Here is a 144,179-nt window from a genome sequence, read left to right on the forward strand (position 1 = left end):
CCACTCTTCAGAGGAGATTCAAACAGGAGAACAACTTGCAAGTGGCCACTTTAAGTAGCTTTTCTCATGATTGCATACACCTGGCTATGAAGTTCAAAGCTCAATGAGGTTACAAAACCAAAAAAAGTGCTTTAGTAAGTCAGTAAAAAGTAGGTAGGAGTATTTAAAACAAGAAAATGATAAGGGTGCCCATACTTATGCACCTGTCAAATTTTGTTTGAATGCAGATTGCACATTTTCTGTTAGTACAATAAACCTCATTTCAAGGCAGAAACATTACTGTGTCCAACAGTTATTACATATATCAAACTGAAATAGCTGTTGCAAAAACACCAATTTTTATAAAACATTAAGCTTAAGATTAATAGGGGTGCCCAAACTTTTTCATATAACTGTACCAATTGCTGTGTTCACTTGGTTCTCAGCGCCACTCTGATCCTCTTCTCAATCATGTGATGGGGATTCCGACCAGTCAGCGCTCACTGTGCTGTATGTGTCGCTATTAGGGCTCATTCACAGTAATGTATTTTCGGTCCGTGTTCTGTTTCGTGGAAAAAAACAGACAGTACTCGGACCAGTGTTATTCAATGGGGCAATCTAGGTGAGTGATTTTTTTCACTGACCAAATCTATGTGTGAAAAATATTGCAGCATGCACTAGTTTCTTCAGTAAATTGGATGCAACTCACCAATTCAAGTCTATGGGTGCGTAAATAAAGCGATGCCATTTAAAGCCACAGTTTAGCATCCGATTTTTATGGATACATTGCAATTCTGTGACATAGGAAATTTTAAATGATCTTGTGGCTGCTGCTGTAAAAAACAGATTGCATCTGGACTATACATGGATGACAAGTGAGAAAAAAAAAATCTCAGTTTTCTTGATTAAACTCTGGATGAACGATTTTTATACGCTCGTGTGAACCAACCCTTACAGTGTAAAACTATGGAGCCAATAATGAGAAGAGGCCAGAGAGGCGCTGGGAACTGGGTAAAAATAGCAATCGGTGAGTATATCAATACACTTAAACTGCACTATAAACAATTTTATATAAATTTAAAGAATAAAAAAATAACAGGAGTGGTTCTTTAATGGGGAGATGAGGGGTGATTTAAAATTTATTTGACTCTTTTGATGTTTTACTTTATTTCTTTGTCCCCTTGGGACCTTGCTCTGAAAACTTACTGAGCACTGCTAAGGCAATGTAAAGCCTCATTTAGATGTCTGTGATGCAGGGACATCAGAATGAGAATACAATGCTGGGGCTGCAAAGTGCATTTAGGCTAAGTGCCCACGTTGCGGAACTGAAGCATATTTTTTACGCTTCTCCCTGGCGGGAAAATCGCATGCGGATTTTACATACGGTTTTCCCGCCAGTTAGAAGCGTTTGTGAGGCGTCTTTGCAGCGTCTTTGCATGCATTTCCGCATGCGGGTTATCAAGCACTTCTCCAAGTGATTTAAGCATCACTTGGAAAAGTGCTTGACAACTTGTTCACACTATATAAATCCATGCAACCGGCATGGATTTATATAGTGTGACCAAGTAATAGTTAAAAAAAAAGAATCAGAATGGTAAAAAATAAAAAAATAAAGTTTATACTCACTTTCCGATGCATTCTCTGCCCCGTCCGGAGTCTTGAGCGGCTCACGCTATTGTGTGCAGGACCTGCGGTGAAGTCATTGAGTCATGTGATGGGTCACATGACTCAATGACGTGGCAGGTCCTTCAGACAACAGCGCGACGGAGGGAAAACATCAGAAGATAAGTATAAACTTTATTTTTTCTTTTTTTTACAGGATCTTTGGTACCCAGGTCTGGATGAGAGTCTCCTCTCCTCCAGACTTGGGTACCATTCGCACTTTGATTCCGCATGCGGAAACGCAAAATTAATGAACATGCTGCGGATTTTTGACCGCAGCATATACGCTGCGGAAAAATCCGCAGCATGGGCATTGACATTGCGGAATGCCATTGGGGACCATGGGGTGCGGATATGCATGCGTTTTACAAGCGTTTACGCTGCGGAAATTCCGCAGCATATACGCTTGTAATACGCAACGTGGGCACGCAGCCTAAAAGAGACTTTGTCACTGGTTATTGCATCCTGTACATTGAAGTAAAATGTAGGGGGCGCTGTAACCAGTTTCAAAGCCATCTGGTCTGATGCGCTTTGTAGTAAAGCTTCATTCACATCTCACTGTATCACGGATGTCTGAATGAGGCTTTACACTGACTGAGCAGATGCAGTGTTCAGTGTTTAGAGAACAGCAGTTTGATGCATTTGATAGCAGTGTTGGCAGCATTAGAGAGCAGAGATTGGGCAGCCTGACACTGTACTACTAATACCAGACTATTGACCTACTCTCATCGCTCAGAGCAGGTCTGCAGTTGTAACTTATTTCGGCAGTAAAAACAGCTCATAGCCTGGAATTAGGAGTAAAATGTCAAGATGACTTACCTGTGCTTGCCACCGCTGCAGTGCTGTGGTGCCGGGACCTCCGCTCACTGTTGAACACTGTAGGCAGCGGTAAGAGGTAATGGGGAAATTGTACCTCAGTGCATAGCACTGGGCTACAATGAAAACAATGAAATGGTACCTGGCTCTCCTCATATCTATGAACTTTTTAGCCCAGCGGGTGTATAAAGTTCACAGCTGAGGGATATAAGAGATAAAGTCAAGAAGTCAAGAGATACAGTCTCCTACAGCCATTGGCTGCCATATTTGCTATGTGTAAATGTTGTGCTCTGACTCACACCAGAAAATAAAAATGGCATTCCTCAGTGGCTTTAGAACAAAAATAATAATAAAAAAAAATTATTAAAACAGTAATTTTGTTTTAAAAATAAATGCTTATCTAATTACTAATTATTAATACAAAAATACAAATAATGACACATTCCCTTTAAAGCTATGTTTACATCTGTATAAGAGACTCCATGCGGAATTAAGCAGAATTTTGTTAGGAGCCTATGTTGCAAATTCCTTAGTTTCTGTCTGTAGCTCTATTTTTTCCCATCAAACAATTAACACCTTGGTGGTAACTATTATAAGTCAATGGGATTAGCTGGGCACTGACAGTGAAAGTACAGTGGTGGCCAAAAGTATTGGCACCCCTGCAATTCTGTTAGATAATACTCAGTTTCTTCCTGAAAATGATTGCAATCACAAATTCTTTGGTCTTATTATCTTCATTTAATTTGCTTGCAATGAAAAAACACAAAAGAGAATGAAGCAAAAATCAAATCATTGATCATTTCACACAAAACTCCAAAAATGGGCCAGACAAAAGTATTGGCACCCTCAACCTAATACTTGGTTGCACAACCTTTAGCCAAAATAACTGCGAACAACCGCTTCCGGTAACCATCAATGAGTTTCTTACAATGCTCTGCTGGAATTGTAGACCATTCTTCTTTGGCAAACTGCTCCAGGTCCCTGATATTTGAAGGGAGCCTTCTCCAAACTGCCATTTTGAGATCTCTCCACAGGTGTTCTATGGGATTCAGGTGTGGACTCATTGCTGGCCACCTTAGAAGTCTCCAGTGCTTTCTCTCAAACCATTTTATAGTGCTTTTGGAAGTGTGTTTTGGGTCATTGTCCTGCTGGAAGACCCATGACCTCTGAGGGAGACCCAGCTTTCTCACAATGGGCCCTACATTATGCTGCAAAATTTGTTGGTAGTCATCAGACTTCATAATGCCATGCACACGGTCAAGCAGTCCAGTGCCAGAGGCAGCAAAGCAACCCCAAAACATCAGGGAACCTCTGCCATGTTTGACTGTAGGGACCGTGTTCTTTTCTTTGAATGCCTCTTTTTTTTCCTGTACACTCTATGTTGATGCTTTTTCCCAAAAAGCTCTACTTTTGTCTCATCTGACCAGAGAACATTCTTCCAAAACGTTTTAGGCTTTCTCAGGTAAGTTTTGGCAAACTCCAGCCTGGCTTTTTTATGTCTCGGGGTAAGAAGTGGGGTCTTCCTGGGTATCCTACCATACAGTCCCTTTTTTATTCAGACGCCGACGGATAGTACGGGTTGACACTGTTGTACCCTCGGACTGCAGGGCAGCTTGAACTTCTTTGGATGTTAGTCGAGGTTCTTTATCCACCATCCGCACAATCTTGCGTTGAAATCTCTCGTCAATTTTTCTTTTCCGTCCACATCTAGGGAGGTTAGCCACAGTGCCATGGGCTTTAAACTTCTTGATGACACTGCGCACGGAAGACACAGGAACATTCAGGTCTTTGGAGATGGACTTGTAGCCTTGAGATTGCTCATGCTTCCTCACAATTTGGTTTCTCAAGTCCTCAGACAGTTCTTTGGTCTTCTTTCTTTTCTCCATGCTCAATGTGGTACACACAAGGACACAGGACAGAGGTTGAGTCAACTTTAATCCATGTTAACTGGCTGCAAGTGTGATTTAGTTGCCAACACCTGTTAGGTGCCACAGGTAAGTTACAGGTGCTGTTAATTACACGAATTAGAGAAGCATCACATGATTTTTCAAACAGTGCCAATACTTTTGTCCACCCCCTTTTTTAGGTTTGGTGTGGAATTATATCCAATTTGGCTTTAGGACAATTCTTTTTGTGTTTTTTCATTGAAGACAAATTAAATGAAGATAATAATACCAAAGAATTTGCGATTGCAATCATTTTCAGGAAGAAACTGAGTATTATCTGACAGAATTGCAGGGGTGCCAATACTTTTGGCCACCACTGTATGTATAATATAAAAGAAAAACTGCATCATGGTATATATTTGTAATTTAAAAAACAATACTGAGGTTAACATACCCTAAGATAAACACAATGGGACATATTAATCAATATCAATTTTTAGACTGTACAAACTTAGACTAGACGGTCTTAAAAATTGACAGATTTATCATAGTGGTTCATGCTGTTTGATAAATCTGGCATAATTTAAGACTGACTAGTACTGAGTCAAAATTATGGTGCATATTTTAGCTCACAGTGTTGCATGTTATGCCATGTCTATTTATCCAACAAAATAACATTTTTTTTCTGTAAGGCCATGCCTTCTTGTCGAACAAGGACAAGCAAGTGTCCAAAATAGATTCTCATAGAGAAAAAAAAATCCATAAAACATCACCAGGGAGGGGACATATCACCCTCACATAGAACATATGGAATTAATTACAACTAGGGAAGAGAGAAACAAATTAACTAAGGAAGTTTGATACATAAGAAGAGCTGACCCTGACACTTCAACCTCATTTGAAGCAGGGACCTCCTGCAGTGACCAGGTAATTACAGCAGAGAAATGCTTTGAGGAGAGACAGTAAGACTGAGATGTGTCTACACAGAGGTGGGGAAATGCCCTTCCCCAGGAAAGAGCTCCCTCTGATCAAATAAAACTGGATAATTGCAGGTAGACACTCTGTCTCCGGTGTCCAGATATGAATAATAGGGTTTTGCATTGATCCGATATTTATAGGACATATATTTTCATCGTCGTAGCGAAGGGATGGACATAACGCATTCACTCACATCACCGCAGGGCTATTAGAACTCCTCCAACTTAATATTGGTCCCATAGATGATGCTATACATGCCATATTTCATCTCTATCGAAAGGTAAAATTGTGATAGGTAACATGATGACGAAATCTACAGCCTGGGAAATCCAGGGGCGAAGATATCCTGTAAGTTGAGGATCTCATAAAATTCTAAAGGGCAAAGAATATCCCACAAACCGCCTCAACATGAGCTCACCAAGGGGAGGTATGTGGGCGTAACTTTGATTTAATATAAAGCAAAAATTGGGTTTGGTCCTTTGTCAGTCCTTGGAAGGTACAACTTGCGGTGGGTTCTGTTTTTTCCTAAGAAGTACTTCCCTCCACTAAGCTTTGAGCCATTTCCACGACATCAGGTTTAGTAATTTGCTTTTGTTATTCCCTTTTATTTTATGTAATTGTATTAATTGTGTTGTTTTGTCCCCATTTTGTACCATCTTTGTATATTTCTTATAAACATTGCCTATCTTTCTGGTTTAAATATATAAAATTTAGTAGCTTTGTTCCCTTTGCTCTGTAATCCGTACCCTTGAAGCTTTACGCTACCTGTAACAGGTGTCCAATTGGCCTGTGTAAACAATTGGTAATAGCAGCTAGTAGTGGTTAAGTTCTTTTTGTTACATATATATTCCATGCGTTAGAATTAGAGGTGTATATACCATACGCTCACTGTGAGTTTCCCAGTAACCGGCCTAATAGTGGAAGCAGCTGTGGCCTCGTCCATCACTCGCCACTCAATTGCGTAATTGTCCTGAAAATTGGAGTCAGCGGAGTTGCGTTTCCTTGACAACTGGTGTCAGCAGTGGGATCTGCGTGATCTCTTTGGTGTCACCTGTAGCAAAGTGGTAACAGTGGTGGGATCTGCCTAACCACCCCGTCTGTTATCCTTGACACAGAAAATAAATTTGTTACAAGTTATGAAAAACAGCATTTTGGAACAAATAACATAAATATGCCTGAAGTGCCTTGGCGGATGAGAGTACCCAGAGGAAACCCGAACAATCATGAGGATAAGCTATAAATGTTATTCATGAAGTTTCCCTTGTTTGACTTCAAACCAGTGCTACAACTACTGTACTTTGAGCCACTATATTAACAATCAGAACCAGGGCTGGCAACCATCCACACATTTTTGGATAAAAAGGGCACTTTTTTTCCCTGTACATAAAAAATATTTGATGCATCCATGTTTTATTTTTTTAAGTCAGAGAAACCTGTACAGATTATTATGACGGTAATTATCATCATTTTACAGTTCACAGTGAATGTAGCAAATGTCTTTATATCAGAATTATGGACTGCAGACATATATCCCTTAAAATCTTAATGTAGAATGCATACCTCCATTCCGTTCATACTTGCTGAGACCCTGACACCACTGGGACCATCACTGATCCAGCTATCTCCTGCATTCCCACTGAGAATGAATGGACATGCTGAACCTCCAGCCCATTCATAGAGGAGTCTTAAGAGTCCCATTCTCAGAATCGCTGGAGGATCCCAGTGGTCAGATCCCCAACAATCAGGAAGTTATCCTTTATCTATAACTTAACATATTCATACCAACCCTTTAATGACTTATTGTAGTTTTCCAAAATGTCTGCAAAAAAATGTTGGCTGTTTGTGATTTTTTTTATACGTAAGTTGTCCAGGAAAAATAGAAATTCTAGTTGACTGGAGCTGAAATCTCCACGTGTGTGCTAGATCTATCACGTCTTCATCACATACACTCAATCATTGTTTCTTATCTTTCTTATTATGTATTGTAGTAGTCCATGTTGAAAATAGTAGATATTAAAATATATTTCTAAGAGGTAACATTTCTCATTGTAGATTGTGACATGCCTGACATGCCAGTGTAAGGAGACTTAAAGGCCATGCAGTGCTCCTTTGGTAAATTAAATATGCAAATTTTCTCTTCAAAGAGGAAGAGGGCTTGAACTCTGGTGCCACCTATTAAAAGTATCAATCCCAAAAATCAATATCGACAAAAGGTTGATATTGACTTTTAGGATTGCTACTTCAAATAGGTGGCACTACAAGTTCTATCCCTCTCTGAAGAGGCAATTTGAATATATTTGTAGCAATTTATAAAAAAATACTAGGAAAAAAAGAGAAAAAAAAGTATCAAACATGATGATTATTTTTTTAGGACCAAACATTTTAAATAATCAAATTAATAAGTCATAAATTGCTAATAAAAAGAAATAATAGAATTCTTTAGATATTTATTGGCAAAACGGGGGCATTGAAGCTTAAATCTAATATGATCTCTAGCTACCTGAGAGTTTGAAGAATAAACTTTGCTTTGGCAACAAGGTTAGGTTATGCTTTAGTTTAGATCTCACATGTGGTCTTTTTAATTCTGAAGTAGTGCACCTGCGTAGGCATATGCGGGCACAGTGCCCAAACACAAATATGTACAGCAGTGCCCACACTGTATTTGTTCACAGGGTTTTATTGCATATGTGAATTTCTATCCTCTACAGGAAAACAATATGGGCAGGTCGCATTATCTCTTATGCAAAAGTGGACCTTTATTAATGGTTTCTAATCCATTCAAAGAAGATCACAGGTATCACATCACAAAACCTGAACTTTTAAACCTCAGACATCAGACAAGAAAAGGACTGCTTCATATTGTATACGGAGTTCATTTTCACAAACACACCACACTCTTACAGAAACGCCCAAGGCATAGTTTGTACCTTACCTGAATTCATCCTTTTGTTGATCTAGGTAGTGGAACAGTTTTGGTCTCCAGGTGTAAAAACTATTTTGTAGACATACCTTTGTTGAACTCCACCTCAAATGTACGGTATGTACAACTATCCCCTTCCCTTATACACAGTGTTGTATACACAGTGCTATATTTTTCAAAACCAAGAATGTCATCCAGAATGCTTCAGGACTGGAAATGTACATTCATAAGACACTAAAACATGTTCACAAACATTCTCGGAGTGGAAACGACCATTTATCATGTTATATGGTGACAGACACAGTCCTTTTCCATGTGCTTCATTGTTGTAAAAACAAAGCAAGGCCTCATTTATAATGTACAAGTGATAAACTTGGCAAAACAATTTTAGGACAGCACCTTTAGATTTTCCATATATCACCCCTTCTTCCGGGGAACCATTCTAAAAAGAAAAAAAAGATGACTCCAATACTATATACTGTATATTTGGAAACACTGTGATATTCAGAGTTGAACTCCATGTTTTTGACCCCACAGAGACATTGCGCTTTGTTTATTACAACCGGCCAAGAGTAAAACTATCCATGTTGCCCACAACAGCCAAACACAATGCAGCTTTCATTTATACAGAGCAGCTGATGAACTTAAAGCAGATCTGTCACTAGATATAACAATTCAGATTATTACCAAATATCTCTCTTAGACTTTATAATCATGTTATATTTACCTTGAAAATGCACCCCCCAAATAAGGGAATTGTGTAGCCTAGTTTAGTGAGAATAAAGAGATTAATCTGGAAATAGTCATCAAATCAATCAGGAGGATACAGGACATGCTGTTTATTTTAAAAGGAATCTGTCAGTAGGTTGTTCATAATCTGAGAGCGGCATAACATAGGGTAAGAAAGCCTGATTCCAGGGATGTGTCACTTACTGGGCTGCTCGCTGTGGTTTTCAGAGAATACCTGTTTTGTCTGATGTAGATGCTCTGTGTATAACCCTGCCCACACCCCTGACTGCCAGCTTCCTGCAAATCAGTGGGGAGGATGGGGTTGCACAGATTAGCCTGACTGATTATCGTGTGAGCTGTAGTCTGGCAGTGTTAATCTCCTGCTGATAAAACACTGTTTGTATGGTGTCATGCTGGTGGGTGTAGACTCACTGCCACGGCCCGGGGAAAACCTGGAGGGGCGTAACTAAGCGACCACCTGGCTCTTCACTAAAGTCCCTGATGGTGTGGTTAGATTTGAGCCGCAGTTGGTCACCAGGTACCACGCCAAGACAGACCCTGAAACTGCAGTAGCTAATCCCAAGGGGACAGGGATGAAGATACAGACTCAGAGAAGTTGGTATGGCAGGAACAGAATTACGTTCAGAACGGATATTGGAGCTGGTTCAGACGGAGCGGATTCAGGACCGTAGGACAGGCTCAAGGTTCAGGCAGAACCTATGCTTGTTCATGTTCAGACAGGATGTGCTCAGGGTATAAGTTGTAGCATCGGAGTCTCTGCCTCCTGCCCGGCAGAGACGCCGTCCCCCTTACCGCCACGGTCCCGCTCTGGCGTCTTCTGGCCTCCCTGCAGCTGCTGCTGGTGCACGCAGCTTCCCTGGCCCTGTGCTTAGGGCGCACGCTCCCGCCCTCTTAAAAGGGCAGCACGCGGTCCTAAAAAGTCCCTGGCCAATGGCCGGAGGACTTCCCCTATAAAAGGCACCTCCTCCAATATGGAGGTGCCAGTGCAAGGTTGTAGCTTTGTGTGTGATACTCTGCTTCAGCCCTCAGGTCCCACTGCTAGCCTGACTACAAGTCCAGCCTGCCATCCTGACTACAAGTCCAGCCCGCCAGCCAGACTACAAGTCCAGCCCGCCAGCCAGACTACAAGTCCAGTCCGCCAGCCAGACTACAAGTCCAGCCCGCCAGCCAGATTACAAGTCCAGTCCACCATCCGGACTACTAGTCCAGTCCATCTGCTTGTCTACTCTCCAGCCCAACATGTCTGCCTACTGCCAGTCCGCCAGTCTGTCTATGGACTCTGCCCGCCTGCTTACCTGTAAGCACCTGCCCGTTACCTGCCGTGCCTGCCAGCCAGCCTACCTGGAGGCTCCTGCCTGTTACCTGCCATGCCTGCCAGCCAGCCTACCTGGAGGCTCCTGCCTGTTACCTGCCGTGCCTGCCAGCCCACTTACCTAGAAGCACCTGCCTATTACCTGCCAAGCCTACCTGCCAGCCTACCTGGGGGCTCCTGCCTGTTACCTACCGTGCCTGCCAGTCCGTCTGCCCGGATCACCCGTCAGCCTGCCTGCCGTGCTCATCTGCTGTACCGGTCAGTCCCTGCCTTCTGACCCGTGGGAGTCACCTGCTCTCATACAAGGTCGGTCCCCAGAGTAGCACCTGGTCCCTCTGCTCGGTCCCTCCCTGGTCACGGAGTCGATTGAACCGCCGTACGACCTTGGTCGGTCCGAGTTGATACCTAGTTACGCCCCTCTGGTCCCTCCTTGCACCGCAGCACAGAGGTTCCACCACCCGGATCCGTAACAGTTTGCACGGAACCTGGTGGCCCCCAGGCCCCCTTGCTTGCTGACCTTTACCAGGAGGTTTCTCGTCAGAGATCCCAACAGGAAACCATCCTGACCTACCTGCGTTCTGTCAACACTCGCCTGGACACGCTGTCTGTACCACCTGTGTCCGCCCCAAGTCTAGCGACACCCGCTCCGGCAGCGCCGCTACCTACTAATACCACGGCATCCAGCCTAGGACACCGGCTTTCTGCGCCTCCTCGTTTTGGAGGTGACCCCGTCCTATGTCGGGGCTTTCTGAACCAGTGCATGTTGCACTTTGAACTTCTGCCACATCAGTTTCCCTCCGACCGGGTCAAGGTGGCGTTCATCATGTCTCACCTCACCGGGGAAGCATTGGCATGGCTTAACCCTCTATGGGAAAGAGGGGATTCCCTGGTGTCCGATCTTCCGGCTTTCCTCACTGCCTTCTGGAAGGTCTTCGATGAACCCGGACGAAGGACCTCTACTGCCTCCTCATTGCTCCGTCTCCGCCAAGGGAGTCTCACTGTGGCCCAGTATGCCATATGGTTCCGTACCCTCGCTTTTGAGTTTGCCTGGGACAACGAGGCCCTGGTGCCCACCTTCTAGGAGGGCCTTTCCGGCCGGATTAAGGACGAGTTAGCCGGCCGGGACGTTCCTACCACCCTGGATGACCTGGTGTCACTTGCAACCCGGATTGACATCCGTTTCCTAGAACGTGCTAAGGAGACTACCCGGGAGAGAATATTTCCTCGTCTTGCTCCTGCATTCCAGAGACCCGCTTCCCAACCTGCATCTCCCCGGGCATGCTCGCCCGAACCTATGCAGATAGACCAGACCAAGATGGTCAAATCTCTCCAAGAATCATGCCGAGCCGAGGGGAGCTGTTTCTACTGTGGCAGTAAGGAGCACCTGATTCGTTCCTGCCCGGTGAAGCCGGGAAACTCCAGTGTCTAGGACCGCTCGGAGAGGTCGTCCTAGGCAAAAGTAAATCCTCTCCATTCTTGACTTTATCCGTCTCTATTTCCTGTGGAGAGAACCGCTTCTTTGAAACCGCGCATCTGGATTCCGGAGCCGCTGGGAATTTCATATCCCAGTCCCTTGCAGAGAAGTATCAGATACCTACCAAACCTCTGGCCGAACCATTGGCAGTCGCTTCCGTGGATGGAAGACTCCTTCCGGTGACCATCTTGCTCATCACAGAGCCCGTAACCCTGCAGGTGGGAATGCTGCACTCCGAGAGGATTTCCTTCCATGTGCTTTCCGAACTTTCTCACCCCCTTTTGCTAGGTCTACCCTGGCTACAGAAACATGAACCCATTCTGAATTGGCAATCCGGTGAGGTGCTCCGTTGGGGGAAGGATTGCCATGAGACCTGCCTGGTTCCGGTTCACCCGGCTCGACCCCCATCTTCTCCGACAAATTTACCCGGTCTACCGGCACCCTACTGGTCCTATGCTTATGTCTTCGACAAGAAGGAGGCAGAGACTCTGCCACCCCATAGGCCATATGATTGCCCTATCGACCTGATACCCGGTGCCACTCCACCCCGTGGGCATATCTACCCATTGTCATTGGCAGAGACCCCGGCCATGTCGGAGTACATCGAAGAAAATCTGGCTAGGGGATTCATCCGGAAATCTTCCTCCCCGGCTGGAGCCAGATTCTTCTTCGTTAAAAAGAAAGACGGTTCACTACGTCCATGTATCGATTATAGAGGACTCAACCAAATCACTGTCAAAAACAAATACCCCCTGCCGCTCATCTCTGAGCTGTTCGACCTCCTTAAAGGCGCAAAGATCTTCACCAAGCTCGATCTTCGTGGGGCATATAACCTGGTCCGGATGCGCCAAGGAGACGAGTGGAAGACGGCATTTAATACCCTGGACAGTCACTATGAATACCGTGTGATGCCCTTCGGTCTCTGTAATGCTCCCGCCGTCTTCCAAGAATTAGTTAATGACATCTTCTGTGCCTCTTATATTCTTGCGTGGTGGTATACCTGGATGACATCTTGGTCTTCTCTGCGGATCTTCCCTCACATCCGAGGGATGTTCGTCGGGTCCTGCTTAGACTCAGGCAGAATCACCTATATGCAAAATTTAAGAAATGCCTCTTCGAGCAGTCCTCTCTTCCGTTCCTGGGCTATATTATCTCTAAGACAGGTCTACGGATGGAACCCGACAAGGTCTCTGCGGTCTTAAAGTGGCCGCGTCCGGAGGGGTTGAAGGCGATTCAGTGATTCCTGGGCTTCACCAACTATTACCGTCTCTTCATCCCACATTTCTCTTCCCGGACTGCTCCCATCTCTGCGCTCACCCGAAAGGGAGCAAATCCTAAGGAATGGTCGTCCGAAGTGGAGGAGGCCTTCCTCTCTTTAAAACTAGCCTTCTCTTCTGCCCCTGTGTTGCACCGTCTGGATAACAACAAACAATTCTTTCTGGAGGTTGATGCTTCCTCTTCCGGAGCCGGAGCGATGCTCACCCAGAAATCTCCATCCGGGAGAATGGTAACCTGCGGCTGCTTCTCCAAGCTCTTCTCCTCGTCTGAGCGCAACTACTCCATAGGAGACCGAGAACTGCTAGCCATCAAATTGTCACTGGGGGAGTGGCGTTACCTGCTTGAGGGGACTCTGCACCCGGTGGTCATCTATACTGACCACAAAAACTTGACTTATCTTCAGAACACCCAAAGACTCAATCCGCGTAAGGCCCGGTGGTCTTTGTTCTTTGCCCGCTTTAACTTTACCCTACATTACCGCCCGGCGGACAGAACGTTAAAGCTGACGCCTTGTCCCGATCCTTCCTGTCTTCCGATCAAGAGGAGGAGCCTATGCATATCATCGATTCCTCTAAAGTGATGAATGTGGCCCCCTTGGATCTGTCTCGTCTCCCACCCGGTAAGACGTTTGTAGCGGTTCCGGATCGTAAGAAGGTTCTTCACTGGGGTCATTCATCTAAACTAGCCGGCCATGCTGGCCAGAAGAAGACCTTCCTGCTCATTCCCCGGCATTACTGGTGGCCTACCCTGCGCCAGGATGTGGTAGACTTCGTCACGGCCTGTTCGTCCTGTGCCCACAACAAGGTTCCCAGACTTCTTCCTGCCGGCCGTCTCCTGCCTCTTCCCGTACCTTCTGCCCCATGGCTACACATTGTTATGGACTTTATTATGGATCTCCCTGTTTCAGCTGGTTGTACGATCATTTGGGTGGTCGCTGACCGCTTCTCTAAAATGGCCCACTTCATTCCTCTGCCTGGTCTCCCAACTGCATCTGTGCTGGCCAAGGACTTCATCCATCATATCGTTCGTCTCCACGGCCTACCCCTCCACATTATGTCTGATCGAGGAGTCCAGTTCACTTCGCGCTTCTGGAGAGCTACGTGTAAGCTGCTGGATGTCACACTGGATTTCTCCTCCGCTTACCATCTGCAGTCCAATGGCCAAGTGGAGCGTATCAACCAGATCCTTACCAGCTACCTCCGGCACTTCGTCAATGCTCACCATACCGATTGGGTGGAGCTCCTACCTTGGTCCGAGTTCTCCTACAACAACCATGAGAGCGAATCTTCTTCCAAATCCCCGTTCTTTGGGGTCTACGGTCAACATCCCCGGATTCCATTTCCCGTTTCCGCTTCTGTGGACAACCCGGCCGCGGAGTCTCTGGTCAGCGAATTTTCCACTATTTGGGAGGACACTAGATTGGCACTTCTTCAATCCTCTGAGCGGATGAAGAAGCATGCTGATAAGAGACGTCTGGATCCACCTCAATTCCGTCCGGGAGACAAGGTTTGGCTCTCCTCCAAACATGTTTGTCTCAAAATACCCTCCTATAAGTTGGGCCCACGGTTCCTCGGCCCATTTGAAGTCCTCAAGCAAATCAACCAGGTAGCCTACAAGTTAAAACTCCCGGCCACCTTAAGGATTCCCAACTCCTTCCACGTATCTCTCCTCAAACCAGTTGTGCTTAATTCTTTTTCCGACAATACTGGTACCTCCCCAGCTCCAGTCTCCGCTGAGGACGTCTATGAGGTAGAGAACATTCTGGCCACCAAGAGGGTACGAGGAGAAACCTTTTTTCTGGTGGATTGGAGGGGGTTTGGCCCAGAGGAGAGAACGTGGGAACCCAGGGAGAATATCCATGCCCTGCTTCTCCTTAAAAAATTTCTTGCTGGCCTGAAAAAGAGGGGGTGTAAAGGGGGGGGTACTGTAGCATTGGTGTCTCTGCCTCCTGCCCGGCAGAGACGCCATCCCCCTTACCACCGCGGTCCCGCTCCGGCCTCTTCTGGCCTCCCTGTAGCTGCTGCTGGTGCACGCAGCCTCCCTGGCCCTGTGCCTTGGGGTGCGCGCGGCCGCACGCCATCCTAAAAAGTCCCGGCGAATGGCCGGAGAACTTCCCCCATAAAAGGCACCTCCTCCAATATGGAGGTGCCAGTGCAAGGTTGTAGCTTTGTGTGTGATACTCTGCTTCAGCCCTCAGGTCCCGCTGCTAGCCTGACTACAAGTCCAGCCCGCCAGCCAGACTACAAGTCCAGCCCGCCAGCCAGACTACAAGTCCAGCCCGCCAGCCAGACTACAAGTCCAGTCCGCCAGCCAGACTACAAGTCCAGCCCGCCAGCCAGACTACAAGTCCAGTCCGTCTGCTTGTCTACTCTCCAGCCCGACAGTCTGCCTACTGCTAGTCCGCCTATGGGCTCTGCCCGCCTGCTTACCTGTAAGCACCTGCACGTTACCTGCTGTGCCTGCCAGCCAGCCTACCTGGAGACTCCTGCCTGTTACCTGCCGTGCCTGCCAGCCAGCCTACCTGGAGGCTCCTGCCTGTTACCTGCCGTGCCTGCCAGCCCGCTTACCTAGAAGCACCTGTCTGTTACCTGCCGAGCCTACCTGCCAGCCTACCTGGAGGCTTCTGCCTGTTACCTACCGTGCCTGCCAGTCCGTCTGCCTGGATCACCCGTCAGCCTGCCTGCCATGCTCGTCTGCTGTACCGGTCAGTCCCTGCCTTCTGACCCGTGGGAGTCACCTGCTCTCATACAAGGTCGGTCCCCAGAGTAGCACCTGGTCCCTCTGCTTGGTCCCTCCCTGGTCACGGAATCGATTGAGCCGCCATACGACCTTGGTCTGTCCGAGTTGATACCTAGTTACACCCCTCTGGTCCCTCCTTGCACAGCAGCACAGAGGTTCCACCACCCGGATCCGTAACATAAGTACAGGTTCAGACAAGACAAACTTAGGGTACAGGTACAGATTCAGACAGGATGGACACAGGGTGCAGGTATGGGTACAGATAGGACTGTCTCAGGAACAGGGACCTGACAACTAAATAGCAAGTGCAAGAATAGCTAGACACTAATGTTGCTCAGGCCTACTGGGGAGGGTGCCTTAAGTACATGATGCCTCCCAGCTACTACCTGAGGACATATCTAGAGTGCGTGCACTGCCCCTTTAGGAAGCGGGAAGCATGCGCCCTAACACGATGCCGGGAAACCTGCGCAATGTGCCCAGGCTATGGGAGGAAGAAGCTGTGGCAGGGACCAAAACAGAGCGATTGTGGAGGTGATCATGTCAGCGTCCCTGCCAGGAGGAGGAAGGATATTTGTGCAGGGACGCCGACGCTGGCATTACATATGAAAACTGCAACACACAGCCTAATAAGTTACACATCCTTGGAATCAGGGTCTCGTTCCCTATATTATGCTACTTTCAGATTAAACAGAAAAAAACTGCTGACAGATTCCCTTTAAGGCGCTCCCCTCAAATGTCTGTTCAAAAAGCATTTTTCGGTGCCAATCAGTTTGTATATTTTTTGTAAAATTCTCCCAGGAGTCCATCTGAACCCTGTGACTTATTATTTGGAAAGTCGGTAATTACAGACTCAACTTCTTGTTTAGATATGGATTGGTCTAAAATGTAAAAAGTAATCCTTTTAGACAAACTGAGAGAAGGCTTGCTTAGGATTCCCCATGATTTTCCCATTTGAGGTCACCAGAGATGTAACAACTGACATATCAGAGGATCTGTTTTCTATATGACCTAGAAGTTTTATACACATGTCACCCTGATCAAAGAATAACTGTCCCATATGGAAGGACCTAGCCTATTCCCAATCTCAGAGAAAACGCGAGTGTAGGTCTGAGTGGCAGAGTGCCACTAGTATCTGCTGTAGGATTTTGGAGGTACTGGAGCTCTGTTTGCAGTCATGGACTGCACCAAGCTCGTCATCCTTGTATGCATGCATTCTTCCCAACTCTCTTATTGTCTTGAATGCATTACATTCTTGCAATATTGGGGCCTCCGTAGTGTTTTGGCAGAAGAAGGAACTCCATTGACTTGAGAGTTAAGTAGCTGAAGACAGGAGTGAAAACCAGGATAGGTTCATGTGCCAAAGTGATTTTAAGGGAACTCATCCCATGACAGCCTCAGTGAGCTACCTACCTAATAGTCATATAAGAAACAGTGTAGTTCAGGAGACCTGATCCGAGCATGGTCTGTGTATAATGCATAAAATGAAAACTAGAATTGAAACAATACTTTATTGCATTTAGCTGTATTGCTCCAAGTTCCTTAACCATATAATAGATGCTAGCTTTCCATGCAGACATAAATCGTTCTACAAGGTGTGTTTCACTATATATGAAATTCTTTAGAAAATTAGACATTCTTTGCCCATTTGTGGACTCATCTTCTTACACATAATCTTTCAAGCATTGCATAATAATGAATTGTACCATAGGCAGTTGCTGAACAAGTTATTTTAGGTCTGTAGGTTCATAGATTACCTTGTCTGGATAACTTGCCTCGGTAATATGACTACTATTTCAGTCCTTAATCTCAGCACTTTCAATTGATGCTGATGGATAGCTCTGTAGATAGTCCTTTTTAGATACCCAATAACATGCACTGTGACCTATAGGCTGCACTTACCCTTCTCCAGTTACTCATAAGTAAGAATATCTCATACACTGTATATACACTTACCACAAATGTCTCCTTACCATTTGCTTAGCATTGTTATCATATCCTCTTCTGCAAACGTTTAAGTTTAAATATACTGTAAAGACAGAAACTACCATGTGACATGGAATCAGAAGGAAAACTGGAACTGCATCTTTGCTTTATAATTAGTCCATGGGATATTACCTTCCATTGAAAAAGACCTATAAGTATTGTCAAAAATTCTTTCAACCATATTTAATCCTTCATTGTTCCTGTTATTCTCCATGAACTCAATTCTTCATTGTGCATGATATTCAGTGACAGCATCTATGTGTTAGACAATTCAGAAATAAAATGGTTTTACACAATGTAGACTAAATGCCTCCTTGTATGATACATACCAACAGAAGCGTACCTACAATAGGGGCAGGGGTTGCAATCGCACCCGAATCCTGGAGCCTATATGGAGTCCCTTTGGCCTATATGAAATGACCATTACTATTAATGACTTGCAATAATTGGGGGCCCCGTTGGAGTTTCTGCATTGTGCCCATAAGCTTTAAGTTATGCCACTGCATACCAAATGTACAGTATTTATGGCTTAATGAAAGTATTTTTATTTTTGTTTCTGTTCTTTTGCCCCAATAATGGATTTGTTGGTCCTTCAAAATTGTAGGTGTCAAGAAATTAAGACAGTCACATGTTAAATAGCTGGTCTAATCTTTGAATCCCACTTACATTTATCAAATATATTGATGTTACCATTTTTCCAGTATGAATAGGATGTTATATGTCTTCAGCATCAGGATTCCATTCATTCTTCTTTCCCTATGGCCAGCTTCCTCCATATAAGTCCATCTCAGGTTACCATGGTACCTGACATGTGCTTCTTATATCATTGTCTGAAGCCTTCAAAGGCTGGCCCAGGTGGCTGCAGGCCGCCTGAGTATTCTGCTAGTAGTACATGCAGCTACCTTGTGATTTCCAGGAGTCAAGCCATACTGCCCCCTTGGTTATGCTACAGATGTGTGCAGATGCTCCTGAGTGCTATCCAGCATCCATACACTACTAGCCACTCAGCTCTGCTGTTTCTAATGCTGAACACATTTTTTACTTTGCAATCTCAAAGTACCTAACTTACATTAGTATTCTAAACTTTAAGTATAAAGCTTATATACACATTGAAATTAATAAATACCTATGCAAAAAATGTGCTAAGATCAAAAAGAGATAAAAATATGTTTTTATTATTGGCAATAATTAAAAACAATTAATAGACATACGAAATCAGACACATAAAATAACACAACTAGGTGAGCAATGACACCACACTTCTAGACGTTTGAGCTAAACCATAAAGAATATGAGCAACTACAATTATCAATGGGCCCAAGATAATCAATGCTTTAGCATAATATTAGTGACAAAGGAGGAGGGTGTCATATACTGTATACTAATGTGCACCCTCCTCCTTTTTCATGCTTTTTTAAGTTGCTGTACAGACGCTCAACTATATTTTATTAAGGGAGCTGCCAGCCTACTGGTCTTTGTATTGCAAAGCACCATCCTCATCCTCAACTCTACTGTATCAAGGTGTCTGCCAGCTTACTCGTCTCAGATTTTCTAAGTGCTGTCCAGACCATCAATTCTCCTGTAACAAGATGCTTGATTGCTTACTCAACTCTGTTGTTTCTGTGTCCTGACACATATTTGGCTCTGCTGCATCTAGTAATTCTAGTTTTGTTGATCCACCTTCCATCTTGCATACTCTGCTCTATTGATCTCTACTGTTCCATGTAACGTTCTATTGTCCTGCTCCTTTGCACCAACAAATCTGGTCCGTACTGCTCAGCATGACCTATGGCTTAACAAATCCACCTGACCAGATGACCTAATAACACGTGACCAGATTAAAGGGAGGGTAAATGTTCTTTACCATATTCTGGTTAGCAATCATTCAATCAACAGAACTTATCAATCAAAACAGCCTTTGCTTGACTTGGCCATTCATTCAGAGGAGGAGCTAACCATAACAGTTCCACCTTGGCTCTTGTTAAGGCCCAATTATATGAGCTAAAATTTAGCAATACAGGGTCCATGAGAATCATTGGCCTTGGTTCTTAATCATTGGCTCTGGTGCACATGCCTCCAATCAACCGACTTAAGAGCAAAATGGGATTCGTTGGAGAATGGGATTGCTTATGTCGACAAGGAAATCATTGTTGTCCACAGTACATCACCCTGTGTAAATAGAACATATCCTGCAAACAACAAGCATGCTATATGAGCACAGAATGATCTTATTAATTAACGTTCTGTCCCCGTCTAGTTTTCATTGGCCTATGTGAAAAGGTAATTAAATGATTGCCAATTTACTTAAAAATATTTATGGGCATAAATCGGCCAATGTAAAGGCCATTCAGCCTGATTTTCTAAAAGGAATGGAAGGCTGCCACCTCTAAAATAAAGGAGATGAGTCGCCACCAAATGTTTTCTCTAGGGGCTTACTCCACTATTGATCTGGTCTTGTTATTAGTACGTTCAATCTAAAATTTCCAGTGTAGATGTTTTAGACCACGCTAATTTCTAACAAAACTCAGATCTCTCTGATATCATTTCTACATACTAAGATCACTTTTATAAAGTTCAGATTATCTTATAAATGTTATTTTTGGATTGTATTGCAGTTAGGCTTCTAGGGATTCTCTGTCTCAGCAATAAACTTTTTTGTTCTTGATAACTATATACTAGACCTTGAGTTAAAGAATTTTGTTTTACCATGAAGTTACTGTATCTTAATTGAGTTTCTTTTCACTTTTAGCAGTCAGAGTAGAGAACAAGTATACCCAACTCCTGGTCAGCACTGAGAAGTATGAGTCAAAAGATTGCCCTTGTCTTAAGAATTATGTCCCTGATTCATTATTCTCGCTTTTTTAAGTCACTTTTCTTTATTTAACTTGCGGTATTTGTAGTTGACTTTTTGAACTAACTTCTTCACAATGGTGCAAGTCGTTCATGAAATTGTCTTTATTTTTGTCTTGAACCTTTATTTGTGACTTTTAAGCTAAAGTCAATTTTTGGCAAAATGTTGCAAAAATTTCAGGGTTAGATGGGGAATTGAATTCTAGCGTACCTAAAATAGCTCCAAGGACTGCAGTACATTTTTCTACAACAATGTAGAGATATTTCGAAATGTCCCAATTGAGAAATCAGCCAAAAACATCTGTAAAGTTAAAACCTGACCACAATAATAATCTTTTTATTTCTATAGCGCCAACATATTCCGCAGCGCTTTACAATTCAGACAATTTAAAGACATTATTGGCACTGTCCCCATTGGGGCTCACAATCTAGATTCCCTATCAGTATGTCTTTGGAGTGTGGGAGGAAACCAGAGAACCCGGAGGAAACCCACACAAACACAGGCAGAACATACAAACTCCTTGCAGATGTTGTCCTTGGTGGGATTTGAACCCAGGACCCCAGCGCTGCAAGGCTGCAGTGCTAACCACTGAGCCACCGTGCAAAATAAATAAGCTTCAGACAAACCCATAAAGAGGTGACGTTAAAAAAAAGAGCAAGTGAAAAGATAAATATGGCACGAACAAGAAACAGGCACAAAACCACAAAACTAGACAAAAAAGGAGCAAAAGCTATGTAGGTTATATAGTATAACATTAAATACAGATTGTTTTATTTAAATTTTTTTTTGCATTTGTAAAATTCCTAGTCTTAGGTTAAAATCTCTGAAATAAATGGAGAAAATAGCATATCATTAAGATGTTTGCCTTGGGAACCACCAGGATTCATCGAGAGAATTGTAGCAGCCAGGGAATGTCTGTAGATGTGCAGAGCTGAGCGCACGCAGTCTGGCCCAGGGCACGCTCATTAAATACTTTTTATTTGTCCTCTTGCTAACCTGCAGTGAAGTGCAATGTTCAGTTAGATTCTATACTGGTTGCAGTCAGGTAACTTGTACATTAATTCTTATTTATTTTTTAAAATTAAGTCATTTTAAAGAAATGTTTCTTTTTAACATTTCCTAAGTATTTATGGTAATGTAAGATGTTATAAACACAAAATTTAAGCTGTCTATATCCACTAGTATCTGTATCAAATACTCTGCCTTCATTTTTCTCCATTTTTCTATGATTTATTTTAAGCAACCAAAAGGTGTCAGATTTTTATTAAAGGTATATCCAGCTTAAAATATTATTTTCCAATAGGATTTTGTGCCTATAAAATTACAATCATAGCTGTTAGAGTATGTGCACAAGATGTCTTTTCCAAGCGGGTGAACCAGACGAGTTTTCCAAGAGGAGGACAAGTCGGCATTTTTTGTCCTGAAGCGCCTTTGTGGCATCTCTTGGTCGTTTCCGGAGTGCTTGTTAGTAATTTTTGACCATCATCATTATTTTTGAGTACTTTTCCATTATCTGGGTCGTCTTTTGTAGTGTTTTTTCCAGTCATTTTTTTTCCACTGGATGTTTCTGAAGCGAAAATGCTGGGAAAATGCTCAAAATCTTTTGAGTCTTCTTATTGACTTGTATTTTAAAAATGGAGTTTCTTCAGAGGGGAAAATGTCTGAAGAATAGGGCAGCATGGTGACTCAGTGGGTAGCACTGTTGCCTTGCAGCGCTGGGGTCCTCGGCTCAAATCCCACCAACGACAACATCTGCAAGGAGTTTGTATGTTCTCCCTGTGTTTGCGTGGGCATTCTCCGGTTTCCTCCCACACTCCAAAGACATACTGATAGGGAATTTAGATTGTGAGCCCCGATGGGGACAGCAGTGATGATGTATGTAAAGCACTGCAGAATATGTTGGCGCTATATAGAAATAAAAAAGAAACAAAAAGAATTATCAGCTCACCTCTTTTGCCTGCTTGGTGTCTATTGAAACCTGAAGCAGTTAAAAGATGCTCAAAAGTCTGAGCATATGCACACAAGGTTCTTTTTACGTAGAAATGCATATACTCATTGTTTTGAGCATTTTCTGAGAGCTTTTTTTGTTGTGTTTCGAAGCAGACCCACCTTAAAAAGATGCCATGTGCAAATATTTTTACACATCCTCTTAAGTTCCAGTACTGCACCTTCGCTGCTGTTCTGGTCTGCAGGAGTCTGGCAGCGAATCTCTCAAAGAGAACACAGCAACGCTTGGCTAAGCTGTGTGTTCCTATATATATGTAGGGGTAGACATAGCTGTCTGCCAAAGGAACATTTGACAATTAATGTATATGGGAAGCTTCAAGAGAGGTAACCAATATCAATTGGAAATCCGAAACCTGGCAACCCCACCGATCATTGTAGCTCCCACTTTGGCTGTTTGCATACAGCGTACAGAGCAGGTACAGCATGCCTTCATACACTACTTAGTGAAGTTGAGCACAACCACTACAAAGAGTACGGAGCTGAGCTGTTCCTGCTCCATACACTGTTTACATCCAGCCGGAAGTGATAGCGCTGATCGGTCGGGATGCAGGGTGTTGGATCCCCATAGATGTGATATTGATGATGTAGGCCAGGTTAGATCATAAATATAAAAGTACTGGACAACCCCTATAAAGTATTATCTGGAAACTTATAAGTGTATATCAAAAAATTTTACTGCTGAACTTTTTGCAACTTTGCTATCTGCATCATCTTCATAGAAGAAATGTTGCAATATTTACCATTTCACACTGACATGGGAATCAGTTGCCTTATAGAAGTCCTGGAGAATAATTTTAAAGAGGTTGCCAGGTATAAAATGAAAAGTCTGCTGTCACTCTGCACTGTGCGCTGCGAGGATTCACCAGTTTCTGAGTCGGGAACGGCAGTGTTGTATGTGATATGCATACTCCCGGACAGTAGCCGTCTAGTGGGCGTGGCCTCGCTCCATACAAATGTATAGAGGAAGGCCGTGCCTACTAGACAGCTGTGCCCATTGGATGACCACGCCCACTAAACGGCCATTCCCTCGCTCCATATACTTATATGGATCGAGGCATACCCACTAAAAAGGCTTCTGCCCTGGAGTATGTATTACACATACATTGAAGAGGGGGGCACCCAGGGCAGTTACCGACACGCTGTGGGCCGAAACTCTTTTCTCTTCGCCCAGTACCCCCTCTTCTATTAAGGACCGAGACAGGAGTGTGTGCTGCACCGGAGGATTTACTGCACTCTCTGTTACATTGTCCTTGGGACCAGAACCGACTTCAAACAAGAAAGGAGATCATAGATCCGGGTTAACAGACTCACTTTTACTGTGCAATTCTTCTACACACGGCTGCAGCATACAGATTAAGATATGTTCTTTAGTCAGTGAAGTACCTTTGGTTATGTGCCTTTCCAGTGTTCGTTCTCGTCCTGTCCTGAGACCCATCATCATCCACTTCTTCTGTGACCCAGCTGAGAATCTTCCCATGAGGGATATGGAGACCTCACCTTGAGCACCTCTGACAGGCTGTTAGCCTAGGACTGTTTCCCTGTCTGTTTAGTCTTCCTCCAACACTCCGCTCTTTCTCTTCTCTAGTACGGAACAGGACCTGCACCAGTCCTGTGCTAATCCAGTCGTGAACCCAGAACTAGGGTGGCTTTGCCACAGACCTCCCCTATTGGCAGTCTCACTGCTTAAGTCCCTCTGACTTTCCCTCTCTCCAACCAGACTGTCTACAACCTGGAATTGTTTTCTGTTAAAAACTATTCTAAACCCCTCCCAGTTAATGATGTAATCCCTTAATTAACTATCTAATGTCTAAGTACTGTAGTGCAAACACAGTGGGTATGGAAAGTATTCAGACCCCTTGAATTTTTTCACTCTTTGTTTCATGCAAGCCATTTGGTTAATTTTAAAAAGTTCATTTTTTTTTCTCTTAAAGTACACTCTGCACCCCATCTTGACTGAAAAAAAAACAGAAATGTAGTTCTTTTTGCAAATTTATTAAAAAAGAAAAACTGAAATATCACATGGTCATAAGTATTCAGACCCTTTGCTCAGACATTCATATTTAAGTCACATGCTGCCCATTTCCTTGTGATCCTCCTTGAGATGGTTCTACTCCTTCATTGGAGTCCAGCTGTGTTTAATTAAACTAATAGGACTTGATTTGGAAAGGCACACACCTGTCTATATAAGACCTCACAGCTCACAGAGCATGTCAGACCAAATGAGAATCATGAGCTCAAAGGAACTGCCCAAGGAGCTCAGAGACAGAATTGTGGCAAGTCACAGATCTGGCCAAGGTTATAAAAGAATTTCTGCATTACTCAAGGTTCCTAAGAGCACAGGGGCCTCCATAATCCTTAAATGGAGGAAGTTTGGGACCACCAGAAGTCTTCCTAGACCTGGCCGTCCAGCCAAACTGAGCAATTGTGGGAGAAGAGCCTTGGTGAGAGAGGTAAAGAAGAACCCCAAGATCACTGTTGCTGAGCTCCAGAGATGCAGTAGGGAGATGGGAGAAAGTTCCACAAAGTCAACTATCACTGCAGCCCTCCACCAGTTGGGCCTTTATGGCAGAGTGGCCCGACGGAAGCCTCTCCTCAGTGAAAGACATATAAAAGCCTGTATAGAGTTTGCTTAGAAACACATGAAGGAATCCCAGACTATGAGAAATAAGATTATTTGGTCTGATGAGATGAAGATAGAACTTTTTGGTGATAATTCTAAGCGGTATGTGTGGAGAAAACCAGGCACTGCTCATCACCTGTCCAATACAATCCCAACATTGAAACATGGTGGTGGCAGCATCATGCTATGGGGTGTTTTTAAGCTGCAGGGACAGGACGACAGGTTGCAATTGAAGGAAACATGAATGCGGCCAAGTACAGAGATATCCTGGATGAAAACCTCTTCCAGAGTGCTCTGGACCTCAGACTTGGCAGAAGGTTCACCTTCCAACAAGACAATGACCCTAAGCACACAGCTAAAATAACAAAGGAGTGGCTTCAGAGCAACTCTGTGACCATTCTTGACTGGCCCAGCCAGAGCTCTGACCTAAACCCAATTGAGCATCTCTGGAGAAACCTGAAAATGGCTGTCCACCAACGTTCACCATCCAACCTGACGGAACTGGAGAGGATCTGCAAGGAAGAATGGTAGAGGATCCCCAAACCCAGGTGTGAAAAACTTGTTGCATCATTCCCAAGAAGAAGGGTGCATCTACTCAATACTGAGCAAAGGGTCTGAATACTTATGACCATGTGATATTTTAGTTTTTCTTTTTTAATAAATTTGCAAAAAATTTCTATATTTCTTTTTTCAGTCAAAATGGAGTGCAGAGTGTACTTTAATGAGAAAAAAAATGAACTTTTTAGACTTTACCAAATGGCTGCAATGAAACAAAGAGTGAAAAATATAAAGGGGTCTGAATAATTTCCGTACCCACTGTAAATCCCTACCTATTATAAAGTTCCCCCTCTGGGTAGACCTCCCGCATCTCAGGGACAGCCTTAGGCAGAGCCTATAGGAGAAACGGCATACAATAACGGGCATAGGGATAACACACAGCAAACATTTTTATCAAATAAAAAACACAAATCTATAACACATCTAAAACCATGACTTAGTAACCCCTTGTTGACTCGGCGTCTTCTCAGCCTGCCACCCTCCTACATACATCACCGCCATTCTCTGCTCAGAAACCGGCGAATCTTGTTTTTTCCAAGGTGAACTGCCATTTTTATTAATAAAATTTGGGGGCTCATACAATGTTTTGATCGCTTTTTGTTGCATCTTTTGGGGGAAGAGTGGCGATAAAAAAATGGCAATTCTGGGGTTTCGATTTTTATCTCCTTGCAATGTTTAAGTTGGGTTAAATATCTTTATATTTTTGTAGATGGATTATTGCAGGCATGGTGATACAAAATGGATTTGTTTTTTATTTTATTATTTATTTTTAACTTGGAAAAAAGCAAGTATTTCAAATTTGTATGTTTCTGGGCTTCATAGCAACACAAAGATCTTTGAAAATGATCAACACAAAGCTTGAGCAACACAAAGTCTTTGAAGCCTTCAGTAGGCCCCTGGCTGTGATGATCACCTGACTAACTGCCCCACCATGATCATGCCACTTAAAGGGAACCTGTCACCAGGTTTGTCCATATGAGGTAAGGCCGGTACCTTTCAGCCCTGATATACTGCATTCTAATATCCTGTATATATGCCCCCAATCCGGCCTGCAAGACAAGAAATAGACGTTTTATAATACTCACCTATGGAGCAGTAGGGTCCGATGGACATCACTTGTCTTGGTCCGGTGCCTCCTCTTTTCTTGGTTAAGGGGTCTGGTCAGGATTTCATATTATATAGTGTGTCGCTACTGAATTCTGTGTTACCTCAATGGGTCAGGTTGGGGGCTATAAATTTAAGATGGTTGGTCTGAGGTCTGTATAAGTTTAGGGTTTCTAGTCTAGGTCTAAATCTATTTAAGGGCTTTATAGTTCATGATCTGTTGCGTTCTGTTTTCTACCTGGCATTGGGATTTAAATTTATTATGTAGTCTGAATATATTTTTGGGTCTAGTCTGGGGTTTGTACTTTTAGGGTACTAGTGAGCCTATATTTATTAAGAGTTTGGAGTCTAAACTTATTTTGTGGCCTAATTCTGTAATCCAATCTGCTAATTTAGGGGTATGATGGAGTCATATGCACTACTTGTGATTGAAATGCATTAGGTTATTAGTGTTTTACATACTACCTATACAAATGGGCAAATTTATACAAAAACAGAACTTCTCAGAATCTCCCTGATGTCACCAGTCCAAAGTATGTAAGATTGGTGTGTGCTTGAGTTTACGTGTATATGTGCATAAGATTGTCTCTGATTGGCATGACTGTCCATGTGAGTGTAAGACTAGGTGCACACTGTGACTGTACTATACATATCGGGTGATATTCTCAGTGTACATTTTAACGTTGTCATAGGCTCCATTTCACCAGAGAGAGGCTAAAAGTGTGTTCTTTCGGCCTTGGTCTGGCAGGTATTCATCTGCTTACCGTTTTTTTAAGTGTATAGGACAGCACAGCTAACTATGCTTTCTTATACCTAGGGAAATGCAAAGAAAAGTATAGCCTTATGTATAACTTTCTTTATACAATGGGTTCCTCAGTATACATCCTGACTGTAGCCACAGTCCAACACATAACTTCAGAGAAAATGAAGCCAACAGTGGGAATCTCACCTAAAGATGGGTTCACATGGCATATTCTCCTACATTCAGTGGCCTTGTCGCGTCTTCCATCCAAACCCTCTGCAAAACAGGATCCAGGCGAATGTGCTGATGGGGCCATTGAATGCAGTGATGCAGATAGAGTTACAGTGTGTTCTGTTGTGCATTATTTTATTTGTCTAATTTAGGCAGCACCAAGACGTAGTAGACTACGTCTTGGTGCCCACCTCCAATAGACGTATATGACTGAAAATAATGCACGACAGGACACACTGTGACTGACTCCGTCTGCATCATTATAGTCAATGCCCCCATCGGTGCATATGTCCAAATCCCGTTTTACGGGGGGTTTGAACGGAGGACCTGACAGGGCCACTGAATGTAGGAGAAAACACTATGTTAACCCAGCCTTGGTGACTGCACACCTGCCCTGGCAGTCTTTATGGCAGGTTCCCTCTCAGCTGCTTCCAACCAAGTTGTGGACCACTGATTTGGGCAGAGGGTGGGGATGAGATGAATAAACCATGGGACACTAAGTACTTGACCCAGAAATGTTTTTATTAACCCCTTCAATACCAATGACCCAATCACTATCATTATCACTTAATTATTTGGTGGGGCAGTGAGTGCTGCAAAATACCTTATCTGACTAAGGCACCAACATGTTCCCATTGGTTGAGCTTTGAAGGATCATAACGTAATGGCACATACCATCAATCTATTTCTGCCATTAAAAAAATAATAATTATATTATATTAGGGTAACATCTATGCAACTGACAGGCCAGGTGGTCTCATTTCTTTTCTTATTCAGATCTTAGACAAGTGCACAAGTTTGCTTTTTAGAAACAGTGCTTCCTGGGAAGAGAAGACGGTTGCTTGCCAGCAGAACGATTATATACCTTGGAAAGAATCCACAATTATGAAGCGGTGCCGCCCTTTATACCAGTCTCCCAAGGCATTACTAATGGGTGACGCTTATGTGTGGCAAAACATCGGATTGATAGAAGTAATCTACATTTCTGTGTGACTCAACGTACGGCAAATAATACATGATTAATTCAGGTTTGTTAGACTTTTCCAACTTAACTAAGCACTTACTTGACTTGCCTGTTTTCTGCTGCATCTTCATTCTACATAATGGCTGAGCTTAAACTTCCTGGAACTGCATTAACCCTGGGTATAGAAATCAGTTTACAAATCAGTATGTAAAATCATTGCTTTATCATCACAGAGAAAGCTACTGCTGTAACCAAGACTGGAAAACTTTGCTGATAAAATTCTGCTGCTGAGGAATCACTGCCATGACACAATGGACTGACTCTCTTACTGAAGATGTTGGTGCCTCTGAAGAAGTATTCAGTAAGTAGCTACATTTCACCCCTTTTCTTAGAGGCAGAAAATCAAAAAATGGACATGTTTATTCTGATTTCTAGCAAAAATGTATCTGTTCATTATGCACGGTGCTAACCATTGCATAACACAAGGCACAAACACATAAAATAAGATGCAACCTTCCATTTATGTGCACTTTGTGTACTTTTATGACGACTCAGAACTGTATTAGTTATACACTATTCATGTACTTGTGTAATCCTGTTCGGCATATGCAAATACACTAAATCCATTTCTGGCACCAAAAGGTGTTCTACCAAAGGATTTTTATTTAACTCACAGAGTACTTGAGTATCTGAGTCATTGATACATTTTTCCATCTGTGACTTCAGTTCACCTAATATCTCTCTACATCCCCAAATCAGTCATCAACGGGATACAGAACGCTCTAAAGTGGTGAGTTGTTTTTGGAGTCCTCATACCGTAGAGGTGCTTTCGATAGTTATTTGCCAGCATGTGGTGTGGGAAGAAAAAAGTAGTTAAGTTCTTTTCTTAATTAAAAATTACTTAATGGGTTAAAAAAGTTAATGTTTGGATTATTCACAATACAGTGCCACATTTTTTTTTTTACTTAAAGGGGTATTCACATCATGTACATTTATGGCCTAGCCATGGGATGAATGTAGATGAGGATCTCACTACAGGAACCTATATCTATAGTGAAAACGGACTTCTGTCACTCCATCCAAGAACAAATTTAATGAGGTTGTCAAATTTTGGGGATAAATTCATTTTTCCAACTAATATATTTGGAGCTGAAAATCATTTTTACAATTGGGTTTCATTGTACATTTTGCACCATTTAGCTTTCACAGGCCTTTTGGTTCTCTGCACATTTAATGTTGATCTGATCTGTGCTGAGAAAAGCTCAGAAAAAGAAAGAAAAAAGAGTTATAAACTCCCTGTCAGACCAATCATAGCAAGCTGACAGATTCTCAGTTCACTCATTCTGCCGCCAAAAATTAGATGGTGCCATTTTTTAATGAAACCGAATTGCAAAAAATATTTTTTTTTGCCTCAATTACATTCATTTAATTAAAAAGAAAAGTTGTTCCTAACGATGGACAGCCCTCTTTAAGCTTCTGAGTTCAAGGAAGGTAAAGCAAAGTAATTACAAGGTTACTGAACTCTCAATGTTTACACCTTTTACTTTATGTCTACTGTAAAATGGTGTTCAAATGTGGTCATAGTCCTAGTAAGCTGTGTTTACCTGCTTTACCCCTTTGCCAGCAAAGTACACAATACTTTTAATGGTGCGCATTGTTCTTTTCTGCCAATTAGTGTAGAAAAGCACAGAATAATACTATAGATACACTATCTATAATTCTACACATACAATAGAATACATATGTGTCCAGTGCCATCATCTGTGGTTACAGGATTATATAAGAATGATTGCATCTATGCATATCTTCTCCTGTGATGATAAATTTATAATTAACTTTTATTTATTTTAGTCATATTTGTTGATTGCTGGCAGCACATTTATTGCATCTAGGGAAGATTTCCAGGAACAGGTGTGTCATGATCCATTCCACTCTCATATGCAAAAACGTCCCAACCTGGGCAGCTGCTATTAATAATGTAAATCATGGACATGGAAGGCCTGCAAAATTTACATTGTGGAGTGCAATATTATTTTGTTTTTATAAAATATAATGTAGACATTCATTATTTGGACTGTGCAATAAAATGACCCCACGGGTAAGAGGGTGCCCACGGGTAGAATGTTAATGAAAAAAATGCAGTAAGATTGCACACTATTAAAAAAGGACAACTGTGCACCTGAAGTAGTAAACTACAAATCTTGCTTTATGTAGTCTGTGATAGAAGTTAAGCAGCTGAATGTGGGTCAATCATATTACTGATGCAGAGTGACTGTCATTTTTTACTGTTTAGTCCTGTAGAAGGAACATATTGAACACAGTGCTTTTAGCATATTTACCAATATTTATATCCAATTAACAAGACATTTTAAGCCCTGCCCCTTGTATGGGGAACATCCTTATTTAAATAAATAAAAGGGGTGGTCAGGCACTTAAAATGTATTTTTTAAATATCTATCTTTACACCCTAACCACTTTTGTAATTTGTTTTATTACGCACTATCCTACACTTTTCCCTATCTAGTTAATGTCTAAATTTGTTTTTTTTTACTGTACTTCCTGTGACTCTTTGTTTGAGAAGATTCTAAAATGTGACGTCATAGGAGACTGGGGCTGCACTCACATCACGCAGCATCCATTGCCTCTCCTGGAAAAGGACCTCAAAGGGGAAGCATTGCAGTTACTTACTAGTTTCTTACATCACTGCCCCCTTCTGTAGACGTCCAGGATACTGGGTGATGGACACTGTGGGAGATGTGAGTGCAGCGCCGGCTCTCAGTTTTTATCTCCGCCGCCAAAGTAGCTTCTGTGAAAGAAGATATCATCAGGGAATGGAGATAGAAGCAGCGAGTAGCCAATGCCGTTCCACAGCTTCTAGCACCACCCTCAAATGAGTCACTAGCAGGGGTTGGTGATAGAAGCAGTGAGTAGCACCAATGCCGCCCCTTGATGATGATTCGTTTGAGTGCAGTGCTAAAAGCTGTGGGGTAATGCTGGTGTCACACACTGATTCTATCTCCACATCCTGACAACATCTTCTTTCAGTTACACGCTATGGCGGCAGTGGACATAGATGCATGGTGTGGGGGCAGCACTCACATCTCCCACAGCATCTATAACGCAGGATCCAAGACATCTTCAGAGGGGAAGGTGATTCAAGAAACTAGTCAGTAACTGCAGCGCTGCCCCCTGACGACATCCTGTTCCAGGAGGGGTAATGAATGCTGTGGGGATTGAGTGCAGCTCCAGCATCCTGTAGTGTCATATTTGAGACTCCTTTCAAACGAAACATTACAGTAAAAAAAAAACACATTTAGGGATGAACTAGATAGGGAGAAGTGTAGGGTATTTGGATATTTGTAATAAAGCAAATTCCAATAGTGGTTAGGGTGTAAGGATAGATAATTAGAAAATACATTTCAGTTGCTGGACCACCTCTTTAATATAAACGTCGCCACTTTTCCATTCTGGGTCGCAGAGCAACCACACCAGACTCAGGACTGTTAACAGCCATGTAACAACCAGATTCACCAATAAGCTCATTTTTATTGGGGCTGTTGCAGACCACAAATCATTGAATTTATAGATATTTGCATTACATGAGCTGTTTTTGCTGTTCCTAGGAATATGTTCAAACAAAAATATAGGTAACAATGATAGCACTGAAATTGTATGTAATGATCTTCCAACTTATAAAGGAGACCAGTAGGGCGAAGCCTTTCTCTCTGCACAGCTCTGTGTCTTCACTGACCTGCCTCCTATTTTACATAATGCATCTAGTAGTGCGGGGCTAGGTAAAATAGGAGGCAGGTCAGTGAAGGCACAGTGAGCTGTCATAAGAGCATACAGATGAATATGTAAGCAGAGCACCAGATAGAACGCCCCCACAAGCTGCCCTGGAGCACGAGCATATCATTATCTCCAAACTGAAAGTAAAGATTACACAAGAACCACAGCACGGATTACATCAATCAAGGTATCATTTTAATCAGTGTAATGTTGCCCACATGACAGTGTATGTGGTGTACTGAGCACAATCCTGCTGACAGGTGCGCTTTAAGTCAGTGAAGTCCATCAATTGCAGCTGGTTTCTGGCATATTACTGAGTCTGCACTCTGCCACCAGTACATATATAACAGAAACCAGAGTGAGCAGAGCTAAAAGAAATCCTAACATTGTGACATATAGCAACTAATCAGGACTCAGAATCTATTTGAATTAAATAAAATAATTTGAATTAAATAAATAAAAATCTGCTCGGTTATTGGTTGTCGGTAGCACCAAGGCCATCTGTTGGATCACTTTGATAAATGTAGTATAATTGAGCAGTTGATTGCAGGTCTATAAAAAATGATGAAAAATGTAATCAACGCCTTTTCCCTCATTAAAAGTAAAGAAATGGAAAAAAATATAATAAAAAAACTAAACAAAAGTCCAGTCTATCAAAATAAAAAATTAACTAACCCTGTAAAGAGAAAAAATATATATCAAAATGCCAGAACTGATGTTATTTTTTTGGTCACAATATCCCAAATTGATGTCAATAAAACTATCAGCTTACCACACAAAAAACAGCTCCAAAACAATAAAAATATTTATTTCAAACTTCAGATTTTTTTTTCACCACTTAAATAAAAAAAAATTGTCATGTTTGGAATTACCGTAATCTTAATAATCTGGAGAATCATATTTCAAGGTCACTTTTACCATACTAAGAAATCTGTAAAAACAAAGCCCAAAAAGCTATGGCGGTATTGTATTTTTTTTCACCTTTTAACCTATTTGGATTTTTTTTTCCTGCTTTCAGTACGTTATATTGTAAAATTAATGTTGTCTTTCAAAATTACAACTCGTTCTACAAAAAATCAAGCCCTCATATGGCCATGCTGACAAAAAAATAAAAAAAATGTAGGGCTCTTGAAGAAAGTGCTGGAAAAAATAACAAAAATCGGCTGCAGAGGCATGGACCTCACAAGGTAAAGTCCACAAAGCATCACAGAACACCTCCTATATTTATGCAAATTTGCATAAGCCCTGCCCACTTTGCATCATGTTACAATCAAGTGAAAACTGGATGGAACGGGGTAGGTATTACTGCATTGGTCATCTAGAGGGTTGATGATTGGATTTTATCTTAAAGTGACTGCTGATTTATGCAGCCCAATCCATGGGCAGCATGTATCAGGCACTGGCTGTATAAACCCAACCTGGTATGTTTGACCCTAAAACACTGCGGCATTTAGAGAAGCAAAAAAGAAGCTGCCTGGGACCGAGCCAGCGCTCTAGACTAGTTGGACGGATGACTTCTCCCTGCCCGCTGCACTGGATTGTACGTGTATATATAGCCCATAACCTGTCAATCTAGGGCAGCGGGCGGGAAGAAGCCCCCTGGGGCCCACCTGTCCGACTAGTCTACACTGTCGGGCTCTGTCCCCTTCTTTTTGAAACTATGTTTTCCCCTGAAATGCCGCAGTGTTTCACAGTCAACACACTTGGCTGAGATCATACAGTCAGTGCCTTATACATGCTGCCCGCGGATTGGGCAGCTTGTATCAGCTGTCAAGTTCACTTTAAATATAGTTCCAAGATGACACAGTTATGGGAATGAGAAAAGCTCCACAAACAAGTACGTGTATTCACAACAAGCAAAGAATTATATGACTCACTCAAGATCATTACATCTAAAGCCAAATATCAGGTCTTCATTATACTCCTGTATCTTTCTTATGATACACATGCAGTGCGCTTTTTACTTCACTTTTTTGGGGCACTTTTAAAAAAGCAAAACACAGCAGCCAGATATTTGCTTCTTATGTACAGGTATTGGTAAATATCTGTACCTACATTGGGCCTAATAGCTAGTACTGGCCTTCTTGCTCATAGGAACAAATGCAGCTTTCATTTTTTCACAGCATTACAAGATAAGTAAGCTGGACTCGGGGCAATGGGCAAGAAGCACAGCAGAGTGGTTTGTGGGTCCAGGCGTGGTGCTTTTTGTGGTATTTTTCTCCATAGATTTTAAAAATGTATTCATACGGTATATCATAAATAACCACTCAACCCATTGTCGACATGGCCAATTTTCATTTTTGCATTTTTGTTTTTTCCTCTTCTTTTTCCATTATTAATATTTATTTATAAAGATCCATTGATTCCATGGTGCTGTATATGAGAAGGGGGTTACATAAAAAATACAGATATCACTTACAGTTACAAACTAACAATGATAGACTGGTACAGGGGGAAGAGGGCCCTGCCCTTGCGGGCTTACATTGTACAGAATGATGGGGAAGGAGACAGTAGGTTGGGTGGTTGCAGTAACTCCGGTGTTGTTGAGGAGGCAGCTGGGTCATGGCAGGCTGTAAACTTTCTTAAATAGATGGGTTTTCAAGTTCTGTCTGAAGGATCTGAACGTGGAGGCTAATCAGACCTGTTGAGGCACAGAATTCCAGAGGATGGGGGATATTCGGAAGAAGACTAAGAGGCGATTGGGTGAGGAATGAATAAGTGTGGAGGAGAGAAGGAGGTCTTGGGAGGACCGGAGATTATGTTAGGGAAGATATCGGGAGATTAGTTCAGAGATATAAGAAGGAGACAGAATATGGATGGCTTTGTAGACCAGTGTTAGTAGTTTGAATTGGATACGCTGGGGAAATGGAAGCCAGTGAAGAGATTTGCAGAGGGGAGAAGAGGAGAAGTAGTGAGGAGAGAGATGAATTAGTCGGGCAGCAGAGTTAAGAATGGACTGGAGAGGTGCGAGAGTGTTAGTAGGTAGGCCATAGAGAAGGATGTTGCAGTAGTCCAGGTGGGAGATGATGAGGGCATGCACAAGCATTTTAGTAGATTGAGGGTTACGGAAAGGATAGATTCTGGAAAGTGCTTGGATGTGTGGTTTGAAGGACAAGGCTGAGTCAAGGGTTACTCTGAGGCAGCGGATGTCCGGTACAAGGGAAAGCGTGATGTTGTTTATTGTGATAGAAAGATCAGATGGGGAAGATACATGAGATGGAGGAAAGATGATGAGTTCAGTTTTGTTCACATTGAGCTTGTGGAAGCGAGAGGAGAAGAAGGAGGATATGGCTGATAGACACCCTGGGACTCTGGACAGCAGAGAGGTGACGTCTGGGCCAGAGAGGTAGATCTGAGTGTCATCAGCGATAGGTTATACTGGAATCCAGGGGAATTTATGAGTTGTCACAGGCCAAGGGTATAGAGGGAGAACAGTAGGGGTCCTAGGACATAGCCTTGAGGAACTCCAACAGAGAGAGAGTGTGAGAAGATGTATGACGATTTACACATTTGAATTACCCCATTTATTTAACCACGTAGTGTACTGAAAAACAAGAAAAAAAATTGCAAGTGCGATCAGATTGCAAAATAACAACATTTTTGGGGAAGTTGTCATCATAATTCTCCTCCTCAGCATAAGGCCTCATTCACACGTCCATGTTTCAATATGTACGAGAAATAATGGTACCTGTGTCATCAGTGATTTGGATCAGTGTGTCATCAGTGTTTTGGATCAGTGTGCCATCAGTGCTTTGGATCAGTGTGTCATCAGTGTTTTGGATAAGCATGTCATTAGTGTTTTGTATCAGTGTGTCATTAGTCTTTTGGATCAGTGTGCCATCAGTGTTTTGGATCAGTGTGCCATCAGTGTTTTGGATCAGTGTGCCACCAGTGTTTTGGATCAGTGTGTCATTAGTCTTTTGGATCAGTGTGCCATCAGTGTTTTGGATCAGTGTGCCATCAGTGTTTTGGATCAGTGTGTCATTAGTGTTTTGGATCAGTGTGTCATCGGTGTATTGGATCAGTGTGTCATTAGTGTTTTGGATCAGCGTGTCATCAGTGTTTTGGATCAGTGTGTCATTTATGTTTTGGATCAGTGTGACATCACTATACAGTTCATGTGTCTATTTTTACTAAGGCCACGTTCACACATTCAGTATTTGGTCTGTATTTTACATCAGTATTTGTAAGCCAAAACTAGGAGTGGGTGAAAAATACAGAAGTGGTAACATGTTTCTATTATACTTTTCCTCTGATTGCTCAACTGATGTAAAATACTGACCAAATACTGAACATGTGAATTTGGCCTAACAGTGTGTTCCAAATAAATAAATTAATTAATTCATAATAAAAAGTGCACTATCGGTGCATATGGAGTGTATATATACAGGGTGGTCCAAAAGTAGGTGGCCAGAAAATAATAACATTTATTTTGATTTATATATAAAAGTATATTTACTAACACAAGCATAACATTGACAATTACATTTTATTCTGAACAATAATATAAAAGCTCTTAAATTTTATCAACGCAGGTGCTCAAACTGTTTTCCATTACAATTTGCACAGCTTTGAAGTCTGCCTCTTACACTTCGGCAAACTTTTTGCACAAGTCTCTTTGGGTATTAATTTCTTGAAATGCATCTCTTATGTAATTTTTCAAATTACTGACACTTTTTGGTTTTCGACTATAAACTTTGTGAGGAATGAAAAGTGGAATCTGATTGGTTGCTAAGGGCTACTGAGCCAGTTTCACTGTACACCATGTTTGATAAGTCTCCCCCTTCATTACCTTATTAGACTTTCTGTCCACCTACTTTTGGACCACCCTGTATATATATATATATATATATATATATATATATATATATATATATATATATAACATATGTGTATTGTGACAGAGTCACTGGTATGATTTAGGAGGGGAGGTATGTGTCACACAGGTTGCTAGCCTGTGTGAACTGAAACCAATAAACTTTCTGCCAGCATGTTATATGCTGGGGGGTTAACTCACTTAAAGGGTGTGGTTTTATGAGAATGACATAGAGATGGGAGTGAAGTCATTCTCCATACCTCCACCTCAGGGTGTAGCTGAGCAAGCTTTAAATGCTCAGTCACCTTTTTTTTTTCGGTTGTTGTGTTTGGAGAGGCAAGGTCTCCAGACTGGACAGCCATAGCTCAGGAAGGAGCTGAAGCCTGGACTATAACCGATGTGGGCGAACCTATGGACTGTGCTTTTATCTTTTGTTTTGTCGTTTTGCCAGCAAGGCCGTGCTTATTTTGCTGGAGCTACAGGGCTTAACATACAATAAAACCTGCAGAGAAAACCCGGGTTCCTGAGACTACTTCCGGAAGTGGCCGAGTGAGTCGTCTTATCATACTATATATATACTGCATATATATATACAGTACAGACCAAAAGTTTGGACACACCTTGTCATTTAATGATTTTTCTGTATTTTCATGACTTTGAAAATTGTACATTCACACTGAAGGCATCAAAACTATGAATTAACACATGTGGAATTATATACTTAACAAAAAGGTGTGAAACAACTGAAAATATGTCTTATATTCTAGGTTCTTCAAAGCAGCCACCTTTTGCTTTGATGACTGCTTTGCACACTCTTGGCATTCTCTTGATGAGCTTCAAGAGGTAGTCACCAGAAATGGTCTTCCAACAATCTTGATGGAGTTCCCAGAGATGCTTAGCACTTGTTGGCCCTTTTGCCTTCACTCTGCGGTCCAGCTCACCCCAAACCATCTCGATTGGGTTCAGGTCTGGTGACTGTGGAGGCCGGGTAATCTGGCGTAGCATCCCATCACTCTCCTTCTTGGTCAAATAGCCCTTACACAGCCTGAAGGTGTGTTTGGGGTCATTGTCCTGTTGAAAAATAAATGATGGTCCAACTAAACGCAAACTGGATGGAATAGTAAGCCGCTGCAAGATGCTGTGGTAGACATGCTGGTACAGTATGCCTTCAATTTTGAATAAATCCCCAACAGTGTCACCAGCAAATCACCCCCACACCATCACACCTCCTCCTCCATGCTTCACGGTGGGAACCAGGCATGTAGAGTCCATCCGTTCACCTTTTCTGCGTCGCACAAAGACATGGTGGTTGGAACCAAAGATCTCAAATTTGGACTCATCAGACCAAAGCACAGATTTCCACTGGACTAATGTCCATTCCTTGTGTTCTTTAACTCAATCAAGTCTCTTCTGCTTGTTGCCTGTCCTTAGCAGTGGTTTCCTAGTAGCTATTTTACCATGAAGGCCTGCTGCACAGTCTCCTCTTAACAGTTGTTATAGAGATGTGTCTGCTGCTAGAACTCTGTATGGCATTGACCTGGTCTCTAATCTGAGCTGCTGTTAACCTGTGATTTCTGAGGCTGGTGACTCGGATAAACTTATCCTCAGAAGCAGAGGTGACTCTTGGTCTTCCTTTCCTGGGGCGGTCCTCATGTGAGCCAGTTTCTTTGTAGCGCTTGATGGTTTTTGCAACTGCACTTGGGGACACTTTTAAAGTTTTCCCAATTTTTCGTACTGACTGACCTTCATTTCTTAAAGTAATGATGGTCACTCGTTTTTCTTTACTTAGCTGCTTTTTTCTTGCCATAATACAAATTCTAACAGTCTATTGAGTAGGACTATCAGCTGTGTATCTGTGTATCCACCTGACTTCTGCACAACACAACTGATGGTCCCAACCCCATTTATAAGGCAAGAAATCCCACTTATTAAACCTGACAGGGCACACCTGTGAAGTGAAAACCATTTCCGGTGACTACCTCTTGAAGCTCATCAAGAGAATTTCAAGAGTGTGCAAAGCAGTCATCACAGCAAAAGGTGGCTACTTTGAAGAACCTAGAATATAAGACATATTTTCAGTTGTTTCACACTTTTTTGCTAAGTATATAATTCCACATGTGTTAATTCATAGTTTTGATGCCTTCAGTGTGAATGTACAATTTTCATAGTCATGAAAATACAGAAAAATCTTTAAATGAGAAGGTGTGTCCAAACTTTTGGTCTGTACTGTATATACACACATAGTCAAAATGGTTGGTACCCCTCGTTTAATGAATGAAAAATCCACAATGGTCACAGAAATAACTTGAATCTGACAAAAGTAATAATAAATTAAAATTCTATGAAAATGAACAAATGAATGTCAGTCATTGGTTTTCAACCCTGCTTCCACAGAATTTAAAAAAAAAAATAAACTCATGAAATAGTCCCGGACAGAAATGATGGTACCCCTGAAAATAATGTGACAAAGGGGACAGGTTAAATCAAGTTATGTCCACTAATTAGCATCACAGGTGTCTACAATCTTGTAATCAGTCAGTGGGCCTGTACATAGGACTACAGATGCTCACTGTGCTTTTTGGTGACATGGTGTGTACCACACTGAACATGGACCAGAGGAAGCAAAGGAAAGAGTTGTCTCAGGAGATTAGAAAGAAAATTATTGACAAGAATGTTAAAGGTAAAGGTTATAAGACCATCTCCAAGCAGCTTGATGTTCCTGTGACTACAGTTGCACATATTATTCAGAAATTTAAGATCCATGGGGCTGTAGCCAACCTCCCTGGACGTGGCCGCAGGAGGAAAATTGATGACAAATCAAAGAGACGGGTAATACGAATGGTAACAAAAGAGCCCAGGGTAACTTCTAAAGAGATTAAAGGTGATCTTCAAGCTCAAGGGACATCAGTGTCAGATCGCACCATCCGTCGTTGTTTACTCCAAAGTGGACTTCATGGGAGACGACCAGGGAGAACACCATTGTTGAAAAAAAATTATTAAAAAGCCAGACTGGAATTTGCCAAATGACATATTGACAAGCCAAAAAGCTTCTGGGAGAATGTCCTATGGACAAAAGAGACAAAAATGGAAGTTTTTGGCAAGGACATCAGCTCTATGTTCACAGACAGAAAAATGAAGTATATCAAGAAAAGAACACTGTCTCTCGTGTGAAACATGGAGGAGGCTCTGTTATGTCCTGGGGCTGCTTTGCTGCATCTGGTTCAGGGTGTCTTGAATCTGTGCAGGGTACAATGAAATCTCAAGACTATTAAGGGATTCTAGAGAGAAAAGTGTTGCCCAGTGTTAGAAAGCTTGGTCTCAGTTGCAGGTCATGGGTCTTGCAACAGGATAATGACCCAAAACACACAGCTAAAAACACTATTCTGAAGCGGCCTTCTATGAGCCCTGACGTAAATCCTATTGAGCATCTTTGGAAAGAGCTGAAACATGCCATCTGGAAAAGGCAACCTTCAAACACGAGACAGCTGGAGCAGTTTGCTTATGAGGAGTGGGCCAAAATACCTGTCGAGAGGTGCAGAAGTCTCATTGACAGTTACAGGAATCGTTTGATTGCAGTGATTGCCTCAAAAGGTTGTTCATCAAAATATTATGTTAAGAGTACCATCATTTCTGTCCAGGCCTATTTCATGAGTTTAATTTTTTTTAAATTTCTGTGGAAGCAGAGTTGAAAAGCAATGACTGACTTTCATTTGCTCATTTTCATAGATTTATAATTTATTATTACTTTTGTCAGATTAAAGTTATTTCTGTAACCATTGTGGGTTTTTCTTTCATTAAACGAGGGGTACCAACAATATTGACCACTTGTGTAAATATATATATATGTATCAGTCACAGTCCTTGTTTAGAATCAACCTTAACTGGGTTTTCTTATGGATATGAGTTATATGGTGCACTATGTCCTGATCTATACAGAAATAGTCCATAAATAAATCTAAGTCCAGGTAAAATCTACTACCATTCGGCGTGTTGATAGGATGGTGGGAAGCTTCCCAGACAAAGGCACACATTAAACAAGTGCTGGTTGACTCAAACTTCACTCCTGAGTCCCATATCGAGTGACGTCATAGTGATTGAAAAGTGTACAGTCCATGAAAGACAGGGACATGTGAATAGCACCATAGATTATGATGTTTACATGTACTAGTAGTGAAAAAGGATAGAACACTTACGTGTGACACATACATCTGAATAAGGCCTAATATACCAAAACCTGTCCATTTTTTTTATTATTTTACTAGTGAAAAAAATCTGAAATTTGTGGGAAAAAAATTCATTTCAAATTGTGTCGCCATTTCCAAGACCCGTAATGTTTTCATTTTTCATTCATTAGAGCTGTGTGAGGGTTAATTTTTTGGGGGGCTTACCAACATTTTTATTGATACCATTTTGGAATAAATATGACATTTTGGTTGCTCCCTACATCGTTTTTCACAGCATTGAACGGAACAAAACAAAATAAAATCGCAATTTTGGTGTTTTTAATTTTTATTCTGTTTATTATGCTTTCATATTGGTGTGATTCATTTTATATTTTGATAGATCAGACTTTTATGGATTTGGCGATACCAAATATGTGTACATTTTTAAAAATTCTTTTAATATCCTTAATTTTAGTGCGGGGACTGGGGAGAAAGTGGGGTAATTCAAATTGTTAGTTCATTTTTGCTTTTTTCACAATTTTTTTTAACTTTTATCGTATTTGTTAATTCTTTAAGGAGACTTGAACCCGTGATCATCCAATCGCTTCTGCTCTACTGCTGGATATAGTAAAAATCATGGTGTCCTTTGAAGCTCATTGGGTACACCGTGACGTGGTGGCATAGCTTTTATGCCTTTTTGATCAAAATAGCGTTAACTAAGTATCCTATGTTATTTACATGCACCATTAGTATTTCCTCATTTACTTGTTGTAATGTCTATGCTCATTTTGTTTTTTTTCTTGGCCTTTGTCTGTGAAATGGCCACAGTGTGAATGTGCTCTTAGACCTTGTACATACACCAGCTTATAGTCTGGCTCAGATTTTTGGTTTTGCTATAGTTTTTTGCACTTTGTACAAACATTGACATGGCTCACCTTTCTGAGCTAACTATTTCATCTGCATAGCTTCCCATGGATGAGTGTCTAATTTGGGGCTTTATCCTGCTCTGCCCTTATTCACATTGACGTTGTATGACACACGGTAAGGTTTTAATACTACTCGGGTTAGGACCGTCCCGTTGGGTACATGTGATGTGGTGAGATGGCTTTTATGCTTTTTTTATCAAAAGAGCGCTAAGTACACTATGTTATTTACATGTACAATTACTATTTACTCATTTACTTGTTGTAGGGTCTACGGTCATTTTTGCTTTTTTTTCTTGGGTTTTGGGTTTCAGTAGAACTCATTGATGGATAGTACATAGATCTTCAACAGACCCCCCAGCAGTCAACGCAACCCATTGTCGCCCTGTGATCACATCGCGGAATGGCCGATGGGTGCATAAAATTATTCGCCATCCATGCCAGCGTGCTGTTAATGCCATTGCCAAAGATTAAAATATGCATTGTATGAATCTTTAAACTATAAAGTTTCATTAATAATAAATTCAAAATAGAATAAAATAGCAAGGAGGAGTAATTGAAAAATGGTAAAACATACAAGTTATTGAATTATTCATTAGATATTAGCAATTAGTAGAAACATGCAAATCAAAATTACAACAAGGATACATTGCGTTATATGGTAGATTTGTCTAGAAGTGTAGAAGTACCCTGGCTTAGTAACCTATAATTACTAACAACAAGATTGTAACGAATATGCATGCTTACAAAATGTATTTTGTTTTAAAAACGACCCCCTCAGTTGAGTGGAGAAGAAGAGTAATCATTTTATTGGGGATTATGAGCGGTTCTGAAAATTTATTTTAGGATTAAAAATTCTGTAATTTTTTTACTTTTACACCAACCTTACTCAGCAAGTGATATTTATGTTAGAAGTAACTTCAAAGTCTATTTTGTGTCCTCCAGTCTTTCTAAGGGCTTTTTAGTGACCCTGTCACATGACATCACTTCACATTAAGTATCTACTGTTTTTTTTAACCATATATTATCTTTTCATCTACTATGCTGAATCACTGGGGGGCTGGTAGGATATTGTACTGTATGTTACAATCAAGAAGCCAATAAAACATTGCTATGATAATAATTAGTGATGGGCGAGCACTAAAATGCTCGGGTGCTCGATGCTCGGATCAACGAGCAACGAGCCCAATGTAAGTCTATGGGAAACTCGAGCATTTTTCAGGCGGCTCCCCCTGGTGGTCTGCAGAGGGCCTAAAAATTACCCAAATCGATGGGAACAGTGCTCAAATGACATGGGAACAGCATGGGGAAGACCCCTGGCAGCATTTCTGTCTCCCAGGCCACTGCTGTCAACAATGTTGTCAGAGCTATTATGCCACTTTTACGGACAATAAAACATATAAAAATGAAGCCAAAATTGATTTTCCTGGGAAATATGTTAATGAACATCCTTTCCAGGGTAATGACTTGTATATAAGGCAAAATAAATAACCAAAAACAAAAATACTCCTCCACACCTTGGGCTATGTTCACACGTAGCGTTTTTGATGCGTTTTTGCACTTTTGCATTGCTTTCAACCGTGACAAATCCATTCACCCGAAAATGTCATTTTAACATTTTACAACCTTATCTGGCCATGTGGTATGACAAATCATTAGACACATCCTGTTTAATTTATGATGGAGGGACTCTGAAAGTCACAAAGCCTATTTTTATAGGACCATCAGTCGGCCTTTACAATTCTTAAAGGGCCAGCAGTCGGCCCTCGCTATTCTTAGAGAGCCATCAACCGGCTATGCTTTGTTGTTCCCATTACTAAAGAGTGGGTCTCCTATACTGTTATTGCCTATGCATTGAGTGGCAGGTCTGCCCAAAATTTGGACGCACCCCAATACCTCTTTGAAAATTTGGACGCACCCCAATACCCCTTTGAAGAGACTTAAAGGAGGGCCTCCTGAAAACAATGTTCCCATTACTAGGAAGTGGGTTTCCCATACTGTTTGCCTATGCAGCGAATGCAAGGGCTGCCAAAAATTTGGACCTACTCGAATGCCCCTTGGAAGAGACGTGGAGGAGGGCCTCCTGAAAAAAAATGTTCCCATTATTAGGAAGTGGGTCTCCCATTGTGTTTGCCTATGCTGTGAATGCAAGCATTGCCAAAAATTTGGAGGCACTCCAATGCCCCTTGGAAGAGACGTGGAGGTCAGAGGGCCTCCTGAAAACAATGTTCCCATTATTAGGAAGTGGGTCTCGCATAGTGTTCGCCTATGCAGTGAATGCAAGGGCTGCCAAAAATTCGGAGGCACTCCAATGCCCCTTGGAAGAGACGTAGAGGGCCTCATGAAAAAATGTTCCCATTATTAGGAAGGGGGTCTCCCATAGTGCTGGCCTATGCAGTGAATGCAAGGGCTGCCAAAAATTGGGAGGCACTCCAATGCCCCTTGGAAGAGACGTAGAGGGCCTCATGAAATTTTTTTCCCATTATTAGGAAGTAGGTCTCCCATAGTGTTGGCCTATGCAGTGAACACTTTTTACGGCATCATAAACACCCTTTAAGAAAATTATGTGGGTGTTGCATCACGGACCACGGTCACCCTGGTGATATGGTGGTGGAGGATGAGGATGAAGAGAAGGAGGAGTACAAGAGCAAATAGCCAAATACACCTCCCAAAAAAAGACACTAGATTTGAGTTTATGTTATGCTGCTATCATTCAGTGATGTTGAGAAGCCTGGCCCAATCCAGCCCTTGTTCATTTTTATAAGAGTCAGCCAATCAGCATTTTCAGTTGACAGGCGGATGCGCTTATCAGTTATAATTCCACCAGTGACACTAAAATCCCGATCTGATAAAACGCTAGTGGCAGGGCAGGCCAGGACCTCCAAGGCATAGAGAGCCAGTTCATTCCACGTGCCCAGCTTGGATACCCAATAATTATAAGGCACAGAGGAATCACGGAGGACGTTGGTAAGGTCGGCAAGGTACTCCCTCAGAATCTTCCCAAACCTTGCACTCCTTGTGAGAGTAACCCGCGCCTCAGGGTCTGTGTGATGGGAGGGGCTGAGAAAACTCTCCCAGAACTTTGACAGTGTTCCCCTGCCTCTGCTGGATTGGAATTGTGTCTCTATCGGCTGTACTCCTTGGTTGTCCAATGAAGTGTGCCCTCTGCTGCCAGCATTTTCAGATGGGCTTCTGGTACTGTCCCATTTTTGTAGACCTGTCCGCCTCAGGAATAAGAGATATAAATTTCACCCAAAATTTTGAGAATGCGAGGGTCACGGGAAAGGCAGTGTGACATAAACTCAGCCATGCGTGCAAGACTGCAAACAGGCGAGACTTCCATGTCCTCACCAAGAGGATGACTGACCATGCTCTCCTCCTCCATTTCCTCCTCCTCAATGTCCTCAGGCCATTCACGCTGAACAGACTGTATGACTGTTGTTCAGGTAATACCGTATATAGCGCATGAAACTAGCTCCTGTTCTTCCTCCTCTTCCTCTTCCTCATTGTCACCCAATCCACGTTGGGATGAGATGAAAATGGGCTGTGTGTAATCACCCTGTATGGTTCCTTGCTCCATCTCATCGTGCTCCACCTGCAATGCATCCTCTTTGTGAGCAGAGAGAGTTTCAGGAGACAGAGAAGCGGAATGGTGGCGCTAATTATGGCGTCATCGCCGCTCACCATCTTGGTGGAGTCCTCAAAGTTTTGGAGGGTGGTACAGATGTCTGACATCCATGTCCACTCCTGAGGTATTATGTGTGGAGTCTGAACTGAATACCGACGGCCTTGTTGATGCTGGTAGTCAACAATTGCCCTCTTCTGCTCACAAATCCTTCCCAACCTCTGCAATGTAGAGTTCCAATGCGTGGTGACATCACACACCAGTCGGTGAGCTGGAAGCTGCAAACGATGCTAAAGTACGCAAGGGGGGCGGAAGCTGTAGCTGACTTTCTAAAATGGGCACACAGGCGGCGTACTTTGACAAGCAGATCTGGCAGCTCGGGGTAGCTTTTGAGAAACTGCTGAACCACGAGGTTAAGCACATGGGCCAGGCATGGTACATGTGGGAGCTCTCCTCACCAGCAGGTTCCGGCCATTGTCACACACGACCATGCGTGGCTGTAGGTTCAGCGGTGTCAGCAACAGATCTACCTGCTCTTTCCGAGCTGTCCACAACTCCTCAGCATTGTGCGGTTTGTCACCTAAGCATATTAGCTTCAGCACAGCCTGTTGCCGCTTGGCCGAGGCAGTGCTGCAGTGCTTCCAGCTTGTGACTGATGTGATCATTTCGGAGATGGAGGCTGAAGAGGGGGTGGAGGCTGAGGAGGATGCGGTGCAGAATCTGTAGACTGTGGGGGCAATCCTGATTGACCTAGGGCCCGCAATCCTCGGCGTTGGGAGGATGTGTTCCGTCCCAAGGTCCGACTGGGTCCCAGCTTCCACTATTTTAACCCAATGTGCCGTCAGCGAGATGTACCGTCCCTGCCCCCAAGCACTTGTCCACGTGTCCGTGGTAAGGTGGACTTTCCCTGTAACTACATTGTTGAGGGCACGGCTAATGTTGTGGGACACGAGCTTGTGTAATGCGGGGACGGCACACCGGGAGAAATAGTGGCGGCTGGGGACCGAGTACCGAGGGACGGCCGCCGCCATAAGGTTGCGGAAAGCTTCCGTCTCCACGAGCCTAAAAGGCAACATTTCGAGCGCAAGCAGTCACGAAATGTGGGAATTTAGTAGTGTGGCCTGTAGGGCATTGGCTGCATATTTGCACTTGCGCTCCAAGGACTGGGGCATGGACAACTGAACGCGGTGCTGGGACAAGGACGTGCTTGTTGATGGTGCTAGTTGAAAGTGTGCAATGACAGGTGCAGGGCAGGAGGCATCTTTGCATGCACTATGGACAAGGGATTGGATTGCATCCACAATAGCGGAAGAAGCAGTGGTGTCACCCGCAGACACTGTTCCTGAACCCTGGGGTTCGGCCCACAAAGTCGGGTGCTTTGCTGCCACGTGCCTGATCATGCTGGTGGTGGTTAGGCTGGTAGTTTTGCTACCACTGCTGATCCTGGCCTTGCAGGGGGTGCAAATGGCCTTTTTGGGGTTATCAGCAGAGTCTTTAAAAAACAACCGGACTCAGGAAGACCTAATAGTTGTACTGGCAACGTCCGTTGTGTTGGTGTTACGGGGAACGGTTGCCCGCCTTCTGTCTGCGGCCACCACACTGCTTCTTCCTGCCTGTTGAGGTGCTCTGCCTCCCTCTCCCTGTGTGCTGCTGTCCTCGCTCTGCATGTCCTCCTGCCAAGTTGGGTCAGTTACTAGATCATCCACCACCTCGTCTTCCACTTCCTCACTCTGATCCTCCTCCTGACTTTCTGGCAATTGTGTCTCATCTCATCATCGTCCACCTCTTGTGACATTTTCCCACCGTCGCCTTTGTATGACCGTGGCTACTCAAATATTTGGGCATCGCTACATGCGATCTCCTCTTGCCCCGCTTCAAGTGGACCAGACGAGAGGCCCAAATCTATAAATGGAAAAGTGAACAGCTCTTCGGAGTGTCCAAGTGTGGGATCAGTTGTCTCTGGGCACTCGGCATGGTGGGAGGAAGGAGGACCAGGGTGAGGAATATGCGGTCCAGACTCATGGCAACTGAGACTTGACCGTGTGGAAGACAGAGTGTTGGTGTTGATGGCTAAGTGACTGTAAGCATTATCTGCTATCCAACCAATAACCTTTTCACACTGCTCTGTGTTCAATAGTGGTGTTCTGCGGTCCCCTATTAATTGGGACAGGAAGGTCAAGCGAGAAGATGTGGGTGTTTGTTGTGGCACAATTTCAGCTTACACATGGCCTCTGCCTCTGCATGCACCATCACCATCATGTCCAGTTCCCCGTCCCTTGCCACATACCTTGCCCATTTTAAATGGCGGACAATATCTTCCATGCTCACTACAAATGGCTGAATTTGGATCGAAATTATATGTGATCCGTGTGACGGACAAACCACAGTTTTAAATAGCTGGCCTGTAGGTAACTATTTTTAACAGCAAACTGGTGTCAATTGCTTCACTGACACACTTCAACAAAATTTCAATGGAGGCCAGAAATGGCAGTATTTTCAGCGCAATTATATGGGATCTGTTTGACGGACAAGCCACAGTTTTAAATAGCTGGATTTTTAGAGCTGTAATATGGAAATGACCTGGCTGTATTCTACGGTGCCAACAAGCAAATGGCGCAGATAAACGGTGTTCTCTGGATTGCTTTTTAAGCAAATAATCTGGATTAAGGTAAAAAAAAAATATTCCTGGCCCCTGATACCTGGGCCTATTTCTACAAATATCTGTAAAAGCACCAGCAGACAGAACTGGAATGGACCCTCTTGCTATGTGCACTGCAGTCTGCTATATACCCTGCCTGCCTGCCTTGCACTGATATCTCTGCAGCAGGATTAGTCCTCAGAAGGACTGTTAGTTGAGATGGATATGTATCTCTAATATAGTCTGGTATACCTACACTAACTAGAAACAAGCAAATCTCTCCCTAGCTCAGCAGCATCTCTCCCTACACAGCCTGTTTCCGGGGTAGACTGTGACGAGCATGGCGGCACCAGGTGTGATATAGACCTGATGACGCTGTGCGGCCAGCCAATCACTGTAATGCCACTACCAACATGGCTGTGTCATTACAGTGAGTGGCAGACAATCCCTGCATGTTGATTGGTGCTCTAAAGAGAGCCAAACATGCAGAGAGGGGACCCGAGCTCCCGCTGAGCAACCCCGGAAATACTCGGCGAGCGCAAAGCATCTCGAGTAGTGAAATGATCGAGCGAGCATCGAGCAGTAGCGAGCATGCTCACTCATAACTAGTAATAATGAGTAGAATGACAACAAAATCTAATTCATACTCATAGAAATACGTATAGTGTATATACCTTAGAGTAGATAGAAACATTTTAATGGCTTCCAGCATTGCGATCCATGCCATCTATGTTTTAGACACAATGGGATAATCTCTGTACATGTATGCCAGTTTTCAGTAGATGTAGAAAATAAGGGGTAGCTAAGGCCTCTGATCATTATCTGAGCGTCCTGATGACACGCTATCAGAGTATTAAAGGGGTTGTCCATTACCTTAAAAATTAAACTTAATGGGTCCTCTGCCAGCCTTGTGGCATCCGGCACAATTACATCCATTACATTTTGTCTGAACAGTAATAAGCATCTCTGTTCTTGGACAAAATATGGGGACTGCAGCGGTCAGGTGATGTTCCCCACCGGATATTAATGACAGTAGTTTTTATTTTATTTATTTTTTCATTTTTTACACCACTGAGTTTAACATTTAAAGTAGTGAACAAGAAAGTCCCTTATAAGTCAGCCTCATTTCAAGGTGACTTTGCCAATCATTTGCCGCCAAGATCTATCAAGATTATTTACAAAATATTTGCTGTACCTTATTGAAGACATGTCCTGCTTGTGCAGCAAAAAGTGGACGGGCACATGCTCTAAATAGATGGGTAAGTCCTCAGACCCATTTACTTTATCACAACATGCATGTCTCTATTTCTAGGCTTTGTTCTATTATCATGACATGACAATAAAATTTGTATAATGTTCTTAGGCTGTATTGAGATGATGTCAAAATAATATTTTGCTTTATTCCCAGCCTATGTTCTACAGTACCTAGGATAAAAACACAATTGGCAAATACCCTGCAGTAACTTAATAAATAGCAGTAGTACATGTAAATAACATAGGGTACATCTTGTCATGGTGGGATGCCTTTTATGTTTTTTTGATCAAAATAGTATCATCTACGTACCCTACATTATTTACATGTACTATTACTATTTACTTACTGCAGGGTATTTTGCTTATAATGCTTTTATCCTAAGCTCTGTCTGGAAGTGGCCACAGTGTGAATGTGCACCGAAACAGGGCGCTTATATCATGTGTTTCGCTTATTTCTTTGGTGTTGCTTATGTTCTATAGTAGTGATGTCATAAAAATGTTTATTTTCCATCATTCATAACGTTACTATTGTGATGATGTTACAATGGTGTCCTCACGCCTACGCTGTATTATGATGCAATTAATACCCAATAAAAACAAAACACCCCAGTAGGCAATGGGGAAATAATTCATACCCACCTGTTGGCTAATGCAAAATAATAAAACAATTTGCTGCATTACTGGTCTGTGTATATAGAATTGTGCAAAGATATAAACCATAACTTTTAGTTATTTTTAAAATGGAGTAACCCAATAGGATTCTGTACATGAAGGATCCCACAGTATACATTATAACTCAGAATATAAGGGGAACTATGACAGGAGTGTTTTAAACATGACAAGTGGTTCTGTGAACCGAGTAGTTAGCACTGCAGATCTCTCTGTATAGTTCTTTGATATAGCTGTAGTACTAGTTACAGTTCCCATTTATACTATGTTTGCACAATTATTAGGTGAGTGAGTATTCTGACCACATCATTTTTATGCAGATTTTCCAACTTTAATCTGTATAACCGTGAATGCTTATTGGATAAAGCATTTCAACTGATGTGTATTTGTGTAATGGGGGAGGGCAAGGCCCAAGGATATCAGCACCCTTTATCATGGTGTGCAGAATTATTAGGCAGTTTGTTTTCCTCAGACAAAAGTAGATTTATCTGACTCTGAAAAGTAAAAAATAGTTACAAGTTTTACAGAGGGATGCTGCACTCTTGAAATTGGTAAGATATTGGGGTGTGATCACAGAACCATCAAAAGTTTTGCTACAAAAAGTCAACAGGGTCTTAAGGATTATGGCTGGTATTAAACTGAAGGATGGCTATATTGGTCACGGATATATTTTTTTAGATGTCAGAAATATATTTTTGCAGATTTGGAGTTGTTTGGTTATTATTCTATGGTTATAACTGAGATGGGAAAATTGCATTTTTCATTTAGTCACATAGTAATTTTGCACACAAAGATATTCTCCTAAAAAAGACAAAACCTCACTTTTACTTCTTTAAATATTCAGGTTTCACGTTTATTAACCTTTTAGATTGACCGACACCACTGTAGTGGTGCAATAATCAAATTAATCATCAAAAAAACAAATTGCCTAAGGTTGTGTGCCCACTATGTGTTTTTTAAGCATTTCCGCAGCGGCAATTTCGCTGCAGAAACGCTTAAAAAACGCTTGGTAGAAGGTCTGCCATGTTCCCCAATGATAATCCGCATGTGCTGTGCACATGCTGCGGAAATTTCCGCTGCGGATTATCATTGCGGAAAAATACGCAGCACTACCAATTATTTTGCGGAAGCGCTGCGTTTTCGCCGCTATTGACTTGCATTGGAACGCATGGAATCCGCATCACTGCATCTGTACATGCGGATTGCATGTGTTTCAATGTGCGGATGGTACCCGGGTGTGGAGGAGAGGAGACTCTCCTCCAGACCCAGGTACCATAGTACCTGTAAAAAAAAAGAATAATAAAATAAAAAATATACATTATACTTACCTTCTGATGGCCCCCGGTGTCTTTATCCGATGCGTCCTGGCTTGCCGGCAGCTTGCGGTGGACTCAAAGACCTGCCATGACGTAATTTAGTCATGTGACGGGTCACGCAACCGCTGACGTCGACAGGTCCTTTAGTGTACCGCGAGCTGCTGGCAGCCAGGACGCATTGGATAAAGACACCGGGGGCCATCAGAAGGTAAGTATAATGCATATTTTTTATTTTTTACTATTTTTTCGGTCACACTATATAAATCCATGCTGGTTGCATGGATTTATATAGTGTGACCAAGTTGTCAAGCACTTTCCAAGTGATGCTAAAATCGCTTGGAAAGCGCTTGTCAACCCGCATGCGGAAATGCATGTGAAGAACGCTTCACTTCCACTTGTCCCTGGCAGGAAAAACGCATGTAAAATCCGGAGCATTTCTGCATCGTGGGCACATAGCCTAACAATTGTGCACACAACGTATAAGGAATCTTTTGACAGTGCTCCAGATAGAGCGTTTTAAATCTGTGCATCGTTATAAACACAGTGATCATGAATTTGTCTATTATTTTGCTTTGTTGCAAACTATTGTGATGGTGTTTGCTATTGATTGTAAGCTGTTTTACTTTGGTAATGTCACAATTGTGTCTGTCTTCCATTTAAAATACTGTATTTTCTATTGTGACAATTTCTTAGTTTTCATTGTCTTTAATCCTAGACCTTGTTTTACTGTGAAGATGTCACAAAAGTATTTGTCTTTGAAGCTTTGCTGTGTTCTTCAGTATAATGTAAGAATATAGTTTATCTTTATTTTGTTGGCTCTAATGATGGCACTAGAGTGGATAATTTTACGTTTTATTGAAATGATGCTACTATGCTGTGTATCTCTTACATGCTGTGTTCTACTTAATTGATATTGCAGTACAATGAGTTATTTATTCACTGTATTCAATTGTGATGTCATCATAGTTTTTTGTCTCTATTTTTAGGCTATTAACTGATAACTTTTCTTGTCTTATGAGATCAACCATGAAAATACTCAGGGTGACAAAGTCATTGTGATTCTGATTCTGATGTTTGAAGAAAGTCACACATCTGACTCACACATCAAAATCAAACATCATTTGAATTTGGCTTGCTTGCAGTCTGTGCATAAGTCCCAATGAGTTTTAGACAAGTTTGCACTGAAAATCATATAACCAAATAGAACTAGATTTTTACAACTGAGTTTATAGCTCAGTGGTTAGTGCACTGGCTTTGGGAGACAGAATTTTGGGTTCAAGTCCCATCAGTGAACCGTTACTTTTTTTTATTATTATTACAGTTGAAAAAGTGATTTGTCAAAGTCACTTATCAGAGTCACTTATCAGAATCACTTGTCAGAATCACTCGTCAGAATCACTTGTCAAAATCACTCGTCAGAATCACTTGTCAGAATCACTCATCAAAATCACTTGTCAGAGTCACTTGTCAGAATCACTCGTCAAAATCACTTGTCAAAATCACTTGTCAGAATCACTCGTCAGAATCACTTGTCAAAATCACTCGTCAGAATCACTCGTCAAAATCATTAGTCAGAATCACTTGTCAAAATCACTTGTCAGAATCCCTCATCAAAATCACTCGTCAAAATCATTTGTCAATATCACTTGTCAGAATCACTCGTCAAAATCACTCGTCAAAATCAGTCGTCAGAATCACTCGTCAAAATCACTCATCAAAATCACTCGTCAGAATCACTTGTCAAAATCACTTATCAGAATCACTTGTCAGAATCACTTGTCAGAATCCCTCATCAAAATCACTCGTCAAAATCATTTGTCAATATCACTTGTCAGAATCACTCGTCAGAATCACTCGTCAAAATCACTCGTCAGAATCACTCGTCAAAATCATTAGTCAGAATCACTTGTCAAAATCACTTGTCAGAATCACTTGTCAGAATCCCTCATCAAAATCACTCGTCAAAATCATTTGTCAATATCACTTGTCAGAATCACTCGTCAAAATCACACGTCAAAATCATTCGTCAGAATCACTCGTCAAAATCACTCATCAAAATCACTCGTCAGAATCACTTGTCAAAATCACTTATCAGAATCACTTGTCAGAATCACGTGTCAGAATTCCTCATCAAAATCACTCGTCAAAATCATTTGTCAATATCACTTGTCAGAATCACTCGTCAGTATCACTCGTCAAAATCACTCGTCAGAATCACTCGTCAAAATCATTAGTCAGAATCACTTGTCAGAATCCCTCATCAAAATCACTCGTTAAAATCATTTGTCAATATCACTTGTCAGAATCACTCGTCAGAATCACTCGTCAAAATCATTCGTCAGAATCACTCGTCAAAATCACTCGTCAAAATCACTTGTCAGAATCACTCGTCAAAATCACTTATCAGAATCACTTGTCAGAATCGCTCATCAAAATCACTCGACAAAATCATTTGTCAGAATCACTTGTCAGAATCACTCATTAGAATCACTTATCAAAATCAGTTCTCAGACAGGGTATTTAGCCTCAAACTGACATCATTCTGATGTTTGATTTTGATATCTGATCATGTCCTAAAATGGACACTGTACTCTGGTAAAAGAACAAACATCATAATGAAAACCATTAGGTCCCTATTTTTGTCAATGTGGTCCTGTTAGTGCTGATTACATCAGTCATGCAATGGATCTGTCCTAGAATAGAACAGAGAAATTAAATGAAAAAACATAGGTGTGAACTGAGCCAAACTATGATTTAATGTCACAGTAGTTATTGTATTTGTCAGGCTGTGTTCTATTGTGATGATGTCACAATACATTTTGTTTCGCCCATAGACTGTTTGATTTTAATGATGTCATGATCTCACTATCATTTTTATCTTTTTTCCTACATTGCATCTTATTGTCATGATGTCACAATACTTATTTTATTGCAACAACCGCCAGTGACCTTTGTCCTTATTTGTGATGTCATAATACAATGTGTCTACTTATAACCGATATTTGCTGTAATGATGGCACAGTAGCGTTAATCATCTTTTACAAGCTATGCTTTATTTTGATGATGATACAATAATCGTTGTCTTCATTTATGAGCTGTATTCTAATGTATCACAATTAGTGATGAGCGAGTATGTTCGGTTAACGTTTTTGGCGAGTATGCTCGGGCGAGTACCGAGTATCTTCAGCGTACTCGGTGATATGTTTGAATCACTCAGTGCTCATGATTTGCGACTGTTTGACAGCTTTAATACATGAGGAATGCTTAAGAAACAAGCATTCCTCACATGTATTAAAGCTGTCAAACAGTCGCAAATCATGCACACGCGAGAGATTCAAACATATCGTACGCTGAAGATACTCGGTACTCGCCCGAGCATACTCACCGAAAGGGTTAACCGAACATACTCGCTCATCACTAATCACAATTCTGGCTTTTCTTTTTCTTGGGCTTTGCTCTACTGTGTGGATAAAATTAAGAGTTATCCAGGCTACAAGATTAATGACTTATCCTTAGGACACATCCATATATTATTTAATATGTAAATGCATTTGTGCAGAAATGCATTTAATGAGCATGTGCAATGCATGTAATGAGTAGGTTTATAGATGTATGAATATGTGTGCCTATCCATACAGTGAGTATGCTATGTAAAACATGCATTTATGCTTACACACTTTATTGTTGTAAGTCTTCATATATGGGTCTCCATGTATGTTGAGCGTTAATGTACTGTATATAGTTATTATTTTTGTGTGTTTATATACAGTACAGACCAAAAGTTTGGACACACCTTCTCATTTAAAGATTTTTCTGTATTTTCATGACTTTGAAAATTGTACATTCACACTGAAGGCATCAAAACTATGAATTAACACATGTGGAATTATATACTTAACAAAAAAGTGTGAAACAACTGAAAATATGTCTTATATTCTAGGTTCTTCAAAGTAGCCACCTTTTGCTTTGATGACTGCTTTGCACACTCTTGCCATTCTCTTGATGAGCTTCAAGAAGTAGTCACCGGAAATGGTTTTCAATTCACAGGTGTGCCCTGTCAGGTTTAATAAGTGGGATTTCTTGCCTTATAAACGGGGTTGGGACCATCAGTTGTGTTGTGCAGAAGTCAGGTGGATACACAGCTGATAGTCCTACTGAATAGACTGTTAGAATTTGTATTATGGCAAGAAAAAAGCATCTAAGTAAAGAAAAATGAGTGGCCATCATTACTTTAAGAAATGAAGGTCAGTCAGTCCAAAAAAATTGGACAAACTTTGAATGTGTCCCCAAGTGCAGTTGCAAAAACCATCAAGCACTACAAAGAAACTGGCTCACATGAGTACCGCCCCAGGAAAGGAAGACCAAGAGTCACCTCCGAGTCACCAGCCTCAGAAATCGCAGGTTAACAGCAGCTCAGATTAGAGACCAGGTCAATGCCACATAGAGTTCTAGCAGCAGACACATCTCTACAACAACTGTTAAGAAGAAACTTTGTGCAGCAGGCCTTCATGGTAAAATAGCTGCTAGAAAACCACTGCTGAGGACAGGCAACAAGCAGAAGAGACTTGTTTGGGCTAAGGAACACAAGGAATGGACATTAGACCAGTGGAAATCTGTGCTTTGGTCTGATGAGTCCAAATTTGAGATCTTTGGTTCCAACCACCGTGTCTTTGTGCGACACAGAAAAGGTGAACGGATGGACTCTACATGCCTGGTTCCCACCGTGAAGCATTGAGGAGAAGGTGTGATATTGTGGGGGTGCTTTGCTGGTGACACTGTTGGATTTATTCAAAATTGAAGGCATACTGAACCAGCATGGCTACCACAGCATCTTGCAGCGGCATGCTATTCCATCCGGTTTGCGTTTAGTTGGACCATCATTTATTTTTCCACAGGACACTGACCCCAAACACACCTCCAGGCTGTGTAAGGGCTATTTGACCAAGAAGGAGAGTGATGGGGTGCTACGCCAGATGACCTGGCCTCCACAGTCACCAGACCTGAACCCAATCGAGATGGTTTGGGGTGAGCTGGACCGCAGAGTGAAGGCAAAAGAGCCAACAAGTGCTAAGCATCTCTGGGAACTCCTTCAAGATTGTTGGAAGACCATTTCCGGTGACTACCTCTTGAAGCTCATCAAGAGAATGCCAAGAGTGTGCAAAGCAGTCATCAAAGCAAAAGGTGGCTACTTTGAAGAACCTAGAATATAAGACATATTTTCAGTTGTTTCACACTTTTTTGTTAAGTATATAATTCCACATGTGTTAATTCATAGTTTTGATGCCTTTAGTGTGAATGTACAATTTTCAAAGTCAAGAAAATAAAGAAAAATCTTTAAATGAGAAGGTGTGTCCAAACTTTTGGTCTGTACTGTAGGTAGTGTGCATATGTGTGTACCTACATGCAGTGACTTAGGGTGTGTTTGTCTTTGTGTCTTAACATAGCATTATTTTTTGGGCTACTGTTACTGGTTAGTGGAAATTATCAGATCAATCCATCGATAATCGAATTCAAATCGAATTTCCTGAAATTCACAGGTCCCTATGAATTGGAACAGTTTGCGATTCAATTAACGAAAATCAGCTGAAAAAAATGTCAGGCATCATTTCATACACTGCTGACGAATCTCAGTCTGGGAAAATGATGACAGGAGCGACCAAGCGGCCTTCGCTATAATGCTCAGCAGCTATCACATCACATGGTCCAGGGCAGCCAATCAAAGCCACTATCACAGCCAGTATAAAAGTTGAGGGTCGGACTAGCAGCAGCATGTAATGCTTTTACAGCATAGGTATAGAGGTCAGAGGGCACAACTGGTTCTACATAGAGACAAAAAAGGCACTATTTTTGATTTTTATTTACATCATGAGGGAGAGAAAGATATGGCAGGAAGCAACAGCAGTGCCAGTGTAATTAATAATGTGTCCCACAGTTCTCATTCTTCTTGCAATACAAAAGTTTGGTCTCTTTCTCCTAAAACTATACACACAGTTCGAAGGAAATTAGAGCACCGAGATTTGTCTCAAATCAAATTTCTGGTGAACTGGGCAAATTTGTAAGGCTATCTTCGATCATCCTTTTAGGATTATTTTTGGGATATTATTTAAGTGAGCTATGTTGGTATTTTTTAGGTGTACCATATGGTGGCATGTTTTAGTCATGGAGTATGGCGGTATTTAGCTTATGTCTGTAATATCCTGGCATTGCTTTTGTGCAATTTGGTGGTAATGTTTCGCTATGCAGGATGGCAGCATTTTTTAGTTTTCAGTGTGGCAGCATTGATTAGGTGTGAAACATAAGGGAATTGTTTAGTTGTAATACGATATGGCTTTATTAATATATTTTTCTTAATGAAGCCACTGACTAACGAGTTCCTGCATGTGAGAATGTTTGCGTATCTTATAAATGACCAAACCCCCTTTGCGAGAGCCTAAGTTGTATTATTTCTTATGTTTTCTCAGAGAAGGGTCATGGCCACACCATTAGTAGAGGCCCTAGTAGAGGACAGGTGGGAATCTCCAACCAGCTCTGTGCTTAGATGAAATATTGGAGGCAGGTAGAGCTCCATAAGTCTGGGCAAAAGATGAATGATTATTTTCTTTATTCAAAACAGATGCTCAATTCCAAAACTGTGGATATTAGTATTGTTTTATATCAATGCTTACACCACATATTTTCTTCACATATTTGGTTTAGACACTTGCATCATACATTACAGAAAATGTCATGTTTAGAAAAAAGTTAAGTAAGTGCACATCTGTAAGTAGAGAAATGATGGATACATAGGCAATAAAGAATAACACTGTTAGTTACAAATCAGGAAATTATATTTCAAAGATTTTTTTTTTACACATATAAAAGGATTTTGAAGGGTAGTTAAAGGCAATCTGTCAACAGGATTTTGCTACCTCATCTGATAGCAGCATAATGTAGGCAAAGAGACCTTGAATCCATCGATGTATCACTTAAATTACTGGGTGCACAAGTTGTGACACAATCAGAGCTTTTAGATTTAGCAATGCAGCAGAGCTGAGAAAGCTAACCCCGCCCCCACCATTATCTACAGACAGTGAGCTGCCTATCATAGGAGGGGGCGTGTGGGACCAGGGCTCACCAAAAGCTACTCACTGCAATGTTAAGCTAATAGTGCTAAAACAATCATTGTAAGCAAACAAAATCTCAGAGCTTGATAAGAGAAGCATCCCTGAAATCTGTGTTTTAACCACCAGCTCATGCTGTCTTCAGATAACATAGCAAAAACCTGCTGACAGATTCTCTTTAAGTAAAGTTGAGCATTTAAAAGATCTGAGTATCAGTGGAAATAGCCATTAACTTTGGAAATAATTTCTTGCCAATTCTCCTACAATATTATGCAATGTGGCTGCTTCATATTAATTTATTTCAGAAGTAGAAAAGAATTGTTACATCAAAAAAATGCTACATGCAGAAATGTTATTGACTATGACAAAAATTCATGTTATCATATTCTTTATAGGTTTACTATGTTATTTTTTTAACAATTGTCTTTGGACAAAGTGCAAAGTGTCCTAAACTGTCCAATGTAATTAACCACATTTTCACTATACTATTACCTTTCCAGTGCATATACACTGATACACATTAGCTTCCTTCTGTTAGGAGGTGATTGGCAGTCTTTGTTCTTTGTAGCACATACATTATGCTATAGTTGGCTGATCACTCTTCCCCCAAGTCTAAAGATGTTTTTCCTTATTCCTGGTTCCTTTTGGCCCTTTAAATTTGTATATATCTATCTCTCTGCTGTACTGGAAGCAATAATTAAGGGGTTGTCTGGTCCAAATCGATAAGTCTGCAGTCACTCTGTGTGACTACCGACCTATGAATCCCCCCAGCGCACAGTGCTGGGAGGATTTGCTGGTTTCTGACCCAGCACAGGAGGGTATGTATGCATTATACATACTCCTGGCCAGACCCCGTTCAGTGGACACAGCCTCGCTTCCATACACTTGGAGTGAGGCCGCACCATCTAGTTGGCCACACCCACAGGATGGCTGCATCCCTAGTCAGGGAACGGCTTCATTAAATACTAGTCGGGCTCTGGCCAGGAGTATGTATAATGCATACATACCCTACATTCCTGGCTCAGAAACCACTGAATTCCCGCAGCGTACGGTGCATGACCTGGGGGGATTCTTAAGTCTGTAGTCACTCAGAGTGACTGTAGACTTATCGATTTGGACCGGACGACCCCTTTAAACAAAGAGAGATGCTTTAAGATTGAAAAATTGTTTCTGAAAAGTTTAGATGTATAATTTTTCAGAAACTATTTTTAACTTTTATGGGGTCTCCCTCTGCACAATTATTGCTGCTAGTGTTCTGTAATGCTTTGTACAGATAGCAAAAAACCAAACATACAGTATTAGTCCAGTATGAGTATTAAGCTTTTAGCAATCCAAGTGATTGTATAGCACAAGGAATTTCGGGGCATCTGCCTGGAGAATCCTCCTGTAGATCTTCTGTGTGTCCATGTCCTGAAAAAGAAAACCCTGGAGGCTTGCCGAGGGATGCAGTGGCCATGACCTGTCAGGTGTTGTTGTCATGGAGGCATAACTTTAAAATGATTCGAGTATAATAAATCTTTTTTTGCTGTATGCAATAGCCACCTTCATTTATTTACATTGCTGTGTTCATGAATGTGTGCTGAATTTCTTCATCTAGATAAGATGTCTGCTTGGGTAAACACATGGCAGATGAGGTTTAATGTTGATAAATGTAGAATAATGCACCTAGGCCAAAATAATTGTATTGCTGTATAAACATTAAATGGGAATATACTAGAAATTACAGAGCAGGAGAAGGACTTGGGTATTCTGATTACAAGAAAGTGGAGAACCAGCACTCAATGTCAGGGAGCAGCAGCAAAGGCAAACATGATTTTTCAGTGTGTAAAAAGAGAGATAAAATCCTGTGATCCCAATGTATTGTGAAAACTCACTTGAAAGGTCACATCTAGAATATGGAAGCCAGGTTTTGGCTCCAAATTCTAAAAGAGATATTAGAAAGCTAGATTTTTACATAGGGTCTCTTATATAGTCAAAAGTTGCACTTGTTTTGCCTAATAAAACAGTGCCTCAAAGGCGATCTCATTAATATGTATAAATACATGTGTGGTTATTACAAAAGACTGGCACAAGACTTAGTCCTTCTAAAGATCATACAAAGGACCAAGGGACATTTATTATGTGTGGAAGAAAGGTGATTTTGGCACCAAATAAAGCATTCTTTACAGTTGGAGCAGTCAGACTGTGGAATGCTGACCGCAACAGGTATGGCAGACACTATAACAGCATTTATAAAAGGGCTGGATGCTTTTCTTACAACAAATGGCATTGTGGATTATAAATAATCTATGGATAGATCATGTATAATTGAATAAGAAAGGTTGAACTTTATGGACCTGTGTCTTTTGGTTGAACTTTATGGACCTGTGTCTTTCGGTTGAACTTGATGGACCTACAGTATGTCTTTTGGCTGAACTTGATGGCTCTGTGTCTTTTGGCTGAACTTGATGGATCTGTGTCTTTTGGTTGAACTTGATGGACCTGTGGCTTTTGGTTGAGCTTAATGGACCTGTGTCTTTTGGTTGAACTTGATGGACCCATATAACTATCTAAATGCCTGTTCATGGGTGTTTATTAAGGGTTTTGTCCCATGAACGTAGATTGTGAGCTCTTGTGGGCAGGGTCCTCTCTCCTCCTGTACCAGTCTCTGACTTGTATTGTTCATGATTACTGTAATTGTTTTTGCTATGTATACCCCTTTCAAATGTAAAGCGCCATGGAATAAATGGCGCTATAATAATAATAATAAATGTAGGTGACAGGTTGCTGACACATTTCAACACCAGGCAGCACCTGACGAGCAAAAATCCTTGACTGGCCATGAAGTGATGGCAAATTGCTAGGATATATAATCACTTTATGATTAGTGGGGGTATGACCTCTATGACCACCACTGATCCTTGAGAGTAAAGAGGCTGCAAAACTGATTATGTCCTGTGTATAGTACCAAATCTTTACCGGCACAGGAGCATTGCCCTCTAGCTATTCAGAAGTTAGTGCCATTTACTCTAATGGGTGGAGCCCCTTAATATTCAGGATTGATGAGTATTAGTATCCCAGAGGTTGGACCCCTACAGATCATAAAGTGATAGCATTTTCCAATGATATGTTATTACTTAATAGTATGGGAATACCTCATTTAAGGCCATGGCTTCATAACAAAGGCATGCCATGCTGTTTGATTCAGTTGGGCTGTGTCACTTTACAAACACTGTGGTACAGTAGAATTGTATTGATGGATGCAATAAAATATTAAAATGATAATCCCATCCCAAAATATTTGTGGCCTATGCACAGGATTTGTCACATAGAATCAGGTTCTACCTGCAATTACATCCTGAATTGGGCCCAGTCTTGCGGCCACTGTGAATGAAGAGGTGGCCTCTAAGGCAAGGCTCTCTCGTCACTCCTATAGACGTTCTTAGAATAGCTTTGTTTGGGGATTCCTTATCTACCTGATCTTAAATGTAAGACATGGAACATGCAAAAACATTACAGTTTCCAAAAAATATCGCCCCTTAATTCATCGTATCTTTCCACTTCTACAGATTTGCAGACGTAGAAGGAGGAACTTTTTTTACATTTATTCATAACACAATGATTGTATTCATAATAATATGGTCCAACCAAAGCAGAGGATTCTCTTGTGTCTCTGTAACAATTGTACGGATTCACCAACGTTGTGTTCAGTTTAGTACAAGTTCAATCTATATTTTATCAGAGAATTTGACTTTTTCTAACATATTAAAATCACAAATAGTATATTCTCTGTCATTTGAATAAGCGATTAAGGGAAATATTTATACCCTGCACAAGTGAACATGTATTTTTAAGTAGAGAAACTACCACAAGCGTTTTTGAATTCCAGGCTTGATTCCAGTAAAAGCAAATTAAACTGTTCCAACTTGACAGCTCAAAGAGTGCAGAGAATGACTAATGAGGTAGTTGGGTTGTCCAATGGTAAGGAACAACAAAAACAAAACAGTGTGGGATTAATTTGGTGGTAAACACACTTAAAGAATATTAAAGGTAATGTGTGGATAAAATATGTCTGATAAGTATGAATGATCATTTATATGCTATATAGACGCAGCTAATCTTTGCTTCATGGCATATTAAACATAGAGATAAACTGTGTAAAATTCATTCTTATGCTGCACATTTAGCAGTTAAATTCAAATATGTATACGCACATACAGTACAGACCAAAAGTTTGGACACACCTTCTCATTTAAAGATTTTTCTGTGTTTTCATGGCTATGAAAATTGGACATTCACACTGAAGGCATCAAAACTATGAATTAACACATGTGGAATTATATACTTAACAAAAAAGTGTGAAACAACTGAAAATATGTCTTATATTCTAGGTTCTTCAAAGTAGCCACCTTTTGCTTTGATGACTGCTTTGCACACTCTTGGCATTCTCTTGATGAGCTTCAAGAGGTAGTCACCGGAAATGGTTTTCACTTCACAGGTGTGCCCTGTCAGGTTTAATAAGTGGGATTTCTTGCCTTATAAATGGGGTTGGGACCATCAGTTGTGTTGTGCAGATGTCTGGTGGATATACAGCTGATAGTCCTACTGAATAGACTGTTAGAATTTGTATTATGGCAAGAAAAAGGCAGCTAAGTAAAGAAAAACGAGTGGCCATCATTACTTTAAGAAACGAAGGTCAGTCAGTCCGAAAAATTGGGAAAACTTTGAAAGTGTCCCCAAGTGCAGTTGCAAAAACCATCAAGCACTACAAAGAAACTGGCTCACATGAGGACCGCCCCAGGAAACGAAGACCAAGAGTCACCTCTGCTTCTGAGGATAAGTTTATCCGAGTCACCAGCCTCAGAAATCGCAGGTTAACAGCAGATCAGATTAGAGACCAGGTCAATGCCACACAGATTTCTAGCAGCAGACACATCTCTTCAACAACTGTTAAGAGGAGACTTTGTGCAGCAGGCCTTCATGGTAAAATAGCTGCTAGGAAACCACTGCTAAGGACAGGCAACAAGCAGAAGAGACTTGTTTGGGCTAAATAACACAAGGAATGGACATTAGACTAGTGGAAATCTGTGCTTTGGTCTGATGAGTCCAAATTTGAGATCTTTGGTTCCAACCACCGTGTCTTTGTGCGACGCAGAAAAGGTGAACGGATGGACTCTACATGCCTGGTTCCCACCGTGAAGCATGGAGGAGGAGGTGTGATGGTGTGGGGGTGCTTTGCTGGTGACACTGTTGGGGATTTATTCAAAGTTGAAGGCATACTGAACCAGCATGGCTACCACAGCATCTTGCAGCGGCATGCTATTCCATCCGGCTTGCGTTTAGTTGGACCATCATTTATTTTTCAACAGGACAATGACCCCAAACACACCTCCAGGCTGTGTAAGGGCTATTTGACCAAGAAGGAGAGTGATGGGGTGCTACGCCAGATGACCTGGCCTCCACAGTCACAAGACCTGAACCCAATCGAGATGGCTTGGGGTGAGCTGGACCGCAGAGTGAAGGCAAAAGGGCCAACAAGTGCTAAGCATCTCTGCGAACTCCTTCAAGATTGTTGGAAGACCATTTCCGGTGACTACCTCTTGAAGCTCATCAAGAGAATGCCAAGAGTGTGCCAAACAGTCATCAAAGCAAAAGGTGTCTACTTTGAAGAACCGAGAATATAAGACATATTTTCAGTTGTTTCACACTTTTTTGTTAAGTATATAATTCCACATGTGTTAATTCATAGTTTTGATGCCTTCAGTGTGAATGTACAATTTTCATAGTAATGAAAATACAGAAAAATCTTTAAATGAGAAGGTGTGTCCAAACTTTTGGTCTGTACTGTATATTGCCAGGTATGACTTTAATTACTATATATGTATATACAAATATACTTTTATATATATATATATATATATATATATATATATATATATGTATGCGTGTGTGTATATATATATACAGTATATATTCTTATATATATTTGGTACGTGTATGTATATTTGCATATGTAGATATAAAAAGATATATAATCAATATATATATATATATATATATATATATATATATACAGTGCATACAAGTAGTATTCAACCCCCTGCAGATTTAGCTGGTTTGATAAGATGCAAATAAGTTAGAGCCTTCAAACTGCAAACGAGAGTAGGTTTTATGAACAGAAGCATAAATCTTACAAACCAAAAAGTTATGTTGCTCAGTTGAATTTTATTAAATTTTAAACATAAAAGTGTGGGTCAATTATTATACAACCCCTATGTTTAATATTTTGTGGAATAACCCTTGTTTGCAATTACAGCTAATAATCGTCTTTTATAAGACCTGATCAGGCTGTGGAGTTATCTTGGCCCACTCCTTCATGCAGATCTTCTCCAAGTTATCTAGGTTCTTTGGGTGTCTCATGTGGACTTTATTCTTGAGCTCCTTCCACAAGTTTTCAATTGGGTTAAGGTCAGGAGACTGACTAGGCCACTCCAACACCTTGACTTTTTCCCTCTTGAACCAGGCCTTGGCTTTCTTGGCTGTGTGCTTTGGGTCGTTGTCTTGTTGGAAGATGAAATTACGACCCATCTTAAGATCCTTGATGGAGGAGCGGAGGTTCTTGGCCAAAATCTCCAGGTAGGCCGTGCTATCCATCTTCCCATGGATGCGGACCAGATGGCCAGGCCCCTTGGCAGAGAAACAGCCCCACAGTATGATGCTGCCACCACCATGCTTGACTGTAGGGATGGTATTCTTGGGGTCGTATGCAGTGCCATCCAGTCTCCAAACGTCACGTGTGTGGTTGGCACCAAAGATCTCGATCTTGGTCTCATCAGACCATAGAACCTTGAACCAGTCTGTCTCAGAGTCCTCCAAGTGATCATGAGCAAACTGTAGACGAGCCTTGACATGACGCTTTGAAAGTAAAGGTACCTTACGGGCTCGTCTGGAACGGAGACCATTGCGGTGGAGTACGTTACTTATGGTATTGACTGAACCCAATGTCCCCACTGCCATGAGATCTTCCCGGAGCTCCTTCCTTGTTGTCCTTGGGTTAGCCTTGACTCTTCGGACAAGCCTGGCCTCGGCACGGGAGGACACTTTCAAAGGCTGTCCTGGCCGCGGAAGGCTAACAGTAGTTCCATAAGCCTTCCACTTACGGATGATGCTCCCAACAGTGGAGACAGGTAGGCCCAACTCCTTGGAAAGGGTTTTGTACCCCTTGCCAGCCTTGTGACCCTCCACGATCTTGTCTCTGATGGCCTTGGAATGCTCCTTTGTCTTTCCCATGTTGACCATGTCTGAGTGCTGTTCACAAGTTTGGGGAGGTCTTAAATAGTCAGAAAAGGCTGGCAAAAGAGATCTTTAATCCACACATGTGAAGCTCATTATTCTTGGTGCCTGAACTACTTCTTAATACTTTTGAGGGACCAAACAGAATTCTTGTGGTTTGAGGGGTTGAATAATAAATGACACTCTGAATTAACTTTTAACGTTTTTTAAAAAAAAAAAAAAAAAAAAATTTGCTGCAGTGCATTTCCCACTTCCAGGCTGATCTACAGTACAAATGTCACAATGCCAAGTTAATTCCGCATGTGTCAACCAGCTAAATCTGCAGGGGGTTGAATACTAATTGTAGGCACTGTATATATATATATATATATATATATATATATATATAACTCTATTGCAATACCACCCATGACTCACCTTTGATACATGCAAATGAAAATATGGGCGCTGTTCCAATGCTGAATGTCAATTATGGTCTGGTTGATACTTCCCAAGGTAGGCGACTGAAGTATAGTATAACACTTTGGGTCTGGGTACTTACCTGCATGCTTAGAGGAGCAACTGAATATGTTATTGCCACTACTTATTATTTGATATAGGCAAACTAAAATGTCATTGTTTCATTTGTTTGGTGGTAGATAGAAGAAATGCTGCCTTATACGTCACATCCTTCTGGCCGTGGCACATGGTCTACTCTTAATAGTAACATTACAGAATAAATGGGTTCTGTTTTGTTTTACTCTATATAATACTTTAATGGTTGCTATTTAGCATTAATAAAAAAAAGCAAAAAACACAACAATAAGCAATCACCCTGCCCCCCCCATGTTGAAGAAGACTCTTCAAATGTTTTAGAAATCTCTACAGTAGCTCATTGGGTATGGATCTTCAGAGTATAACAGAGCTCTCCTTTTATTTCTCTTGCTGTTTTACAACCCTGATCATGCAGAGGTTATTTGCACTTTTGATTAAATAATATTCCCTTTGGCATTCCTGTGGGCTTTGGCTTAAAAGTAAACTCATTAACCCTTTACTGCTTATCACCGTATTGGGCATCACACCATGTAGTGTCCAATTATCCTTTACAGAGCAGAAACAGCTGGCAAATATTTAATTTAATGTCTAATTTTTGTGTTTTTATCTGTTCAAATGTATTTATATATACATTATATGTATATATATATGTATACATATATGCATGTGTGTACGTATATATATATACACATATATATACACACGTGTATGTGTGTGTATATATATATACATGTGTATGTGTGTGTATGTATGTATATATATATGTGTGTATATATATGTGTGTGTACACATATATATGTGTTTGAATATATATATATATATATATATAAATATACATACTGTATGTGTGCTTATTTGTATTTGCTATAACAGATGATACATGTTTTATCTTTGTTGCAATATTGCAGCTGTAAATACCATAATACCATTTAACAACTAAGAAATGAATGAATGGAAGAATAAGGGGAATAGTATTCAATATGGTTTTATTCTGAGCCAATAAGTTAATTGATATTTTCATAAATTGCTGTCACATACTCATATAACAGAAAGTATAATAACTAACCAACATGTGGCACTGGCATAGACCTCCGTATCAAAACATTTCACAGACATAAAAATATTCTTGAAATATTTTATTTAAGGAAAAGAATCAAGACATATAAAATAATTAGATTTTATTCAAATAATTATCAAATACTGGTGCAGAGGTTTCCAAACAGTTGATGTGTAGTGAAGAGCTTTCGATTTTACAGTTTTAGCACGGCATTAACGTTGTTGAATGGTTTTCCGTTCAGCTACCAAAAAGAAAGCATCAAATTCGTGTTGCAGACAACTTTAGCTTAGTTTTTTTTCTTAACTACTTTTTGCCCAGGTAATAATTTTGAAGGTCTTACATTTATTATATATAACAACTATATTATATAATACCACTACATCAAACAATGTATTATATAATACCAATACTGCAAACAAGGCTAAAACAGATACATTCATGTTACTATATGCAGGAATTATCAAACTCTTTCTACTGAAGCCTCATCAGATGGGCCTGGACCTCACCATCTCTAATGGAAGTTTATGGTACAATTAAAAATGTTTCCAATTTACCGAGAAGCAGCTCACCAACAATTAAGGGTAGGGAATGGTTGGCGTTAGTGTTGAGGGTCATCTCAAAGTTTGAGAATAATTGCTATAAAGGACATTTGGTGGTATACTATAAGATGTTAAGACAGAAATCCATTCTGCAGCATGGACACCAATATAGCTATCTAAATGTAATCAGCTGGAAATCACCGGCTTCTCTGTGGCACTGTGTTTTTTAGAGGAAGTGTTACATCACAGCGTCACAAATAACACAGAGCCACAAAAAACACAGCGCCATAGAGACCGCATTGATCATATGGCCATGTTTCAGGAATCTAGTTGACCAACATACAGCACATCATTAATGATTCTCGTTTGGGTGTCCGGATTCTCTCCTTGACACTATCATGCATGGTTTCCTGCACTAGGGGGTAGAGCATAGCTGCATAACTGCAGGACTGCACTGATACTACTGAATTCTGGGATCTGTAGTGCTCAGCATGACCTTGAAGCAACAGATATTCTCCACACATAGAAGTAGTGAAGGAAAATAAACATTATTCAAATGTGTCCAATAATGTTGGATTTTTTTTTTAACCCTCGGATTCATAAGATACCAATTGATACTAAAAATACCCCACTTGGTAGTCCGAGGGTTAAAAGGTTGCCAAATGAGTAAAAAAAATTTCTTGCATGGGAAAACCCCTTTACAGTTATATATTCTTGTTGCTTTTATGGCGTCAATGTATTTAGCAGTATTATATGCATAACATGTTCAACATCGTTCCCTGCGCCAAATGGGCTTATAATCTATTTTTCCTATTATACATATGCACATTAGACTCAATTTCAACTTACAGATGTAGAAAAAGTTGCCATGACTGCAAAAATACCATTTTGATAAGTTGTCAAATAAGAGGATTAAGATAATATTGCACAAACCATCTAATGATGTCAAGTTCAGCATTGAATTGCACTTTTTTTTGTGCTATGATATCTCAGTGCTGTGTTCTCTGAATCAAGATAACCTTTGCTAGATCTGTACCTACTGGAATATTTTTGCAATGTCTAGAAAAAAAAAACTGAACTCGGAGAAACTCACATAAGCACGTGGAGAACTTCAAAAACAAGAGCAACATGGCAGACCCACCCCTCAATAAATCATACTTAGTTAACCCATGTTATAACTAATGACATACATGTTGTGTTGTCAGTAATAAAAGACTATTTTTCTAAAAGTAACTAGTGATGTGCTGTTAAATATAAGATATTGACTAAAATACGGTAACAGAAAAACATCCAAAGTATTCTTTAAAAATGAGGACAGTTTTTGAAGCTTATTCCAAATTACTCTGCCAATAAATGAAAATGCATCAGATTAGTTATGTAAAAATATATCTGGTTATTATGTGGTGATGATGCTATAATACTTGCTGAGTTACACCAAGGTCGGTCCTTACATAACTAATATGGCCACTTTCTATTACAATTTGTACTATTTAGTTTGATTCATTAATTGTTAACCACAACTAAAGGATTGAAGGAAGCCAAAAGCAAATAATCTCTATTACAAATAAAAGTATAAAGATTGTGTTCATTGTGAAAATTATTTTTTATTTTGGCTACATAAACATTTATAATAAAGTAGAAAAAAAATATAAGAAGAGAAATTTTTCAGTAATATAAGTTGTTGAAAATAATAATAATAATAATAAAAATAAAAAAGATAATTCAACATTCAGCTTTCAGAAACACATAAAATGTGTTTTTCACTTATTTTTTGCAATAACCATATTCTGAATTATATGAAAACCTTAACAAATTAACAATCCGTGTTTTGGAGAATGGATAATTTTCCATTCAGGAGTTCAAAATTCATTAAATCTGGATCATACTGATAGTTTATATATTAACTCATTTTAGTAGTTGTAAAAAAATCAATAGTTAAAAAAAGCCAGTTAATCCTGACCATTACCTGAATATTATAGGCTGACATTGTATGGGATTTGTGTTTAAAGTAGAAAGCCTCAGTCAATGGAATTTATTAGTAACTTGGGATGTTAACTCCTGTACCGTTTTCCCAAAAAACTAAAATCAACCTAAAAGAAAATCTTGCTAGTCACATTTAAAAATAAAAATATGTATATATTTATATATATGTATATATATATAAATATATATATATTTATATATGTATATCTAATTGACCCCCCCCCAAAAAAAAAATCCTGCTTGTCACATTTAATAATAAAATATATTTATATATATATAATTATATATCACATGACACAAAAGGCATAAAAAAATTCAAGTCTAATTTCAAAGTAAAAATCAATAAATTATCTTTCCTTGATGTTCTCAAACACAGGGAATAAGGATACTTGTCCATAGATTGAATAAAAAAAATCATACAGAGAGGGACAATATATGCATCTGGGACCTGGAGTGGTAGGGGGCTCCGGTTCTTTAGAATTTATGTACTAGCGTTAGGTTGGTGAGGGTCCACTCCACTCCAACTAGCGTTGTGTTCTCATCATTCACATGCCTTTTAGTAGCTGCTGTGCCTGGTATTATAGCTTCATCCCATTCAGGTGAATAGGATTATCTGCAGTAACTGGCACAGCTGCTATTAAAGTACAGAGATGTGCTTGATAAACATTGTAGGGGACACGGCCAGATTAAACATTTGATAGACGGGGGTGCTGAGACACAGCCCTCCACTGATCAAAGATTGTTTGCCGATCCTGGAGACAAGTAATCAATTTTAAAGAACTGGGAAACCCCTTAAAGGGGAACCTGACACCTTCAAAATACTATTTGCTTGGAGATATAGTGGCAATCTGCAGGCAAACATCATTTGAACCATGTTTTACTGTATTACTGGTAGCGCAGCTACAGGAAGAAATTGAGTTTATATTCACCCTGCAGCCACTCGCCTCTAGTCATCCGAAAGTCACTACTCACAAATTACTCCTGCTGCACCTTGACTGACAGCCTGCTCTGCAGTATTTGTGCAGCATGTGTGTGCAGAGCAGGCTGTCAGTCAAGGTGACATGAGAATGATATCAGAATGTTCACTGTGTAGATGACCGTTACTGCTCCCTGCACTGTGCCGATGACTGGAAGTGAGTGGCTGCAGGGAGAATATACCTTCTTTTTCCCCCTGTAGGCGCACTTCCAGTAATACAGCAACAGATTATTTTGGAGGTGACAGGTTCCCTTTAAGATATGAAAGATCAGTAATGTGGTATTAAATACTTTCTTTCTATGGGTTCAAGTCCAATGTTGCCATTTTTTTTTACCATGCAATAGAATTAAATACAATAGGGTGCAAACAACAAATAGGAATTTAAACAAAAAAATAAAAACATTATTGCTTACAAACAGTTCCAGGAAATATTTCTAGTATAAACACATTATTTGTAATACTAATTAAAAATTAACAACAAATGAACAAACACATATATACTGTGTGCGGGAACCCTGGGCAACTGATCGTCAAGGGAGATCTCAATAGGGCATTTCTGATTTTGGACTGCCGATCGCTTTGTTCTTCTGAAGATAAGCTGTTGCCAGACATATCTGGTAATAGCTCTCTCATAGAGAACCCAGGAGCACTGGCTGAACGTGAGCTCCTGTGTATGGCAGAGCGAGCCAAGATAATTGTCGGCCGAGCCATCGGCCAAAGCATAGTTCGTTACCAGCTATCTAGTGTGTATGGCTGGCTTAACACCACCAAAAAATAGTGCAAAATGTGAATTTAACATTACACATTAAATCCTATTTACTAACACTGACTGCATGATTGATCTGGGGGTTATTACCTTAATAAAGTACTTGAGATGCTGCTATGAGTGTGCCAATGGTTGTGTCACTGCTGCAACTATAGATAGGCCAAGAGGATTGTACGTTAAAGAAATGCATTAATTCTACATGAGCTTTTATGACCATCAGATGAGAATTTCTAAAGTAAGCAACTATTTTCCAGCAATAGGGACACAATAATAACCAATGTCAAAATCTGTTATGCATACTTGAACACTGAGCATGTAAGTGGAATGGTTCCAGGAGACCGATGCTGCTTTCAAAGTTCTTGATGTTTTCAATATTCTACAAGAAGCTGTATGAACGCAGATGTAGTTTAACTTTATAGTAGAATATAATTTTAGTTTTACAATCCAGGAGACTAGACAACTAAACTAAAATAAGCAATGCAAAGAATGGTCTCAGATTGACAAATGCACAAATGTAGCAATCCCGGTTTCACTGTGTTAACCTTTTGCTTACTAGGATTGCTAGTTTTAGCTGTTTATTTTTTCCTTTTTTTGAGAGTGCATTCTTTGTAGGAAAAAATATAAAAAAATTAATACTAGTATTAAAAATCTATAATAAACTTTCCTCATCTCTAAACTTGTTAGTCACAGAAATCTGGAATTACAAATGACAAAGACCATTTCTAGCATAGTTTTATTTGCTATAAATTATAGTTATCACAACAAATTCTGAGCTACCCAGTACACATTGACTTCATCATAATTCAGCATATATATATATATATATATATATATCTATATTTATATATGTATATATATATGTTTATATATATATATAGATATATATGTGTATACACAGTCTGCATACACATATATCTCACACCTATGTAGAAAATGAGTTATTTCCCATTTTCCTCATTATTTTATGAACATCTCTATCATATTAACACTATCTTCTTGTTCCTGAAATATTCTGAGAGGCGTCTTAAAACTTTTATAGACGTATTTGTAAATTTCATCCGGAGGTTTGGTAAGCCAACATGTATTTTGTGACCAGTGGTCATCTAACCCATTTAACCCTATTCACACTTTATTCCACGTACTGACCAATAAATGAATCTCAAATTGTGTAGCCAAGAAGCACAACTACGTTGATAAGGGGGATTTGCACGGTTCATTATTATACAAAAATAAGATCAAATGACTGTAGAATAGCAATGAAAGAATGACATTAACTAAACTATGGACATATGAAAGCTATTCTTAAAGTGTTAAGATGTGGCTGATGGATGTCCCTGGGCCACACTGGAAGGGGTTGCGCACTTTTTTGGAAACATACTGAATAAGTTAGCTGGGTGGGGCTGTGTCAGGGAAATTGGCTATATCCTGCTCTCACAAATTTATCATCTTAGCCCTCTCGGTATTGCTGAATCGAGGTGGTATTATGCTCTATCCAAATTGTGGTTCATAGGGATGTTTTTGGATTGTGCACACACCTTCTTCTGCCATAACCCTTAAAGAACATCTCTCAGATGTTCATAAATAGAAGATATTTTGTCACAGACAGATACGACTTCAACAATAAAGAGTCGATGGCTTTCATAGACTCACAGTATGGAAGTGTCACACTGCTCTTCTTCTTCACAGTTATTACCCCAATGGCTGAAAGCTAGGTAAGTGTAAAACTACTGGGCACGAATAAGAGCTTTATTAATACAAAATAGAAAGGAACCAAAAGTTTGGTACCAGTAGAACACTGTTTGCAACTGTTTTTTGACTGTAATTTCATATATGGAGAGGTTTTATCTGTTGGAAATATTGCAAACGTCTTAGAAAGTTACTATTCATATACTTCAAGTAATATTCATAACTAGAGCTCAAAAATAATAAACGAAGACATACAGCAGTTTTCAGACATGACTCTTACTTAATTTGCCATGGTGTTAATGGGAATCTGTCACCTGAGAAAATGCTATTAACCTGCAGATATGGGTTTAATCTGCAGGTTAATAGTGCTATCAACCTGCCCGGGGTCTGCACTTAGCCGACAGCTGTTGGGAGAAAATTAACTTTATTTGCCCCTTCAGAGTTTGGGTTGCAATCACGGGGGCGGCGCAGGTGCGGGTTCAATCACCATTCTTAGTATACAGAGCTGAGGCTTTAACCGCACCCCCGACTCTGACTGACAGCTGAGCCCCAATGCAGAGCGAGTGTCAGCCAATGACGGGGGCGCGGTTACAGACCCCGCTCTGTATTCTCAGAACGGCAACTGAACCAGTGCTGGCGCTGCCTCGTGAATGAAACCAAAATGCTGTCAGGGGAAATAAAGTTAATTTTCTCCCTCAGCGTTTGGTTACGTGCAGGCACCGGGCAGCATAATAGCGCTATTAACCAGCAGATTACCCCCATATCTACAGGTTAATAGCATTTTTTCTGGTGACAGGTTTCCTTTAACTACTAAAATTAATGGACCATTTTGGCAACCTATTTTTTTCATTGTTCCAATGCATCAAAAGTGAAAAATGAAAGCAATATTCACACTCCCTGATATCTGTTCCTTATGGCTTAATTACCAACTATTACAAATAGAGGGGGGCACAAGCTGTAAGGGAGTATTACTGCAAGATCTGACTACACGGGATTTGCTTGTCGTCTGTTACCATAGAGACATATTTCATTACATGGGGATAGTAAAAGATCCGAAAAGGAGGTTTTTAAAAAAAATTAGGGACAAATGTGGTTATGATAGTCGACACTTAAAGTGATATTACACACTAATGATTAACAATCTTATCAAATAGAAAATTGTTTATTTGGACAGTGAGTAGTGGGTAGTGAGAATAATAATGTTGGCTATCACTTGAGTTTTGATAAATGTAATATTTACCATAGAGATTTCTTGCTATGTCTTTATTAATAGAATCATGTAAGAAACTAATAATTTTCATCCTGTCATAGCTGTAAGACATTGGCTACTTTATCTTTATATTAATAAATAAGTTGGGTACATGACTTTGTGGCACTCACTAATATAGAAGTATTTGGGGTTTTCCCGCACTCATTAATGCAGCTTTCCTCACAGACTGCGCAGCTTTTGTTCTCAAAATGGCTGCTGATGAAAGAGCATGTGACCAGACCTGGTCACATGCCTCCTCCAATTGAAAAACAGCTTGCCCCTTGTTTTTCAGTTGAATGGTGCTAATAGACAGGTCTGGTCACATGCTCCTCAATCAGCAGCCATTTTCAGACAAAAGCTGCGCAGTCTGTGAGGAAAGCTGCACTAATAAGTGCAGGAGGACTCAGAATACTCTTATATTAGTGACACAAAATCATGTACCCAAATTATTTGCTAAGATGTAAACAAAATGGCCATCCCCTATACCTGAACTAATTACCTGAAATGTTATACAGCGGTGTGAAAAAGTGTTTGCCCCCTTCCTGATCTTATTCTTTTGCATATTTGTCACATTTAAATGTTTCAGATCACAAAACAAATGTAAATATTAGACAAAGAGGGAAAGAGAAATCCAAACCTACAGGACCATGTGTGAAAAAATGATTGCCCATAAACCTAATAACTGGTGGGGCCACCCTTAGCCGAAACAACTGCAATCAAGCATTTGTGATAATTGGTAATACGTCTTTTACAACGCTCTGGAGGAATTTTGGCCCACTTATCTTTGCAAAATTGTTGTAATTCTGCTGCATTGGAGGGTTTCTGAGCATGAACCGCCTTTTTAAGGTCATGCTACAGCATCTCAATTGGATTAAGGTCAGAACTTTGACTGCGCCACTCCAAAGTCTTTATTTTGTTTTTCTTCACACATGGACCTGTAGGTTTAGATTTATTTTTCCCTTAATAATAAAATAAAGACCTTCATTTAAAAACTGCATTTTGTGTTTCCCTGTGTTATCTTTGTTTAATATTTAAATTTGTTTTGTGATCTGAAACATTTATGTGTGACAAACAAGCAAAATAATAAGAAAGAGGGCAAAAACTTTTTCACACCACTGAAGTTATACAGGTAATAAAACCCGCACAACAAAAACTGAGCATCTGTACATTGCTTGCTTGACAAATTCCAAATCTGCAGATGACAGTTCTCATTAAATATGAGTTATTACTATTAGAAGGACAAAGGTGAAATACTTCTGATTATATTAACTCCTTCCTGATGTAGGACATAATTGTCCGATGCTGGGTGCTGGTTTATGGAGCAGGTTCTGGCAGTGTTATACAGTTGGCACCAGCCTCTAACTGTGGTCACTGGAGCTGGATCTGATCAAGATAGTTGTGATCCATGTGCGACAAGATTATGGGGTTTCATTGTATTAACACATCAAAATTTTGGGGGGGAATTTGAATTCATCTTTCTGTGGCCTTGCTTTTAATATTAGTGCTGATGTATTTCTACAGCACCCGGAGTCTTACTACAGGCCCTGTTGTCGCAACATTTGTACTGAAATAGGAGATTGTCTTTCTTTAGTCTACTGCAATACTGTGTATTGGAATATATAGTATAAGAAATCAAATGACTACAGGTTTAAGTCCCCTAAGAGGACTAAAAAAATGCATAAAAATGGACAAAATAGAAACAGTTTAAAAATATTTTAAACATGTAAAAGATATATAAATGTCTGAACAATAATAAAGTGATGGGACTCAAAATCTATCTTTTTTTTTTTTTTTTACAAACTCTGAACTTTTTTAACCACTAAAATATGAAGAAAAAAATACAAGTGTGGTATCGCTGTATTTGTAATAATAAAATATTAACTTTGCCAGGTAATTTACTGTACAGTAAACCCTGTAAAAATTTAGAATTGTATTTTTTTCAACATTTCACCCCACTTGGAATTTTTTTCTTAATTTTTCAGTATAATAAATGGTAGAATGAATAGTGTTGTTCAAAACTAGAACTTTTTCCACAAAAATATGGTTATGTCAATGAAAAAAATAGCACTTGGCCACATAGGAATTACTAGTTTTTAAAGTGACAAAGATTTCAATATGACACATGGACATTTACAAATATGGTGTAAGGCTGCATGTCCACGATGAAATTTAATGCGTTTCCGCTGCGCCATTTCCGCCGCGAAAACGCATTTAAAACACTTGTTAAGTTGTTTGTCATGTTCCCCAATGACAATCCGCATGTGCTGTGCACATGCTGCGAAGATTTCCGCTGCGGATTATCATTACGGAAAAATTCGCAGCACAACCATTAATTTTGCGGAATCCCGCCGCCATTGTCTTGCATTGGACCGATTAACATCCGCATGACTACACGTACACATGCGGATATTATGCAATTTAATGCGCGGATGGTACCCGGGTCTGGAGAAGAGGAAACTCTCATCCAGACCCGGGTACCATAGTACCTGTAGTTAAAAAAGAATTAAAATAAAAAAAAACATATACTTACCTTCTGATGGCCCCCTGTCTGCTCCCGTTGGCGCTGCTGGCTCTTCGGCTGATCACGGTGGTAAAAGGACCTTCCATGACATCATTTAGTCATGGGACAGGTCACGTGACAGCTGACGTCGGCGGTCGCGTGACCTGTCACATGACTAAATGACGTCATGGAAGGTCCTTTTTAGAGCACCACGAGCCGCCGAAGACACCGGACGCACCATACAGGAGACCGGGGGCCATCGGAAGGTGACTATCATTTTTTTTTTATTTTTCAACATTTTTATTATTTTTTTTACTATTGATGCAGCATTTGCAGCATCGTAACTTGGTCATACAACATAAATCCAAGCCGGTTGCATGGATTTATATAGTGTGACCAAATTGTCAAGCACTTTTCCAAGTGATGCTAAAATCTCTTGGAAAAGCGCTTGACAACCCGCATGCAAAATCGCATGTTCAAAACGCTTCACAAACACATCTACCTGGCAGAAAAAATGCATGTAAAATTCGCATGTTTTTTTTCTGCCAGGGAGATGCAGAAACGCTCCGCAGCATTTCTGCATTGTGGGCACTTAGCCTTACACTTCCATCCAATAAACACATCCCTGATTTAGCGCTTAGGGGACTCATCAATTGCCCATATTGGATTGGAGTTCATACTTACTTAATCATTATTCATACAGAACATATAAGAACACCTCTTTTTACTTTAGCACGTGAAACCCAACATAAGGAAATCATTGCATAAGCAGTGCGACACATAGAGCTAAGTAATGCAGATAATACATCCAAACACCATGTTCTCCTAATAATACTACTACCTTCATGGCCCAGAGGTGAATGGATTGCTACACTTAGTTATCTTATCTGCACCATCTTCTCAGGTTCTGATTATTTTGAAAAAACCCCAAAACTTTAATTAACGTATCACATATTAGCTGATTTACAGAGGGAATTACAACCCTATGTTAGTGAGGCCAGAAGGATTAGCCAATCTGATATGGATCAGCAGCGCAGATCAGATGGGATTAGTACAGAATTGAAATATGCAACATGGTAACCTTGGCATGTGTTTCTATAGTCTGTTCACTGGATGGCTGAATTTGTCCTTGTCCCTTTGATTGTGGTGATGTTTCTCATTAGCATCATACACTCAATGTTATTGTTCTACACCCTGGCCCATCCTGAAATGGGTTTTGCAGATTGTCAGATTTACTCTGTTAATGTTTCTTGCTTTGATTGTATGTATGGAAATGCATGCTTTTTTAATAAATGCCATTATTTTTTTACATTACCTTTCCCTGTCCCTTATAAAGGTTGTCAACAACTTTTACATTGATGGCCTAGCCTTAGAATAGGTCATCAATGTCTGATCGGCCGGGGTCTGACACCCAGCCCCCACGGCGATCTGCTGTTCTCACTTGCCGAGCTGCTCCATCTATAGTAGTGGCCGGGGTTTGGTACTGCACATCCGCTTTCCTATTCAAATCAATAGTAGGCAGATGTGTAGTACCCTGCGGCAGCCACTACAAGTAGATGGAGCATCTCGGAAAGTGAGTACTTCCGGCTGGTGGCTGCTGCCGACACCGATAACAGCTGTTCGGCGGAGACGCCGGATGTCGGACCCCAACTGATCAGACTAAAAGTAGTGGACAACTTCTTGAATTGCAACAACAAAAAAATTTAATTTATCCTACAAGTGAAAAAGTAGCGTTCTAAAAGGAGCCTGTTGTATTGGAACTTTAATATCTACTTCTGACAATTATTGCTTATATATAGCTCCAACACTTTGTTTTATTTAGTTATTGTTTTCTTTTAATTAAAACCAGATAGCGATACATATTTTTTCTAATCCGCTTTTACGTCTTGATCTCAGATTTTTTTTTATTCTATTTTCTGTACATGATTATGAGGAGGGTGATGGGGTGAGAACACCTTGCCTGAGCTGGTAATACCATTTAGAGAAATGCATAACAGCAGCCACATGAACCATAAGCAGCAAAGGATGATCTAACTACTATAGGATAGCTATTTAGGCATGCTTTGTGATCTGTGCAGAGGTAATTGTATAGGAAAGGGGAAGAGGTGAGTTGTAACTATCAATTATTGTGAATGGTGGATCCTGTTTTACTATATATTGTACTGTGCAAAAGTTTTAGACAGGTGTAGAAAAAATGCTACAAAGTAAGAATGCTTTCAAAAATAGAAGTGTTAATAGTTTATTTTGCAATAGTAGAAAGGGATATACGGATAATTCTCTTGCGCTGCTGGTCAAGATGCCCAATGGAGATGATGATGTTGAGTAAAGAGCAGTTTATTAATCTACGCGTTTCAGGGTTGATCAAACTTCTTTATCAGGAAAAAACACAATTGATATATCCCTTTCTACTATTACATTTACTGCTGGTTTTATTCCAGAATATGGAGCAGCAGCAGCTGGTAACTATACCTGCATAGGAGTTGTGCCTGACACAACCCAGCCAGGTGAGGAATCAGGGCTGCCACTAGGAATTTCAGGACCCCATACTGGCAACATTTCAGGCCCCCTTGAGACTCCGCCCAGGGGCCACCCCAGCTCCGCCTCCACCCCTCGAACCTTTCACAGTCCCGCCGCCCAGTCTTGGAAAAACTCCACTTCTGCAACAAGTCCTCACCAATCACACATTAACAGTTCCCATCGAACCCCAGATCACATACATAGCCAGCAGCTTTTGTTTTGGCCAAAAGATTTCTTAAGCCGGGCCCTACTCCGCTCTAACCTATTATACATTTCTTATACTATCCAATACTCTTTTTAGGCATATTTTATTTATTTTTCTTTAAGAGAATGTGTCACATACATTTTTTTAAACTAATTGTAACCAGATTTTGACAATTTTTTTATAATCTGTATTTCTGATTGCAGATTCCATCAATCATTCCCTCTCCTCCCCAACCAGAATGTATAAGCTCCTGTATGATCCTGAGCGCTGCCACCTGATGTTGCAATGCGGCATTTGGTTTTGCAGCATCGCTCAGGATCATCCAGTAGCTTACAAATTTTGGTTGGAGGTTGGAAGGGGGGAGGGGAGGGAATGATTGTATCATACAATCAGGTACTGAAATGGTGGACAAATTACTAAATGGACTTAAATTAGCTACTCACAGAGCCAGTGGCACCGCCACGCCCGCCGCCCAGTCAAGAAGAATCTGATGGCCGCCTCAGCTTGCCCACCGCCACCACCTGCCCGCCGCCGCAGCCTGCGATCACCGAATTAATAAATGTAAACAGGGTATATTATTGCATATATATTCATCAATTATACACTACTAAAAAATATCTTTATTGGTATTCATTAAAAACCTATAAATTCTAGAATATAAATACAAATACACCTCAAAACATTATAACTCAAAGTGATAATATAAAAATATTATCAAGCAGTCAAGAGTAAAGGGGGAAGGGGGGCACCCTATTTAGCAACTACTCGTCCCTACCTGTGTGCAGAGGTTGGCACCCTCTTGAAACAAAATTGGTGCCCCCCCCCTCCACAGCCACTCAACAGAATCCCCTCAGCAGCCTCCCCCTCAGTAGAATCCCCTCAGCAGCCTCCTCCTCAGCAGCCTCCCCCTCAGCAGAATCCCCTCAGCAGCCTCCCCCTCAGCAGCCTCCCCCTCAGCAGCATCCCCTCAGCAGCCTCCCCCTCAGCAGAATCCCCTCAGCAGAATCCCCTCAGCAGCCTCCCCCTCAGCAGAATCCCCTCAGCAGCCTCCCCCTCAGCAGAATCCCCTCAGCAGCCTCCCCCTCAGCAGAATCCCCTCAGCAGCCTCCCCCTCAGCAGCATCCCCTCAGCAGCCTCCCCCTGAGCAGGATCCCCTCAGCAGCTTCCCCCTCAGCAGAATCCCCTCAGCAGCCTCCCCGTCAGCAGAATCTCCTCAGCAGAATCCCTTCAGTAGAATCCCCCTCACCAGCCTCCCCTCAGCAGAATTCCCTCATGAGCCTCCTCCTCAGCAGAATCCCTTCAGTAGAATCCCCCTCACCAGCCTCCCCCTCACCAGCCTCCCTCTCAGCAGCCTTCCTTCTCAGCAGCCTCCCCCTCAGCAGCCTCCCTCTCATCAGCCTCCCCTCACCAGCATCCCCTCAATAGCCTCCCTGTCATCAGCATCCCCTCAGCAGCATCCCTTCAGTAGCCTCCCTCTCAGCAGCATCCCCTCAGTAGCCTCCCTCTCATCAGCCTCCCCTCACTAGCCTCCCTTTCAGCAGCCTCCTCTCAGCAGCATCCCCTCATTAGCCTCCCCTCATCAGCATCCCCTCAGTAGCCTCCCCTCAGCAGCATCCCCTCAGTAGCCTCCCTCTCATCAGCATCCCCTTAGTAGCCTTCCTCTCATCAGCCTCCCCTCAGCAACATCCCCTCAGTAGCCTCCCTCTCATCAGCCTCCCCTCAGTAGCCTCGCTCTCATTAGCCTCCCTTTCAGCAGCCTCCCCTCAGCAGCATCCCCTCATTAGCTTCCCCTCAGTAGCCTCCCCTCAGTAGCCTCCTTCTCATCAGCCTCCTCAGCAGCATACCCTCAGTATCCTCCCTCTCATCAGCCTCCCCTCAGTAGCATCCCCTCAGTAGCCTCCCTCTCATCAGCATCCCCTTAGTAGCCTTCCTCTCATCAGCCTCCCCTCAGCAGCATCCCCTCAGTAGCCTCCCTCTCAGCAGCCTACCCCTCAGCATCCCCCTGTATCACACACAGACACACTGCACGCCGCCTCCTCACTAACAAACATATACACACAATGCCTTAGTCTAACACACACACACAATGCCTTGCCTGAAGCACGCACGCACACACACACCTGCCTGACCGGCCGCCACTGTCCCCGGCCGCAACAGCCTGTCACAGCCTGAAGTTGAGCGCACACAGCCGCGAAGCCTGTCACAGGACCATGACGCACCTTAACGGATTAAAAGTACAGCACCCATTTCCATCTGCTGGGTGCATCATGCGCCGAGCTGCTGTCCCTAAGGGCCTGGTAAGCAGAAGCAAAGAGAGGGGGGCCCCGGGCCGTGGGCTTGGGGCCTGGGCTGGCGGGGCCCCCCTTTTTGCTTCTGATCTCCGGGCCCCATACAGTAGTAAGGGCAGTAATGCCCTGATGGCAGCCCTGTGAGCAATACCATACTATCTACAACGTTTATTGCCTAGGTGATGCCCTTTTTAGCTATATTAATAGTTTATTTTTATCAATTAAAAAAATGCAAAGTGAATTAAGAAAAGAGAAATCTAAATCAAACCTAATATAACAATTTGCTGCAACTACTGCTGCAGGTCTTTTGGGATATATCTCTGAAAGCTTTGCTCATCTAGAGGCTGAAAATTTTGCCCTTTCTTCTTTGCGAAGTAGCTCTAGCTCAGTGAGTTTGGATGGTGAACGTCTGTGAACATCAATTTTCATGTCTTGCATCAGATTTTCAATATGATTTAGGTCTGGACTGTGACTGGGCTATTCATACACATGAATATGCTTTGATCTAAACCGTTCCATTGTAGCTTTGGCAGTATGTTTAAAGTTGTTGTCCTGCTGGAAGATGAACCTACGCCCCAGTCTCAAGTCTTTTGCAGCCTCTAACAGGTTTTCCTCCAGGATTGCGTTGTATTTAATTCCATCCATCTTCCCATCAACTTTAACCAGCTTTCCAGTCCCTGTTAAGAAATATAATCTCTACAGCATGATGCTGCCACCACCATGTCTGTCGGGGGGATGGTGTTTTCAGGGTGATGTGCAGTGTTAATTTTTTTTGCCACACATAGCGATTTCCATTTAGCCCAAAAAGTTCTACACTGTTTTCATCTGACCAGAGCACCTTCTTCCACATGCTAGCTGTGCCCCCTACATGGCTATTTGCATACTACAAATGAGACTTCTTATGTTTTGCTTTCAAAAATGGCTTTCTTCTTGCCACTCTTCCATAAAGGCCAGATTTGTAGAGCATATGACTAATAGTTGTCCTATGGACAGAATTTCCCACCTGAGCTGTGGAACTCTGCAGCTCCTCCAGAGTGACCATGGGCCTCTTGGCTGCTTCTCTGATTAGTGCTCGCCTTGCTTGCAATTTCTATTTAGATGGACAGCCATGTCTTGGTAGATTTGCAGTTGTGCCATATTCCTTCCATTTTTGGATGATGGATGGAACAGTGCTCTGTGAGATGTTAAGAGCTTGGGCTACTTTTTTTATAACTTAACCCTGCTTTATTCTTCTCCACATTTTATCCCTGACCGGTCTGGTGTGTTCCTTGGGTTTCATGATGCTGTGTGATCCCTAATGTTCTCAAACAAATCTCTGAGGCCTTCGCAGAACAGCTGTAGTTATACTGAGAATAATTTACACACAGGTGAACTCAATTTACTAATTATGTGACGTCTAGAGGCAATTGGTCACTCAGGATTTTATAAAGGTGTATCTGACTACAGAGGGCTAAACACAAATGTGTGTCACAATTTTCAGATTTATATTTTTAGAATAATTAGAAAACCATGTATCATTTCCTTTACACTTCACAAATACTTGCTATTTTGTGTTGGTATATCACATAAAATCCCAACAAAATACATCTAAGTTTTGGGGTATAATGTGAAAAAATATAGAAAAGTTCATGGGGTATGAAAACTTTTTTAAGGCACTGTAGGTACACTTTCACACAATTGGAAACCTTGCAAGTTTGGTGCAGCATTTCAGCAAATGGAGTTGGGGATTTAGTCAGAATTAATGGTGTCCTCAATTTTAAGATACTTAACTATAAAGCAATACCTTTGGGAGTTATCTGATTGGTTACAAATTTATTCTGCAGCAAGACAGTGATTCCGGTGACTGTTTTTTCTATTGCAGTGCTGGAGTGGTGCTTCTCATCTAAGGTCTATGCACGTAGTCTTATACTTACCCGCCACCGTATTCACCTTCTATCAGTGCCGCTCCGGTCAGTCTTCAGCAAGTTGTGACCTGCTGGATCGCTCCAGTGTTTGCTGGAGTGAGCTGCAGGTCACTTTTCATTAGAAATCTATGAGATCCTCATTCTGGCTCTCTAGACTTACATTGAATATTTGTGACCGTTACCTCTGACTTCCAGTCAGTCTGAAATTGCGGCCACAAGATGGCGCCGCGGGACCGGAGCGCTGCTGGTAAAAGGTGAAGACAGTGGTGGGTAAATGTAAGATTCTGGCCAGGGACTTTGGGTTAGTAGTACCACTCCATTGCTGAAAAAAATAAATAAAAATGCTGCAGTGGTGATTTAAGAACTATCTTTACCGTAAAGAAGAAAAATCAGCCCCGGAAATTATTATATGGCCACTACAGAGCCCTGATCTCAAAATCATCAAGTCTGTCTGAGATTACATGAGGTGACAGAAGGATTTGCACAAGCGACTTCCATAGAAGATCTGTGGTTAATTCTTCAAGATGTTTGGAACAACCTTGCTGCCGAGTTCCTTCAAAAACTACAAGTCTACCTAGAAGAATTGATTCTGTTCTGTTTATTCATTTTGAATTTTACTAATTGATAAAAATAAACTATTAAACATTTCTACTTGAAAAAATGACACATTGATGGCCTGGGTAGCGAATGATGGGTGTGCGTAGCGGGGAGCACATGCGCTACCTACTTCAATCTCATTGGTTGGCGTACCAATCTCGTGATCGGCACTGATAATATTTAAGGTCCTGTCAGATGGCTCAGTATACTGGACCACCTGAGGAAGCAATGTATTGAACAATCGAAATGCACACTATTCTCTTCCATGGTAACCTTGCAGCCTGCACAGTTCACATTTCTATTTATGGGTATGAGCCTGTATAATATACAGTACAGATCAAAAGTTTGGACACAGCTTCTCATTTAAAGATTTTTCTGTGTTTTCATGTCTATGAAAATTGTACATTCACACTGAAGGCATCAAAACTATGAATTAACACATGTGGAATTATATACTTAACAAAAAAGTGTGAAATAACTGAAAATATGTCTTATATTCTAGGTTCTTCAAAGTAGCCACCTTTTGCTTTGATGACTGCTTTGCACACTCTTGGCATTCTCTTGATGAGCTTAAAGTGGTAGTCACCGGAAATGGTCTTCCAACAATCTTGAAGGAGTTCCCAGAGATGCTTAGCACTTGTTGGCCCTTTTGCCTTCACTCTGCGGTCCAGCTCACCCCAAACCATCTCGATTGGGTTCAGGTCTGGTGACTGTGGAGGCCAGGTCATCTGGAGTAGCACCCAATCACTCTCCTTCTTGGTCAAATAGCCCTTACACAGCCTGGAGGTGTGTTTGGGGTCATTGTCCTGTTGAAAAATAAATGATGGTCCAACTAAACGCAAACTTGATGGAGTAGCATGCCGCTGCAAGATGCTGTTGTATCCATGCTGGTTCAGTATGCCTTCAATTTTGAATAAATCCCCAACAGCGTCAGCAGCAAAGCACCCCCACACCATCACACCTCCTCCATGCTTCACGGTGGGAACCAGGCATGTAGAGTACATCCGTTCACCTTTTCTGCGTCTCACAAAGACACGATGGTTGGAACCAATGATCTCAAACTTGGACTCATCAGACCAAATCACAGATTTCCACTGGTCTAATGTCCATTCCTTGTGTTCTTTAGCCCAAACAAATGTCTTCTGCTTGTTGCCTGTCCTTAGCAGTGGTTTCCTAGCAGCTATTTTACCATGATGGCCTGCTGCACAATGTCTCCTCTTAACAGTTGTTGAGCAGATGTGTCTGCTGCTAGAACTCTGTGTGGCATTGACCTGGTCTCTAATCTGAGCTGCTTTTAACCTGCGATTTTTGAGGCTCTTGACTCAGATCAACTTATCCTCAGAAGCAGAGGTGACTCTTGGTCTTCCTTTCCTGGGGCGGTCCTCATGTGAGCCAGTTTCTTTGTAGCGCTTGATGGTTTTTGCAACTGCACTTGGGGATACTTTCAAAGTTTTCCCAATTTTTCGGACTGACTGACCTTCATTTCTAAAAGTAATGATGGCCACTCGTTTTTCTTTACTTAGCTGCTTTTTTCTTGCCATAATGCAAATTCTAACAGTCTGTTTAGTAGGACTATCAGCTGTGTATCCACCAGACTTCTGTACAACACAACTGATGGTCCCAACCCCATTTATAAGGCAAGAAATCCCACTTATTAAACCTGACAGGGCACACCTGTGAAGTGAAAACCATTTCTGGTGACTACCACTTGAAGCTCATCAAGAGAATGCCAAGAGTGTGCAAAGCAGTCATCAAAGCAAAAGGTGGCTACTTTGAAGAACCTAGAATATAAGACATATTTTCAGTTATTTCACACTTTTTTCTTAAGTATATAATTCCACATGTGTTAACTCATAGTTTTGATGCCTTCAGTGTGAATGTACAATTTTCATAGTCATGAAAATACAGAAAAATCTTTAAATGAGAAGGTGTGTCCAAACTTTTGGTCTGTACTGTATGTTTATCCTGACACTTATATGTTTGCATACTTACTCCTGACCATTGTGTCTATTATATGTGGACTATTTTGTATGCAGCTGTAGGTGTCCTATTCACTCTGGACATTGTGCTTGTGCTGCGAGGTTACTTATGTGCTGTCTTTCCATCTTCATGAATTTTATATATTATTTTGTATTTTATGTTATATGTAAGACTAAGTTGATACATTTAAGCTCATAGCTCCTTTGTTCTCCTTTTTGAATACTACATGTTTTGGAGTTGCTTTGTGCCATTATAAGCGGAATTGTCTGTGTCCAATGGCTATTTTTCTTGTATTATGATGGATCTCATTTGTCTAATGTTTTGGGAAGAGTAGAACTCATCCAATAAACTCATGGTTGCTTCAAGTCAGCAATACGGACAAAAAAACACTGTTTAATATGGGAATATATCACATAAGCTTGGAATATCTACAGTATTCACTGTGCTAGTGCAGGATATTACGTCAGGATGGCGATATTTTTATATATCGTCATTCCATTTTTGGTATATTATATTTGTTTCAGTTTCATTCTGTTTATAGCCAACAACAAGTAGGCTAGCTGTTGCTTGATCTCTTTATCGCATGTGTTTTTATCACGTTTTTTCTGCGGCGGTTTTGTCTCTTTCTGGTATGTTATGTTTTAACTAAAACTGTTTTCTTTTAGATACGTCCTGTTACTTAGCTTTGATAAAGCATTATTGACAGTCATGTGAAAATTACATAGGTTTTTAGTGCTTTTCCGCTGTGGAAATGCACTATAAATGCATATATGATTTTTACATGGGGATTTTCCTCATCTCATTCAAGTCTAAGGGGAAAATCCACAAATTAAACGCATATTTACTGCAAGAGGAATTGATATATTGGGGATTTAAGAAATGCACTGCAGGTCGGTTTATTTTGCACTAAAAAAAGCACAGTGGGCATGAGATTTTAATAAATCCCATTCGCTGGGACTGTAATTTGCTACGCTTTTTTGTGCAATGAAAATATGAAGCGTCAAAAATATACCAAATACTCATTGTGGGTACTTAGCCTAAGAGCTCGGTCAGCAGCGGCTTACTGAAAGTTTCCATATTCAACAATGAAATGAAAAACAGCCAAAAAACAGAAAAACAATATCTCACAAAGATGCTATCAATTTAACAATTGATGACTACATTGTCCTGGGCTGGACAAATCCTTGGAGTCTCGCAGGTAATGTGACTAGAAATTTTATTATACAGAAATGTATTGGGAATACAACAAGGGTCCAAACACAGTGGCTAAAAATGACATGGCAGGAAAGACTTGAGAAACGTAAGGTGGTCTTCCAGGCTTATGATATTATTGAGCTATCCTCAATGTGGGTCATCAATATGAGAATGGTTGGGGTCTGACACCCAGGCAGTCAGCTGTTTGTTGTTCCTGAGATGGCTGGAAGTAAAGAATATATGGCCGCTGTTCAGATCCTGTTCATGTGAATAGGAGCTTAGCAGCAGTGGCAGAGGATGGCTACTACACAGCGTACGGAGCTGTGCTGTCCTGTCTGATACAACACGGTGTACATCGGGCCATCTTCGTAGCTGCATATAGCTGAGCTCCCACTGATGCCGGGTGTTGGACCCTCACCGATCTGATATTGATAACTTATCCTAAGGAACAACATTTAATATGTGACCCTGAGAAAGAAGGAACAGAGTATGGATACAGTAAAATATTACAAAAATTAGGTTTGGAGTATTTTCTAATAAACTGTGCGCTCCAGGATGTATAACCTGAACCAAGTGCCAGGGAGAAGCAGGAGTGAGCGGACAGCAGGAATAACATTGGAAGGTATTCTTTTACTGAAAGTGTACTACATGCCAGGAATGGTTGCCAGCTGATATGGTGGATAAATTAGGAGCAAGTGGATTTAAGTTTACATGAAATAAGAGAGGATCTATTACCAAAGATCTTCATTTCCAATCCTAAAAACAAAACAAAAAAATGTAACAAACATAAAAATAGAAGAAAAATAGCATATGCAATAAACCACTTGGTCCCAGTCTTTTGTGACTATGTGGTATTTACGTCTTAAAATATAATTAAAAATTAATGTTGAAATCTTAGTTTTTGATGTTCAGTGTAATAATAATAATCATTTTATTTATATAGTGCCAACATATTTCACAGCGCTTTACAATTCAGACAATTTACAGACATAATTGGGGGCATATGTTTAGTAGAAAGGGTATATTTTCTCCCTATCTCATTAAACATAAATGGTCAAAGAATTGATATAACAATCTTACCCGTTACTTATTTACTACTTGTACTAATGATCAATTAAATAACATTTAACATAGTTCAAGTTTTCGTCAATCTTGACAAGACATAAGTTCAATGAGTCTAGATGTACAGGTGACTTATATGGCCGCAACATATACTGTTGCTCTGATCAGGGAAGGTATTTATTCACAGTGTGCACAGAGCCAGATACGTGCACACATTCGGTAATTTCCTAGGAAGCCTGATTATCACCAGTAAGTTTCATACACAAACACAGGCAGAGGAAGCCCTAAAATGCAGTATAGCAGGAGTCTTAACCACTGATCCACCAGGACACTACTATTTTTATATAGTATACTTAAATTGATTCGGCTTTTTTCTACAACATGAAACTGTACCAGATACTGGCACTAACATTGTTCATAGAAAGTGGCCAAAAAGGATTATCACTACAGCTTGGAGGCTGATTGTGGCTTCCGTTGATATTGTCCTTATTACTATTTAATTGAAAGTAAATCATATATGTATGAAGCCTATTTTTTATTTTAGCCTAAAGGTCTCTGTAAAGCCACAGAATGCACAAATATGAAGAGCGTTGTTAGGGGTTAATGGTACTTGTCCTCTAACCCTTTAGTTGCTGCAGCTCTCTAATGTGAGAAATAAGTCATTCTACTTTTTTTCCTCTAAGCAACATTCGCCAGCAATCTTCAGCTTGCAAACATTATTTTAATACACTCCAGACTTCACTCGTGAAACATAACAAAACATGTTAAACCGTATTTACAAATACAATGACATTGTATTTGTGTTCATTTATAACACATCAGTCTATTTTCAATAATAATAATAATAAGGCTACGGCTGAATGTAAATTTCAGTTGTAAACCGGGGGATTCAGTTAGGTGTGCAATGTTATAAGTCTATATATTATATTATATTTATATTGATTGGATCCTCATTACAATTACAAATTAGCTTTAGCCTATTTCTCCCAATAGCGGATTTAATAGCAAAATGTACAATAATAAAATAAGCCTTTGAAATTATTTGTTACAAATCCATGTCTTTAATGCAATTTGTCATTACTCATTGTGACATCACTACTATAGTTATCCCAAGACTACAGGTAGAGCTAACAGCTATCATAAAGGACAAATAATCGCAGCCCCAACTAGTAAATGAAAAAACTCAGTTATGCTATATCTGTATTCATATTTATGCTGCAATTCACAATGTTATCTATTCGGCTGCTATCCTTTAAGGAAACATCGACAGCAACTATTATATTGAGAAGTGAGGAGAGTGTATGACAAACAAGAATCTAATTAGTTATTACTATTGTAGGGAAAGTGCATCAAGCTTCACATAGCAGAGACGAATGGCTTTCATATGACATCACCTTTAGGACAGAAGTGATGTAATACGATGATGCTGGCAGTTTTCTGACTCTTATTAGATTTTCCTGAACAGGTTGACTATAGCTTTAAAAATAAAATAAATAAATAATAATAAAAATAATATATTAGTTGAAAAAACAAAGACAAATCGTGAAGTGTGATATAGGGGTAATAATCTAAGCTTGGATTCTACATTGTATCCTCTACTTATATGGTCTGTCTATGCAGCTGGTTTTACTCTCATAGTAAACAGACCACATAATGTGAAGCTGAAAGTGATATTCTAAAAGTGCACATTGTGATACCCACTTTCCCTTTTCTGGTAACAATACAACGCTTTGCAAAGAAACTGCATTTCCTATTAGACAAAACTTTGTGAATGAATAGGGCCTTCGCTGTGGTTTGACAGCTAAATAAATGGTCGACCATCCAGACTTTGCCCCTTGTAAGTTGACTTGTGTGTAAGGGACCTCAGTTATTGATTAACCAGGACTAACAATCTGGTATTTCGTAATGGAGTGGATTGAAAGCAGTAAAGGCACATTTTGGCCGGAGACTTTATTATGGCTCAGGACCCATGGGAATGCACCCATGACTGGAATGTAATGCAAAAGCGTCTTCATGCACGGACCACGGAGCAGTTATTCTCAATGGAAAAGTACCAGTACTTGTCTATTATATTGTACTTGGGGAAAGGATCAGAATCAGCTTACATCTGCTGCAATAGGACCGAGCCATACACTGAGGCTTGTGGCTTCTGAAAGAGCAGTCATATAGTTACACTGCAACCGTCCCAAAAACCCCTCCGGTGCAGCCCCTTTAATTTTAGAAAAAGTAAATATTTAGGACCTTAAATTGAGTCATCCCAAACCAGAGGGTTACACGCAGCATTGCATAATAATCACTGTGCACATCCCAAACCCATACCAAGACACATGCAGAATTGCATAACTCTGCAATAATTGACAGGTTAGTGTTAATAAGCTCAATAGTTAGAACAGGGTGGATCTTCCTTCTTACTTCATAGTTTACATTTCTTCCTCAAGGTTTAGCTAAATTAGGTCACCTGGCGTAGACAAGGTTAAATATTCTGACACTTAGCTAGCTTTTTTTTTCAGCTGCAGAAGAAATATCCCGATGTGCAGGATGCTTAAACACCCACTGGATTTCAGTCCATTAACAACTTGGGCCCATAGTGCCCAGTTGTTAAAAAGTAGGTCACTGGAAAAAAAGAGAAGGAGATAGGCCAAAAACATCACAACATCAACACAACAGCTCCAAGTACCTGAGTGTGCACAGAGGCTTAGCTACATGCAATCTGCTGCCAGACTGCACCACCTGTAGCTCTAGCTGCGGTATGCACAGGTACAGCAGAGATGGGTTTGCAGTCTCTTTGTGGTGCATTATTTGTGTTCACAGTAGATTTCGCATCAGGTTTTATGGAAACTAACTACAGATAGCAGCATGCCATGGTGCCAAATGGAGAAGTCATCTGCTACCTAGGAGATCGCCCTATAGCCACCTCCGTACTGACCCAGGGAAAGACTAGGACACTGGCTGCTATGCCTTCTATTTCCTGACTACTGTCAGATGGAGTTAGGAGAACAGGGGAAGGGACATTTTACATCAGACATACCACAAGGATTGCAATCCAGAAACAAAGCGACCAAGCAGCAGAATACATGACAGTATCAGACATGCTGCCACTTCCTGGGCGGATCTGTGCACATGTAGCAGAGCAGAGTTTGTCACATGTGGCCAGAGTCTTTGGGGCACAATGTATGGCACACAGGATTGCAGGTAAACCTATTATCATCATGCCCCAACAATGGAGAAGACAACTTCAGCTCTGCTACACCAGCATTTCTAGAAGGGTAACAAGCACTGGATGAGTTAAAGCCATCGTGTCACCGATTAAAGCTGTCATGTTATAGACACAGGCTGCAACATAAAACCATGCCCAATCTGATTAGTGGGGCTCTAATCCTGTTTCCGGCTACTGATGTAGAGTTGTGGGCTCATTGTGACTTGTCAGTGTGCCACTCTCACTGTGTGCAGCTGATTAACCCTCTCCTCACACACGGGGCATAGTGTCTGCTCTCTGCAGCCAGACAGGCCCCACCCAGGCACCCAAACACACCGTGGAAGAGCTGTCCCTATGTAAAGCTTCCCTGCCATCCATACCATGCCCTCACCCTGCCAGGGGGGCACTAATAGGTGAAATGGACATCACACAGCAGTGTGGACACAGGATACAAAGCAGAGGCACAAGAATGACATGAAGGTAGAAGAATGGGCAGCAGATGCCAGCTCATACCATACCCCTTCCAGTCCAGAGACAAGCCCCTACTGAAGCATGGCAACAAGAGGTTAATGTCCTGCCAGAGTGACTGCTCACGTCCATGCTGCAGGGTGAGGGCTCCAGCTGCACAGCTCCTAGTCCAGGCAGTGGGGACCCCAATGCTGAGCCCTGGCACCGCCACCCTCCCTCCCTGCCTCCCGGGGATGTAGTGAGGAGGACGCTTTATTAGTGTGCAGTGTGGCTGCCCTGCGCAGTGTACAGTGGAGTGTGTGCAGCACGGTACACAGCAGCCGGACCCCTCTCTTATGTCACAGAATAGCAAATGAGTTCTCAGAATTTCAGGGCTGGCCTTCCAAGTTGAAAGCCTACGTCACGGCCAAAGACATACCACGTGACGTCTCCAGCCGGGCGAAACCAAGTCACCCGGGGGGGTACGGTAACCCTATCTGCCAAATACCCGATTAAGACCCTCAACAAAGATGAACCTGTGTAAAAGGCATTTTTTTCCGGTCGGGCAAAGTGCCTGGAAAGACGCTGAGTGCCCGCAGACAGCGACGATAGGCAGGAGGACGACGAAAGGGGCTGGCTGGGAGACTCGCAGTCCTCCCCTGCCTTCATATAATGGTAAGATCAGAAGCTCAAATTCCGAGAATTGAGCCCTGTTGATTCTTAGAACTGGGGGTTCTTAGAAGTGGTGATGCAAGGATTTTCTAGGAAAGCCCTACCAGGTGATTGCTTCTCTTTCATTCTTTTTTATTACTTGCCAGTTGCTGGGGCTGCTGCTCCTCTTCTCTTCTCTCCTCTGCTGCTCTCTTCTGCCCTCCTGTATTTCTGGTGACTTTTCTCAGGAGCTGCCAGTGCTGCGCTGAGGCTGATCAGCAGACACCAGGCTGCTGTGCGCTCCGTGCTGTGCCATCAGTGTGCCTGTCTGCGGGTGCCAGCCTCCTGTCTGCCCCAAGGACAGCACTCATGTCTGCGGCAGACAGCGGGCGCCCAGGCTGCTGCCCTGCACCTGTGCCCGCACCTTACAGGGGCCGTGTATTCACATGTACTGGCATCCTGAGTGCTCGATCTGGGTGTACAGAGGGGCTCTGCATATAGATGGGGACTTCCTATATAGAGGGGCACTTGGCGTATACAGGGGCTCTGTGTATAGGGAGAGCTCGCTATATGTTGAGGTGCAGGGGATATTTTTAGGAGCTGTATATATAGACACTTTATATAGATAGGGATGCATGGTATATTTAGGTGCATGGTATACCGAGATTGTATATAGTGATGTACTCTGTACATAGGGGGCTCTGTATATAGTGATGTACTCTGTACATAGGGGGCTCTGTATATAGTGATGTACTCTGTACATAGGGGGCTCTGTATATAGTGATGTACTCTGTACATAGGGGGCTCTGTATATAGTGATGTACTCTGTACATAGGGGGCTCTGTATATAGTGTACTCTGTACATAGGGGGCTCTGTATATAGTGATGTACTCTGTACATAGGGGGCTCTGTATATAGTGATGTACTCTGTACATAGGGGGCTCTGTATATAGTGATGTACTCTGTACATAGGGGTCTGCATATAGTGATGTACTCTGTATATAGGGGCACTGTATATAGTGATGTACTCTGTATATAGGGGCACTGTATATAGTGATGTACTCTGTATATAGGGGGCAGTGTATATAGTGATGTACTCTGTATATAGGGGGCACTGTATATAGTGATGTACTCTGTATATAGGGGCACTGTATATAGTGATGTACTCTGTATATAGGGGCACTGTATATAGTGATGTACTCTGTATATAGGGGCACTGTATATAGTGATGTACTCTGTATATAGGGGGCAGTGTATATAGTGATGTACTCTGTATATATGGGCACTGTATATACTGATGTACTCTATATAGGGGCACTGTATATAGTGGTGTACTCTGTATATATAGGGGGCACTGTATATAGTGGTGTGCTCTGCATATATAGGGGGCAGTGTATATAGTGATTCACGCTGTATATAGGGGCAGTTTATATAGTGATGTACTCTGGACATAGGGGGCTCTGTATATAGTGATGTACTCTGGACATAGGGGGCTCTGTATATAGTGATGTACTCTGTATATAGGGGGCACTGTATATACTGATGTACTCTATATAGGGGCAGTGTATATAGTGATTCACGCTGTATATAGGGGGCAGTGTATATAGTGGTGTACTCTGTATATAGGGGGCAGTGTATATAGTGGTGTACTCTGTATATAGGGGGCTCTGTATATAGTGATGTACTCTGTATATAGGGGGCACTGTATATACTGATGTACTCTATATAGGGGCAGTGTATATAGTGATTCACGCTGTATATAGGGGGCAGTGTATATAGTGGTGTACTCTGTATATAGGGGGCAGTGTATATAGTGGTGTGCTCTGTATATAGGGGGCAGTGTATATAGTGATGTACTCTGTATATAGGGGGCACTGTATATACTGATGTACTCTATATAGGGGCAGTGTATATAGTGATTCACGCTGTATATAGGGGGCAGTGTATATAGTGGTGTACTCTGTATATAGGGGGCAGTGTATATAGTGGTGTACTCTGTATATAGGGGGCAGTGTATATAGTGGTGTACTCTGTATATAGGGGGCAGTGTATATAGTGGTGTACTCTGTATATAGGGGGCAGTGTATATAGTGGTGTGCTCTGTATATAGGGGGCAGTGTATATAGTGGTGTACTCTGTATATAGGGGGCAGTGTATATAGTGGTGTACTCTGTATATAGGGGGCACGATGCAGTTTTCCCTGGATTTGCTCCTCCTCCCCGCTGTCTGTGCAGTGTTTACTATGAAGGCTCTTGGCACAGGAGGGCGCCTCGTAAATCAGCTTCGCCCAGTGAAGTGGTGCTGGCGCGGCTCCACACGCTATTCCTGGAGGCAGCAGCCAGGGACCCCCGCACGTATAAGTATGGGGGTCCCCTTTCCTATAAGTAGCGGACAGAGACAGTCACTCTATTTACTATATACAAATATGGGGGTCTGCTCTACTCTCTGGCAGGTGACGACTAGGGACCACCACAGGAAAAATATCGGGTCTCCTCTGCTCACCTGCCAGTAGCAGATAGAGACCACCACACATTTAAGTATAGGGGTCCCCTTTCTCCTGCTGGTAGCGGACAGACCACCACACGTCCAGTTATCACTTCATGGCTGTGTCTGGCAGGAGGCGCGGGTTGTGCCCATGGCTGTCCCTCAGGTTCCTGCAGACGCCCGTCTCTGTAATGTACGGAGTTCCTATTTGTTGTGCATTATTCGTTGGGAGAGGAGCACCCTGTGGTGCCGGGCATGGTACAGGTGCAGCACATAGTCTGCGGGCGGGCAGACGCTGTATATTAGTATGTGCCGGTTATAGGACCTTGTGTACTACACGGCGATAGATAACATCATGACAGTCTACGTTGGAGCCTCCAGCGCCGTCCACACAAGTGGTAAATAACATATGTCTGCGCCGTGTCTGGGGCTGCAGCGCCCCCTGCCGCTCACAATCAGAATGACCCTTTGATAAAATTCCCCAGCGACGCGCTAAATTTAGAGACCCGCTGCTGCCGCTGGCGGCTCCGCGCTCACACCGAGGGGAAGCCACGAAGCTGCTGTCACCTCCCCGCCTAAATGGCCTTTTCTACCGATACTTGGAAGCCTAGACAAGGGGTTAAATTAATGCATGCCCCCCCCCCCCCCCCCCTGTGGCCTGACAGAGGTTAACTGGAGGTTTCACATTCCTGTGCACTGGCTGACAGGCAGCAATGGATTTTTAGGCTGTGTAAGAAATCCCCCAGCCCTCCATCCATCACTGCTGAGGCCCCTCTTATGGCAGCCTTTCAGCTGACTGTGGGAAGCTGTGTTACTGATTGTCGCTGTGTCGCTGATTGTCGCTGTGTTGCTGGTTGTCGCTGCTTGTCGCTGTGTTGCTGGTTGTCGCTGATTGTCGCTGTGTTGCTGGTTGTCGCTGATTGTCGCTGTGTTGCTGGTTGTCGCTGATTGTCGCTGTGTTGCTGGTTGTCGCTGATTGTCGCTGTGTTGCTGATTGTCGCTGATTGACACTGTGTCGCTGATTGACACTGTGTCGCTGTGTTGCTGATTGTCGCTGTGTCGCTGATTGTCGCTGTGTCGCTGATTGACACTGTGTTGCTGATTGTCGCTGATTGTCGCTGTGTCGCTGATTGACACTGTGTTGCTGATTGTCGCTGATTGTCGCTGTGTCGCTGATTGATACTGTGTTGCTGATTGTCGCTGATTGTCGCTGTGTCGCTGATTGACACTGTGTTGCTGATTGTCGCTGATTGTCGCTGTGTCGCTGATTGACACTGTGTCGCTGATTGTCGCTGTGTCGCTGATTGACACTGTGTCGCTGATTGTCGCTGTGTCGCTGATTGACACTGTGTTGCTGATTGTCGCTGATTGTCGCTGTGTCGCTGATTGACACTGTGTCGCTGATTGTCGCTGTGTCGCTGATTGACACTGTGTCGCTGATTGTCGCTGTGTCGCTGATTGACACTGTGTTGCTGATTGTCGCTGATTGTCGCTGTGTCGCTGATTGTTGCTCATTGTCAGCGACAGTCTGTGCCCACACGTCTCCTTCCCATGTGGCAGAGCTGACTTTGTCACTTGGCATGTTGGCGTGGCTTATTTCTGATTTTTCCATGGGAAATGAACTAAACAGAACTTATTATTCGCTCGAAACGGAAAATGATAAATTTAGCACAATTTCTATAAAAAAACTGTAGTAATTTTATTGTTTTGAGACTCTAAACTTTGACATTGGAGTTTTCTGGTTCTTATTTCTGGTATTTAGTGACATATCCGGCCATCCTTAGTTGTTCGACATTGTGGATGAGGCTTTGGAGTAGATGGGTGACGTTGGCACTGTGGTATGAGCTGGCACTGTAATAATAGAGTGCTGTCTATATGTAGCCCTGCTACAACGCACCTGCTATTTAGTAACATTAGACTACCATGGACCTTATTCAGCCCTGATCCATAGATTTGGCACACATCAGCAGGTTGGGTGGCATGAGCCACAAAAAAGTGACAAAGTATAGGTTCCATAATAGAAACTTGTTCCCTGGCTATGAGCTGGTGTCAGGTTTGGGAGGGCAGGAATGTAGTTGGCCCTGTCACTAATACTGCTCCGGTTATTTTACAAAGGAGGTGTCTCTGTGCACCGCTACTAACGCATTCCAAGCCAGGTCCCTGCCAGCTCTCCCAAGCCATAGACTTCGACACTGTTATTTCATGTCCAGGCTTCTGGAGCCTGGGTGCCTTGGTGGGAAAAAAAATCACATGTTGAGTCAGGATTCAAAACTCCAATAAATGTTTCTTTTTTTTAAGCGAGAAAAGGGCAAAACATCAGAACAAACGTGTGTGTGTGTTTATCCAAAAACAACTTTTCTTAGGGACATAATGGAAACTGCCTGCCAAAATCTGAAAAGAGGGCGAGTGGTGCCATCTAGTGGTGCACAGATCACATTGCTGACATCTGTATCTGTTAGGGAGAGCACTTATCGTCTAAAGGGCATGATTAATATTCAATGTGCTTGCCTAAATATGATCGCAGATAATCTATTTACTATATAAAATTATCTATAAGAATTTATGTATAATCCCATACTTCCTAAAAAAGTTTTTTTTTATTAGGTGCTTGAACTTTTTTTTTTTATACACTAAAGTAAGTTTCTGTGGCCGGTACGAAGAGCAACCAAAAAGCTAGGTCTGAGATGCCACCCTATACTATGTAGTGATGGCATTGGGGGCATCTCATTTTAATGTTGGTTGTATCACCTTCACTTCTAAGGAAACCCGTCACAGTTGAGCATTACTTTGCCTGCTATAAAGAATTGGGCAACAACTTTGCCATATCTTACCCTTGCCCTTAGTGTTTGGTACATACCTTTTTGGCAAAGATGATTTTGGGTTCCTTGATTTTTCCATTTGATAATGCACACGTCGACTGCTCAGCTCGTAGTGTTAACCCGTTGTGTACCGTCCCTGCGCAGTGTTCCCTCATGTTGCCGGTTAGAAGTTGCTCTTCTCCGATACTGTTACAAGTTGTTGGTTAAATAAGGAATGAGTAACATTGCAGGGAGAGCTCGCTGCCAGTCACAAATCCCAGGCGGCTTGTGTATTTTTAAATAATTAATCCAATGAACTTGAAAGTGATTCTCTGCTGGAAAGCAAAACTGGGAGCATTGCCGCACATATCCTTTTCCCTATGAGGAACTGAATAAAAGTGCATCACTTTTTAATAGGGCAGATTTAGATTAAGCAAACCGTTGCCTTCCCTTGAAACGTGTGCTGAGTGGTATGAGTAGCATTAGAGCATTACATCAGAATTTCTCCTTTCTCGCATAGTGTAGAGCAGGGCCACACAACTTCTATTAGTCATACGGCTACTTTGGCTGTAATGAAATGGTCACATAATGTATATTACAGCCGATTTAGTTAATGGCATGTGGCATAATTTTCTATGCCACGTCTGTCGTCAAACAGGTGAATGCAGGGCAGCTGTACCATGACCGGGCACAATACCGCTGCTCCCATGACCCTTGCTTTCCCACATGAGACACTGGGACTTCTTCACCTTTGCTGGGTCTGTGTTTGTCATGGAGGGGACTATGCATTGTGACTTTTAACAGCTCCTTCCTCCACCTGGTCATACAGAATGACATTTTCGGCTTTTGTATAGTCATCATAGTGTGAGTGGAAAGATATTAAAGACTAAGGACAATTAACAAAAGCCAAGATAGAGCGTGTCTGTCCCTTTGACTAAAGAGGACCCATAATATAAGCATTTCCACTTGTTGCAGTCACATTACTGATGTATTTGTATAGTTTTGTCCCGCTACTCATGGTGCCAAGCATCCAGAGTACTCCGTATTGCACTGCGTGAATTAATAAAAAGGACTGTAGCCAATGACAATTTGTCACATCTTGGTCACTTATTAAACTAAACTGCTCCCTACCTGCAGCCAAAACCCGACAAAAGGACAAAATGCTGTTATTTATCGCCACCTGGTGGTAGACGATGGCAATCTAATGCGTAGATGACAGCAGGCAGGCCGCAGTTAGCATTAGATTAGGGAGATCGCTGTTTTTCTATGTTTAGTTCCAAATCATCATGAATTTTACAATTCCAGTACCTCAGAGCAAAATGGCTCTATTCAGTGCGAAACTACATTTCACATGTTGTTACAGTGAGATTATTTTCATGCCAGGCTGACAGTAATTGTGCTTTTTTTTTGTTTCTTGGATACTGATGCATGATTTTTTAATTTTGACTACCAAAATGTGTCTTGTGTTAGGGAAGCCTACAAGGGAGAGCACACTGTAAGGCTGTGTCCTGGGCTGGCTTTCCAGGAAAGCGAATTGTAGTAGAGTTCATTTGGTGAAGTAATCCCAGCCTGAGTCAAATATTTTCCAGAAAGATATGGCTGGAATATCCACCCCTATTCCTCTGTGTAAAGGGAAACAATATACAGTAGGTGATGATGACACAGGATGGAGATCTGTTAATATTCCACCTCCAAAGCCATGTCTGCATGCAGCTCCTCTGTGCTCTGTGTGTAAGGTAATGGCTTATATTACTTATATGGATCTTGGACATTTTAATGTGATGCTGCATTTTATGGATTTTATTACTCTTGAGCTACGTGTGAGTTACTGAGACTGTTTTCTTTGATGTAATCCAACAATCAGTGGTTTTCTTTAGTCTGTTCTGGAAGCTACTTTTTCTGTTTGGATGGGAACATACAAAAAGGGTAGAGAAACTACAGAGTGCGAGAAATGCCTAGTTTCAAGGTTCCTTGAAAAAGGAAGAGGAATCAACCACTGTATTTTTAGCCCTAACCATTCAGTACCTGTTGGGTTATCTGTTGGGCCAACTGTCTAATCCTAAAACTTCTGCTTTTACTTGTGGGGATATGAAAGGTACTTAGACTAAAATATGAGCCAGTCACATGTTAGTGTATGGAAAACAATACTTAGAGCATTTCATAGCTTTGCTTCAATTCTCTAACATCCACATTGCGGCTGAGTGTATACATTTACATTGGTCTCCATAGTGGCTCACAGTGTAATTTTCCTACATTATCGCGAGTCATTTTCAGGAGAAGTGTTGTATTGAATTAGAATGAAAAACCTAGAAGAGATGAAATGAGCATAAAAGCAGTATTAAGTCATGGCCCATCCTGGATTCTAGTATAGGACCAAGAGTTGTCCTTACTTTTTATCTTGGCTTTATATATCCCATATCTTTTCTTTACTTATCCCATATACATATCCTTTTTATTTGTTATTGATTTTGCAATACTCTGTTAGAAGATGTCTATGGTATAGTTGTCCTTGTGGCCACCCTGTGATTGTGATGAGTATTGCAGGCCCTTAAAGGTTGTTGCAATATTGTATTACATTTGTATTTTGGGTTGTTAATCAAATTTAAGTATTGGTAAGGGTGGGCACATCTGTATGTAAAGCAGAGGAAAGCGATCTCATCTCTGATTGATATGTGGCAGGAAGTGTTGCATGTCCAGGCACCTTCTACATGATGTGACTTAGTCATAGTTCCTTGGTAGCTACTGTCGATATACTGTATATCCCATCTAATATCTGACTGTACTTTCCTATAGTTCGTGAAATAGACTGTTCTCATCCAACATGCATACTCACTTCTGATATTGTGTTGTGTTTTGCAGTATTTGAAGAGGAGTTTGGATTTTAAATTGAAACTTTGGGTAAGTACTTGTGATTTTCACTTTTATTGTGTTCTCCTTTTATCTGTGCATGCTATTTATTATTTGGCACTTATGTGTTTTTCATTTTAATTGTGAGAACATTTACTCTTTGGTTACGCACCTGCTTGTTACTCCACTTTCATAACTGGTGAAGATCAGTGATCCATAAATAACACAAACCACCAAAAGTAGAAGTTGAAACTTTTTTGTAATGTAATTCAGGGTAGCTATTGTCTGAGTGGAATCGAACAGCTAAGGTTAGGTTCTATACATGTAGTAAAGTTCTGTCTTCTTTCCTTTAGGATAGGGGCCACAATGACATCTGCAACTGACAGCTGCATCCAGTTCACGCGGCATGCTAGCGATGTCCTCCTGAATCTCAATCGTCTTCGAAGTCGAGACATTCTGACAGATGTGATCATCGTTGTGAACAGGGAACACTTTCGTGCTCACAAGACAGTCCTTATGGCTTGCAGGTGAGTGCAGTTGGGCATAATGCAGTCAGTAGTTATTTCATATTCTTACATTTTTTCATCATACATGATTTGATATGCATATTTTTTTCAGTGGATTATTCTATACCATCTTCACTGACCAAATGAAATGCAACATGAACATCATCAACCTTGATCCAGAAATCAGCGCAGAGGGCTTTCGGGTCCTTTTGGATTTCATGTACACATCTCGGCTAAGCTTAAGAGAGAGCAGCATTATGGCGGTCATGAGCACTGCACTTTACTTACAGATGGAGCATGTTGTGGACACCTGCCAGAGGTTCCTCAAGTCCAGGTAACATTTCATTATGTACCCTGCTTATTCCCCATGCTTTTACAGTGATTTAGATAATTAATAGCTTATTTTATGCTTTAAGTATATATATTTTTTTGTTTTCTCAGTGAAGATATTGTGAGTTCTGTGAAAACATCTAGAGGAGAGGATTTTCTACAAGGCAGGTCCATGTTGCCTCCTGATGTTATGGCCTACAGAAACTGTGAGATGACAGAAAATACTGTACCTCTGCGTAATACAGCCATCTGCGATGGAAGGTCTTACATACCCAACTTGTACAATGGCTCTCCATCTTCATACCCTTTGTATAGTCACATTCCAGTCCACGGGTTTCTGTTTCCGGAAGATGAAGTAAGAGATGTGCAGATGGCTGACATCCAAAGATCCAATAGATATCCTAAGGAAAGTGTGTTACCTGGAGAAAATTCAAGGACTGTGCTAGGAGATTACAGGAAAGCGGTAACCGACTTGTCTGTCAACGTATGCCACAGCAACATCTACTCTCCTAAGGAAGCTGCATTTGAAGACCCCCGTTGTGACTCTCAATACAATGTGCTTGCTGGCTCCCGGTCTGCTGGTCCATCTGTGAGAAGCAGTCCTTTCTATAATTGTGACAAGGGGAAAGAGGAGGAAAGAACCTCTTCGGAAGATGAAATAATACACTTTAAACCTTCAAACTCTCCTGTCAACCGCAAAGGTCTTGTTAGCCCTCAAAGTCCACAGAAGTCAGACTGCCAACCAAACTCTCCAACAGAGTCCAGCAGCAGTAAAAATGCTCGAATTTCACAAGGTTCTAGTTCTCCAATGTCGAAATCTTCTACAGACCCAAAGGCTTGTAACTGGAAAAAGTATAAATTGCTGAATTCCCTGAACCAGAGTGACAAAGAAGTGTGCGCCAACCAAAGTGAAATGGTCAACCTGTCCCCACCATTTTACACTTCTCAGGCATCATGTCAACAGCCAGTTAAGTCAGAAAATATGGACATTCAGACTTCAGCTAAACTTAATGGGAGCCCTGAAGACTCTGCCGTGCCCCAGGCAAGCAAACTGAACAGCATTGTAAATAGGTAAGCCCCCGAAACTATGTAGCAAAATGTTTTTGCCACTAGTCATGTACAGTTGAATGGAATCCCAAAAGTTTTATTTGGTTGGCTCATAGTTGTATAAACCTTTTTTTATCCATCCCTATGATAAGGTAACACGAGTGATTTTTTTTTCTTGCTTTCACAGGGGTATGGAGGGGTCACCTATGAGCAGTGAAGGACATTCACCTCTTTACATCCATACATCCAAATTCAGCATGTTTTCGTCACAATCCCCTCCTGAAATGTGTCCTCACACCCCTGGTTCTAACTTTGGAGAAGAGATAGCTGAGACACAATCAGAGTTTTCAGACTCAAGCTGTGGTAAGTTTCCATTTAGGATGCTTATTATGCAAACTTTACTAAATATTGTTATATCACATTTTTTAGTATCCTCACTTCATGGTTATTTTTTTTCCCATAGCCCTCTATATGGGAAGTTTGACAATACAATTAATACAATTCTATGTCTTATTTAATCGATAACTTCTGAAATATTTCCATCTCAGGTCTTTTCCATAAAGGACCATTCAAAGCAGTTATTTTTGTAGGTTTTACACATTATACAGATCCATATAGAATTTTTTGTATTCTCCACAGTGGGATTTAAGGCGCCATTACACCTTAGGTGCGTGCAAATAGTCCTTTGGCAAATAGCTTTTCTCTCAATGCCCCAATGCACAGTTTGTCCAAGTATACATGTGTTTTCAATGGGGAGAAGGGTGTAAGCTGCTGTTGGACACCCCTGGAGGTGACTTCTGACCCTGAAAACAAAAGGAACAGATGTTGGAATACAGCAAACTTTTTTCCTATGTGTTTGGGAACTTTATAATTGCTTTATCACGGTCATAGAGTGAGACTATTTGATTGGAAGCCCAAATGGCCTAATCAAGATTTTTGAGTGTTGGTGGAAAATTAAGTGTCCGAATGAAAAAATCCATATTTACTCCCTGCAGATCTTATCCTGTTAGGACATTAATCCGTGGCTCCGTTGTAAAGGGTGACAATAGTAAAAATAGAATGTAGTGTCTATAATCTTACAGGTTTTTGTGTTCTCCACAGAAAATGGCACTTTCTTTTGCAATGAATGCGACTCTCGTTTCTCTGAAGAGGGTTCTTTAAAAAGACACACTCTGCAGATGCACAGTGATAAGCCCTATAAGTGCGATCGCTGCCAAGCTTCATTCCGCTACAAAGGAAACCTTGCCAGCCACAAGACCGTTCACACCGGTGAGTTGTTAAAATACTCAAGAGTTGCAAAGTTTATTGACATTCTCAGAGTAATGGATTGTGTCCAGTTTTAATACTAGTGAAGTTGGTGACATATGTAAAAAAAAGTCAGTAAAGCTTTAAATGAGCTCTACAGCTTTAGTCCATCTAAACTTAGAATTTAGCACTCACTTTGTATCTGTAAAATTGTAACCTCTTGTGTCACAGCTGGTCTAATAGTTCTATTCTTAATATCCTGCCTTCTTCTTTTTTCCTACTTGGTTACTATTCAGAAAAGTTGATGCAATTATTGAATTTGATCTCTTTATTTTATCATTAGGGGAGAAACCATATCGCTGTAGTATTTGTGGGGCACAGTTCAATCGACCGGCAAACTTAAAGACCCACACCAGAATTCACTCCGGAGAAAAGCCGTATAAGTGTGAGACATGTGGTGCCCGCTTCGTACAGGTAATTGTCAAAATAAACTCCATGAAGAATTTAATTTTGCATTTCTAAACTTACTACTTTTTATTCAGTCACATGTTTTGTTCCACAAAAGTCTTTTATTGGCTTTACTAGTCCTCTCATGACAATGCTGCCTTACATATTTCACTAGGCAAATGATAATGATTTTATGGTTCAAAAAGGCATTTCTTGACAGCACAAATATACATAAAATCACATGGAAACATTATGCACAGTTGCTCCAATGCATTTGCATTATTTGCAGTATTACAACCTTGGAAGTAGGTTTCTAAAAAATATTCACTCATCTGGAGTTTACAGCTTTATTTCAGAATTCGTGATGAGCAAGCATGCTATTTAACCCTTTCACTGAGCACGCTCGGATCCTTTCCGTGTATCTTCGGCGTGCCCGTATATTAAGTTTGAGTCCCTGCGTCTGCATGATTTATGGCTGTTATACAGCCTCAACACATGTGAGGATTCCCTAACAAACAGGCAATCTCTGCATCTGTTGAGGCTGTCTAACAGCCATAAATCATGCAGACGCAGGGACTCAAACTTAATATACGGGCACGCCGAAGATACACGGAAAGGATCCGAGCGTGCTCAGTGAAAGGGTTAAATGAGCACGCTCGCTCATCACGATTCAGAATCCATGCTCTTAGTTAATCAATTTCTATTTTTTTATCTTTAGGTTGCTCATCTCCGTGCCCATGTACTAATACACACCGGAGAAAAACCATACCCATGTGAGATCTGTGGGACCAGGTTTAGACACTTGCAGACATTGAAGAGCCATCTACGTATACACACCGGAGAGAAACCTTATCATGTAGGTCCATCATCTAAAAATATGTCATATGAACAGTTATACTAGTTGGTTTCTTGTGAAAGACATCATCATTTTCTTTCTGCAATCATTTCTATTTAAGCATTAATTCAAAAGCATAACTGAATTTTTCACAAGCTCTGCACATACATAACAGGTGATATACACCTGATTGACTGACTGATACACATGGTATATTTGTTGCAGAAATGTCTGTAACTATGTTGGAGGCTTATAGTAATGGCACAGAATCCAATGTATAAAGATTTTTCTTAGGTTGCACAAATTTCGGCAATGATCTGCTTCATGTCAACCTTCCCTATTACATAATGATTTCTACAAAATCTTATCCAGCAAAATCTTGTTATTTAGTGGCACAGATTCAGAATCCATGTAAGAGTGCCTCAGCACTGTATATGGACACATATGTAATGCATGTAAATATACATTTATGTGTCACTTCAGTCACAGTATATATATATTGATTTCTGGGAACTTTTATATTGTCCGGAATCAATGTTTCATGTTAAAAAATGTAATATTAATTTCTTTTATCTCATTTTCTTTCTAGTGCGAAAAATGCAATCTCCATTTCCGTCACAAGAGCCAACTAAGACTTCATCTGCGTCAAAAACATGGTGCAATCACCAACACAAAAGTCCAGTACCGTGTCTCTCAAGCAGAGCTCCCTGCTGATCTCCCCAAATCTTGCTGAGTCCTGCCCAGTGATACTGGAGTGCCTCTTTTTGACCTTTAAGCGCATATGGGCAAAACAAAACGGGTCTATTTTTTTTTTTTATTTGTCCTGGTCATGTGAAATGTGCGCCCTTAATTGTAAATATATATATATATATACATAAATTTTTTTTCTAAATCTGTGTGGCATAGTGACCATGCACTCTTTATTATTTCAGCGTTGTAATTCTCAGCCTGAGAGAATCAGAATGTTGAGGAAAAGACTGAATGAAGAGTTTAATTGGGCATGCAAAGCCTGTTGCACCTTGCTGTGTGGACCCAGCCAACAATGCACTGGCACTCCCATGAGGAGTGAAGTATAGCTTTTGAAGCACCAGCTATATAAAAATCGGTGATTATGCTAGTATGTTTTTTTTTGGGGAGTGATTCCACAATGCCTCTTAGTAATAATAGCTAGAGTTAGCTTCTTTTATGAATCCAGTTTTTGCACCACCATACTTTAGTAGGTAGTTCATCACCCGTGGGATCCACAGGTCCCTTAAGATTTCCTGGTTCTTATGCCTGCGGTTAGGCATTATTGTGATTATCCAATTATTCTTTTATTAATACTTGCCCAGATGACCCACAGAAAGCACCTTATAAGATTTTTTTTTTCTTCGGTGGCTAACAGTGTGTAGCTTAATAGAATAATATCAACAGCCATGTTTTAGTGACTGTAAAGAAGCCAAGTACAAAGTGGGGAAACCGCAATCTGTTGCGAAGTTGAATTATGTCCAGACTTAGGTGCCATCTGGCATTCTATGGATGCAACAGACCACAAGCACTTAAAAGAAGCACCTTCCACCTCTAATTACGGTTAAAGGGATGTTTCACTACTATAATATTTATGACCTAACCTTAGGATCGGTCATTAATGTTAGATATGAGGGTGTCGGACACTTGGAACCCCCACCGATCAGCTGTTCTCAGATTCAGCGATGATCTACACAGCTCTCAAAATTCTTTTGTGGCTGCTGCTGGGTATTGCAGATCAGCTCCTATTATTTGAATAGGAACTAATCCATAGTATCTTCAAACTGCTACTACACAATGCAGTGTGACGGAGCGGTGGCGTTCTGCTCCATGCACTGTTTTCTCCCCTCTGCTGGTTCTGCAAACAGCTGATCGGCAAAGGTGTCATTCTCCCATCAATCTGATACGGATAACCTAGCCTAACCATCATCGGTATCAAAGTTGCAAAACCCTTTTAAATAAGTCACATTAATGTATAGTTGCGCATATGCATATATATATATATATATATATATATATATATATATATATATATATATATATATATATATATATATATATATATATATATATATATACATATATATACATATATACATACATACATACATTATATCCACAGGCACATACTTGGAGGGTGATGGGTTCAAAGGCTGCAGTGTTTAGCCATGTACATGAGTTGGACTTGATGAATTGTGTCAGTGCCAGGTGCTAGATGTTTGACATACTAACGTGAGGAACACTTAAGTCTATGTAAATCTGTTGGCTGCTACAGGACCTAGTAATGCACCATGTGGTGGTCCAACACAAGACTGTCATGGCAAAGTTAACTAACTATCCTTGTTTGAATGAGAAATGATATACTGTTCCATTCTGCCTTGGCAGAGTTCAGAACTTCTCCCGCCTTAGTTCCCCTTCTTTATAAAGCAATAAGGCATTCTTGAGTCATTTGGCCAGTGATAACCTTGCCTTTTAGATTAGGCTAATATGACCCCAGAAGGTACCTTTTTGCTAAAGCTGCAATATTATACCAGCATTAGGAGGCACCTAAATCAGCTATTTTTCTAGTCGCTAACTTTCTTGCACCCTTGAAACATTTACAAAGTATTTAATTTTATGGTATGCAAATTGTGCACTCATAAGGCGAAAAATAGAACAAAGAATTATTGTGTATTCTTTTTAAAAGAGGGCTTTAACTTTTGTTATAGTTTTAACCAAAGGAAAAGGAATTTATGGAAGAGTTGTAAATATATATATATATCTAAATATATATATATATATATATATATAAATATACCTATATTAAGAGTGAAAGAAATAAAGGTTTTAAAAAAAAAAAGCTCTATAAAGAAATTATGAAAAAAAACAAAAATTTAGATTGTATCTGCGGGCAGAATCCAATCTGAGATATGTTTTATTGTGATAGAGCACTTACAAAATATTTTAATGTATTGCACCAGTGTACGTGAAAAGTTATTTTGTCTAAACGCAACAGTCTGTTTATATTTTTGTTTCTTAGTTTTTTTTTTTTTCTTTATTTGGAAGTGAAGGTTTACAGTAAGTTTAAAAACTTAGACACCCTGTCGAAGGATTATGTAACTTTTGTTCTTATTGTATGTTTGTAAATATGTATATTTTGTCTTTGGTGCCTTTTAACCTCATTGGCGCCAGGGGGAACAGCAAGAAGTTGCCAGTCCCACTGGCATTAAAGGGGTTAATGAATGTTTCAAACCTAATCCCTTTTTAAAGGTACATCCTAAAGCTAGTCACTAATCTTTAGGAAAGGTCAGTCATTATTTTATTATATATATATATATATATATATATATATATATATATATATACACATATATATATATTTTTTGTTCTCTTATGTTGATTTCATGACGCTTTGTCCTGCTTGTGTTAATAAACTGCCGGGAGACAGGGTTTGGGCTGTTTCTAAAACTGCATTACTGCAATGTAACAATAGCTGTACAAGTAGAAACAAATAAAATCCTCAACAGCAAGAAAAATTGCCTTCTTTTCTGGAGTCATGTATTTTTTATTTTTTAAACACACCTGTAAATTTATTGGTGAAAAATTGCTTTTCAGAATTCTTGAGTTAAAGGGGTTGCACGGTTTCATTAAAAATCAGGTCAAGACTGCCTATTATGTCTGATTTTAGGAAGCTAAGCCGAATTCACTTAATGAGCCAAGTGATTGGCTGCAGCAGTCATTTAGTGTAGACTTGAGGTCACAAATGCATCCCTGTCGACAGCGTGGAGCAGCAGAGAAATAGAGGTGGTAATGGAGCTGCAGAGACTCTAGTAGCCAAGTACTGCTTGGTCTGTTATATTACAGCATAAGTACCATTGTCCCTAGTATTACCATTTTTTATATCCAATTGGAAACGTAATAAATTATTTCCTGAATTTTATACTTTTGCCACAATTACAGTTTGTGAAAGGTATTTTTTTATGGTTTGACTAGTTGGTACACAAATTGAATGAGTGTTTACATTACAATTAATGTACATCTGCTACTGATGGAACATACTATAATATACTAACTTGGATTATTATGAATAGTTGTAACAACTTGTTTGAGGTTAAGAATTAAACTTCAGGGTAACAACAGTATCCTACAAAAGGATGGCACAATAACTCACATGAACTTAGTCCTGGCGCATCCAAACTCCAATCAAATTTTTCACCAATAAGGGTCACAAACCTTTGTGGTTAGTCAGTGGTAAAGCATTTTAAGGCTAACAAAATGGTTTAAAGTTCACAAAATAGAACTTAGAGAAATTGTGAAGGCTCAGGTTTAATCTTTAATATCCTGCATCACAGGGACTGAGGACCCCCTGGTGAGGTCAATATTGTCTCTTTACACAACCATGATACAAAGAATCTCTAGTGGTATAGCTGCAGAAAAAAATACATGGACCACACATCTATGATCAGAATATATTTTATTTATTTTACTCATTTATATAGCACCATTAATTCCACAGCGCTTCATAGACCATATCGGCACTGTCCTCATTGGGGCTCACAATCTAAACTTTGGCGTGTGGGAGAAAACTGGAGAACCCGGAGGAAACCCACGCAAACACGGGGAGAACATACAAACTCCTTGCAGATGTTGTCCTTGGTGGGCTTTGAACCCAGGACCCCAGCGCTGCAGTGCTAACCACTGAGCCACCGTGCTGCCCATATTGAGCCTATTGCCATGTCACAGAAAACCTCCTAGTGGGTCCCCAACTTGTCAGGTGTAGCACAGCCTGGTGACCACTGCACTAATGCCACGCCTAGGTGCTCCACAGCACCCATGCGGCAAAGTAAAGACCCCATTCACAAGCAGCTTATGCCCTATTCGGCTTACTGAACAGCTTCCACATGGCAGATAATTTAACAGCTCTCCAACTACTCATTCTAAGAATCCTCAGCCACTATTATAGGACCTGACCACTACCTCCTGAGCGGAAGTGCACTTTTCCGAACCCCATTCAGTACAGGGCACCTCAGTCTGCCATGTGGTCCGCCATACTCATGTCCCAAGTCCTTAGTTAATATTAACAGCGACTGTTAACAGTGGACACTAGAATCTTAAAGGGAGTCTGACAGTAGATTCATGCTGCATAAACCATGACAACATAAGTCATACAATGGTTACTTTATTGCAGCCGTGTTATGTCAGCGGTATTTGCTGAAATGCTACAGTCCTTCAGAGAACGCGTACTGTGAGAAGCTTTCCAGGACTATGCTTTTTGGATGACTAGCTTAAGAGGCTGCTTGGTCTCTGGCAGATTCTTCCTGTCCCACTCCCCTAAATTGACATGTACCCCAGAATACAAAGAGACCTGTCAGTGTAGGGAATTGGATGCGGTAAAAGCCGTTGAGGACGAACTTCTTAGTCTAGTCATCTGAGATGCATAGTCCCTTGAATGGCTTTTCAAAGTATGTTTTCTCTGAAATGCTGTAGTGTTTAAGAGTAAAATATACAGTGGGGAAAATAAGTATTTGATAGACTTCAAATTTTGAAAGTTTTCCCACCTACAAAGAATGGAGAAGTCTGTAATTTTTATGTACGTACACTTCAACTGTGAGAGGCAGAATCTAAAAAAAATCCTGAAAATCGCATTGTTGATTTTTACATAATTAATTAGCATTTTATTGCATGAAATAAGTATTTGATACAATAAAAAAACAACTTAATATATGGTACAGAAATTTTTTTTTTGCAATAACAGAGGTCAGACGTTTCCTGTAGTTCTTAACCAAGTTTGCACACATTGCAGCAGGGATTATGGCCCACTCCTCCATACAGATCTTCTCCAGGTCTTTCAGGTTTCGGGGCTGCCGCTGGCCAACACTGAGTTTCAGCTGCCTCCAAAATTTTTCTGTTGGATTTGTAATGACCTAAAAGAGTCCATTACAAACATTTCTGCATTCATAGGAATTTGTGGAATAATTTATGCCTTGATGTATTGCCTGGTTTCATTCTGTTAAATTAAATGTAAATTGTTGCTCTGTAATACCACTGGAGACCAGCAGATTGTGGTATAAGGGTCAGCAACAGATTGTATTGGAGGATGTCTGATCAACATCCTCTATAGTTTTGTGCCTTTGGTGACCAGGGGAAGTTTGCAGTTGGCGGTTGGAGAGAGTCAAGCCTGTCTAGAGGTGAGGCTTAGGGCACAAGGGCCGCTAGGATTAAGTACCTTGCCAGACAGTCTTTTCAGAGCCCATCACATCAAGGCCAAACCTTTTCCCATATCAGAGTATCAGTCCCATTGTCATCCAGCCGGCACCTGTATGGAAAACCAGTGTTGCAGCTAAATGCTGGAGAAGCTGTGATTCCTTGATCTGTGATCCAGTAAACTATTTGAACTGTTCATGCCAAGGTCTGGTCTGCCTTCTTCCTAGCTACCTCTCAATAATGTACCCTGTGAACAGGTCTGGTGCGCGCCAAACTGCACAACACCGCAGAAGAGTCATACCACCGCTCACTCGACACCTACGTCTGGGCCTAATACTGTCTCCAGACCTTACTACTCGGGTGTGGCATATATTACATCTGAAATTTCTGGTGTCACGAACAGGATATTTACTTCTGTGCCTTATGTTCACTCCTGTTTAAAATAACTTTATTTGCCTGAAGATAGGGGAAGAATCTGCTGCTGCGGGTGCTTCAGCACGCACCAGGGTCATCTGCCATTTTGCAGTTTCCTACGCGCCACTGTGGTTCCTAAATTCTTGGAGCTCAGAATATCATGCTACAGAGGCCTGAGTGAGTACTGCTGGGGAAACCAAAAGGGGAAGAGACTGTCTGAACCTTTATCTGTCTTCTGGTATAGCCCACTTTACAAAAGCAGGTTGCTGCAACTCTTAAAGGGGCCATGCTCCCATTTTCCGTCTGTTGCCCATAGCAACGCTTCCCAAAATTTCGAGTTAGCTCAAATTGATCCATCTGGTCTGATACAGGATATCAAAAGCATTTTCTCGCAGCGAAGATAGCTACACCATGGAGCAGGAGGACTCATCAGCAACCCAAGTGATGCGTCCACGGAGAAATTTACCTAGTAGTCCAGTGAATGCTAGTCCTCAGCAGCCACAACAGCCAGCTGTATCATGCCTCTGACCATGCCGTATTACTTTGGGGCCCCCTGGCTTCCCCGCTATGAAGGAGCGTCTCACACCTACAGAGAATTTAGAGAGAGAATGCAGGCTGCCTTCAAACTATACCCTGTCTCTGAAGAGCAGAAAGTGGAGATCTTAATTCGTCAGTTACAGGAAGCAGCACTCTGGGAGGTTAAGTCTTGGCCTCGGTCTGAACACCAAACCATAGATCAGATCTTTTAAAGACTGAAGGTCACTTTTGAATCAAGGACCGCTTCAGATCTGAAGAAGCATTTTTACGGAAAGAGGAAAAAACCCCAAGAGTCCCTCAGAGGCTTTGCCCTGTCACTGCAGGAAGCCTTGAGGGCCATCATCCATGTGGACCCTTGAGAGGCTGAGGGTCAAGATCAGACTCTTCATGAACAATTCATAGAATGTGTGTTTGACAAGACTTTGAAGTGTCAACTAAAAATGCTGTCCATCCAGATATCTGGGTACCTCTTTCTTAGAATTCAAGAAACTGGCCATAGAGTTCCTAGAGGAGAAACTGCAATCTGAGACCCAAGAAGATGGAAAAGTTAAGCCTGCCTCTGAGTTTCCCCTTTCAAGTCATATTGCTGAGCAAGGAACCCGGGTCCCAACTTCAGAAAATTAAGCCACCCTGGCCGGTCAAGTCTCTCTGCAAACCTGGAAAAGGTGATGGAGCGGTTGGAGCGACTAAAGTACCCCTCTAGGCAGGAAAGAGAAGTTTCTACAAGATTAGAATGGGAACGGCCACCTCCAGGACCAAAAGAGAACAGACGCTGACCCCCAGAGAGGTCTTCAGATACCTAGTACAAGAGTACCTGAAGACTAAAATGTGGATACTGCCATCGACGTGAGCACCAAGAAGAGGATTGCTGGCAGTTAAATGATTATCCCCTTAGGCAGCGGGACACCCCTCAGGAGGAGAGACCTTAATTCCCCAAGATCCTGCCTGGATGCCGATGTACGTAAGCTCTCACCCCATGGTTGAAGTCAGCATTAATGGAGTGAGTTTCTCTGCCTTGATTGACACCTGGTCTCAAGTGACCACTATCCAGCATACGGCATTTGAAGAGTGATGAAAAGGAGCCCAGCTGACACAACCTCCAAAGACCTGGCTCCACATCACAGCCACCAATGGAAAGTCAGTAACCATAAGTGGTTACAGGGAACTCATGCTTCAGATTGGAGAGACCAAACTCCCACGGAAAGGTATAGTAGTGATCCAAGATCCAGAAAATGACAACTTTCCTGTGATTCTAGGCACTAATGTTCTCCAATACTGCTATATCGAAGTGTTGGAAGCCCTACGACAGGCCCTGCCAAAGTTACCCAAAGACTGTCAGAAGGCTATCCATGAGACCATGCAGGTGTTGGCGACTCAACAAAAGGTTACCAACAAAAAAGGGGAGATATGCTGAGCCCACATCAAGGATGCTTTACCTGTCCAGTTACAACCTGGAACAGAGACTCTGGTGTGCTGTAGAGCCTGCATTGGAATGTGGGGACAAGACTACGAGGCCCTTGTAGAGTCTTTCTTGATGAGAGATAAAATACCTGTCCTAGCCGCAAGACACCTAGTCACAGTGTCCAGAGGGCAAGTACCCATTCGTCTGATCAATCCTGGGGACCAACCCGTGGACCTGAAGAAATATTATGCCGTAGCCAGCCTGTATATTGTCCACCCAGATGATCTCCTGGAAACCTCTCTTATGACTTCACAATAAGCAACCTCAGCAGAGAATGCAACAGAAGATCCCGCCTTGCTGCCCTGGTGGGCCACATCGAACATTGGCGATGATACCACTCCAGATGAACAGATCGAAGGAGTACCAGAGGTAGCCAAACAGCACCAACAAGCCTTCAGCCAAACACCCCATGTACTATAGGCAGACCAATATAATCCAGCATACCATCCCGACAGGCGACCATCTCCCCATCAAGGAAAGGTGCAGGTCAGAACCCCCTGACATGTACCAGCAGGTGAAAAAATGGTCCAGGACATGAAGACAGTAAATGTAATCAGGGATAGCCACAGTTCGTGGGCCGCCCCCTTATTCTAGTGAAGAAGTCTGCGTGGACTGTTGCAAAATCAACAATAGCACACATAAAGGTGTATATCTCTTGCCTCAGATAGAGGAGTCTCACAGCTTTAGTGGCAGCGGCCTATTTCTCCACTTTACAATTGACTAGAGGCTACTGGCAAGTCCCTATGGCCCCTGATGACAAAGAGAAAACTGTCTTCACAACACGAATGGGCCTCTTTGAATTCAACTATATGCCATTCGGGCTGTGTAATGCCCAAAGGATGTTTCAGAGACTGATGGAGAGGAGTCTTGGACACCGGAATTTTGAAACAGTTCTTCAGACCCTGGCCCAATATGGGTTAAAGGTAGCACCTTCCAAGTGCTTCCTCCTGAAGCTTCAAGTGAAGTACTTGGGCTACATTGTGAGTGTTGCCAGAGTCCAGCCAGACCCAGACAAAATAGCTGCAGTGAGAGACTGACCTGCTCCTACCACAGTCAAGGAAGTGAAGAATTTCTTGGGATTTGCCAGTTACTATTGGAGATTTATCCCAAATTTTGCCCAGATAGCGGGTCCTCTCCAAGAGTGCCTAAAGGGGCAGCCTAAAGGCTGCCAGAAGGCCACACTCCTGGTGGATTGGACTGCTGACAGAGAAGCCATATTCTAGTTACTGAAAGAAAAGCTAACTGAGCCACCGGTGCTGGGGTATCCAGATTACAGTTTACCCTTTAACCTATACATGGATGCCAGCAAAAAAGGCTTAGGAGCAGTGCTTTCCCAGATGCAGGCCGGAACTGAAAGGGTTATTGCCTATGCCAATCGCTCACAAAAAGAACCCGAGCAAAATGATCAGAACTATAGCTCCTTCAAGCTGGAATTCCTGGACCTGGTCTGGACTGTAACTGAGAAATTTAATGACTATCTGGCTGCGTCACCCTTCACCATATACACAGATAACAACCCATTGACGCATCTAAATTCAGCCCGTCTGGAAGCTCTGGAGCAGAGATGGGTCTCTCTATTGGCAAACTTCAGCTTTAGTATAAGATACCAGGCCGGCAAGGCCGATGATAATGCCGATGCCTTGTCCCGGCTGCCTGCTCAGACGGAGCTCAAATCCCTGGACGATCGGTGGGAAGATGCCCGCTTTTTTTACTCAGTTCACGTGGCAGGGAGCCGTACAGATCAGACAGCAGATTCATAGGACTATTAGTGCTTCCCAGTCAGACGATCTTCTGCCTCCCATTGAAAAGTAGCTCTGGAAGAATCTACAGGCCGAGAGCAGAGTCATTGGAGAACTACTGGATTACTTTTCCATTGGGTAGGTGCCAGAAAGAATTTGAAGGAAGAGAGCTGATGCAGAGCTGGGACGTCTCTGGCAACAGAGAAAATTGCTCTTCCTCCAGCAGGGCCTATTGCATACTGTAGAAGAACCTTGGATCTAGTCACTTATGAGATAATCTTCCAAGTGGTGGTTCCAAGAAGAGACACTAAAATGGTCCTGGACATGTATCATAACCAATCTGGTCACTTTGGGATCCAAAAGACAGAGGCCTCTATCAGGCGACAGTTCTATTGGATCAACATGAGAGCGGACATTGAGACTTGGTGTCGAGAGTGCCCCACCTGTGCTGTGGCCAGGGGTGAAAGGCATAATCAATGTTCTCCTATTCATTTCATCGTAAGCAAGAGCCACTTGGAGCTGGTAGCTATTGACCATTTCAAACTGAAGCCTAGTCGGTCTGGGTATACGTATGCTATGACGGTCATTGACCACTACATGAAGTTCGCGGTGGCCTTCCATGTGAGAGATTTTACTGCCAGGACCTCTGTGGCTGCCTTGTGGAAAAGTTTCATCTTACTCTATGGGAGCCCTAGAAAGATTCTCACCGATCAAGGGTCAGCCTTCGAGTCTTAGTTGTTTCAGGAGCTGTGTGCACTATTTAATTGCAAGAAGCTTCAAACTACAGCCTATCATCCGCAGGGAACTGGTCTGTGCGAGAAGATGAACCAAACGCTAATTAGCATGCTCAAGGCGGATCCCCCACTCCAGCGAAAGGACTGGCCAAGACTTCTGCGAGAACTGGTGCATCTCTACAATAATACTATGCACTGCTTCACTGGATACACCCCTTACTATCTGATGTTCGGGAGGCATGGACACTTGCCTGCTGACATTGCTTTGGATATCTGGACCAGACTCAGAGCTTCTCTTTCCTCAGTTTGATTGGGTCAAAGAGCACCAGAGATGCTTGGAAGATGCCAGAGGATTTGTAGACTCTAGAATTGAAAAGACCCAACAAAGGCAGAGGCAAAACTTTGACCTCCATGCCAGTACCAAGACCTTGTAGTCAGGGGATCAAGTGTGGCTAAAGAACAATCACCCTATCAGTAAGCTAGATGGCAGATGATAGCGTGGCTGGGGAAGCTTCTTCTTCAAGGCGGTATGTAATGACCCAAAAGGGACTATTACAAACATTTCTGCATTTATAGGAGTCTATGGAATAATTTATGCTTTGATGTATTGCCTGGTGTCATTCTGTTTAAATGTAAATTGTTGCTCTGTAATTCCACTGGAGACCAGCAGGTGGTGGTATAAGAGTTGGTAACGGACTGTATTGGAGGATGTCTGATCAACATCTTCTATAGTCTGGTCACTATGGTGACCAGGGGGAGTTGGCAGCTAGCAGTTGGCGGTTGGAGAGAGTCAAACCCGTCTAGAGATGAGGTGTAGGGTACAAGGACTGCTAGGAATAAGTACCTTGCCAGGCAGTCTTTTCAGAGCCTATCGCAGCAAGGCCAAACCTTTTCCCACATCAGAGTATCAGTCCCATTGCCATCCAGCCGAGACCTGTATGGAAAACCACTGTTGCAGCTAAATGCTGGAGAAGCTTTGATTCCTTGATCTGTGATCCAGTAAACCATTTGAACTGTTTATGCAAAGGTCTGGTCTGCATTTTTCCTACCTACCTCTAAATAATCTAGATGTACCCGGTGAACGGGTCTGGAGAGCCAGGAACCAGGTAGGAGCACCGTGACACCTCAAACTGCACAACGCCGCAGAAGAGCCATACCACCACTCGGCACCTATGTCTGAGCCTAATAGTGCCTCCTGGCCTTACTACTCAGGTGTGGCATACATTACAGATTCAGGTCTGGAGACTCTCTAGGCCACTCCAGGACCTTGAAATGTTTCTTACAAAGCCACTCCTCAATTGCCCTGGCGGAGGTGTTTTGGGTCATTGTCATGCTGGAAGACCCAGCCACGACCCATCCTCAATGCTCTTACTGAGGGAAGGGGGTTGTTGGCCAAAATCTTGCGATACATGACCCCATCCATCCTCCCTTCAATACAATGCGGTCATCCTGTCCCCTTTGCAGAAAAGCACCCACAAAGTATGATGTTTCCCCCACTATTCTTCATGGGACAGTATTTTTGGGGTTGTACTCATCCTTTTTCTTCCTCCAAACACGGCGAGTAGAGTTGATACCAAAAAGTTCTATTTTGGTATCATCTGATCACATGACCTTCTCCCATGACTCCTCTGGATCATCCAGTTGCTAATTGGCAAACTTCAAACAGGCCTGGGCATGTGCTGGTTTGAGCAGGGGGACCTTGCGTGCCCTGCAGGATTTTAATCCATGACGGCGTAGTGTGTTACTAACAGTAATGTTTGAAACTGTGGTCCCTGCTCTCTTCAGGTCATTGACCAAATCCTCCCATGTAGTTCTGGGCTGATCCCTGACCTTTCTCAGAATAATTCTTACCCCACGATGCGAGATCTTGCAAGGAGCCCCAGAACGAGAAAGATTGACAGTCATCTTGTGTTTCTTCCATTTTCTAATAATTGCGCCCACAGTTGTTGCCTTCTCAACAAGCTGCTTGCCTATTGTCCTGTAGCCCATCCCAGCCTTGTGCAGGTCTATAATTTTATCCCTGGTGTCCCTCTTTGGTCTTGGCCATGGTGGAGAGGTTAGAGTGTGATTAATTGAGTGTGTGAACAGGTGTCTATTATACAGATAACAAGTTCAAACTGGTGCAATTAATACAGGTAATGAGTGCAGAGTAGGAGGGCTTCTTAAAGAAAAACGAACAGGTCTGTGAGAGCCAGAATTCTTGCTGGTTGGCATGTGATGAAATACTAATTTAATTCAATAAAATGCAATTTAATTATTTAAAAATCATACATTGTGATTTTCTGGATTTTTTTTTAGATTCTGTCTCTCACATTTGAACTGTACCTATGATAAAAATTACAGACCTCTACATTCTTTGTAGGTGGGAAAACTTGCAAAATCGGCAGTGTATCAAATACTTATTTTCCCCACTATACATGGCTGCAATAATGCCTTTTTTCCCTCTACCTTTCTCGCCTTTCGCTATTCTCCTGAACTAATCATTCACTCTGCTTAACATGCTGCTTAACACTGATGTATAATGTCCTCCTTGCTGCTTCTGAGCATCTGCTACATTGTCACAAAAGAGTAGGAATTCCTCATGTTTGTGTACTGTGTATAGGAGACATCATACAATCTTGTCTCCACTAGATCAGAGACATTTTTTTAATGGCCTTCAGCTCGATCTTGAGCCATGGCAACTTGATGGATGAAAGATCTATAGGAAAATCGATCTTGTGCAAGTCTAGATAGATCCACCAACGTCTTCTCTGCCATTATCTTGATAGTATCAAGCCATCAGGTTGCTGATCTTACTCTTCACCTTGTTCCTTCTATTATTCTGATCTTAATGTCCTTCTCCAGTGATTGCTCTCTTCATATGATGTGTCCAAAGTAAGCAAGTCGTAGCTTGGTGATCCTTGCTTCAAGTGACATGTCTGGCTTGATTTGTTCCAAAATTGATTTGTTTGTTCTTCTTGCAATCCATGGTTTTGGTAACATCCTTCTCCAGCACCACATTTCGAAGACATCAAGTTTTCTTCTGTTTTGTTTCTTTATCTTCCAGGTTTCGCATCAATTTGTTACCACAGAAAAGACCAAACTATATACGAGCTGTGTCTTCGTGGTCAGTGAAATGTTCCTTGGTTTGAAGACCTTGTCCAGTGATTTCACTGTTGATTTGCCCATAGCTATTTTCCTATTGACTTCCTGTGTCATTGCTGCGTTTTGAGTGATCATCAATCCCAGTAGGTTGAAGTCCTTTACAACTTCCAGTTCATTGCCGTCCATCTCAAGTATTCCTAGTGGTATCTGGCAGTAGGCAATATCTTTGTTTTCTTGTGTTGAGAAGCAGTCCCATGCTTGAGCTTTCCATTTTGACACTCCGTAATAAGTCCTTCATTCTATCTACGCCTGTTGCTATTAATGTTGTATCGTCTGTATATTTAAAATTATTGATGATTCGTCCTGCAATGTTGATTCCTTCCTCTTTTCGGCAAGTCCAACCTTCCTGAAAATAGCTTCTGCATATAAATTGAAGATAAATGGTGACAGGATGCAGCCTAAATCAAACAGGTAGGTGGCACACCCAGTGAAATAGAGTAAGGTTGAGAAGGGTGCTAGTTCCTCTGGAGCTAACCACTCAACTCCTATAGACCAATAGTGGACAGAGTGAAGGAACTGCACACTTAGAGGCACTTGGAAATGCTTCAAATAGCATGTATAGTTAATATTTCATATCCATTGGTTACACCATGGTAAGTACAGTATTATATTAATGTCTTCACCCAAAATATTAACGTAATACTGTACTTACCGCGGTGTAATCAATGAATATGTAATACTGAAAAGAAATCCTATTTGAAGCAGCTCTAAGTGCCTTTAAAGATGCAGCCTCATCTGACGTCAAGCTCTACTTTGAACCATGCCGTGTCGCTGCATTGTTCTCTTCGGACTATTGCTACTTGGTCATTGTAAAGGTTTCTAATGAGGCTTATCAGATGATTCGGCACAGCCATACCTTTCATGGTATTCCGAAGTTTCAGGCGATCAGCACAATCAAGGACTTTGCTGTAGTCGATGAATCAAAAATAGATCTTGTATTCTTTGGCCTTTTCCATTATCCACCTAATTGTAGCTATCACATATCTTGTTGCTCTGCCCTTTCTGAATCCTCCTTGTTCCTCTGGAAGCTCTTTGTCAAAGGCTGTAACCATCTTTGTAGGATCTTCAGTAATATTTTGCTGTTATGAGGTATGAGCACAATCACCCTATAGTTTCCACAGTCACTAGCATTTACCATTCTTCAGAATAGGAATAAACACTGATCTTCTCCAGTCCTTTGGTCATTTTACAGTTGTCTATATCTGTTGACACAGGCGTGTGATGACATCAACAGCTGCTTCAGAAGACTTAATTAGCTGTATTGGAATACTGTCACATCCAGGTGTTTTGTTGTTTGACAGAAGATTTATCACAACATTTTTCAGATTGTTCGACTCTCTCTCATTTCCAGTCTGTTTCATCTTGTATCACAGAATCGTTCTTGTAGAGGTGCTCCGTGTACTCTTTTCATCTTTCCTTTATCTGTTCTGGCTCAACTAGTTTGTTCCTGTTGGCATCTTTCAACATGTCCACTCTTGGTAGAAACTTTCCTCATATTTCTAAAGTCTCCAAAGGGAAATCTGGTGAAAAATACAGGATTCAAGCCACAAGGACCAGTTATAATGTTATTCTGAATTGCCGCTGCCAGCTTATTCTGAAATTTCATTTGAAGTAATATATACTTTGGTAGGGGTGAATTCACATATAGCAGATTTTATTGCAATGACTTCTGTAACTAAAAAATCCTTTCCATGCATTTGATCGGGCTTGTTTTGGCAGAAAGTACATTCTTTTGTGAAAATTCCATTTAGATGAGTAGAACAGTCACAGAATTTTCTTGCACAAATTCTGCAATATATGAATCCATCCTAACAATGCATTTGTTCAGCATTACAGCTTAAACTCCATTGAAGTAGGGACCTACTGCAATGACCTGGTAATTATAGAAGGGTCTACTCTGAGAGCCAGACACTAAGATTGAGATTCATTTTGCAGGGGAGGGGAAATACACTTCCCAAGCTTAAGCTTTATCTGATCAAAGCATCTTTATCTGATCAAAGTCTAAAGGACCTAGCACATCCCACAACCAGCCCCCACATGAGCTCCCCAAGGGGAGGTATGTGCGCATAACCTTGATCTAATAAAAAGCAGAATTTAGATTTGGTCATTTGTCAGTACTGGAAGGTACAGCTTGCTGTTGGTTCTGTTCGTTTTCCTAATGAGTACCTCCCTCTGCTAAGCTCTGAGCCTTTTCCATGACATCAGGTTTAGTAATTTTCTTTTGTTCTTTTGTTATCCCTTTTGTTTTATGTAATTGTATCATCATAATTTTGTATCATATTTGTATATTTTTTATAAATACTGCCTACCTTTCTGGATTAAATATATAAAATTTAATAGGTCTGTTACTTTTGCTCTGTAAACTGAACACCTGAAGCCATGCGTTACCTGTAATGGGTGTCCAATTGGCCTCTATAAACAATTTGTGGTGACATCTAGTGGTTCCATTTTGTTATTGTGGAGCTAGCAATGACCATACCAGGGTATATGCAGTCTTGCTCATCGTTATTGGCACCCATGAAGTTTAAGTACTTAATGTGGAATATCTCCTGGAAAAAATTAATCAAATGAAACAGTTTTTTTATAGAGCACTCGTGTTAAATAGAAAAGAGCAAATGATAAACAATAATTTAAAACAAGAAACAATGGGAGGGAAAAATAGAAAAACCTAAAGCTTGCTGTGTCACTGGTATTGGCAAACTTTTCATTAATTTAGTATGGAAACACATTTTACTCACCTGTGGTAAATCACAAAAGAGATTCACCTGTGATTAATTGTCGGTGCCCATGTGACATGAATTAGCCAATGAATGATGACTTCAGTGTTTTAGAAAACCACATGGTAGGTCCTCTTCCTTTGTTACAGTGGTGAAGACAAAGGAGCTCTCTGAGAACATCAGAACTGCTATTATAAGCAAACACATGACTTCCAAAGGGTATAAGGCCATCTCTAAAGACTTTGGTATCCCAGTTTCAACAGTGCACAATGCTATTAAGAAGTTTGCCAAGCATGGAACTGTCAAGAACCTCCCTGGATGTGGGGGAAAGAGGAAAATTGACAAGAGATGTCTTCGAAGGTTGCTACGAATGGTGGAAAAAACACCACGTCAAACATCCAAAGACCTGAAGGCCAACCTAGAACAGTCTGGGGTCATGGATTCAACAAGTACCATATGCCGCACACTAAACCAAGCAGAGCTTTATGGGCGAAAGCCAAGGAAGAAGCCATTGCTGACGAAAATACATAAAAAGGAGTGACTGATCTTTGCCAAAGAGTACCTTGACAAACCACAGTCCTTCTGGGAAAATGTTCTGTGGACAGATGAAACAAAAATAGAGCTTTTTGACAATGCAAAGTAACAGTTTGTTTACAGATGGTGCATTGAAGCTTATAAGTAAAAGAACACCTTACCAACAGTTAATCATGGTGGAGGATCCATAATGCAGTGGGGTTGCTTTGCTGCATCTGGTACTGGAGGTCTTGACCATATCACAGGAATCTTGAAATCAGAGAATTATCAAGAGATTTTAGAGAGAAATGACATACCCAGTGTAAGAAAACTTGCTTTTAATTGAAGATCATGGGTCCTCCAGAAAGACAATGACCCAAAGCACATATCCAAAAGTACACAGGAATGGTTGAAAAATAAAAAATGAACTGTCTTAAAATGGCCAGCAACCGGACACTTTGATTGAAAGCCTGCTCCTCAACTTATGTCTGTTTATGTCTGAAGCTGCAGAGCGTGTGATTGCAGAGTGCTCACTGTGTAGTAAGTGGTGATTGTTGCAACTCCAAACGCCGCCTACACCCCTCGATGACTAGAAGTGAGTTGCTGCAGGAAGGATAGAACTTAAAGTGGTGTCCGGTCAAAAGTCTGCAGTCACTTTATTTGACTACAGACTTATGAATCCTCCCCAGCACACGGACTGCGCACCCGTTATCAGACTCGGGACCGGAGGGTATGTATAAGTTGTACATACTCCCGGCCAGTCGGCACCGCCTCGCTCTATACACTTTTATTGAGCAAGGCCACTCCATGTCTAGTGAGGCAGGTGGCCAGTGGGTGTGTCTGACTAGAAGGCGTGGCCTCGCTCCATACTAATGTATGGAACGAGGCCGAGCCCACTGACCTGGGGTATGTATAACTCATACATACCTTCTGTTACCGGGTCTGAAACCGGTGAATAGTTTTGGCACCTCTGGTCAAAATTACTGTTATTGTGAAGAGTTAAGCAAGATGAAGGTGAAATGATCTCTAAAAGGCCTAAAGTTAATGATGACACATTTCCTTTGTAATTTAGGCAAAACATATATATATATTTTCATCTTTTACATTTTAAAAATTACAAAAAAGAAAATGGGCTTAGTGAGAGCTGCTCGTAGGATCGCTACAGAGGCAAATCAGAATCCCCACTTGACTGCAAAAGACCTTCAGAAAGGTTTAACAGACTCCGGAGTTGCGGTACATTGTTCTAGTGTTCAGAGACACCTGCACAAATATGGCCTTCATGGAAGAGTCATCAGAAGAAAATCTCTCCTGCATCCTCACCATAAATTTCAGCTTCAGAAGTATGCAAAAGAAAATCTAAACAAGCCTGATGCATTTTGGAAACAAGTCCTGTGGACCTATTAGTTTAAAATAGATACAATCTGATATTTTGTCAATTGGACAACAGACACACTGAGGAAGGTCTAATGTAGACCAAAACGTTTGTGATCCTTTATTGTTGGATTGCATATTAAATCTTTTATTTAATTTCATCTACTCTGAGTGCCAAGTTTTCTTACATTTCATTAAAGGGAATTGGATCCTACTTGTTCACCATTAAACAGTTGTGTCATGGTCATTAGTGATGAGTGAGCATGTTCGCTACTGCTCTGTGCGCATCTCACTGCTCGACATGCTCGGCGCTTGCCGAGTATATCCGGGGTTGCTCGGCGGGAGCTCAGGTCTCCTCCCTGCATGTTTGGCGCTCTTTAGAGAGCCAATGAACATGCAGGGATTGCCTGCCACTCACTGTAATGCCGTAGCCATGTTGGTTGTGGCATTACAGTGATTGGCTGGCCGCACAACGTCATCAGGTCTATATCAGACCTGGCGCCACCATGCTTGTCACAGTCACTCCGGAATCAGACAGTGTAGGGTAAGGTGCTGCTGAGCTAGGGAGAGATTCGCTTGTTTCTAGTTAGTGTATGTGTACAGACTATATTAGCGACACATATCCATCTCAACAAACAGTCGTTCTGGGACTAATCCATCTGCAGAGATATCAGACAGGCAGTGTATATAGGCAGGCAGGCAGTGCATATAGGCAGGCAGGGTATATAGCAGACTGCAGTGCTCATAGCACAAGAGGCTCCATTCCAGTTCTGCCTTCTGCTGCTGATAGATATTTCTAGACAAGGCCCAGGCCTCAGGGGCCAGGAATAATTTTTTTGGGGATCTTAATCCTCATTATTTGCTTAAAAAGCAATCCAGAGAACACCGTTTTTCTGCGCCATTTGTTTGTTGCCACTGCAGAATACAGCCAGGTCCTTTCCATATTACAGCGCTAAAAATCCAGAAAACTGTGTTTTCTCCGTCACACGGATCACATATACGTTTTCAGAAAATACTGCCATTTCTGGCCTCCATTAAATTTTTTTTTCAGTGTGTCAGCAAAGTTTTTGACACCGGTTTGCTGTTCAAAATCGTTACCTACAGGCCAGGTATTTAAAACTGTGTTTTCTCCATCACATGGATCAGATACACGTTTTCAGAAAATACTGCCATTTCTGGCCTCCATTAAAATTTTGTTTCAGTGTGTCAGAGAAGCAATTGACACCAGATTGCTGTTCAAAATAGTTACCTTCAGGCCAGGTATTTAAAACTGTGTTTTCTCCATCACACGGGTCACATACACGTTTTCAGAAAATACTGCCATTTCTGGCCTCCATTAAAAATTTGTTTCAGTGTGTCAGTGAAGCAATTGACACCGATTTGCTGTTCAAAATAGTTACCTACAGGCCAGGTATTTAAAACTGTGTTTTCTACATCACACGGATCACATACAAGTTTTCAGAAAATACTGCCATTTCTGGCCTCCATTAAAAATTTGTTTCAGTGTGTCAGTGAAGCAATTGACACCAGATTGCTGTTCAAAATAGTTACCTACAGGCCAGGCATTTAAAACTGTGTTTTCTCCGTCACACGGATCACATATACGTTTTCAGAAAATACTGCCATCTCAGATCTTCATTAAAAATTTGTTGCAGTGTGTCAGTGAAGCAATTGACACCAGATTGCTGTTCAAAATAGTTACCTACAGACAAGGTATTTAAAATTGTGTTTTCTCCGTCACACGGATCACATATATGTTTTCAGAAAATACTGCCATTTCTGGCCTCCATTAAAAATTTGTTGCAGTGTGTCAGTGAAGCAATTGACACCAGATTGCTGTTCAAAATAGTTACCTACAGGCCATGTATTTAAAACTGTGTTTTTGCTGTCACATGGATCACATATACGTTTTCAGAAAATACTGCCATTTTGGATCTTAATTAAAAATTTGTTTCAGTGTGTCAGTGAAGCAATTGACACTGGATTGCTGTTCAAAATAATTACATACAGGCCAGGCATTTAAAACTGTGTTTTCTCCGTCACACTGATCACATATATGTTTTCAGAAAATACTGCCATTTTTGGCCTCCATTAAATTTTTTTTCAGTGTGTCAGTGAAGCAATTGACACTAGATTGCTGTTCAAAATAGTTACCTACATGTCAGGTATTTAAAACTGTGGTTTGTCCGTCACACGGATCACATATAAGTTCGCTCCAAATTCAGTCATTTGTTGTGAGCGTGGAAGATATTATCCTCCATTTAAAATGGGCAAGGCACGTGGCAAGGGACGGGGAACTGGACGTGATGGTGATGATGGTGCATGCAGAGGCCGAGGCCGTGGGCAAGCTGAAATTGTGCCACAACAAACACCCACATCTTCTCGCTCGACCTTCCTGTCCCAATTAATAGGGGACCGCAGAACACCACTATTGAACACAGAGCAGTGTCAAAAGGTTATTGGTTGGATAGCAGATAATGCTTCCAGTCACTTATCCACCACCACCACCACCACCTTGTCTTCCACACAGTCAAGTCTCAGGAGCTGTGAGTCTGGACCACATGTTCCTCACCCGAAACCTCCTTCCTCCCACCATGCCGAGTGCCCAGAGACAACTGATCCCACACTTGGACACTCCGAAGAGCTGTTTACTTTCCCATTTATAGATTCGGGCCTCTCGCCCTGTCCACTTGAAGCAGGGCAATAGGAGATCGCATGTAGCAATGCCCAAATATTTGAGCAGCCACGGTCACATGAAGGCGATGATGGGAAAGTGTCCCAAGAGGTGGACGATGATGAGACACAATTGCCAGAAGGTCAGGAGGAGGACCAGAGTGCGGAAGTGGAAGATGAGGTGGTAGATGATATAGTAACTGACCCAACCTGGCAGGAGGACATGCAGAGCGAGGACAGCAGCACACAGGGGGAGCACCCCAACAGGCAGGAAAAAGCAGTGTGGTGGCCGCAGACAGAAGGCAGGCAACCGCTCCCCGTAACACCAACACGAAGGAAGTTGCAAGTACAACTGCTAGGTCTTCCCGAGTCTGGTTGTTTTTTAAAGACTCTGCCCATAACTTCAAAAAGGCCATTTGCACCACCTGCCAGGCCAGCATCAGCAGTGGTGGCAAAACAACCAGGCTGACCACCACCAGCATGATCAGGCACATGGCAGCAAAGCACCCGACTTTGTGGGCCAAACCCCAGGGTCCAGGAACAGTGTCTGTGGGTGGCACCATTGCTTCTTCCGCTGTTGTGCATGCAAGCCAATCCCCTGTCCATGGTGCATGCGAAGATGCCTCCTGCCCTGCACCTGTCGTTGCACACTCTCAAGTAGCAGCATCAGGAAGCACGTCCATGTCCTTGTCCCAGCGCAGCGTTCAGTTGTCCATACCCCAGTCCTTGGAACGCATGCGCAAATACGTAGCCAATGCCCCACAGGCCACAGTACTAAATTCCCACATTTTACGACTGCTTGCGCTCAAAATGTTGCCTTTCAGGCTCGTGAAGACGGAAGCATTCCGCAACCTGATGGTGGCGGCCATCCCTCGGTACTCGGTCCCCAGCCACCACTATTTCTCCCGGTGTTTTGGCCCGCATTACACAAGCATGTGTCCCAAAACATTAGCCGTGCCCTCAACAATGCAGTTACCTGGAAAGTCCACCTAACCACGGACACGTGGACAAGTGTTTGTGGGTAGGGACGGTACATCTCGCTGACGGCACACTGGGTTAACATACTGGAAGCCGGGACCCAGTCGCACCTTGGGACCGAACATGTCCTCCCGACGCCGAGGATTGCGGGCCGTAGGTCAATCAGGGTTGCCCCCACAGTCTACAGCTCCTGCACCTCATCCTCCTCAGCCTCCTCCTCCTCTTCAGCCTCCATCTCCGAAATGACCACATCAGTCACAAGCTGGAAGCACTGCAGCACTGCCTCGGCCAAGTGGCAACAGGCTGTGCTGAAACTAAAATGTTTAGGTGACAAACCACACAATGCTGAAGAGTTGTGGACAGCTCTGAAAGAGCAGGCAGATCTGTGGCTCACACCGCTGAACCTACAGCCAGGCATGGTCGTGTGTGACAATGGCCGGAACCTGGTGGCAGCTCTGAGGCGAGGCGAGCTCACACACGTACCATGCCTGGCTCATGTGCTTAACCTCGTGGTTCAGCGGTTTCTCAAATCCTACCCGGAGCTGCCGGATCTGCTTGTTAAAGTACGCCGCCTTTGTGCCCATTTTAGAAAGTCACCTCCAGCCTCCGCCGCCCTTGCCGTATTTCAGCAGCGTTTGCAGCTTCTGGCTCACAGACTGGTGTGTGATGTCTCCACGCATTGGAACTCTACACTGCAGATGTTGGGAAGAATTTGTGAGCAGAAGAGGGCAGTTGTTGAGTACCAGCATCAACAAGGCCGTTGGTATTCAGTTCAGAATCCACACATAAGACCTCAGGAGTGGACGTGGATGTCAGACATATGTACCATCCTCCAAAACTTTGAGGACTCCACCAAGATGGTGAGCAGCGATGATGCCATAATTAGCGTCACCATCCCTCTTCTCTGTCTTCTGAAATGCTCTCTGCTCACAATCAAAGAGGATGCATTGCAGGCCGAGCACGATGAGATGGAGCAAGGAACCATACAGGGTGATTACACACAACCCAGCCTCATCTCATCCCAACATGGATTGGGTCACAATGAGGAAGAGGAGGAGGAGGAGGAAGAACAGGAGCTAGTTTCATGCGCTATAGCCGGTACTAACTGCACAACTGTCATACCATCTGTTCAGCGTGGATGGCTAGAGGACAGAGAGGAGGAGGAGGAGGAGGAGAGCATGGTCAGTCATTCTCTTGGTGAGGACACGGAAGTCTTGCCTGTTAGCAGTCTGACACGCATGGCTGAGTTTATGTCACGCTGCCTTTCCCGTGACCCTCTCGTTCTCAAAATTTTGGGTGACAGTCATTACTGGTTGGTGACACTTCTAGACCCACGCTACAAGGAGAACTTTATATCTCTTATTCCTGAGGCGGACAGGTCTACAAAAATGGGGCTGTACCAGAAGGCCCTTGTTGCAGAACTATTAAAAAAATTCCCATCTGAAAACGCTGGCAGCAGAGGTCACAGTCCATTGGACAACCAAGGAGTACAGGAGAGAGACTCAAATGCAATCCAGCAGAGGCAGGGGAACACTGTCAAACTTCTCGGACAGTTTTCTCAGACGCTTCCATCGACAGGCCCTGAAGTGCGGGGTACTATCACAAGGAGTGCAAAGTTTGGAAAGATGCTGAGAGAGTACCTTGCCGACTGTACCAACGTCCTCCGTGATTCCTCTGTGCCTTTTAATTATTGGGTATCCAAGTTGGATACGTGAAATGAACTGTCTCTCTACGCCTTGGAGGTCCTGCGCTGCCCTGCCACCAGCGTTTTATCAGAGCAGGCTTTTAGTGCCGCTGGTGGAATTATAACTGATAAGCGCATCCACCTGTCAACTGAAAATGCTGACAGGCTGACTCTTATAAAAATGAACAAGGGCTGGATTAGGCCAGACTTCTCAACACCACCTAATGATAGCAGCATAACATAAACTCATCCAGTGTCTTTTTTTGGGAGGTGTATTCCCATGCACCTCTTAACACCCACACATGGGCATTCGCTTCTTGATTTTGGCTATTTGCTTTTGTCCTCCTCCTTCTCCTCATACTCCACAGCCATATCACCAGGGTGACCATGGTCCGTGATGCAACACCCACATAATTTTTTTAAAGGGTGTTTATGATGCCCGTAAAAAAAAAATAATTATACAGTATGTTCACGTATACCTCCCAGGGGTAAATGTTTGTCAGCCCATTCACTTAGTGCATGGACATTTCAAGTATAGGAGACCCGCTCCTTTCTAATGGGAACATTCTTTATGAGGCCCTCCAAGTCTCTTCCAAGGGGCACTGGAGTGCCCCCCAATTTTTGGCAGCCCTTGCATTCACTGCATAGGCCAACACTTTGGGAGACCCTCTCCTTTCTAATGAGAATTTGTCGTTACTGTGGCCCTGCTCTATGTGTCTTTAAATTTTTAGTGAGGTTTTTCCTAAAATTGGTCAGCCGTTGGACTCACTGCATACCCTATAACTGTATAGCAGACTCTCTCCTTTCTAATGGGATTTTGTCTTTACTGTGGCCCTGCTCTATGTGTCTTTAAATTCTTAGTGGGGTTTTTCCTAAAATTGGTCAGCTGTTGGACTCACTGCATACCCTATAACTGTATAGCAGACTCTCTCTTTTCTAATGGGAATTTGTCGTTACTTTGGCCCTGCTCTATGTGTCTTTAAATTCTCAGTGGGTTTTTTCCTAAAATTGGTCAGCCGTTGGACTCACTGCATACCCTATAACTGTACAGCAGACTCTCTCCTTTCTAATAGGATTTTGTCATTACTGTTGCCCTGCTCTATGTGTCTTCAAATTCTTAGAGGGGTTTTTCCTAAAATTGGTCAGCCGTTGGACTCACTGCATACCTTATAACTGTATAGCAGACTCTCTCCTTTCTAACTGGAATTTGTCGTTACTGTGGCCCTGCTCTATGTGTCTTTAAATTCTTAGTGGGTTTTTTCCTAAAACTGGTCAGCCGTTGGACTCACTGCATACCCTATAACTGTATAGCAGACTCTCTCCTTTCTAATGGGATTTTGTCATTACTGTGGCCCTGCTCTATGTGTCTTCAAATTCTTAGTGGGGTTTTTCCTAAAATTGGTCAGCCGTTGGACTCACTGCATACCTTATAACTGTATAGCAGACTCTCTCCTTTCTAATGGGAATTTGTCGTTACTGTGGCCCTGCTCTATGTGTCTTTAAATTCTTAGTGGGGTTTTTCCTAAAATTAGTCAGCCGTTAGACTCACTGCATACCCTATAACTGTATAGCAGACCCTCTCCTTTCTAATGGGAACATGTCGTACTTGTTACTGTGGCCCTGCTCTAAGTGTCTTTAAATTTTTAGTGGGTTTTTTCCTATAATTGGTCAGCCGTTGGACTCACTGCATACCCTATAACTGTATAGCAGACTCTCTCCTTTCTAATGGGAATTTGTCATTAATGTGGCCCTGCTCTATGTGTCTTTAAATTCTTAGTGGGGTTTCTCCTAAAATTGGTCAGCCGTTGGTCTCACTGCATGCCCTATAACTGTATGGCAGACGCTCTCCTTTCTAATGGGAATTTGTCATTACTGTGGCCCTGCTCTATGTGTCTTTAAGTTCTTAGTGGAGTTTTTCCTAAAACTGGTCAGCCGTTGGACTCACTGCATACCCTATAACTGTATAGCAGACCCTCTCCTTTCTAATGGGAACATGTCGTACTTGTTACTGTGGCCCTGCTCTATGTGTCTTGAAATTCTTAGTGGGGTTTTTCCTTACATAGTTACATAGTTACATAGTTTATAAGGCCGAAAAAAGACAAGTGTCCATCCAGTTCAGCCTATTTCTTGTGCACTGCAGCTATTCCGCAGCGTTGATCCAGGGGAAGGCAACAAAAAACCATGCGGTATAGGCCAATTTACATCATTGAGGAAAAATTCACTTCCCGACACCAATCTGGCAGTCAGATTAAATCCCTGGATTAATTAACTAAGCATAAGATGTAATTTTATTGTTCTCAAGAAAGGCGTCCAGGCCTCTCTTGAACTCTTTAAGTGAGTTGGACATCACCACTTCCTCTCCCAGACAGTTCCAGAGTCTCACGGCTCTCACCGTAAAGAATCCCCTTCTATGCTGGTGCAGGAACCTCCTTTCCTCCAGACGCATAGTGTGCCCCCTCGTCTTTGTCACCATCCTTGGTATAAACAGGTCATGGGAGAGATCTCTGTACTACCCCCTGATGTATTTATACATGTTTATGAAGTCTCCCCTAAGCCTTCTCTTTTCCAACGTAAATAGGCCTAATTTTGACAACCTCTCTGGGTATTCTAGTCCCTCCATTCCCTTTATTACCTTAGTCGCCCTCCTTTGTACCCTCTCCTGAAATTGGTCAGCCGTTGGACTCACTGCCTGCCCTATAACTGTATAGCAGACCCTCTCCATTCTAATGGGAACATGTCGTACTTGTTACTGTGGCCCTGCTCTATGTGTCTTCAAATTTTTAGTTTGGTTTTTCCTAAAATTGGTCAGCCATTGGACTCACTGCATACCCTATAACTGTATAGCAGACTCTCTCCTTTCTAATGGGAATTTGTCATTACTGTGGCTCTGCTCTATGTGTCTTTAAATTCTTAGTGGAGTTTTTCCTAAAACTGGTCAGCCGTTGGACTCACTGCATACCCTATAACTGTATAGCAGACCCTCTCCTTTCTAATGGGAACATGTCGTACTTGTTACTGTGGCCCTGCTCTATGTGTCTTGAAATTCTTAGTGGGGTTTTTCCTTACATAGTTACATAGTTACATAGTTTATAAGGCCGAAAAAAGACAAGCGTCCATCCAGTTCAGCCTATTTCTTGTGCACTGCAGCTATTCCGCAGCGTTGATCCAGGGGAAGGCAACAAAAAACCATGCGGTATAGGCCAATTTACATCATTGAGGAAAAATTCACTTCCCGACACCAATCTGGCAGTCAGATTAAATCCCTGGATTAATTAACTAAGCATAAGATGTAATTTTATTGTTCTCAAGAAAGGCGTCCAGGCCTCTCTTGAACTCTTTAAGTGAGTTGGACATCACCACTTCCTCTCCCAGACAGTTCCAGAGTCTCACGGCTCTCACCGTAAAGAATCCCCTTCTATGCTGGTGCAGGAACCTCCTTTCCTCCAGACGCATAGTGTGCCCCCTCGTCTTTGTCACCATCCTTGGTATAAACAGGTCATGGGAGAGATCTCTGTACTGCCCCCTGATGTATTTATACATGTTTATGAAGTCTCCCCTAAGCCTTCTCTTTTCCAACGTAAATAGGCCTAATTTTGACAACCTCTCTGGGTATTCTAGTCCCTCCATTCCCTTTATTACCTTAGTCGCCCTCCTTTGTACCCTCTCCTGAAATTGGTCAGCCGTTGGACTCACTGCCTGCCCTTTAACTGTATAGCAGACCCTCTCCATTCTAATGGGAACATGTCGTACTTGTTACTGTGGCCCTGCTCTATGTGTCTTCAAATTTTTAGTTTGGTTTTTCCTAAAATTGGTCAGCCATTGGACTCACTGCATACCCTATAACTGTATAGCAGACTCTCTCCTTTCTAATGGGAATTTGTCATTACTGTGGCTCTGCTCTATGTGTATTTAAATTCTTAGTGGCGTTTTTCCTAAAATTGGTCAACCGTTGGACTCACTGCATACCCTATAACTGTATAGCAGACTCTCTCCTTTCTAATGGGAATTTGATGTTACTGTAGCCCTGCTCTATGTGTCTTTAAATTCTTAGTGGGGTTTCTCCTAAAATTGGTCAGCCGTTGGACTCACTGCATGTGTGGCGCCCCTGAGGGTTCGGTCACCGCAGAGTTATTGCATCTCAACCGGAGATGTGGTACCTCACTCTCAGGTAAGGAAGGAGTATGGTTCAGGACCCTAACACTACATCCACTACACCACATTTCCGGGGGACAGGGCGAGATTGCTCCTATGGGAGAGCACAGTCCCTGATCCCTGGCTGGAGTGGGGAGGAACCACTTAGAGAGGGGGAACTATGTAGTGGATGGGTGGAGGACGTAGATCCTGGGAGCACTGGAGTAGGAGTATAAGTGCGGGAGCCATCTTAGAAGTGACAGGAGCAGAGGCTCTGCAAGAGCTCTGCTCCAGAGGTGGGCCTAGCCTGGAGGCCTGAGCCTGGAAGGAGAAGAGAGGAGTGGGAGCAGGAAGGCTCCAGGAACCGAAGGGACCCTAGGGGTACGGGCCGTGCAGTAAGCCACCCGTACGCCCGCCGCTACTAGAAAGTAGGGGGGTCAGGCCAGATAAAGGGAACCGGTCCCTCAACTAGCATGGAGCTACAAGGCCCGACTAGGATACCGGAGGCTGCAGCACTTCAAGTACCGCAGGCCACAAGTCCACACCAGTACACTAAGAAGGTAGCCACATAGGACCCAGGGGACGGAACATACGTCGCCCGCCAAGGCCCGAGGATATCGGATAGAAGTGCCACTGGGTGTGAGGTGCAGGGAGCAGGCCAGAGAGAGGACACACAGAAGGGAGTCCTGTTAAATGCTCCAGAGTTACCTGAGGGTCGGCTGAACCCCTCACTTCGTGAACACAGGACGCCGTGGGCCTTGCACTGGCGCCTGTATCTGGAACTGCTACAATTGTGAGTAAAAGACCTGAGACTGCATCATACAGACTCTGTGTTCATTAATGACTCCCTGCACTATAACCACCAACATCCACGCACGCTGCCCTGAAGCTACACTCTTCCTGTGGGGAGTTACACTACCTTAGCTGCTATACCACCCGCTTCAGAGGACTGTTCCGCAGCGGCGGTTCCTATTGACCGCATTCCACAGGTGGCGTAGTCGGACATTAACACTTATACACAAATACTACCCCTTTGGTTTGACCGCCCTGGGTCACAGACCGGTTCACAGCCACTGTGACTACAACCCCCAGCATCTACCGGCCCAGCTCCGGGTACCCCATGGCCCAGGGGACGCGTCAACTTTGGCGGAGTCGGCAGGATATGCAACCAACCCATTATCACTGGGTATTGCACGCCTAGAGACTGTTTCACTGTACTGAATCTGGCGCCCACCCCAGAAGAACGGACGCCATTATGTGTGTGCTAAAAGGCAACAAGAAACTACCTCCCATTGTGGGCTAGGTCCCAGAACGGCGCCAAATGCAGAACCCGCCCCAAACAGCAATGGTCATGTATGCAAGTGTGTCCATCAAGGTGGGGGGGCTGACCCTTAGAGTGACCGACAGCAGGCGGCCATGGGACCGCAGCAGATTGCCCTGGGACCGCCCCCAGCAGGGGAGGGGAGAGAGGAAAACTGGCAGACAGGGTGTGGTCTGGATCAGTCTAGACAGACAGCACCCAGAGGGGAAGAGGGAGGACGGCAGCACTAGAGCCCCAGCCAGCGACCTGCTGCAGCCTGCAGCACCCTACACCCTGGAGGAGCTCCTGGCAAAGCTGCCCCAGGAGGACTCAGAGTTCCTCCGCTCCGGGATGGAAGACCTGGGCCGGAGGATGGAGAAGGCCCAGCGCGATGCCATCACTGGATGGAAGCGGGAGATGGAGCAGAGGATGGCGGACTGGCAGCAGAAGACGCTGCCCAGCACCGGCAGTGCCCCAGCCGTCGCGGATCCTGACCAGCGCCAGGAGGCGACGCGTGATGCAGGACCGGCCGTGGGAGCAGGTAGGAGGAGTCTCCCTGTCCCAGGCGCTGCCAGCGTCGACCTGCTCCTGGGCCCCGTGGTGGAGCCGCCGATCCCGGGCGCTACCAGCACCGGCCTGTTCCTAACCCCGCAGCAAGCCCCGCAGCCAAGTCCTCTAACCCCGGGCGCTACCATCATCAGCCCGCGCCCAGGCCCAAGATCAAGTCCTCCAGCCCCGGGCACTACTACCACCAGCCCGCGCCCAGGCGCAAATCGGCGCCCTCTGACCCCGGGCGTCATCAGCAGTGGCCCTCTCCGGGACCCGCAGACGGACATTGATCTGTTCGTCAACAGAAGGGACGTGGAGTCCCACCTAAAAGCAGGTCATCCTGATAGGGACCTCTACCCTGGAGACACCGTGACCTACACCCGTCACAAAGGAGTCAGAGGCTGGTACGCCTTAAATGTCCACAAGGTGGAAGAAGAGAGCGACTTCTACCAGTATGAAGCTGAAGACCCGGCTGGGTCAGCTTAGGATGAACTAGAGCCTCCCCGGAGGGAGCAATACTACTAAGGACTGCCAGTAGTAACCAGTACCCGTACAGCAGCATAGACACTGCAGGTTCACCGTTTGTGTTTTTACCAGTTTGTTTAGCTACCCGGAAAGGGTCCAGAGACTTACCGGCTGAGGACTGGGAGCAGCCACTTCCTTGTAAATAGTTGCACCTCTTCAGGTGCCCACTATTGGTTTTATATCTTTGTACTCAGAGACCACAGAACAAAAACTTGTGGAGGTGGCTGAAGACGTGGTCCAACACTGGATCATCAATGCCCTGCAGCCACCCCAGGGCCTCCGTGGAGGGTTTTAGACGGGTCCCTCAAGAATTGCACCTTGTTTCAGTGAAATGGACACCTGGTTGCAGATCATGCTGTGACCTGATAGAATGTTTTGTATGAGAAAATGTGTTTATGCAATTGAAAAGAGTTTTATTGAAAGAAAAGTTTTATTATGCTGACAGTAATGTTTAAAAGAAAATTGCCTCCCATAAAGGGAAGATAAACTGCGTTGATTATCTTATATGTGAACGCGTTCAAAAAATTTTGCATGTCTTTGAAATATATTTGTCTTCTGCTCTGTTCCAGCCCGCGGACGTGCTGTGTTTTACCAGGGGTGTGTGTGCCGCCCCTGAGGGTTCGGTCGCCACAGAGTTATTGCATCTCAACCAGAGATGTGGTACCTCACTCTCAGGTAAGGAAGGAGTATGGCTCAGGACCCTAACACTACATCCACTACAAAACATTTCCGGGGGACAGGGCGAGATTGCTCTATGGGAGAGCACAGTCCCTGATCCCTGGCTAGAGTGGCGAGGAACCACTTAGAGAGGGGGAACTATGTAGTGGATGGGTGGAGGACGTAGATCCTGGGAGCACTGGAGTAGGAGTATCAGTACCGGAGCCATCTTAGAACAGGGAGTTCAGTCTGAGGAGAAGTGACAGGAGCAGAGGCTCTGCATGAGCTCTGCTCCAGAGGCGGGCCTAGCCAGGAGGCCTGAGCCTGGAAGGAGAAGAGAGGAGTGGGAGCAGGAAGGCTCCAGGAACCGAAGGGACCCTAGGGGTACGGGCCGTGCAGTAAGCCACCCGTACGCCCGCCGCTACTAGAAAGTAGGGGGGTCAGGCCAGATAAAGGGAACCGGTCCCTCAACTAGCACGGAGCTACAAGGCCCAACTAGGAAACCGGAGGCTGCAGCACTTCAAGTACCGCAGGCCACAAGTCCACACCAGTACACTAAGAAGGTAGCCACATAGGACCCAGGGGACGGAACATACGTCGCCCGCCAAGGCCCAAGGATACCGGATAGAAGTGCCACTGGGTATGAGGAGCAGGGAGCAGGCCAGAGAGAGGACACACAGAAGGGGGTCCTGTTAAATGCTCCGGAGTTACCTGAGGGTCGGCTGAACCCCTCACTGCGTGAACACAGGATGCCGTGGGCCTTGCACTGGCGCTTGTATCTGGAACTGCTACAATTGTGAGTAAAAGACCTGAGACTGCATCATGCGGACTCTGTGTTCATTACTGACTCCCTGCACTATAACCACCAACATCCACGCACACTGCCCTGAAGCTACACTCTTCCTGTGGGGAGTTACACTACCTTAGCTGCTATACCACCAGCTTCAGAGGACTGTTCCGCAGCGGCGGTTCCTATTGACCGCATTCCACAGGTGGCGTAGTCGGACATTAACACTTATACACAAATACTACCCCTTTGGTTTGACTGCCCTGGGTCACGGACCGGGTCACAGCCACTGTGACTACAACCCCCAGCATCTACCGGCCCGGCTCCGGGTACCCCACGGCCCAGGGGACGCATCACATGCCCTATAACTGTATGGCAGACTCTCTCCTTTCTAATGGGAATTTGTCATTACTGTGGCCCTCCTCTATGTGTCTTTAAATTCTTAGTGGAGTTTTTCCTAAAATTGGTCAGCCATTGGACTCACTGCATACCCTATAACTGTATAGCAGACCCTCTCCTTTCTAATGAGAACATGTCGTACTTGTTACTGTGGCCCTGCTCTATGTGTCTTTAAATTCTTAGTGGAGTTTTTCCTAAAATTGGTCAGCCGTTGGACTCACTGCATACCCTATAACTGTATAGCAGACTCTCTCCTTTCTAATGGGAATTTGTCGTTACTGTGGCCCTACTCTATATGTCTTTAAATTCTTAGTGGGGTTTTTCCTAAAATTGGTCAGCCGTTGGACTCATTGCATACCCTATGCAGACTCTTTCCTCTCTATTTGTCGTTACTGCGGCCCTGCCCTATATGTCTTTAAATTCTTAGTTAGGTTTTTCACAAATTTTGGCAGCCCTTGCAGTCACAGCATGGGCATTACCACTATAGGAGACCTGCTCCTTTATAATGGGAACATTTTTTTTACTGAGACCCTCCTCTATGTCTCTTCAAAGGGGTATTGGGTTGCGTCCAAATTTTTGGCAGCCCTTGCAGTCGCAGGATACACAATAACAGTATAGGAGACCCACTTGTTAATAATGGGAACAACAAAGCATAGCCAGCTGATGGCTCTCTAACAATAGCGAGGGCCGACTGCTGGCCTTTTAAAAATAGTAAGGGCCGTCTCATGGCCCTATAAAAATAGGCTTTATGACTTTCAGAGTCCCTTCATCATAAATAAAACAGGATGTGTCTGATGATGTGTCACAGACCACATTGCCAGATAAGGTTGTAAAATGTTAAAATTACATTTCCCGCTGAATGCATTTGTCTTAAAAAATAACGTTGAAAAAACCCAAAACAATAGGATCTTTCTTTAGTATAAAAAACAGCGTCACCAATTTAACCTCAATGTAATCACATTGTTCAGCTCCTGCACCTCCTCCTCCATCTCCGAAATGACCACATCAGTCACAAGCTGACAGCACTGCCTTGGCCAAGCAGCAACAGGCTGTGCTGAAGATAACATGCTTAATGCTTAGGTGACAAACCGCCCAGCGCTGCAGAGTTGTTGGAAGCTGTAACACAGCAGCCTGATCTGTGGCTCTCACCGCTGAACATACAGCCAGGCATGGTCGCGTGTGACAATGGGCGGAACCTGGTGACGGAGAAATGACAGCCGGAGTAGATACGGTTTCCCTCTATGCCAGTCCTTTCACCAAGCTAAAGAATATGGCTGTAGTGAAATACAACTTCCACTGAGAAGCTGTTTCAGATTGAAAAACATTCTGCCCACCAGAGGATTTGATTCTGAGGGCTCACCTTTCTCCGCCACTCAAGAGCCTCATAGCAGCTGCAAAGTTAGCGCTATCATGAACTCTCCTGAGGTAGAAGCCAAGGCACACCAGAGGATTCTCTGGTGGGACCGCCCAACCCTGCCGAGAAGCAGTCCTGGCTAAGAAAAGTGTGGGGTAAGGTTCCCGGACACTCTATGGCTGCTTTTTTAATGCGGATCGGACGTGCTTATGCATGTAATTTCTCAAACTGCATTGCAGATCAGGCCATTGTCCAACTCTGTATTCATGAAATTAAATGCTCAAAGAAAGATGTGTGTGTGTCAAAGCACCACCGACAATTGCGAGTTGATGTTGGATGGGCTGCCATTGCTTCTGCAACAAGCTGCATTAGAGGACTTCCTGGGAGAAATTACACCCAGAGTAGATACGGTTTCTCTCTATGCCAGTCCTTTCACCGAGCTAAATACAACTCTCAGCAAAAAAAGCTGTGGACTGGCTCCATACCGTCCCTGGCCACATTCTCCTGTCCATGTGTTTGTGGGTAGGCGGTCCTTCCCAGTAAGTGCACTGGGGAGGGCACGGGTAATATTGTGGGACCCGTGCTTGTGGAAGGCGGAGACGATACCGGGAGAAATAGTGGCGGCTGGGGACCGAGTATGGACACCCGGTCGCCGCCATAAGATTGTGGACAGCTTCCGCCTCCACGAGCCTAAAAGGCCACATTTCAAGTGCAAGCAGCTGCCCAGATATCTGGCAGTTTAGTATTGCGGCCTGTGAGTGGGCAGGTGGGTGGCTGACTGCATACTTGCGCTTGCATTCCAAGTAACAGAAAACTAAGCAGATGGTGGTCTCTCTCATCATCATGGCCTCACCTCGGCACTATGTGCTCTCCTGAAGGAGAAGCCAGGGCCCACCGGAGGAGTCTCCGGTTTTCTGGTGGGTCTGTCCATCTCTGCCGAGAAGCAGCCCTGGCTAAGAAAAGTGTGGGGGAAGGTTCCCGGACACTATGGCTGCTTTTTTAATGTGCATCGGACATGCTTATGCATGTTATTTCTCAAACCTCATTGCAGATCAGGCCATTGCCCAACTCTGTAGTCATGAAATTAAATGCGCAAAGAAAGATGTGTGTGTGTCAAAGAACCACTGACAAGTGCGAGTTGATGTTGGACGGGCTGCAACAAGCTGCATTAGAGGACTTCCTGGGAGAAATTACACCCAGAGTAGATACAGTTTCCCTCTATCATAGAATCATAGAATCATAGAATGGTAGAGTTGGAAGGGACCTCCTGGGTCATCTGGTCCAACCCCCTGCTCAAAGCAGGATTCACTAAATCATCTCAGACAGATGTCTGTCCAGCCTCTGTTTGAAGATGTCCATTGAAGGGGAACTCACCACCTCTCGTGGCAGCCTGTTCCACTCATTAATCACCCTAACTGTCAAAAAGTTTTTTCTAATATCTAATCTGTGTCTCCTCCCATTTAGTTTCATCCCATTGCTTCTAGTCTTTCCTTGTGCAAATGAGAATAAAGATGATCCTTCTACAATGTGACAGCCCTTGACATATTTGTAGACAGCTATTAAGTCTCCTCTATGCCTGTCCTTTCACCGAGCTAAATACAACTCAGCAAAAAAAGCTGTGGACTGGCTCTGTACCGTCCCTGGCCACATTCACCTGTCAACGTGATTGTGGTTAGGCGGTCCTTCCCAGTAAGTGCACTGGGGAGGGCACGGGTAATGTCAGACCCGTGCTTGTGGAAGGTGGAGACGATACCGGGAGAAATAGTGGTGGCTGGGGACCGAGTATGGACACCCGGTCGCCGCCGCCATTAGATTGTGGACAGCTTCCGCCTCCACGAGCCTAAAAGGCCACATTTCAATTGAAAGCAGCTTTAGAGGACCTCCTGGGAGAAATGACAGTTGGGTAGATATGGTTTCTCAAGTCCTTTCACCAAGCTAAAGAATATGGCTGTGGTGAAATACAACTCAGCAAAAAAAGCTGTTGACTGGCTCCGTACCGTCCCTGGCCACATTCACCTGTCCACGTGTTTGTGTTTAGGCGGTCCTTCCCAGTAAGTGCACTGGGGAGGGGAGGGGTAATGTTAATTCATAGTTTTGATGCCTTCAGTGTAAATGTACAATTTTCAAAGTCATGAAAATACAGCAAAATCTTTAAATGAGAAGGTGTGTCCAAACTTTTGGTCTGTACTGTATATATATATATTTTGCCTAAAATACAAAGGAAATGTGTCATCTTTAACTTCAGGTCTTTTAGAGATCATTTCATCTTCAACTTGCTTAACTGTTCACAATAACAGTAATTTTGACCAGGAGTGCCCAAACTATTACATGCCACTGTATAAATAGTTTACACTAATTGCGTATTGTAGTGCTCTTCATATTCAGTACTCTGTCTGATTATTCAGCATATTCTATCCAGGTGTTTTAAATACATATTATTTTGTAAGCGAGCCGAAGTCCTACAGGAAGAATCCTAACATGCATAGCTGTCAATATTTACATCAGAGAAATGTAAAGGAGAAAATCGATATTGTGCACTTTGAAGGTCATTGTATTCAGCCTGTGAGAGATAAAATGATAACAATGTTATTAGTATGCTCTCATAGAATATATATTTGCATTGTCTTGTAAATTCCAATTTTTAGTGGTTGCTGATTTCTGTAGACTAAATTGTCCGTATCTTTTTTTCCTTATCTATTTCTATGGTATATAATTCTGGGTTCCTTTAAGGACCAGCTACTCTCGACAAACAAGTTCATGGTGCAGCAACAGAGACAGGACCTTGCAACAGATGGTAATCAGCAGGCGTTTACTTACATTAGAATAAAAGGTAAATGCTTTGAACTTCGGCCAAAATAGATAAAGTCCACAATGTTGTCCTCATGCGACACATATAAGCTGTTAATGTAGTCATTTTCACGGATGAATGAATCAACTCCAAGATTTTTTTAACTTGAAATATTGAAGAAACAGATTTTATTAAGGAGTATCTCCATTAAGTGAAAATACGTCCTATAGTGGTAGTGGTTAGAGATGTTCAAAAAGATTTTCAGAACCCTGGCTCAGCGGCCACGTCTTTAGTGGACCAAATCCCTGGGGCCTCTTCTGATTTGTAAGGCCCAGCAGGGCCGGCTCCAGGTTTTTCTGGGCCCCGGGCGAAAGAGTCTCAGTGGGCCCTTTTAACACATACACGATTCATGATGCACAGATACGGCGGAGAAATAAATATATAAATATATATATATATATATATATATATATATATATTTATTTATTTATTACACATGGCCCAGCCTGCCCCCTCATCCTTCACATACGCAGACATATGCGCGCGCACACACGGTACGCAGACATATGCGTGCGCACACAGGGTACGCAGACATATGCGCGCGCGCACACGGTACGCAGACATATGCGCGCGCGCACACGGTACGCAGACATATGCGCGCGCGCACACGGTACACAGACATATGCGCGCGCGCACACGGTACGCAGACATATGCGTGCGCACACACGGTACGCAGACATATGCGTGCGCACACACGGTACGCAGACATATGCATGCGCACACACGGTACGCAGACATATGCGTGGTCACACACGGTACGCAGACATATGCGCGCGCACACACGGTACGCAGACATATGTACACATACAGACATACACATAGATAAAACAGACAAATATATATACACAGTCATATACACTGACATTCACATACATGCACTCACACAGACCCATTACTAATATTTTTAATATGGGGATTGGGGAAGCCTCACTCACCTGTCCCCGGTCCAGTGTCCTGTCCAGCAGCTCCTCGGGTATGGGGCAGTGCAGGGCCCCCGGCGTGTCACAGACTTCATGGCCCTGGAACATCAGAGGGGCCCACTTGCGGTCGGGTCCGGGCCCCTCCCCCTCCATCTGTGCAGGACCTCCGCTCCGATGGTGTTTGATTGCCGGCACTCCCCCAGACATGGCCGCGCGCTGTGCGGCTGTGTCTGCTAGTAATGACGCGGCAGGAGCGACACACAAG

General features: G+C 42.3%; 1 protein-coding gene and 1 long non-coding RNA gene across 9 annotated transcripts; one reads left to right on the forward strand and one right to left on the reverse strand.

Annotated features, from left to right (window-relative positions):
• Positions 1 to 19,096: 19,096 nt before the first annotated feature.
• On the reverse strand, positions 19,097 to 31,761 carry LOC141259347 (uncharacterized). The gene is made up of 3 exons (XR_012318407.1): positions 31,543 to 31,761; positions 28,955 to 29,029; positions 19,097 to 21,624 (listed from the first exon to the last, which is right to left on the reverse strand). It is a non-coding gene; the product is annotated as an uncharacterized lncRNA (long non-coding RNA).
• On the forward strand, positions 28,773 to 108,381 carry BCL6 (BCL6 transcription repressor). Of its 8 annotated transcripts, none has more exons than XM_073675192.1 (11): positions 28,773 to 28,918; positions 29,088 to 29,215; positions 101,892 to 101,930; positions 102,233 to 102,406; positions 102,498 to 102,719; positions 102,827 to 103,786; positions 103,950 to 104,125; positions 104,864 to 105,031; positions 105,351 to 105,481; positions 106,173 to 106,310; positions 106,879 to 108,381. In XM_073675192.1, exons 4-11 carry the CDS (start codon positions 102,246 to 102,248, stop codon positions 107,020 to 107,022), a joined length of 2,100 nt encoding a protein of 699 aa, XP_073531293.1. In that variant the 5' UTR covers positions 28,773 to 28,918; positions 29,088 to 29,215; positions 101,892 to 101,930; positions 102,233 to 102,245; the 3' UTR covers positions 107,023 to 108,381. The 8 variants fall into 8 exon arrangements, with proteins under 8 accessions (XP_073531293.1, XP_073531297.1, XP_073531294.1 ...); XM_073675196.1 differs by having other exon boundaries at positions 102,238 to 102,406; XM_073675193.1 differs by lacking the exon at positions 28,773 to 28,918 and having other exon boundaries at positions 28,943 to 29,215.
• The last annotated feature ends 35,798 nt before the right edge of the window (positions 108,382 to 144,179 follow it).

Source organism: Phyllobates terribilis, unplaced genomic scaffold (genome assembly GCF_046119375.1).
Source record: "Phyllobates terribilis strain yellow unplaced genomic scaffold, ASM4611937v1 Scaffold_3__8_contigs__length_932513732, whole genome shotgun sequence".
Taxonomy (NCBI): domain Eukaryota; kingdom Metazoa; phylum Chordata; class Amphibia; order Anura; family Dendrobatidae; genus Phyllobates; species Phyllobates terribilis.

Bases quoted from the DNA above. Each gene is read 5' to 3' on its own strand.
- BCL6 (XM_073675192.1), top strand. From the start codon at position 102,246: ATGACATCTGCAACTGACAGCTGCATCCAGTTCACGCGGCATGCTAGC. The intron at 104,126-104,863 runs GTAAGTTTCCAT...TGTTCTCCACAG, and splicing joins GTTTTCAGACTCAAGCTGTG to AAAATGGCACTTTCTTTTGC. The intron at 106,311-106,878 runs GTAGGTCCATCA...TTTTCTTTCTAG, and splicing joins CCGGAGAGAAACCTTATCAT to TGCGAAAAATGCAATCTCCA.